The following is a 144,179-nucleotide window of genomic DNA, read 5'->3' on the forward strand; positions in this document are numbered from 1 at the left end:
GTCAGATTTTCACTAACGCATATATTCTTTTTCTTCTTTATTTTTTTGGACATTGGGACATTTGAGATCCTCAAAAGTTTGCCATCTCATTTTTGTTGATGTGGTACAGCCACATTTCATGTTTTTTTTTATCTGACAGTCCTGCTGTACTACAGTGTCTCTTTATATATGTAAAGGGACACTAAATCATAAAAAGCATGTTTTCTGTAAAGATCTAGGGGCCAGATTTAGGAAAAAATCAAATTGCGACTTGCAATTTGCGAGTCTGTGCGACTCGCAAATTGCAAGTCGCAATTTGACATGCAGAAAGGTGTCTCAGACACCTTCTGCAACTCGCAATGGGGTCGCAAAGACCCACCTCATAAATATTTATGAGGTGGGTCGCAGTTTGCGACCCCATTGCGAGTATAGGCACTCGCTAACATGGAGGCCTGCTGACGTCAGCAGGCCTCCATGTTAGCGACCTGCCTTTTAAATAAAGGTTTTTTTTTTTTTGAAGTGCAGCCCGTTTTCCTCACAGAAAAACGAGCTGCATTTCAAAAACATCCGAAACCTTTTGTTTCGGTTTTTTCAGGGCAGGGAGTGGTCCCTTGGACCACTCCCTGCCCTGAAAAAATAATTTGGGGTCCATTCACAAAGGGGAAGGGGTCCCATGGGGACCCCTTCCCGTTTGCGAGTGGGTTACCATCCACTTCAAGTGGATGGTAACTGCGACTCCATTTGCGACCGCGTACGCGGTCGCAAATGGAGTTGCATACCACTCCGACTCGCAAATGCATATTGCGAGTCGGTAACGACTCGCAATATGCATTTGTGCATTGCAAACCCACGTTTGCGAGTCGCAAACGGCGATTTTCGCCGTTTGCGACTCGCAAAAGGGTTGCTACATCTGGCCCTAGATTTCTGAGAAATTCAGTATAATTCAATTCAGCCTTTTTGACTGTAGCACTGTTAATTTTCCCTATGGGAAATTGCATAGGGAAAACATGCTTTTGGACCCCTCCTAAACAGTTATAGGTAGGGCAGATTTCCATAGGAAACAGTTTTTTTTTGTTTTGATAATAACTTTGGCACTGTTTAGAAAAGGTTGATCCATCTGAGCTCCTTCCTGGAATACTTCGGGATGATCTGTCAAGTGGTGGCAGAGAAAGAGGCATTAAAATGCATTTTCCACTTGCAATTTCCAGGACCTTTAGACACAGATACAAAAAGACTGAATTTAATTACACCATAATAAGCAGAAAGCTAGATCTTTACACAGAAAAGCTTGCTTTGTGTGATTTGGGGTAAAACTGTTCGGAGGTTTTTGAGCAATTATGGTTCAATTATTTTGTGGATATCGAGAGACACAGGAGTACCTCAGGACAATCAGATCAAAAGATAACATCTGATTGTCTGCTCCACACCAACAATGAAATTTGGCAGCCATTTTAGGGCCCGAGTTCTGAAAAAAAATAACATGAAGAGGTGCAAGGTTGGGATACCCTGTCCCCACACCGCTTGTGTGGCAGCCCAGAGCACCACTCCTGGTTCCAAAAACATAATTTCTTTTTTAACTGTATCACAGAAGTAAATTTTAAAAAATACAGGTCGGCCCTGTCCATTTTAATTAAAATCCTGTTGGAGTGGGCCGGCAGGGGGTGGGGGGAGCAGAGCATTAGATATATATTAGGGTGACGGTGTTTGTCACCATTGCCTGGGAATTTAATGGCCCTGGGGACCCCATCCTAGGAGTCTCAGTTATTATGTTTTTTTTGGGGGAAAAGGGGCATGCAGGCCCCTTCCCATGCCATATAATGGCCCCAGGGACCACATCCTCCCGGGCCTGATGTAATATTTATCAGGGGAGTGGGTAAGGGGCCCTGTGGACCCCATCCCCTACAGGGTATTCCAGACACGGTCCAGGGGACCTCATCTCTGTTGGAAGATTCTGAGCTCCAAAAAAAGCCAAAGCCCCAAGGTAATACTCCAGACCAGGTTGAACCTGGTTGGGGTATAAACACCACACTCCATCATTGTTGGGCTGACATCATGCCTAGATCCTGGACTACGGCCAACATTAGCTATCATTGGTGCTTTTTGGCACTAATTTTGGTGTCATTTTATTGATTACATTTTACTTTATTTTTCCTAATTCACTGTGGGATTTTTATTGCGTGGTGTTTGACTTTAATACTGTTTTGGTATTACATACCTATTTTATACATTGCCTTAAGTTGAGCATGTCTGCTCAGTGCCATACCTACCAGAGGGTTGAGCTAACACTAATTTAGTGATATTAAGGGTTCACTTTGACAAGAGTTGTGATTATTTTTTTTAGGTGGGCATTTGCCCATTCCAAATAATAATCCTGTTTTTTATATTGGTGTTCAGGGATCCAAGACTTGTATTTTGCAGTACACACTGTGATTTATGTTTCAATTTCTGGATTTTTAATTGGCTTTTAGTTCTAATTGGATTATCCCAAATTCTTGCTCTCAATGTTTGTACCTCATGTTTCTGGGAACATGGAGATGGATCTGGCAAACATATAGAGCCTCATTACGAGTTTGGAGGCCCTGTGACTACCATGTTGGCGGTGGCACTCAGACCGCCGACAGGCTGGTGGAGAGGACCGCCAAATTGTGGCTATGGTGGTGATGCCAATGGAATACAGCCAAAGCACCGCCAGCACTGCCCGCACCTCCAGTGCGGTCAGACCACCATGGACGATAGGAGCCACCAACAGTTCGGTGGAGACCATGTTTCCGCTGGACTCATTACGAGGTTGCACACCGCCAACAGACCACCACAGAAACCCAGGTAGAAACAAACTGTATAAAAGGAGACTCTCACCTCCAGGAAGTCATACTCGTCCAGAGCTGCCATGGAACCAGAACTAGACGTCGTCCCATTGCTCCTGCTCGCGGATAGACAATAGAAATATAGCAGATGAGGACGACAACAGCTATAAGTACACACATGCACCTGTTACATTTGTACATTGGCAAATTTTGTATACTTTCATAAAATACCAAAGGGACTGAGTGCAAGGGCTACATTCACACATAACAGTACAGTGACACGCAACCTCATATACAGCAACAAAGACACCCACACATACACAGCACAAGCACTGCAGCCAGCACGCGCACACACACCACACGTCAAGAACACACAGCTAAGCACAGCAACACAGCACAGGCCCAATCTCACACAATCCCATACAACTTACTAACATATTAGAACTGCACCACAAATACACAATCACTAACACATTGTCAAGCACTCACAACCGACACTGGCAAGGGACTCATCACACTTACATCACTATGTACAACCAACTGGGAATAAACACACACAATTTCACCATCATGGAACTTAGCAATCAAGACACACATCAAACACACAGAGCACAGTGTACCTATCGTACCATGCACAATACATGCACACTCACACAGTCAAATCACACAAAGCCACACACTACAACAAACACATGTCAACACAAACACAACACAATACCATGACAACAACACATCTGCAACATGCACATACCCATCACACAAAACACACCCTATCCCTGGTGGCCAAAATCGATTCACACACCCTCACATACTGCTCAAACAATACTCCTCACTGATGGCTGCAGGGCTAACAGGGGCTAGGGCAGAGGTGCCTGCGGCAAAGGAGACGCCCACCCTCTTGGATGGTCAGGTATGGCCAACTTGGTAGGGAGCTATAGGGGGAGAAGTGATAGAAAGGAGTGTGGCAGACAGAGATGGGGCTGGGGTGTTCCCAGATGGGTCCGCCACTGCCAGGGATTGTCCACTGGAGGAGAATTCCAATGATGATGTACTGGATCCGGTCTCCCCCGTGGCACTCCCCACGCCTTCCGGGCCTCTGGGTCCCTCGGTGTTGGTGTTTTTATGAGTGAAGGTCCTGTGGCCTGCTGATGCTGCAAAACAGAAAGTGAGGTCTGGTCATTACACATCAATAACATTACATCCAGTTGACCAACACCCCCAGTTAGTACTAGCTAAGTGCCAACATCATGTCACAACAAGATACAATGTATATCCCTCAATAAAAAACAGTGTGACACACCAGCTAAGCTACTTATCTCACACCTACAATACCCTGATATCATGATACCTATCACACTGAGCATTCCATGACAGGGTGACTTTACCACATCATACAGGGTCCCTATCCACAGTAACATCGTCAAGCAACAATCAAGCTATAGTTTAGAAATCTGACATTGAATTCCACAATTCAAATACACAAACACAACACATACTAACAATTAAGCGTGATGTCATGTACCAGGCAATGAAACATATTGTATAGTAAACTCAAGACAGCCTGGTGTGCACAAGCCATACCCACTTCTTGTCACATATTTAACAACATACAAAATGGATATATGCAATCATGCAACTCCTCTAACTGGAATACTTAAAATGTTTGAGATGAAAGAGTCTGAACAAATGCCATCCACACATGTCCCAATAGTGATGTGTGAAAGTATTGTAAATACATTGTGGACCAGGCATCCAAGTCATTGTCCTCCTAAAAACAAAATAAACCAGTGATATAAGGGCCTCATAAGCTCAGAGCATTTACTCGCACAAAATAACTGGTTGTCTATCTTCTGTATCTAATCAATGAACCACTGTCATGTGCATGAAGGTGACAATCAGCCTTCACTAATCAACCAATCATTATATCAAGTGCCCACTGACTGGGTGGCAACATCACTATCCACACATCATACATGACTAGCCTTACATCTGTCTGTGAAAAAATCTGAGACAAACCACATCTGATGCTACCATGACAGGTACACCCACCATGATGCAAGACAAATGCCTGAATACACATACCATACCACTCACATGTGTGTGTGAACTACCACACCTGCACCACATTGGTGTCAGTGCAAACAATAAGTTTCCAGACAGCCAGTACTCAGTAAACATATCCTAACTAGCAACAGAATGTATATATGTAACTCTTTACAATGTGGAACCATGACAGAAATCTTTCAATTTACACATGATGTTGGCAAAAAACGGATAAGATTGTAACTGTGAATAAGATAGGTTTGCCTATGTAATATGCCTACAACAGTATGGCTAAGGAAAATGCTGATTGGCCACTTATCACCTACAGAACATGAACATGGTACTAATATTCATAGCCCTGGCACCAATTTATATGATCTAATAGGAATCTAGGAAAACCTCTATGGTTCCCAGCATGTAGGTTGTCCACTCAGATGAGACATTAAAAAAGGTCTATGTACATCCCTCCCTTACCAAGGCGGATCACCTTGTAACAGGTCTGAATAAGTTAAGCAAGTATGTCATGTAAAATGTCAGATGGACATCACAGCCTCACACGATGCTGTCACTCATCAGAAACCTTCTGAAAAGTAGGAATGACTTTGACTGGGAGTATTGACCTATAGGTGGGAATGAACAACTTCCAGGGTATGAAAAGTTGTTTAGTGGTACACATATGACACTGTCACATGTGCATCATCATATGCTTTTGTACAGCGAGAACAACGTTGGTGAGTAATATGTCCCTATACACATAAGAATGCACACACCTGTGTGCCATTGCTGGGGACTGTACATCAATGTGTTGACTGGAGATCGTTGACTGTTTGCAGTTACCACATTGTCAGAGCTAATTATCTGTCACATCGGATACTAACCTGGTAAAGGGGTGAAATGGTACTATGTCTGTACTTACCCACTAGTGGCTGCTGTGCTGCCCTCAAACACCCATCTAACTCCGTGAAGGCCACCGCCAATATGTGGGCCAGTAGGAGGGCCAAGGTCCGACAAGCACCCTGTCCCCCTGAGGATAACATCCCCAGCTGGGCCTCTGCGGTCTTCGGGGTCCATGTCTCAGGTTCTGCAACCTCTTCCTACATTGGGTGCTCCGCCGGATGTGGACCTCCTGGGGCTGCACTTTCTTGGCGATGGCACACCAAATCCCCTTCTTCTGATGGGCGTTGACCTGCATGGATGACACAGACAAGAAGAGAATATCATGTCCACATGCACCATACAAAAATAGGCAGGGTGAAAAACAAATTAGTGCAACTACCATACACAGACTGTCATCAACATCCCCTTCAAGAATAGATGACCATATGCAGTCAGGCCATGTGTGATGTTGAAATAGGCATGCAAAATGCATATCGAGTACCAGGTGTCAGATTGTTACATATGACCAGACCACAGGCATAAATGTAAACATGGTATTCCTGGCAAGGTTGGTCATACCACCTTCAGTGAACATGTATTATAGTCAGTAGGTGGGTCAGGGAACATAAATCACACACTCTCTGCTATGTCTCAGGACTCAAAATCTATCAATACACATATGCACATGCCCAGCTATCCACACATATTAACACAATCATTCGTTCTTCCACATTTTCTAGACATCATCATAAACTTTACCCATCAACCATTGCTTGTTACAACAAAGGATAGATTAGCAAATATACATATGTGTACATGGTGCACCTACCTGTTCTTCTGGTACACCTTAGAGCTGTTCATACAGGAGCAGGACCTCCTCTACCAGCTTATCAAGCTGCTCCAGGGAGAAGGCAGGGGCCCTATTACCTGTAGGACATGGGATGATTGCTCCCAGAGGCAGTACATAGCAGCTCAGGTCGTGGAGGTCTTGCTGGCAGCAGTGTCAGGAGTTAAGTGAGAGATGAAGTATGAGATGGCAGTCACATCAGACACATAAGCGATTGTCACAACCAGCGGACATTGCCATTGGTGCAAGACTGCCAAAGGCAGCAATGTCTTCCAATGGCAATGTCCACCGTGGTTGTATTTGCCTACCACCATGTCAACCTTTGCCGGCAGAGATAGGTCATTTCCTAGTGTCCAGTACAGTAGGTCAGGCATCTGCCATTTTAAGGCTCATAGATAATTGATAAAGGAAAATCAAAGTTGGGTCACAAGCTGTGAAACACATCTACGATATTGTGTTCACGGATGGCTTTGAGCAACATACAGGAATATGCAGGATTTAATGTACAGGTTGTAAACTTGATGAGTTATAAGTAATGTAACTTTAGTTGCATAGTAGGCACACCAATGGCAATCTGAATATATGCTATTTGTGTCTTAAAAATGTGAAACATGGTAATAAAGTCATTATCATAGAGACTTTTATTGACATGCTTGTCCATTTCTAAACCATGAGTGAGGAAAGGGGATGTGATTGCAGTAATAAGCCATTATTTGACAAGGTATGTTCTGTGTACAATGTTTCTACATTTTCACATGCCATGTTTGAGCATTATGCATGACATATGTATTTCAATACTTAAAATGGACAAAATGAGTGATACACATGCATCCTGGTTTTATCTCACATAGTTACGCTGGCGTGAAAAGAGTGAGAAAACCTCCAGTATACCATCCAGTAGCAGACCTGCAGACCATGGAGAATCAATATATCAGCCAAATCTACCACCTGGATAGGCAGACAATAATGGTTCTCTGTCATCAGTTGGAACCTGATCTGATGTCTGCCATTCGTAATCCCTATAGCATACCACCCATTGTATAAGTCATGTCAGTGCTTGCACTTCCTAGCCACAGGCTCCTTTTAAAATACTGTGACCCCAACTGTAGGGATGTCTCAGCTTATGTTCAGTCTGGTTTTGAACGCTGTACTGTCTACATTGTTGAAACATCTGGACAGCTACATCCGATTTCCAAAACGTTAAGATTTGGCCCATGTGAAGGCTGATTTTTATGCTCTGGCACACATACCACATGTGGTGGGAGCCATTGATGGCACCCATGTAGCCTTGGTTCTCCCAAATGGCAATGAACAGGTGTGTAGGAACAGGAAAAACGTCCACTCTATTAATGTCAAGTAGTTTGTTTGGCTGACCTCTACATTTCTCAAGTTTGTGCAAGGTGCCCAGGGTCAGTCCATGATGTCTAGTTCATGCGGAACAGCAACATCCCATTGCGGATGACACAACAATACACAGAGAGGGCCTGGTTGGTTGGTAAGTCATATATGTCATGCGTGTTTGTAACTTATATCTGCTACCAAATGTTTGGATGCCCAGGATTTTTGTTTGCTTTTTTTAACTATTCCTTACAGGGGACTACAGCTACCCAAATCATCCCTGGTTGTTGACACCAGTGAGGTACCCAACCATGCCAGGGGAAGTCTGCTTCAATGAGACCCACAGAAGGACAAGGCGTGTTGTGCAGTGGACGTTTGGGCTCCTAAAGGCAAGATTCCATAGCATTGATAAGTCAGGTGGAGCCCTCCTCTTCTGACCCACCAAAATATGTCAAATTATTGTTGCCTGCTGCATGCTCCACAACCTCGCCCTGATTTGTCAAATCCCATTTATACCAGATGAGGGGGAGCCAGCAGATCCACCGGGTGAAAATGCATATTTGCCAAGTGAGGATGACTGTGATCAGGATGAAGCTGGAGACATCCGGTCAGATCTCATCAATCAGTACTTCACCTCACTGTAGGTATGTGATGTCCTGTAATTTAACTAACTCAGTGGGGTATTGGGGGAGTTAGAGATGCTTGATAAGGGTCTTAGTAAGACAATCAGATAGGTTATAAGTAGCTTCAAAGCACATAATTCAGATGTTCATGCAGAATACTACATGGAGTAGTGTGCAGCTTGTTGATCACCATAGTCTAAGGCCCATATTTATTCTTTTTTAGCGCCTTATTTGCGCCATTTTTGGATGCAAAATCGGTGCAAACTTACAAAATACAATTGTATTTTGTAAGTTTGGGCCGATTTTGCGTAAAAAAACAACGCAAATGCGGTGCTAAAAAGTATAAATATGGGCCTAAGTTTGTCACAATGCAAAGTTAGCATTGGATATAGGACATAGCTGTATGATGTTTTACAATCAATTCCTGCTTATACCTTATGTATTACATTTTTAATTTTGCAGATTACTTCACAAGGTCATCCTCAATTGGCAGTAACTGACAGTGTCACAAGCAGGTGGGATTTGCAGACATGTGAAGTGAACTTGGATTGAACCAGGTACTGTCAGGCATAGGATCTGTGGTGTGTGAGCTCTATGCACAGACTGTCAGGATAGTGAAATGGTGTAGGAGGCTGGCCTGGCTTGTAGTGGGTACCAAAGGTACTTACACTTTGTGCCAGGTCCAGTTATCCCTTATTAGTAGGATAGAGGTGTTTCTAGCAGCTTCGGCTGATAGAAGATAGCTATGGCAAAGCAGCTTAGGCTGAACTAGGAGACATGCAAAGCTCCTACTATACCACTTATATCATATGCACAATATCATAAGAAAACACAATACACAGAGTTACTAAAAATAAAGGTAGTTTTTATGACAATATGCCAAAAGTATCTCAGTGAGTACCCTCAGTAAGAAGGTAAGTAATATACGCAAGTCATATGTACACAAACCAAAAATAGGTAAGTAAGAGTCAGAAAAGTAATGCAAACAGTGTAGAATTACAATAGGTTGCAATAGGTGAACATAAGTCTAGGGGCAACACAAACCATATACTCCAAAAGTGGAATGCGAATCACGAATGGAACCCAGACCTATGGGAGCTTGTAGAGGGTTGCTGGGACTGTAAGAAAACAGTCAGGGTGTCCAAGATAGCCCAACCCAAAACCCTGAAAAGTAGGAGTAAAGTACACCTACTACCCCAAAAGAGCACAATAGTCGTGATAGGGGGATTCTGCAAGAACAACAAACACCAGCATTGCACTGAAAACGGATTCCTGGACCTGAGGACCTGCAAAGCAAGGAGACCAAGTCCCATAGTCGTGACAGTGTCCAGGGGGGGCAGGAGCCCAGGAAACCCCGGATGAAGGTGCAAGGAAGCTGCCTCCGGATGGAAGCAGCTTGGAGTTTTGCAAGAAAGAAGAGGACTAGGAACTTGTCTTTTAGATGGAAGATGTCCCACGTCGTGATGAAGCTTGCAGAGGTGTTCCCACGCAGAAATACTGCAAGGGTCACGGTAGAGGTTTTTGGGTGCTGCTGAGGACCAGGAAGGACCAGGATGTCGCCCCTTGGTGGAGGAGACAGAGGGGGTGCTCAGCAACTCAGAGAGCCCTCACAGAAGCAGGCAGCTCCCGCAGAAGTACCTGAACAGGCACTTGGAAGATTTGTGAACTGGAGTCCATGCAGAGTAACAAAAGAGGGTCCCACGACGTCGGAGGCCAACTCAGCAGATTGAGCATTGCAGGACGGAGTGCTGGGGACCCAGGGTAGACTGTGCACAAAGGAAATCCTAGAAGAGTGCACAGAAGCTGGAGCAGCTGCAAATCACGCAGTACACAGGTTTGCAGTCTAGCGTGGGGAGGCAAGGACTTACCTCCACTATACTTGGACTGAAGGATCACTGGACTATGGAAATCATTTGGATAGAGTTCCTGTGTTCCATGGACCACGCTCGTCAGGATGAGAGGGGACCCAGGGGACTGGTGATGCAGTCTTTTGGTGCCTGCATTAGCAGGGGGAAGATTCCGTCGACTCACGGGAGATTTCTTCTGTGCTTCCAGTGCAGGGTGAAGGCAGGCAACCCCCAGAGCATGCACCACCAGGAAACAGTCAAGAGAGCCAGCAGGATTAGGCGCTACAATGTTGCTGGTAGTCATCTTGCTACTTTGTTCTGGTTTTGCAGGCATCCTGGAGCAGTCAGCGGTCGATCCTTGGTAGAAGTCGAAGAGGGAGATGCAGAGGAACTCTGGTGAGCTCTTGCATTCATTATCTGCAGAATTCCACAAAGCAGAGACCCTAAATAGCCAGAAAAGGAGGTTTGGCTACCAAGAAAGGAGGATTGGCTATCAAGAAAGGTAAGACCCTATCCGAGGGGGTCTCTGACGTCACCTGCTGGCACTGGCCACTCAGAGCAGTCCAGTGTGCCCCCAATACCTCTGTTTCCAAGATGGCAGAGGTCTGGGACACACTGGAGGAGCTCTGGGCACCTCCCCTGGGAGGTACTGGTCAGGGGAATGGTCACTCCCCTTTCCTTTGTCCAGTTTTGCACCAGAGCAGGGCTGGGGGATCCCTGAACTGGTGTAGACTGGCTTATGCAGAAATGGGCACCATCTGTGCCCATCAAAGCATTTGCAGAGGCTGGGGGAGGCTACTCCTCCCCAGCCCTTCACACCTATTTCCAAAGGGAGAGGGTGTACCACCCTCTCTCAGATGAAATCCTTTGTTCTGCCTTCCTGGGCCAGGGCTGCCTGGACCCCAGGAGGGCAGAAACCTGTCTGAGGGGTTGGCAGCAGCAGCAGCTGCAGTTGAGACCCCGAAAAGGCAGTTTGGCAGTACCCGGTTTCTGTGCTAGAGACACGGGGGATCATGGAATTGTCCCCCAATACCAGAATGGTATTGAGGTGACAATTCCATGATCTTAGACATGTTACATGGCCATGTTCGGAGTTACCATTGTGACGCTATACATAGGTAGTGACCTATGTATAGTGCACGCTTGTAATGGTTTCCCCGCACTCACAAAGTCCGGGGATTTTGCCCTGAACAATGTGGGGGCAACTTGGCTAGTGCCAGGGTGCCCACACACTAATTAACTTGGCACCCAACCTTCACTAAGTGAAGGTTAGACATATAGGTGGCTTATAAGTTACTTATGTGCAGTGGTAAATGGCTGTGAAATAACGTGGACGTTATTTCACTCAGGCTACAGTGGCAGGCCTGTGTAAGAATTGTCAGAGCTCCCTATGGGTGGCAAAAGAAATGCTACAGCCCATAGGGATCTCCTGGAACCCCAATACCCTGGGTACCTCAATACCATATACAAGGGAATTATATGGGTGTTCCCGTATGCCAATGTAAATTGGTAAATTTAGTCACTAGCCTGCAGTGACAAATTTGGAAAGCAGAGAGAGCATAAACACTGAGGTTCTGGTTAGCTGAGCCTCAGTGAGACAGTTAGGCACCATGCAGGGAACACATACAGGGCACATACTATGAGCACTGGGGTCCTGCCTGGCAGGATCCCAGTGACACAAGGGCTAAAGCAACATACATAAAGTGAAATATGGGGGTAACATGCCAGGCAAGATGGTACTTTCCTACAAATGGTAGTGTCCTATTCTATACTATAGACCTGTTTTCCATGGGAGGTGGGCCCAGTGGTACCATGTGTGTGGTCTTGTGCCTCTGACACGTCATCCTGTGCATTCCATAACCTCAACCTTCTTAATGGCATGAGTGTGGTAATACCTTATTTGCAAGTACCTGTCAGTGTGTTTCCTCATTTCAGACCACTGTGCATGTGTATCAACACTGACATAGGTAAGTAACATGCCTACTGATATCTGACCATGGTAAGTGGAAGGTTCCATGACTGGGGGCATTTGTACAGACCTCTGTCTGTATTACGGGGTATGGTTTTTGGGAGGTATGGAATGGGTATTTGATAAGGCTTTAGCTGATGATACATTGAAACAATCTGTTTGTCTATTCAGAAAGTAAAAGACTGACGTCCATAACTTCAGTGGTCTGTGGGGTGCTAGTAGTTCACACCTATGCTGAGTCACTAAGGTGAGCAGCAGTACAGAACTGTGTGGTTATTGGCATTTCCCCAATATATATGTAGGAGACTGTAATGAATGTGAAGAAAAGTGTGTCCATCAGAATCATCAAATGGAAATTGTACCCTGATTAAACAGTACATGTGAGATGGGACTTTACTAAGTTGATACATGTGTGCATATCTTTTATGTGCGAGAGGTATTACAGTTAACAGTTACATGTAGCTTAGAAATGACTTTCACTCATGATCTGTGAATTAGTAGTGTTTATTAAGGAGTGCACATTCATCTGTGGGTATTGGATCAAATGAAATGAATATAAACAATGAAGGGTTCAGTCATGGTGGGTGAAATCATCAGGGTAGCTGCAACAATGTTTAGAGTCCCAGGTCCAGTGTTATTGTACCATTGGAAAATTGAGATTGGTTGTAGGACAGCCAACAGTGTGTATCAGTGACACACAAGGGGAACCAATCAATAGAGGTTCACTTCCTGGCATTGGTTGAAACCTTTGCTCCTCCTGGTTGCATAGGTGGACGTCCACGTTTGCGGGGGGGTCATCAGTTACAGAGGCAGGAGTGTCTGAGGCATGTCCTTCCCATGGCAGGGCCTCCATTCCACTGGCTGCCACAGATGTAGAAGGGGCAGATGTCACATTGCCAGTGGAAGTAGTCAGCTGTTGTGAATATAACCTACTCAGAGTGGTATTCATATCTCCCAGCACCCCTACAATGGCAGCCAAATGGGCATTTTGGGCCTCCCACTGTTGCATCACTTCCTAGTGGTTGTCCTTCTGCAGCTGCTTGATCTCCCCCATCATGGTAAGTACCTGGCCCATCACGCATTGGGATTGTTGGTAATCTCCCAAGACTTGGGGAGCTAGTGTCCTGGCCAGTTGTATCTGTAGGAGCCTCCATCCTCCGGCCCACACCAACCCTTTCATGTACCCTACCCCCATGTGCCTGTGCCCCTAGTACTGGTGTCAGGTCCATCATTGTCCGGGTTTACTACTGGTGACAGGTACATATACTGGGGGGCACATGATGGTTGACACTGTCCTTGGAACACAGCATTGGGGTGAATGGTTGCCTGAGAAGTTGAGGCAACAGGACTGGGATGAGTTGATGTAGGCAGGGTAAGGCTGACAGTTGTTGACTGACCAGGTGTCCGAGATGGACCAGAGTCGTCCTCAATGTCCACACATCCAGGGGTGATTTCCTCATTGGGAGCTTCTTCTAGAGGGGAAGTGGCTGTCTCTGGTGTCCTTTCCATTGTCACATTGGCTAGGTTACCTGTAGGAGAAGTGGAACACACAGTTACTGAAAGTTATAGAGCAAGTGATATCAAACTTTGAACAGTAGACATGCTATGTGACATGCACACAAAGCCTTTACTTGATCCCCTGATATGACATTGACACCTGCTTCTCAATCTGGGTTAGAGCTATATGAGAAATAGATATTTTCTATATCATATACCTTGCTACAAGATGTTGGAGTATCTTGGCGGTTAGATGTCTGTCCATAGACTCATCTTGTCTGCTACATGACTTTACAATTTAAGGTTATCTCCAAGATAGGTTTATAGCATCATTGAGTCAGCGAACACACGCACAATGTACTAAGGAAACAGAGCTGGGCAACAGACTAGGAGTAACAATTATACCTGGCCCTCTGTATGGGTGTACTCCAAGTCCATCCAGCTCCATACAGGTGAGTACATTACATTGTTTGAATGGAGATTTAGAGGCCAGTTTAGCAGGGAACACAGCTGTAGCTGTGCAGTAGATGGTATTGTACTGGCAGATGCCCATAGCATTGCTGTCATTGCCATAGACTGAACAATTGTGGAGCATTCAGGTGGGTTTAATTGTTTGTTAGTTTTACATGCAAGGCAACTTTAATTGAAGTACACTGTTCTGATTTTCTTAATGATGGAACAGTGCCTGGTGGGAGTTGTAGTGCTATCATTCCTTGTACTACTCATGTCATACACAAATACCGTGGCCCCGGGTGAGTTTGTTTGGCATGTGGGATGGCAGAGAGGGGTATTTGAACGATGGACACAGGACTGGTAAGTGTGTTGGCTGTTAAGATGTCAAGAGGTGATCAGTGATCATGCAAAACAAAAGTTTAGGGTAATATCATAGGTGTTGCGTCTTACCTGACTCTACTCCCCCAGGTATTCCTGTCAAGCCTTCAAGATGCAGGATGGCCAAGACTTTCTCCTCCCATGATGTGAAAGTAGGGGGAGGAAGTAGAGGCCCACTGCCAGTCTTGAGAACCTCCAGCTTGTACCTGGCAGCCAGGGAACATACCTTACCCCTGAGGTCATTCCACCTCTTTCTGATATCATCCCTTGTGCATAGATAGGTGCATACGGAATTCACCCTGTCAACTATTCATGCCACATCTCCATTTTCCTGACGATAGAGGTTTACTGGATTTGTGCTCCAAATAGGTGTGGCTCTGCTCTGATGATTACGTCCACCATGACCCTTAATTCATCATCTGTGAAACAGAGATGTTTTTGTGGGGACATGGTGGTGGTGAATAAGAAGGTAGGGAAGAAAAAAAGGAAAATTAAATTGGTGATGAAGTGTGGGTGCTGTGATGTGAGTGGATGACTAGTGGTATCTAATGTGTGGGGTACTAATTGTTGTGTTGGGTATGTTGTGCAGGTGTGTGATGTGTGGTGTGTGAAATGTGACCTGTTTTTGAGCTGTGTATGCCATTCTGTTTGCAAAGGATTGCGGGGTGTGAAGGGGTGTGTTTTATAGTGCAGTGTGTAGGTGTGTTGGATGTGTGGATGAGTGTCAAGTGTGGGGTTTTCAAAATATCCAATATCCAATGTGATGTGGTGTATTACTGTGGTGACCACTGCGGTTCGCATCGCCATTGGTCTTCTGCCATGGAAGAACCGCTGTTGTGATTTGGGGGTCTTAATAGGTTCAAAGATTTTTTGGCAGGCCGCAGTGCTGGTGGTGGGACCACCTCTTTCATGCACTCCAGTGTCCTGGTGGTTTTGGAACTTTGGCTGGGTTTTTGGCGGACTTCCCTGTGTGAGTTGTAATATGGAACTCATATGACTGCCAACATTGTGCTTGTTGGACCTGGCCCTTTTTGAGTGTCCTCCCCAATCTATTTGCCTCCTTCCTCCTATGTTTTCTGACCAGTTTCTGTTGGCTTTAGGACTCTGGGCACGTTACCACTGCTAACCAGTGCTAAAGTGCATATGCTCTCTGCGTAAATTGTATTGATAACTGTCTTTTTCATGATTGGCATATTTAATTTACTAGTAAGTCCCTAGTAAAATGCACTAGAGGTGCTCAGGGTCTGTAAATCAAATTCTACTAGTGGGCCTACAGCACTGATGTGTGCCACCCACATGAGTAACCCTGTAAACATGACTCAGACCTGCCACTGCAGTGTTTGTGTGTGCAGTTTTAAACTGCCAATTCGACTTGCCAAGTGTGCCCACTTGCCAGCCTAAACCTTCCCTTTTTATACATGTAAGGCACCCCTAACATAGGCCCTAGGTAGCCCCATGGGCAGGGTGAACTGTATGTTAAAGGTGGGACATGTACTAATGTGTTTTACATATCCTAACAGTGAAATACTGCCAAAATCAGTTTTCACTGTGGCAAGGCCTATCCCTCCCATATGTTAACATGGGGATTGCCTTTAAATATCCTTAAAGTGCAGTTTCCCTTTGAGAGCAGATAGAAATGTGAAGCTTGGGGTCTCTGAACTCACAATTTAATAATACATCCTTTTGTGAAGGTGTTTTTAGATTGTTAGTTTGAAAATGCCACTTTTAGAAAGCGGGCAATTTCTTGCTTAACCCATTCTGTGACTCTGCCTACTTGTGTATTCCGTGTCTGGGTCAGACTGACAGTTGGGCTGTTTATGAATCTCCACTAGTCTGTTACACAAAGGGAGCTGGGGTGTAGGGGCCATCGGGCTAGAGTGGAGGGAGGAGTGGTCACTTACACCTAAATGGGCTGTGCCTGCCCTTACACAATGCAGTCTCCGGCTCCCTGGTGTGTATCTGGAACCAGGCCTGGGCAAGGTAGGATCCTGTAAACAACAGAGACCTTTCTTTGAAGTTGGGCAACTTCAAAGGCAGAAAGGGGTATAAGTAGTGGACCCAAAACCCCAGACTTTACATTTCTTCAAGATCACTTCTGGAATCAAGGGGAACCACTGCTAAGGAGAAGAGCTGAAGAGCTGGAGGAGGAGTATTGCTCCTTTGCCTGTGACTGTGCTTTGCTGAGTTGACCTGCAGTTGCTGCTTCTGCCTGAGAGAGGACAAAGACTGGACTTTGTGGTATATTCCTGCTTGTGAAGAATCTCCAAGGGCTTCATCTCAGCTTGCCTCCTGTTTTGAAGTCTCAGATCCATCAAAGACTTCCTCTGCCAGCACCTGGACTCTCTGCTGAGACTCCTGTCCTTCCAAGTGGTGCCCTATCCAGTCCCTGGGCCCTTGAGAAGTGAAGTTGGCAGAACAAGGACTGAAATCCATGCACAGAACACCGTGCAGGTAAAGTTTTTACACACCACCTGCAATGTGGCTGAAAAACGATGTGCCACCTGCTTCGCAGCTAAAATCGACGCTCCACCTACATCGCGGCTGGGAGATCGATGCATCGCTGCTGGAGAAACGACTCAACACACGCTTGTGGCTGCTGATAATGACACAAACCCCATGCATCATGGTTTTCTGGCACAGTGCAACCGGATTTCTCACACATCATCGCTGGGCATCAAAAATCAACGCAAGCCTGCATGGATCCAGGTACCCATCTGGAAATCAATGGATCGCTCTCTTGCGAGAGATAAAACGATGCATCGCTGACCAGAAAAGAAACAACGCACGACCTAACTTGTGAGTAAGGAATGAATGCATCGCTGACTTTTTCGACGCACGCTCGTCCGTACGGCTTTATTTTTTACACAAACCAGGTATTTTGAGGAAAATCAATGTTTCCATTATTTGTTATGGTGTAAGATTCTTATTCTTTTGAAAATCATATCTTGACTTGTAGATGTTGGATTTTTGTTGTTTTCGTCTTGTTTGATTTAGATAAATGCTACCTATTTTTCAAAACTGGTGTGATGTGATTTGTAGTGTGTTCACTGTATTACTGTGTGTGTTGGTACAAACACTTTACACATTGCCTTTGAGATAAGCCTGACTGCTTGTGCCAAGTAACAAGGGTGTAAGCAGGAGTTATCTACGTGTGTATCTCTATTGCCCTGACTAGAGTGAGGGTTGCTGCTTCAACAGAGTGCAAACTGACTGCCAACCAGAAACCCCATTTCTAACCGTGGTCTTTTGGCAGCTGCCACCACAGCAGTCTTGCCAAAGGGCTGCCAAACTCATAATGAGGCCCATAGTGCCTTAGCATGGTATAGCTAAGGAGCATTTCCAAGCAACAAGACCTGAAACTTAACAAGCAGTCCAAGAAGGAGGATTACCATATTGTCCTCAGAGCCTGGGAGAAAGTCTGTCAGTTACAGTTCAAGTAAGAGAGAAATGTGTAATCCAAAGAAGAGGGTGAAGTGGTGAGTGATTGGCGCTCCTACTTCTAACAATTATAACTTAACATAACTCAATTGACACGGTGCACAGAGACTCAGGTAACCACCCTCCAAACGTTACCTTCACGATATCCCGAAGGGATATCTTAACAATGTAATAAAGAGTAATGGCACACATGCGATAACACAACTCTAAGTAGATCAAAAAAACACTAACATCAGTCAGAGTATTATACACACTACATCTATCTGAAAAGGCACCAGAAGTTTATCATTATATAAATTTATTACTCTCATATAAAATTCTGAAATACCCAAAATCATATACACTGTATACAGCCATGAATGGCAATCAATTACAAAGCCTATATATAGTCATTAGTACACAAATTAATACAAGAAAAAAAGAAATCTATATATGCATTTCAATGTCAACTTCATTGTTTATATTCACAATCACATAATTAATCTAATTAACATAACTGCCTAAACCAAAGAAAGCTCCCTATTTGTTGGTCCGTCGTCAACACGTGTTTCATCCGGGGGAGTACCCCTAGGATTTCCTCAGGACTTCCTTGTGAGATACAGGCCAAAAGGCCGCCCGCCAGCCCAGGGCAAATCTACCTTCCCACGAGGACGCCGGCTCCGAATGGAGCCGGCGTAGTGGGAAGGTGCGACGGGTGCAGTTGCACCCGTCGCGTATTTCAGTGTCTGCTTTGCAGACACTGAAATACTTTGTGGGGCCCTCTTACGGGGGCCCCTGCAGTGCCCATGCCATTGGCATGCATGGGCACTGCAGGGGCCCCTAGGGGCCCCGCGGCACCCCCTACCGCCATCCTGTTCCTGGCGGGAGACCCGCCAGGAACAGGATGGCGGTAGGGGGTTTCAGAATCCCCATGGCGGCGGAGCGCGCTCCGCCGCCATGGAGGATTCTCCCGAACAGCGGAAAGTCGGCGGGAGACCGGCGACTTTCCGTTTCTGACCACGGCTGAACCGCCGCGGTCAGAATGCTCGACGGAGCACCGCCAGCCTGTTGGCGGTGCTCCCGTGGTCGTGACCCTGGCGGTCGGTGTGGAGGTCTTTTCAGGTACAGTCTGCCGCCATGTCCTGCTAAAGGAATTTGCCTTCCAGAAAAAGCACTAAGCTTTAAGGTAAAACCGTTGACTAGGTCTAATCATGTTGGTGTATCCAACCTGTGATCTATCGCATACAGCCTGAATTCATTCCAAGGCTCAAGTCTACTGTGACTATTGTCTACCACTGTCACTTTGCAGTGACTGGAGCTAATTTTACTTACATTTTTAAAAGGTGATAGCTCTGGTCCCCCTAAGTTTATTTTTGTCATCCTGGTGCCAATTCGCTCATTAAATTATTCTCTATTTAAAAAAAATTGGAAGTGGATTTTTATTTCGTTGTGTTTTTTACTTTAACTCTGTTTTGATATTTCTAATTGTTTTAAACATTTTCTTTAGTTAAGTCTGTCTGCTCTGTGCCATAACTACCAGGAGTTGAGTTACAGTCTAAATAACTGAAATCCTTCACTGGACCTAACAAGACAACAAACTTACCACTTGTAGTGGAATGCCATTTACCACAATTAAATATTACCTTTCTCCCATAGGTCTATAGCCATTAAGACATGAGCATGGTATTTAAAAGTAGGAAAGGCCAAAAGTTAATGTTAAATATGTCCTTATAGTGTCTAGCACCTAAAACCTATTTTAACTATAGCAAGGCTGGTTGTTCCATCGGGAAACATTGGGATGTACTGTTAACTTTCATACTGTTATCTTTGTCTTGGAAATTAAATGTCAGGACTCAGCAATATTTATTAAACGTTCAATACAATGGTAAAGTTGAATTTCCAATCAATTTTAAGGAAAATGCACTTTTAGAAAGTTACTGTTTCCCTGCCTAATGCCATTGGATACTTACTTGTGTTAACCTTCAGCTGCAAATCTCTGAGCGTTCAGGCCCTGAATAAGAGGTGACAACAGCTATTAGAGCAGAGACAAAGGCCTAGGTGTTGGAGGTAATTTGTTCCTCTGGCAGGATGACCATTTAGACTGCGCCCAGGAACTTAATTTGCTTAACCTGGCCTCCTCTGTCACAGGCAAATGTCAGATGACACCTGGACAGGTCCCTTCTTTTGTTCCTCCACTCAGGAAGGCTCCAACCCCAGTGGGAGAGGAGCTGCCCCAAGGGCTGGATTAGAATGACCACAGAGGAAGGATGGGTCATTTCCCTTGCAACATCTCTAGGGTGGGCACATAGGCTTTGTACACCGGAAGAAGGATTTCAGCACCTTGGAACTGAGCAGATAGGGGTACTGTGGGATTGTTTGCAGTATGACACACAGGTAAGTACTGCAAATGTAGAGGGGTGACCCAAGAGGGCTTTTATCATATTGGTTAGGGGAAAGCCCGATCTTATCCCACCCACAAACTGGTGTCAAGCTTAAATGTGGCTTCCCTAGTACCCTCCTCAGAACACTACTGGACCCAAAGAAGATCAGAAGTGGACTAAACCGGCTGTATGAGACCTGAGAAGAGCTGTGAAGTTCTGGACCTGCTCTCTCTTGTACAAAGGGCAAAGACGTGGACTCCAAGGGTCATAAACTGATCTCATTGCCCAACTGACCAGTTCCAACTGAACCTGTCCTGGACCCTGCTGTTGGCCTCTGCAGCAGTGAATCCTGTCCTGCCCCCGGTGTGTTTTTGTGATTCTGGGACCCTTGGCTCTGTCTGGATGGACTTCTCCTACCATCTCTGAGACACTGTGTGTTGCCACTGAACTTAAGATTCAGGTTTGCCCTGCTCTGAGCTTTTTCGCAATGGCAGATCCTCATCAGTGGGACCAAACGGAGATCTTATCCGAACTCGTGGACCCCTTTTCCGCTACAGTTTGCAGTCTTGAGCTACTAAAGGAATCTGTGCTCCAAAAAATTGAGTACGTGCACATTAAGACATCTTCACTGGGTGAGAATGCCATGTGCATGAAATTCAAATTTCTCTTACTCTGAGCTTTCCCTCCAAAAAACAATGGAGACACAGAGACCTCATCCAATGGCTATCTAGCCTTTTGGAGCAATCTTCGGCTACAGCCTGCTTCCTTCCCCTACTGAGGATTTTTGACTTCCATTTTGAGACCACGTTTGAAGGTAAAACCTCTGACGGTCAAACCTGGTTGTTGTATCCGACTCCATTGTGATCCATTGTGATAGGCCTGAAATTGTGGCTAGGTCCCAGTTTACTGTGACCAGTTGACTGCAGTTGGTGCTTAAAGCTTTTTGACAATATTTTAGTTTAAAGCTTTACAAATCCATATCTCTGGTTGTCCTTACTGTATTTTTGTCATTTTAGTCGTTATATATTAACATCTGCTCTATTTTCTTAATTGCATCTTTGGTGTGTTGTTTTTTTACTTAAGCTAAGTCTCTTTGTGTAGTATCTACGGGTGGTTAAGCTCAGGGCAATTGTTTGACTATAATAGGTAACATTGACAAGAACTGTTTTTATTACTTAAAGTGGAAAGCACTCCTTTAACTACTTACCCAATTCTTTACAAAAACCAAGAAAAGTATAAACAGAGATACAGCAAGAGGAATGATGTCTGAGACTTAGAATTCAAGAAGGGGGATAAGAGTAGCAGTTAAGTCTCTACGTTATGGAGGATGGCATTAATGCATTTTCACATTCCTTTCCACTTAGTGCAAGCGGGGAGGAAAGTGGTTGTGATAATCATTTAGCAATTGTGGAGTATGGCAGTTTGTACATAGTAAGTCTCAGTGTGAATGGTGAGAAGCTGGCAGACAAAAACAGTACAGGGCCTGCAGGAGCACTGGAAGAGCCTGTGAGGGCATATTAGAGTATTGGAAATGAAGGTCCAAGAGCAGCTGTAAGCCTTCCTGGTATTTGAAAGATTGTGTAATCTAATTATAAACTGTAACCTTCATTCCTTCACGGAAATTTCCCTGTCTGACTCATGCAATGGAATATGATGATGTAACTTTCTGTGTTCTGGGATGTAGGTGCATGGAATCAATTGCTCCAGAGAAGTTAATGGGAGAGAGCTACCTTTAGTGGTGCTGCACCTATGGCACAATACAATTGTGCTTGACAGCTGATGTGACAATCATTTTACTGCCCTCATTTCCTGGCTCAAACGTACACATTTATATTTGTATTTCTTTACCACGCACGATGCAAAACTAAATTGATTCTATGTGTGGAGACAATATGGAGTACATACAAGTTATGATGAGACATAGCAACTGGAACATTATGTAATACTGAGAGGAATGGGGAGAACCTGCCTAATGAAGAGCGTGAAATAATGTGAACAATAATAATGGTAGGAGAAAGCTAGCTACAAGATGCAAAAAGATGAGAGAAAGCAATCAGCGATTGGGCATAGAGTATGTGGTTGGGAAGCTTTTACCAAAGATGGGGACCCGCCACAAAGAATCGTTCTTTGCCCCTGTTTCTGCGTTTGGTTTTGCATATGATCACAAAATATTATTTGACTAATCATAAATTACAAGGCTGTGTGAATTGCGAGAAATCTTCCAGTTTTGGTAAATGCAACCTGGGTGCACTTGAATGTAAGGCACAGGATCTTTAATGTGAACTATGGCTGAATCATGCCTATTGTGAATTACACACCAGGCTGAAGCTAAACTTTGCAATATCTTACGTACGTCAATCTAAACCATTTTCACCATTTAGCAAAATCTAATCAACATTTATGACTGTTTTCTCCTTGACAATTACAACTGTGGTGTTAAGTAAAGAAAGGAGTTCCCAAAAGCATGTTCTGATGCATTACAAGAATGTACCCTGGATTACAGTAACGGCCTGGTCTTTTCTGAATCTTCCACCTATAAATGCTGCATTTAAATCATTGGTCATCATACAAGCAGGAATAGCCTTAAACTGAGAACTACAATCTTTTCACGTGGCCACTTGACCAGAACATTCGTTATTCTTCATTCTAACGTGATAGTTATTAAAATACCTATCGAGAGCCTAAAAAATATTTTACCATTGTTGAAACCAACAAAGGGATATCAAATATATTAAAATAATTTGAATAATACCTCATCAGAAAGCAACTTTTGTAGAAAACGCTAATAAGCAATAGCATTTCAAAGGAATATTTATTTAGACAGATAAGGTCGGAGTTAGCCCTAACAACCATAATTCCATTTAAGACAGGCGTGAAAACCTAAGATCATTAAGATCGCATCTGCTATTAACACTTATTCTAATTGTACACCACAAATTAACCTTGAGACTTGATAGTTAAATTAAAAACTGGTTTTAGATACTGTCTTTCTGAGTAAGGCCTATAGACATATGTGTGGTATGGATATAACCAGTGATTTAAATGGGCCGGTACAGTCTGGTACTGAGTACCAGCACTTTTTTATTTTGAGAGGGAGAGTACCTGCACTTCTCAAGAAAAATGTAATACTTTTAATTGGAGAGTACCGGCACTTCTCATAAACAAGCAGGTACTCTTGTATAGAATACTTACACTTCTATTTTTCCACTTCAAGCACTGGCTATATCAATTACTAAATGTTTTCAGTAATATTTCTTGTGACTTCTTTTAAAAAATGCTATTTATTTTCTTTTTATTAGCTGCAGTTTGTACTTGTTATTATATAACAAGATTTACAATTTACAAACGCCGCAGAATCCTTTCACTGGAGAAGAGGTATTTTGGCCAAGCAGTAGCGAATAAAACTCTGAAGATTACTTGTCACCAAATCACTTGTTATGGCAAATAAATCCCCATTTAGGCCAAAAATTGACAACTTTAGAATTATGTTTGCAATACTTCCAGTGTGCACAATAATTCTTTTGGGAATTTTGGTTTTGAGTTATGTGTTTCTTTTCCAGTTTTTGAACATTTTCGTATTATGTATTGTTGATAACCTTAACATAATTTCAGATTATGAATCTACAAAGCACACCTGCAGATTTCTAAGAATGCTGCATTAAGAATGAGTAGCATTGTTTTTCCGGATCTTTATCGTTTAGTGAGATGGAATCCACGTCCTGCATGCAAAATAAAACCAAGACATTCATCTGGGGCGACAAGAAATAGTAAAGAATGGAAAAAATATTTCTTAAACGGAAACCAATACATCATCGCTTTATATCTTTTTGCCATAGAGGCAATTTCTCAATGAATAGGTGTAAGTGTGTAATGGTACAAGTGCTGCTTCTACCATTTTAAAAAAGGCAATGGTTATTTCCCATCCCGCATTCTTAACACACAAAACATTAGCAATTTAATTAAACAAAACGAAGCAGCCATTTTATTTATTGTCATATTGAAAATGTATGTTTTAACTGTGCTACTGCTTACCAAGTTAACTTGCTGTTTGTTTTTAAATGTTTCCACTTTAAACGAGTTGACATCTCAATTGCTTCTGTAGCTGTGAAAGGGTCCGCGACAAATTTTACAGTCGGTGAAATCTCATTGCATTTTGATGGAACAGGAAGGTGTCAGGGGCAGGTACTTCGACCTTTATGCCTTCAGCAAGCACCAATTCGAGACGATTCTTCCTTATAACACTTACCTGGCTATAATAGATTTTATTAACTGTATGTGGCAGTCATATTACATTTTTGATTGCAACCACTTGTTTTCACTTACATGATTTTAATAGAGATAGGAGAGACTTTTCAAAATACATATGTCACCTTGTTCATTCTTTACAAGTTTAATTTTGCTATCGTCCAAGATCTCACACTTGCACCTGTTTAACTTTACATTTTTTAATTCAAATTTTGGAATACCACGATGAGCCTATACAATGTACCCTTCCCAGGAATCTATTTGCAGGCCACATTTAAATGAGCATTGGAACTGGATTTTTTTTTTTTTTTATAAAAGCAAAAAGTTTACGCCAGGGAAAAGATGCAAATTAGAAAATGTACCCTTTCTGCAAGACAAAGACAGTAAGCTTATAATGCAAATTGCCGCACATTAGTAATTCCGATACAACTCTTTCTTTTCTTCTTCTTTTCCTCCACTGACTGTAGATCCTTTCACCAAAGTTCCTATGACCGCCATGTCAATGTCGTTGATTAACTTGTCAACGCCATTTGAAGGAGAAGTTTTTGGCACCAATATTACCCATCTGACCAGTGAAGCCCAGAACCCACCAGACAGCGTGAGAACCTTCAAGGAAGTGGGCACAGCTGTTATGATTGGGGTCACTGGGGCTGGAAACGGACTTGTCATACTGAGTTTTGTTGTAGACGCCAACCTACGAACACAGAGCAATTATTACCTCTTGAATTTAGCCATCTGTGACTTCGGCATAGGTAAACTGATATTGTGATTTTCTTTCGTACACTGATCTATTTCTTAAAAAAGGAGCTACGATGCGAATTACACAGATCCTCCTACTTTCCTACACATTAAGAACAGTAAACACAATATGGAAATTGTTTTATTTTTTCAACCAAAAAGAAGAAAGCAGTGAGTTTGTATGTCATCCTATGGATGTTAAGAAACCCTTGGATTGAGTTCCCTCTGGTTCGCTCAAGTAAATCGAAATATGCTAGAAAGTTTATAAAAGACTCCAACGATTTATCTTCTTGGCTTACCAAGTGGTTATTTGAAAACATAATAATTCAATGGGACCAATTAACAAAATGGCTTGTAAAAGTGAATTTGCTGTGCATCACTGATTTACACCTACAATTTTGCATTGATTAAAAAAAAAAAAATCGAAATTATAATGATCCCCAGGAGCCTACATGAAAGCATGACAGTTGTATATTTACCTATAAACCCCTCCTCAACAAAGTCTACTGCTATCTTACATGAGTAACTCTGGCTGAATTGCTTTTTTCCTAACACAAACAACCCTACTTTCTTCTTTATGATGAGCATAGTCCTTCCTTTTTTCATCTCGGAAATACTTTTACGTCTTCTTTTGCTAAGAAAGTTTTTGTGTGTTTTAATAGTTAGACACACAATGTGAAATCTTTGCAAATATCAACAAATGTAAGAGTTTGGGAATTGCAACTCACCGCTATCACAGCCCCATTGCTGTCTTAAATATAGCTTTTATTTTGAAATAAATGGGGTAACCTTGTATCCTGGGACCTGGGTAGACCAATAATATAAAAGAAAGATTTTTGGTCCCTCCGGGGCAAGGATATGAATTAACTTCCATGACATTGGTTGACCCATAAAAAACATTGTGTACTGATGAAGTTTGTGAATAATAATCACATTTATTGGAAATTTTAAATTCCTCAAATTCCACAATTTAAAGTAAATACCTATACTAACACATAATTCTCTCACCCTGCATCGTTATACAGGAGCACCTTGATTACTTTACTTTAAATTGTGGAATTTAAGTTTTCAATAAATGTGATATGTTATTCACTAACTTACTTGGTACAGAAAGTTCTTTATGGTACAACCACTGTTGTGGAAGTTAATTCATATCCTTCCCCGGGAGGGCCAAAAAATCTTTCTGTTCTATTAAATTAAATAGAGCTTTGGCATAAAGGTGGTCATCCCGCAGCAGTACATTCCACCTTGCAGCATTTTAGGTTGGAAATGGGAATTGTGTGCATCTGAGTTCAACTCTTTTAAACAATTTTATTAATTAATTAATATATTTTCAAAACATATTTCTTAGTCTACATGCAAAATATAAAATACTGAATATTCATTTACTACTTTTTAATATTCTTTTTCAGGTACCTTTTCGACCCCATTGTTCATGAAAAACTACATCATGAATGGAAAATGGATTCTTGGAAGGCATGTCTGCAAAATGTGGCTTGTTATAGATTATATTTTATGTCAATGTTCAATTAACACTATAATCCTAATCAGCTTTGACCGTTTCCTGGCAGTAACCAAACCTGTAAGTATGCAAAAATAGTAATAAATGAATCACTGAGATAATCATTATCACCCCTCACAAGTTTCTTAATATGATCATGACACTTACTACATCTTTCTTCTGTTCACATTCTAGCATCTTATAGATGTAAATCGTTTTGATTTTTTGAGCATCATCTTATGCTATACTTAGTATCGATAATGGTTTTGCTCTCCTACCACAGTTTTTTAAGACCTCTGTAGTTGTGTATAAAACATTTGCCCAGCTACAAAACGTTTATGTATGTTTATGTTTCCATCATTTTCATCTGAAAAATGTAACATGTTTAAAGCTCATGTTTTTGTTGCTTTGTGCAGAGGCTCAGGTATAGTTCACAATCACAAATTGGGCCTGGATTTTAATTATCTCTGCAAGACCAGTTTTAAGGAGAGGAAGGGCTAGTATGGCTAAAGGTTTGAAAATGTCCCAGTATGCTGGTTTGAGGGATTCCTAAATGTCTAAGTATTGACATGAGTGTTGTCAGCTTTGGACTTGGATCTCCAGAATTTGAACTTTTCTTCTGGTCCGTGGGTACTAGAGTCTCTGCCCTATGGACATTGAGGACTAGGCCTGGTCAGTAAGCATGGTTACCCTGTAAAATGCCTGTAAAGCTGAATAATGAAATAGGTCCTGTATACAGATGATGCTGTGACTGCCTAGAGGAAACACCAGTGAAGGAGCTTGAACTAGATATAGCTCTTACCTGTTCTGTATGGAACTTCTTCCTTCTGCTGAAGGAATATAACGAGGCCTTTGGACAAAGAAGGGTCTCTCTGCTGCCGAGAAATCCCAGGGGCCAGTTGGAACTGTTCAGTTTGTTGTGTACTTGAGCTGGAAGTGTAGGATGCTTCCTACGAGTTGAAACTGTAAACTCGTGTATGATGACTTAAAGACATGGATAGAGATTGTCAAAGGCAGAATATTTACTTTGTAAAATCATTTTTTATTTGATCAAATTCTGTATGTCTGTCCTAAAAAATCACGTTAGAGTATTTTAACTTGACTACTATGTGCACATCCTTTACTATAATGAGCTGAAGGAAAAGGAAGAGGAAACATACTAACGTGACAGGTTTCCAAATTTGCTTCTTGTCTAAGCTGTACCTCCTTTGACTAGTTTCAGATTGTAAAACAGGCCTTATTAGTGTTAAGTCTCAACCCATGATTATATTCTTCACATAAGACCTTACTCCACACCATGCACCTTGGATCTATGCCAATGTATCCATCTCCTGAAGTTAGGCTTCCATTTGTCTCCTCTTTAGAATTAGGCTCCACATGAATGACTCACTAGAAATCATTTCATAACCCTGATGGTGTAAATGTGTTGCAGGAAGAACAAAGTCTATGATGAATTAGCCCTGACCCTTGGTGGGAGGGGGGCATGGGGGAAAAACTCTGGTTAACTAATATAGTTAAGGGTTTTCTACAAATAATGTCCAAAGACACTATTTTCTGAGTCCTCTACTTGACTACAAATACACCAGTTAGAGGTGCCAACATTATGTACAACATAACTGTAAGAAAATGGTTGGTGTGTGCAGTTTTGCACTGTCATTTCAACCTGGCGAGTGTATCTACTTGCCAGGCCCAAACCTCCCTTTTTATAACATGTAATTCACTCCTAAGGTGTGCCCTAGGTAGCCCCATGGGCAGGGTACAGTGCATTTAAAAGGTAGGGCATGTGTAGGAGGCTGGCCTGGCTAAAGTGGGTACCTTGTGGTACTTACACCTTGTGCCAGGTCCAGTTATCCCTTATTAGTAGATTAGAGGTGTTCTAGCAGCTTAGGATGATAGAGGTAGCTATAGCAGAGCATTTTAGGCTTAACTAGGAGACATGAAAAGCTCCTACTATACCACTTATATCACTTAGCACTATATCATAAGAAAACACAATACTCAGAGTTACTAAAAATAAAGGTACTTTATTTTAGTGACAATATGCCAAGTATCTCAGAGGATATACTCCCTTAGAAGGTAAGTAAAATACACAAAATATACACACACAAACCAAAATCAGGTAAGTAACAGTTAGAAAAGTAGTGCAAACACTGTAGAACACAATAGAATGCAATAGGGAAAAACAGGCCTAGGGGCAACACAAAACATATACTCCAAAAGTAGAATGCGAACCACGAATGAAACCCAGGCCTAGTGTAGTGTGTAGAGGGTCGCTGGGAGTGTAAGAAAACACGAAGGGTGTCCAAGATACTCCACCCCAAGACCCTGAAAAGTAGGAGTAAAGTTACCCAACTACCCCCGAAAGAGAGTAAAGTCGAGATAGGGGATTCTGCAAGGACAACAACTGACTGCAAAATACCGAAGATGGATTCCTGGACCTTATGACCTGTAAAGGAAGGAGACCAAGTCCAAGAGTCACGCAAGTGTCCAGGGGGGGCAGGAGCCCACTAAACCCTGGATGAAGGTACAAAAGGGCTGCCTCTGGGTAGAAGAAGCCAACGATCCTGCAACAACAGAAGGTGGCAGGAACTTCTCCTTTGGTTAGAAGATGTTTCCATGCAGAAAGACCACAAACAAGCCTTGCTAGCTGCAAGAGTTGCGGTTGAGGATTTTGGGTGCTCCTAGGGCCCAGGAAGGACCAGGAGGTCGCCCCTTGGAGGAGGAGACAGAGGGGGTGCTCAGCAACACGAAGAGCCCATGCAGAAGCAGGCAGCACCCGCAGAAGCACCTGAACAGGCACTTAGAATATCTGAAGACAATGGTTGACTCAGAGCCACAAAAGAGGGTCCCACGACATCAGAGTCCAACTCATTGAGTTGGGCAATGCAGGACAGAGTGCTGGGGACCTGGGCTAGGCTGTGCACAAATGAAGTCTTGCAAAAGTGCACAGAAGCCCTAGCAGCTGCAGTTCATGCAGAACACAGGATTAATGTCTGGCGTGGGGAGGCAAGGACTTACCTCCACCAAATTTGGACAGAAGGGCCACTGGACTGTCGAAGACACTTGGACCCAGCTCCTGTTTTCCAGGGACCACGCTTGTCAGGAGGAGAGGGGACCCAGAGGACTGGTGATGCAGAAGTTTGGTGCCTGCGTTAGCAGGGGGAAGATTCCGTCGACCCACGGGAGATTTCTTCTTGGCTACCAATGCAGGGTGAAGGCAGAGAGCCCTCAGAGCATGCACCACCAGGAAACAGTCAAGGAAGCCGGCAGGATGAGGCACTAAAATGTTGCTGGAAGTCTTCTTGCTACTTTGTTGCGGGTATGCAGGCGTCCTGGAGCAGTCAGCTGTCGATCCTTGGCAGAAGTCGAAGAGGGAAGTAAAGAGGAACTCTGGTGAGCTCTTGCATTCATTATCTGGTGAGATACCGACATGGGATAGAAGGGGGTACTGGTGTGTTTTACATGTTTTGATAGTCAAATACTGCCAAATTCGTTTTTCACTATTGCAAGGCCTATCTCCCCCATAGGTTACATGGGGATTGTCTTTAAATATTTTTTTAGCGCAGTTTCCCATTAGAAGCAGATAGAGATATGGAGTTTGGGGTGTCTGAACTCACAATTTAAAAACACATCTTTTGGTAAAGTTGCTTTTTAGATTGTTTGAAAATTCCACTTTTAGCACTTCTAGGAAGTGGGCATTTTCTTGCTTAACCATTCTGTGTCTCTGCTTGGCTGAAGAATCTGCGTCTGGGTCAAACTGACAGTTGGGCTGTTTGTGAATTCACTCTAGACAGTAGCAGAAAGGGAGCTGAGGCGTGTCCTGCATATACTGTTAAGACTTCCTGGACTAGAGTGGGAGGGAGGAGCTGTCACCTGCACCTGAAAGGGCTGTGTCTGTCCCCCACAACACAGTCTCCACTCCACTAGAGTTTGGCTGGGGCAGGGCAATGAAAAGGCTGGGTCTTGTGCACTACAAAGACTTTCCTTTGAAGTTTGCCTACTTCAAAGGCAGAAATGAGTGTAAGTATTGGACTGCTGACCTCACAACTTTAGATTACTTCTGGATCAAAAGGAATCTCTGCCAAGGAGAAGAGCTGTGAGGAGGAGTACTGCCCCTTTGCTGTGTGTGCTTTGCTGGGTTGTCCTGCAGTTGCTGCTTCTTCTTTAGAGAGGACAAAGATTAGACGTTGCTGTGTATCCTGCTTGTGAAGTTTCTCCAAGGGCTTGGACTGAGCTTGCATCCTGTTAAGAAGGCTCAGGGACATTAAGGACTTTATCTGCCAGCACCTGGGCTCTCTTGCTGAGACCCTCTGACTTGCCAAGTGGTGCCACATCCAGTCCCCGGGCCCCTGGATAGAGAAGTTGGCAGAACCCAAGAGAAAATCCATGCACCAGAGACGAGCAGCAGAAAAATCAAAGCAACGCCTGCACCGCAGCTGAAAAATCAACACAGCACTGTGAAACTGACTCATTGCTAGCTCAGAGTGGAATCATCATTACGTGTGTCTGGATTTTCCACGCATTTTCCCTGGGCATCAAAATCCTCAACATCACCACATGGACCCGAAGCTGCTTGTCCAGAAACCAAAGTATCCCTTCCCTGCGAGGAAAGAATCGACACATTGCTTACCAGGTGGAGAAAGAATCGATGTACTGCCTCACTTGTGAGTAAGGAATTGACCCATGCTTGCTTTTCTGATGCCTGCCCTCCCCTGCGGCTTTATTTCTAACGCATACCAGGTACTTTGTGCTAAGGCAAGGCACCCATTGATTCTTATAGATTAAGATTCTTTTTAATTTAAAAATTGTGTATGTTGGATTATTTTTGTTTTAATCTTGTTTAATTTAGATGAATATTGGCTATTTTTCTTAACTGGTGTGGAGTCCTTTTGTGGTGTTTTCACTGTGTTACTATATGTGTTTGTGCAAATACTTTACACATTGCTTCCGAGATAATCCTGACTGCTTGTGCCAAGCTATCAAGGGGGTGAGCAGGAGTTATCTGAGCTCTGTATTTTTCTTACCCTGACTAGAGTGAGGTTCCCTACTTGGACAGGGTGTAACCTGACTGCCAACTAGAGATCCCATTTCTAACAGTCCTGGATGCATTCAAGATAGAACCAGGAGGGTTTATAGTGGATTATAGGTTCCTTGTGGGAAGAGGTGTCCTAAAGTCTTAGATAGGTGGGTGATCTTTGGAGTAGAAAGGACAGTTTAGGATATTTCTGATGGTAGACAACTTGGGAATAGTATGTCTGGTCAGTACGCATACCCACCTGTTGCCATTCACCAGGAAAGAACTGGCAAGGTTCTGTGTAGGAAATGGCTTCCACTCATTCATTCTCACTACTCAATTTTGGACTTTTACTCTGAGTGAGTCTCATTCATGGAAAATGTTGTGGAAATGGGCTGAGAGTGCTAAACACCAGTGTTTACTGTGAGAAAGTAGCCTCTTTCTAGCCTTGTTACCCCCACTTTTGGCCTGTCTGTGAGTATATGTCAGGGTGTTTTCACTGTCTCACTGGGATCCTGCTAGCCAGGGCCCAGTGCTCATAGTGAAAACCCTATGTTTTCAGTATGTTTGTTATGTGTAACTGGGACCCTGCTAGCCAGGACCCCAGTGCTCATAAGTTTGTGACCTATATGTATGTGTTCCCTGTGTGATGCTTAACTGTCTCACTGAGGCTCTGCTAACCAGAACCTCAGTGGTTATGCTCTCTCTTTACAAATTGTCACTAACAGGCTAGTGACTAATTTCACCAATTCACATTGGCATACTGGAACACCTTTATAATTCCCTAGTATATGGTACTGAGGTACCCAGGGTATTGGGGTTCCAGGAGATCCCTATGGGCTGCAGCATTTCTTTTGCCACCCATAGGGAGCTCTGACAATTCTTATACAGGCCTGCCACTGCAGCCTGAGTGAAATAACGTCCACGTTATTTCACAGCCATTTACCACTGTACTTAAGTAACTTATAAGTCACCTATATGTCTAACCTTTACCTGGTAAAGGTTGGGTGCTAAGTTACTTAGTGTGTGGACACCCTGGCACTAGCCAAGGTGCCCCCACATCGTTCAGGGCAAATTCCCCGGACTTTGTGAGTGCGGGGACACCATTACACGCGTGCACTGTACATAGGTCACTACCTATGTATAGCGTCTCAATGGTAACTCCGAACATGGCCATGTAACATGTCTAAGATCATTGGGGAGACAATTCCATGATCCCCCGAGTCCCTAGCACAGACCCAGGTACTGCCAAACTGCCTTTCCCGGGGTTTCACTGCAGCTGCTGCTGCTGCCAACCCCTCAGACAGGTTTCTGCCCTCCTGGGGTCCAGCCAGGCTTGGCCCAGGAAGGCAGAACAAAGGACTTCCTCAGAGAGAGGGTGTTACACCCTCTCCCTTTGGAAAAAGGTGTCAGGGCTGGGGAGGAGTAGCCTCCCCCAGTCTCTGGAAATGCTTTGATGGGCACAGATGTGCCTATCTCTACATAAGGCAGTCTACACCGGTTCAGGGATCCCCCAGCCCTGCTCTGTCGCGAAACTGGACAAAGGAAAGGGGAGTGACCACTCCCCTGACCTGCAGCTCCCAGGGGAGGTGCCCAGAGCTCCTCCAGTGTGCTCCAGACCTCTGCCATCTTGGAAACAGAGGTGCTGCTGGCACACTGGACTGCTCTGAGTGGGCAGTGCCAGCAGGTGACGTCAGAGACTCCTCCTGATAGGCTCTTACCTGTGTTGCTAGCCTATCCTCCTTCCTAGGTAGCCAAACCTCCTTTTCTGGCTATTTAGGGTCTCTGCTTTGGGGAATTCTTTAGATAACGAATGCAAGAGCTCATCAGAGTTCCTCTGCATCTCTCTCTTCACCTTCTGCCAAGGAATCGATCGCTGACTGCTCAGGAAGCCTGCAAAACCGTAACAAAGTAGCAAAGACTACTACTGCAACCTTGTATCGCTGACCCTGCCGCCTTCTCGACTGTTTTCCTGGTGGTGCATGCTGTGGGGGTAGTCTGCCTCCTCTCTGCACTAGAAGCTCCGAAGAAATCTCCAGTGGGATGACGGAATCGTCCCCCTGCAACCGCAGGCACCAAAGGAACTGCATCACCGGTCCTCTGGGTCCCCTCTCAGCACGACGAGCGTGGTCCCTGGAACTGTCAAGTGACTCCCACAGTCCAGTGACTCTTCAGTCCAAGTTTGGTGGAGGTAAGTCCTTGCCTCCCCACGCTAGACTGCATTGCTGGGTACCGCGTGATTTGCAGCTGCTCCGGCTCCTGTGCACTCTTCCAGGATTTCCTTTGTGCACAGCCAAGCCTGGGTCCCCAACACTCTAACCTGCAGTGCACAACCTCCTGAGTTGTCCTCCGGCGTCGTGGGATCTCCTTTTGTGACTTCGGGTATGCTCCGGTTCACTCCTCTTCGTAGTGCCTTTTCCAGCACTTCTGCGGGTGCTGCCTGCTTCTGTGAGGGCTCCCTATCTTGCTGGGCGCCCCCTCTGTCTCCTCACGCAAGTGGCGACATCCTGGTCCCTCCTGGGCCACAGCAGCATCCAAAAACCCTAACTGCGACTCTTGCAGCTAGCAAGGCTTGTTTGCCATCTTTCTGCATGGGAACACCTCTGCAAGCTTCTTCACGACGTAGGACATCCGTCCTCCAAAGGGGAAGTTCCTAGTCCTCTTCGTTCGAATCCACAGCTTCTACCATCCGGTGGCAGCTTCTTTGCACTCTCAGCTAGCATTTCCTGGGCATCTGCCCAATCTCTACTTTGTCGCGACTCTTTTACTTGGTCCCCTTGTTCCACAGGTACTCTCGTCCAGAAATCCACCTTTGTTGCATTGCTGGTGTTGGTCTTCCTTGCAGAATTCCCCTATCACGACTTCTGTGCTCTCTGGGGAATATAGGTGCACTTTAAACCTACTTTTCAGGGTCTTGGGGTGGGCTATTTTTCTAACCCTCACTGTTTTCTTACAGCCCCAGCGACCCTCTACAAGCTCTCATAGGTTTGGGGTCCATTCGTGGTTCGCATTCCACTTCTAGGGTATATGGTTTGTGTTGCCTATACCTATGTGCTCCTATTGCAATCTACTGTAATTCTACATTGCTTGCATTACTTCCTTTTGCTATTACTGCATATTTTTGGTATTGTGTACATATATCTTGTGTATATTTGGCATCCTCATACTGAGATACTTTGGCATATTGTCATAAAAATAAAGTACCTTTATTTTTAGTATATCTGTCTATTGTGTTTTCTTGTGATATTGTGCATATGACACCAGTGGTATAGTAGGAGCTTTGCATGTCTCCTAGTTCAGCCTAAGCTGCTCTCCATAGCTACCTTCTATCACCCTAAGCTGCTAGAAACATCTCTTCTACACTAATAAGGGATAACTGGTCCTGGTACAGAGTGTAAGTACCCCTTGGTACCCACTACAAGCCAGGCCAGCCTCCTACATTTACCATTTAAGATAAGGTATGTGGCTCTGCAGAAAGGGTAAGAGACTATCAGCTGGTTACACATGAGCACTCATCGTGCTTGTGGGGGCTTTGCCTGGGGGCCCCTGCACTGCCCATGCCAAGTGCATGGGCAGTGCAGGGGCCCCCAGTGGCCCCGCGACTCCCCCTCCCACCAGCCTTTCTATGGCAGTCTCTACCGCTATGGACAGGCTGGGGGGTAGGGGACTCGTAATCCCCTGGGCAGCGCTGCCCTGGAGGATTAAAACCGTCGGGACAACCATGGTGGTAAAGCGCCGGTACCGCCGGTCCCGGCGAACGTGGCCCTTCCGCCGCAGTCGTAATCCGCAAGATTGTACCGCCAGCCAGTTGGCGGTACAATCGGCAAAACAGCCCTGGCGGTCTTTGACCACCAGGGTTGTAATGAGGCACATAGAAAATGATCATATTTCCCTCTCCAAGCCATACTCAGATACCATGCCTTTGTCACTCCGGACTGGGCCAAGTTAATTACACTGAGGGCCAATAGGAAGATCAAAGGCCTCACCACACTATAGAGGCATATGACAGTGCTTGACCCAGTTTCTGGGAAAGAAAGGGGTGGGGATTTCAATTGCATGTGCTCCTTAATTCTTCAATGTGCACCTAGAATGTGCAAGCCCAAGCCTGCAGAAACAACAGAGGAAGGCCAGACTTTGAGAACCAAACACAGGAGAGGTTCTTCTTTGAGGTTTTGGTGGGCATGGGTCAGGCAGCTGTATTAATTGGGGTCTAGGCTGAGACTCTCAGGCAAGATCTTTCCATAGATCACTTGAAGCTGCCATGTTGAAATATTGCTGTGCAAGGGTTTTGGGCCAGGGGTGGACTGATGATGTGCCACCCTCGGATTGAGCAGAGGTGCCTACATTTCAGAACTTTCTACCCACCCCACTTTAAAAACCCTGCACAAGGAAGAGACATTTGAGAAGACAATGAACCTGGGAGTGAAGGCAGTGAAAGAATGCCCAGCTGGAAGGAAAAGCCATCTGATCCCGCTGAGAATTGAAGGACTTTGGCTCTTACTGGTACCTAGGACTAGGATGGTGTGTCCAGGGACAGGGCCAAGGTCTCCTTATGTCCCTGAGAAACATTTGGGGAAATGGTTCTGCTGGGGGAACTTTGGGGGATCTTTCTGAAACTCCCCTGGACCAGACCTGTATGTGTGCACCCGTCAGAAGGGCGGTGGCCACTAACTCTGCTGTTTGACACACAGGTGCCCTGCAAGATGGGAAAGACCTGGGGAGTGTGACAGGCAGGTTGTTTTGTTTGTTGACCATGAAAAGGTTTTGGAAGATGGCCCCCAAGCCAGAGAGAGCATCAGAATCCCAGGCACACAACAGGTCTGATGAAGAGTGCCTTGAAAAGCAGGCTCCCTAATGAAAAGCAAAGTTAGAGATTATGAGTCTCGAAGAAAATGTTCCAGGGCCTAGAGCTAGTCCCCAGTAGGAAAATGACACCATAGTGAGGCAAACCAGCCCTCCAGGGCTTGAGTAAATGACATTAGAAGCTTAGTACCACAGAGGGATCAAACAGGAGTGTTTAGTGTTCTTTTACAAAATCCAAATAACCCACTGGGTGGGCCAAATCCTTTTGAGTCAGCAAAACCTTTTGATTTAATTTGATTAGGAGATGGCATGCTTGGGCCCCCTCCTCAGAGTCACATTTGCCTCTAGAGACCCCATCCAGCGGCGGCCCCTGCAAATAGCATGTCCTGGAAACCCCCTCTCCTCATGACAGTCAAAGAACCAAGAACACTGTTGAGCTCTCCACTATGGAGCTCCTAGGAAGAGGTAAATCCATGGAGTATTGCTGTGTGCATGCTCCCACTCCCCATGCCCATGTCTGTAGGAAGCACGCTGACTGCATGTGTGAAGAAAGAAAAATATGTTGTCTCTGTGTGGGCACACAAAAACTGTACCTACAAAGAGAGACAGAGGGCATTGTAGGAGTGGCCTGCTATGTGACCTCTCAAATGTGCATGTGCTGGAAAGCACAGAGCAAAGGCGCACTACCTCAAACAAAGAAAAATGCACGCTTCCAAAGGCTCCCAAAATTCTAGTACCTGTGGTTGGGATTCATTTGAGAGGGTGGGGATTGACAGTGTTGGTCCCATGGACCCTCAGACAGCATCTGGGAATAGATGTATCCTAGTGGAAGTGGTCCATGCCACAAGAGGCAATTCATCTTGGGACTGTAAATGCTCCTGCGGTAGCAAAAGCCCTCCCGGCACCTTCACCAGAGTTGGGTTTCCTAAAGAGATGGTATCAGATAGAGAGACTAATTTTATGTCTGCCTAGCTGAAGGGTATGTGGGATGAAAGTGGGGTAAGCTACAAGCTCACCACCCCTTTCATCTCCAGGCAAATGGTTTAGTTGAGAGGTTCAACAAAAATGTGAAGGGCATGATAACGGGCCTCTCTGACAAACTCAGAAGGAGGTGGGATGTCCTGTTACCTTGCTGACTGTTCAGGCCCTTTAAACTTTGTTTGGTCATCCTGTAAGGAGTCCATTGAGTCTTGTAAGAGAAGGATGAGAGAGACCTCTCACACATGACATAATGGACTACGTACTAGGCCTTCCTTCATGCATGGCAGAGTATATGAAAAAAAAAAACAGGAACCTTGAGGCCAGCCAGGAGCTTATCAAGCACTGGTATGACCAGAAGTCAGCTTTGGTGGAGTACCAACTAGTACAGCTGGTGTGGGTGTTGGAGTCTGTGGCTCCCAGGGCCCTCCAGGACAATTGAACTGGGTCCTATCCAATTGTGGAGAAGAAGGGGGAGGTCACCTACTTACTTGACTTGGGCACCCCAAGAAATCCCTACACGTTTCTGCATGTTAACTGCCTAAAACTCCACCAGGACAGAGCTGACATGACCATACTCATGGCAATTGATGGGGCCAAGAGGCGGAGAGTGAACATCTCCCTGATCTTCTGTCAAACAACCCGCAGGATGGGTCAGTAGAGGCTATAGTCTTGTCTGACTCCCTCATTGACGGCAGGCAAGTCCTAGGACAGTTTGCTGAGCTTGTTTTCTTAACCTCTGGTAGGACAATATTGTGTACACATGGTACGGACACTGGCAACAGCCTCCCTGTCAAAAATAAAACCAATAGGTTGTCAGACCACGTCAAGGCTTGCAGTAAAACTGAGGTCTGCAAGATGTCATAGCTTGGAGTCATTGTGCCTTTTGACAGCTCCTGGGATAGCCTAGTGGTGATGGTCCCAAAATCTCACTCAAAAGATGGAAAACCAAAGATGAGGTTCTGTGTGGATTACAGAGGGCTTTATGCAATTACTAAAACTGATGCTCATCCTATCCCTAGGACAGAGGAGCTAATTGACAAGTTGGGTACAGCCAAATTTCTAAGTACCTCTGACTTAACCTCAGGGTACTGGCAGATTGGACTCACCCATGGAAACAAAGAGAGGTCTGCATTTTCAACCCCAGAGGGCCACTACCAGTTCACTGTGATACCCTTTGAATTAAAGCATGCACCTGCCACCTTCCATAGGTTGATTAATCGAGTTCGCTCAGGCCTGGAAGAATTTAGTGAAGCATATCTAGATGGCATTGCTGCCTTTAGCTCCACCTAGGAGGGTCACCTGGTCCACCTGAAAGACATGTTACAGGCCCTATACCAGGCAGGCCTGAATATTGAGGCCAACTACTCACCCATACATGTCTCAAGGCGCAATTGGGGTTTGTCCTCTGAGCTTCAGCCGAACAGCCAGGTTTTAAGGTCCTTCCTGAATTGGGATAGCGATGGTGACTGTCTGAGGTGCAGGAGCAGGGTGTTCCAGCTCTTTGCTGTGAGGTAGGGGAAGGATCATCCACCAGCCAAGTTCTTCCGTATGTGAGGTACGGTGGCTAGGGCTTGTTGAGCGGAGCGGAGAGGTCTGGTGGTGGGGTAGAAGGTGATGCAGTGGTTGAGGTAGGCCCGTCCCAGGTTGTGGGCGGCCTTGTAAGCATGGACAAGGAGCTTGAAGTTAATTCTCTTCTTGATAAGGAACCAGTGAAGGTCTCTTAGATGATTGGAGATATGTTCATGGCGGGGAATATCCAGGTTGAGTTTTGGATGTGCTGTAATTTCTTAAGGTTCTTCTGGGTGGTACCGATGTAGAGGTCTTTACCATAGATGAGTCTGCTGGTAACCAGGGCATCGGCAGTCCTTTGCGATCTATTTATAGATCTTCTAGAGAAGTCAGAGAGTGTGAAAGCAGGAGGATGCGACTGAGTTGACTTGGTAGGTTATGGTGAGCAATGAGTCAGTGCTGCGGCCAACCATGAGCTTATTCAAACACACAGTCGTCATGGCGATCTCCTCTGGCAGTCAGCCAATGGCAGTAGAACGCTGCCATCCGCATTCACCAAAGTTACAGACAAGTGCACATTGGATGAATTAAAAAATGGCACAGCTGACATACATTGGCCAAGTGGACACACCTGCAAAGCACATTATAGAACACACCGCTCCACTGACCACAATCCTTTGTATTTCCACTGCAAGGCAGACCACACTTCTTGTCATCCATTTTTCTTTATAAGGCAGTCCTTTTTTCCATCATCACATTTTACACCCTTCATGCACATCGTCTATTTTTTTCCCCATATTCACTTGTCTTGTTTAGTTAGTCACTGTCACCCCCTTTATTTTTCAGTCATGTCAAGGTTAAAAACTTCACGTATTTCAGAGGATGAGTTGAGAGTCATGGTGGAAGGAATCTTTACAGTAGAGTCACAGTTGTTTAGGAGCCCAGTGTTGGGCACATAGGCTGTCAATATGACTGTTGGAAACTTAGATGATTGTCTCTTTTGGAGTAAATGAACATATTTACAGGTAGAGACCTCCAGACCATGGAAGGAAGGGATTTGTCACATATTGCCCTGTAGAATAGGCAAACATTGATGTGGTGATGTTATCTGTTTGAACCTTATCACATGCCACACCAAAGTAATCCAATATCACATTATCCAATTTTCAGACAGATGGTAGTACAACCGTTCGTGATCAAAGGGCCTTTATAATCCAATGCTCATCTATCAGGTGGTATGATACAAACATATGCCAGTGTTTTGGCACAAGCACTGTGGCCTGTGAAGAAGAAACACATCTACAAGTATTTACAGGTAACAAAAAGAGTGTTTAGCCAATGTGAATGGAAAATGACTTGGTCGTAAGCTAGTACTACATATTTTATGACCAAATAATGACACACATGATGCATCAGGCCCGCTGCAGAACAGAAAACAAGTCTAATGAGCACTTCTGAGCTTCCATCCAAACACTGTGTAAGCTGTCTTGGCACAGGTCTAATACACTCAAACTATGTGACCTACATTACTTGGAACAATTCACGTCCACTTTGTATGTCAGAACAGCATCACATACCTGCCAATGTCACAACTCTAAAATGCCCACATGGTGAAGGTACTTGTACAAAGAAATAAACAATGAGTACAGGCTTGAAACCATACATATGACACAAATCACATAGCAAGCAATGGAAAACAAAGTACATTTCTATAATTCTGACACAAACAAAGCACCATCATCAAGGTTGGGATGTGTCAAAATCTATCTTACCAATTAGCTTTTAGCTGATTTTTGCAATGTATCAGCTGCCTAGCTGTTTGGAAAACACTAAACTCCACACATTCTCACAACTACAGGTCATTGTACAGTCACAGGCATGACATCACATGACATACTTACACTCATGAGTAGTAACTGTGGATGAGATCTTGTCGCAAGTCAGTTCCTTCCTCATCACCACTGTCATCTTCATTTGGCATTTCAGGATTCTAACACGGTGTTACTGCAGGGTCCCCCTTCTGTGGGATGTACAGGATATTCCCCCACATGGCGATGTTTTGGAGCATGCAGCATGCCACAGTGATCTGACATACTTTCCCAGGTGAGTATAGAAGTAGTCCACCAGTACGGTTCAGACACCTGAAGCTGGCCTTCAGGAGCCCAAAAGCCCCCTCCACTGCCCACTGTGTTCTTCCTTGGGCCTCAATGAAGCGGACGTCCTCTGCCTATTTGGACTCATCAGTGCCGTCAATAACCAAGAACGGTTTGGATATGCTGAGTCTCCTGTTAAGGAATGGAACATCAGTACAACAATGATTTACTAACTTCATGATTGTATCACCTGACATTGGACACACACAGTCAGGACAGACATGACTTACCAATCAGCCAGACCCTCTATGGTTGCAGCTGTGACATTAACTGGGGTATGGTGCTGATCCAGGAAAACTGACACACAAATTTGAGATGTAGAGATCTGCCAAACAAACAACTTGTACGTTGACGGAATGGAAGTTTTTTTCTGTTGCAATAGACTTGTCCAGTGGCCTGTGGTGGCACCAAGCCAACATGTGTGCCATCAATGGCCCCCACCACACGTGGGAGGCAGGCAAAACTATAAACCTCAGCCTTCATATTGGCAAAATCCTCACGTCAGGGAAAACTGACATAGCTGTCAATGTGTTTCAATTTTTTCGACAGGAAATCTCTCAACACCACACTGAACATATGTTGGGACAAACCAGAAAATTTGGCCACTGTATGTTGGAAGGACCCTGTTGCCAGGAAGTGCAATACTGACATGACTTGTATAATGGGTGGTATGCTGTATGGATTACTGTTAGCTGGCCAATTGTGTGCTTATTCAGACAGTATAGCTGGATGATGTGGCGTTCCTCCATGGTCTGAAGGTCTGGTAATTAACATTAGACAGGAGGTTGTTGCATCCTTCCTCTCCTTTGGAACATTAGTCACTGTGTCAACACCAACATACATAATGCATGCCCCCAATATCATGTGACAAAGGATTTCTGACTGGATAGACATGAGACCCAGTACACATCACAGCTGACAACTACACAAGGGCCAAATGTGACTGCCATGATTGTGAACACATGTCCACAACATAGATTCGGGTGACACCCAACTGTCTGCTCCACAATTGCACACAGATGTGTGACTGTATTTTCACGCCACCAAAATACCGTCAGCGGTGATGGACAGTGCACCGCCGTCATATGCCATCTATGCTGCGTAACACACTACACTGGTGGTTGTGTGGTAGGACCTGCATAACAAGATGGAATAAGGATCTTTGTGATGATCCTACACAGATATTGTATGTCTGACACATTTTACATAGCCATATACAGCATTTGAAACTACCGACATTGTGGATGCCTGACATACTCCACTGGATATTAAGAACCGCTGCCGGACGTAGTCATCTGCGTGGTAGGCGGTTCCAACTGCAGACACAGCCATAGGCTAAAGTTGGTACCTGTGGCGATCGCGACCTAATGGCTGTGTCGGCATTGATGGCTGCCTATGTGGCGTACATGTCTGCCACATTGTGCAAAATCAGTTACTTGACCTCTGATTCTGCTGCCAGCAACACCATTACTACTTCAGCTGCTGTTTGCCACCTCTGGGAGCAATCATAACACGTCAAGCCAGTGAAAGGGCCCCTTCTTTCTCTCCAGAGGAGCTGGAGAGACTTGTGAGCGATGTTTTACCCAAGCACAGTAGTGGGTTAGTCTGCAGATGAGCCCAAAAGTGTGTAGTCATGTCCCTGTACTTATTGGCATGTGTGCTTTACACTTGTGGTGTGGTGTCAAGTTTAAAATTGTGTGCTTGGTGTTTCTGACATGTGTGTGACACACCATTTGGACAAAAACATGTGTTTGTAATCGCTTGATTTGTCTTTTGCATCCATACAGGTAAATGCCTATCAGAAGAAGGAGATTTGGAAAGCTATCACCCATAAGGTGTGGACCCTGGGGGTCCACAGCCGGCGGAGCACCCACTGTCACAAGAGGTGGGAGGACCAGAGATGCTGGGCCCGGAAGTTCGGTGAGATCCAGCTGGGGCTGTCCTTCCAACTTGGGTGAGATGGTCATTGGACCATCACCCCCCTAATGGTTTGCATTCTGCCAGTGGCGTACCTGGATGTTGTTGGGTGTTTAAAAGGAGCACAGCAGCCATAAGGGGGTGAGTACAGGCCATATGCTTGCCTGTCACATAGCCAGGTTGATGTGTGAGGTTCAGACATCTCCCCCTGACGATTGTATGCGCAGCTGGGTGATACTACTTTCAAGTGAGATTAGAAAGGACAACTTCCCAAACATTTAAATGTTAAAGAGTTACTTGAAACCACATTTCCCTGCTAAATTTTCTAATGAGTATTGGCAATGCAAATAGGTCTGGCTTTAATGTGCTGCACTCTGCATGTACACAGGCATACTCCTCATCCAGCAGTCACAATACACGCTGAGAACTTGCACTCAGGCACATATTCACCGTGCACTCACACAGCATACCCCTCACCCAAGACTTACAAAAAACTCACTGCTTACCCTACACTCAGACATTTCTCACTCTACATTTAGGCATTTTTCAGAACTTGTATTCAAATGCACTCATAACCATACAGAAATTCTGCATTTAGGTACATTATTCACTGTACACAGACTCTGACACACTGCTTTTTCTACACTCGCACAGACACAGGACTCATTATATATTCACACAGGCACACCACTCATTTTACACCCTCAAGCAATCCTTTCACCCTGAACTCCCTATGCAAAGCACTGACCTTGCACTTACATTACTCACACTGCGTTCATTCAGGCAAACCACTCATTGCTTAGTCATTAAGGTGCACCCCAACACTGCACTCACAATACACTATTCAACCTGCGCTCAAAATACACTTTGCTCGCCCTGAAAAACTCTCACCCTTCACTAATACAGACATACCCATATCCTTGTACTAACAGAGGCACTCAATTTACCTTGCACCCAGTCACATACACTCGGGAGGACTAGACACAGAACAGATCCAGCAAAGCCCAACCTGTAGAAGTAGTGGGAGAGCTGTCAAGGAGAATTGAATCTCACCACTTTATCCATCCTTGTTAGAATTAGATGGGTGTAGGAGAATAGGAATTAAGAGATATAATGAAATCCTTTGTAAGTAAATTAAAGCATATAGCATCTTTGATATTAGAGGCCGTAAAGGAGGAAAATACTAGTGAGGCAAAAGGTTAATTTGAAGCAAACTATGGGAAGGTAACATTATAAAAAAAGAGACAGTGAAGGGAGAGGGATTCCCTAGTGGGACACCAACCACAGAGGGAATATGGGCAGAGAGCGCTGTGCAGAGAAGAAAAGAGGCTGCCCAGGGTGTATAACTGTCACAGTAGACTGCAGTGATGGGGAAACTGAAGAGAGCCTTAATTGTGAGAGACTGATGGACAAAGAAAATGAGACTGCAAGGAAAGAAATAGTGCCAGGGAAGTAGCAGTGAGAGAAAGTGAAAAAGAGTTGAGTTAGCTGTAACTATGGGACAAAGCAGTGCAAAGAAGAAAATACTGCTGAGAGTTGGTGACCGGGAAAGACAGCAGTTGACCGTAAAATAACCAGTTTAAAACAGTACTTATTGAGAAAAACTGCTGTGCCACCTCAGCAATTTAAGAACTGCACCACAACAATTAATTAGCAGTGCAGGGTACAATACTGAGTAGAGTTTGTTTAGGTATTTTGTAAAGCACCAACTGTTACCTTATAATAACTTTAAAGCACCTTTTCAGAGTAGAGGTTTCTACAGATTTTGATGAATTCCTAACTGCACCAGCATATTGTTACGCTTGTGCCTGGCAGTGGCAGACTAGTTCACCCTGTGCTGCACTGAATGCTGAGGGTTGTTCGGGGGTTACACATGTAATCGCGTCAGCTTGAATACTGCCTGATCTCATTGAGAGAAAGTAAGAGATAGCATGGCATTTTAATGCCTTTTTGATTACAATTCAAGCACTGCTCAAAAGATTGCTTGAATGAAGTCGGAGAGAGCAGGCTATGTAGTAAGCCTCGGAGCCTCCCTGTGATGCTAGCACCCAACTACCCTTAGCACTGAAACATAAAAGAAGGTAAAACATATGTCAATTAACTTGAATGCACACCCGTGTGATCAAGACTGGTGTTCATTATCTCTAAAAAATGTTTTTTTTTTTTAAATTGTACTGCAAACAAATAGGTGTTTTGAATTACAAAATGTGGCTTCTCAGAGTAGTGCTGCACACGTGGCTATCATTTGTTTCAGTATAAAGCACTTCAGGACTCTTTGTTCTAGGACATCCTTTCCGGTGACACACTAAAGCCCATATTTATACTTTTTTTGTGCCGCATTTGCGTCAATTTTTGACGCAAAAGCGGCACAAACTTACAAAATAAATTAGATTTTGCAAGTTTGAGCCGCTTTTGCATTAAAAAATTACAAAAATACAGCGCAATTAAAGTAAAAATATGGGCCTAAATTTGCAATGCTGAAGCTAGCCCGCCCTCTCATTTTGTAACTACTGATATGAATGAATTCTACTCCCCTTACAACATGACTTGCACAGAGAGGCCCACCACTCCTTCAGAACTGTCACTTTAGTCCAGTGAAGATTCACATTGCTAGACCAATGTCACTCTGCCACCCAGGCACTCTAAAATATATTGCGGTTCTGTCTGCAACAAGCGTGGTATCCTCCATGAAGCAGGGGAAACAGAAAAACAATTGGAAAGAAGGACAAGCAAAATGCAGATTCAAACCACATCAGATAAGTATGCCAATGTTTGGGAGACCCGAAAGGGAATCATACATGTATTTGTGAAATACACATCTATCCAGGAGTTTATTGGTGCTAGATAACCAATGGTAATTACCCAACTCAATGGTACACATACTCTGGTCACCTTATTTAGTTTCATTAGGGGTCTTGTTTTTAACTACATATTGGATTTTCTTCTAATCCCATTCAGCAAAACTTGTTTTGCTAATTGTCTTTAAAGTATTTGTTTTACATGATTTATTTTCAAGAAATACCTGTTGTAGTGGCACTCCTGACAGTTCCAGACTGGAACTGTTGGAAATGGGATCTCTGGTCGGCAGTCAGCTTGCACTCTGTCCAAGCAGGGACTCTCAATCTAGTCAGGACAATGGAGATACACACGTGAGATAACCCCTGCTCACCCCATTGGTAGCTTGGCACAAGCAGTCAGGCTTATCTCAAAGGCAATGTGAAAAGTATTTGTACAAACACACACAGTAATACAGTGAAAACACTACAAAATGGACACCACTCCAATTTAGAAGAATAGGCAATATGTATCTAAATCAAACAAGACCAAAACAACAAACATCCAACATACACAAGTCAAGATATGAATTTTCAAAAGAATAAAAGTCTTACTCCATAGAAAACAATGAAAATGTTGATGTTACACAAAGTACCTGGGTTGCGTCAGAAATAAAGCTGCACAGGCGAGCGCACGTCGAAAAAGTAATTGATGCATCAATTTCTCACTCGCAAACGAGACCGTGCGTCATTTTCTTCTCCGGTCGGGTAGACACTGCATTATTTTTCTCTCTGACAAGAGAGCGATGTGTCAATTTGCGGATGGGCACCTCAGATCTGCGCAGGCTTGCGTTGACTTTTGATGCCCAGCGATGATGCGTGAGAAATCCTGTCGAAGGGTGTACAAAAAAAGCACTGTGTGGGGTTTGTGGCATTATCAGCAGCCGCAAGTGGGTATGCCATCATTTCTCCAGCCGCGATGGAGGTGGAGCGTCGATTTTTGCAGTGAGGTAGTTGGCGCATACCTTTTCAGCCGCGTTGCAGGTTGTGCGACAAATGTTTCCCTGCAAGCTGTTCTGTGTGTGGATTTCGGTACCTGTTCTGACAAGTTCACCTCTCAAGGGCCCAGGGACTGGATGGGGCACCACTTGACAGGGCACGAGTCTCAGCAGAGAGTCCAGGTGCTGGCAGAGGAAGTCTTTGATGGCCTGAGACTTCAAAATAGGAGGCAAGCTCAATCCAAGCCCTTGGAGATTCTTCACAAGCACGAATATACCACAAAGTCCAGTCTTTGTCCTCTCTCAGGCAGAGACTGCAACTGCAAGCCACCCCAGCAAAGCACAGTCACAGGCAAATATGCAGTACTTCTCCTCCAGCTCTTCAGCTCTTCTCCTTGGCAGAAGTTCCTCTTGAATCCAGAAGTAACCTAAAAATCTAGGGTTTTGGGTCCACTACTTATACCCCTTTCTGCCTTTGAATTTTGGAAACTTAAAAGAAAGTCTCTGTTGTTCACAAGATCCTGCCTTGCCCAGGCCTGGCTCCAGACTCACACCAGGGGGTTGGAGACTGCATTGTGTGAGGACAGGCATAGCCCATTCAGGTGTAAGTGACCACTCCTCCCTTCACTCCAGCTTAGGTGGTCCATCAGGCTATGCAGGCTATGTAGAAGGCTGGCCTGGTTTGTAGTGGGTACCTTGGTATACTTCAAAGAAACGGCTCTCTTCTTTGTGAGATCCTCCCTTGTCCAGACCAGGCCCCATACACACACTAGGGGGGTGGAGACTGCATTGTGTGAGGGCAAGCACAGCCCTTTCAGGCATCCTCCCTTCTCTCCAGCTTAGATGGCCCATCAGGCTATGCAGGCTATGTAGGAGGATGGCCTGGTGTGTAGTGGGTACCTTGGTATACCTCAAAGGAATGTCTCTCTTCTTTGTGAGATCCTGCCTTGCCCAGACCAGGATCAAGATACACACTGGGGGGATGGAGACTGCATTGTGTGAGGGCAGGCACAGCCCTTTCAGGCATAAGTGACCACACTTCCCTTCCCTCCTAGCAACGATGACTTATCAGGATATGTAGGGTACACCCCAGCTCCCTTTGTGTCACTGCCAAGAGAGAGGTGCAAACAGTCACAGAATGGTTTAAGCAAGAAAATGCCCACTTTCTAAAAGTGGCATTTTTTAACTTATAATTTAAAATCCACCTTTACCAAAAGATGTATTTTTAAATTGTGAGTTCAGAGACGCCGAACTCTACATTTTCATCTGCTCCCAAAGGGAAACTGCACTTAAAAGATAGTTAAAGACAGCCCCCATGTTAACGTATGAGAGAAATAGGCCTTGTAACAGTGAAAGCCGAATTTGGCAGTATTTTACTGCTAGGACATATAAAACACAGCCTTACATGTTTAAAAAGGATAGATTTGGGCCTGGCAAGCGGGTGTTCTTGTCAGGTCGAATTGACAGTTTAAAACTGCACACACAGACTCTGCAGTGGTAGGTCTGAGCCATGTTTACAGGGCTACTCAGGTCCCTGGCTCAACCAGTGCTACAGGCCCACTAGTAGCATTTGATGTACAGGCCCTGGGCACATCTAGTGCACTTTATTAGGGACTTACTAGTAACTCAGATATGCCGATCAGGGAAAAGCCAATTACATATACATTTTAGACAGGGAGCACTTGCTCTTTAGCACTAGTCAGCAATGGTAAAGTGCCCAGAGTACCAAAACACTAAACAGAGTCCAGCACAGTCAAAACATGGGAAGCCAAAGCAAAAAGACAGAGGAGACCACGCCAAGCATGCCAGGTCTAACAGGAACAACAAATATTAAAAACAAGTTGGAGAAACCACATATGTGTGTAAAAGATCAGGAGAGCCGCTTTCAAATGTGTGCAAGGGAAAGAATGTAATCTCAACGTTTTTGACAAAGTTGGTCCATTCAATTCAGCTTAAGAATGTTAGTAAGGGAAATGTCCCTCCAAGACGTGGAGAACAGCATGTCTGAGATCCAGATTCTTTCATGGCAGTTATTTTAGACTGGGCTCATTTTCTTCAGCTCAGCGTTTCCTCCCCAATTAAATCAGGTTGAACATAACAAAATTATCTTGGAACAGCTGGTCTTTTGCAGTAGCAACATCTTTTAAATACACGCAAACAAATAAAATAGCTTGTATTTTTTTTTATACTTTTATAATAAAAATTGTAGTACTCGCACAAACATGTTCCTTATGTTCATACTTGCAAAGTTTGTTCTTTCTTGTGTCTATTGCAGTTTCAAAAACAGTGAGTAGGTTTGTTTTCTTCTAAGAATGGTGTTAGTGGGATGGGAGGGACACACTTTAAACAATCTAGTCAGAAAAAAACATCTTGCCCTTCACTGTCATTAACAAGTCATCGAGAGCTCTTTTCCTGTCAGCAGGAGACTGCTTTGTTTTGCGTGCTCATTAAGGCTCCCTGTGCAGTGAAAATGAAACTGTGCGCAGCCGCCCCGGTGCGCAGCTTAGAGGGAACGTGGATGCGACCTGTGTTTGGAATTGATATGCAATAGGGCTACATTTCATGTGGTGCCACAGACAGGAGTGTGTCACCATTGATTGTTGGCTCACACATACCCTCACACATCATACCATGTCATTTGGCATGTACAACTGCAGTAGCAATGAGGGACATGACAGGGAGGGCTAGAGTTTTTAAACACAATGTGCATTTCCATGCCTTTGACGTGGCATCATGTGGAAATGTGCACTACACTTTGATAATGGGAAAGGTTCATTACCTGACTGCTGGCATGCATCATGGAGTGAAATACAGTTATGTTGGAATTACATGTGGTTGGGTACAACCATTCTTCCACGGACATCTGTGTTTGCAGGACTAAAATGGAGACAGTGATGTAGCTTTCCAGTGGGCAACATGTGTAGGGATGTCTACAAGTATGTCATTATAAAGGGTGCCAGACAGAGGGTGATTTCCCTGTGGCTTGCAGATTCATTGTGTTGTGGATTTTAGAGATATATCTCCCTGACAATTTGCACATGTTTTTGACAGTGTGCATTTCCATGCCAAATATATAGTATATCTGAGCAACATTAGTCATGACATCACTGACACGGTGGGACCCAGTGGCCCGGAAGGTGAGGGGAGTATTATGTAGGAGACAGGATCAACCTTGTCATCATCTGATTTTACCTCCAATGGCCACGCCCTTAGGCTGTCAGACCCATCATGACCTGCTCCTGTACCATCCTTGTCCACCACCCCCAGTTCTATCGCCACCCTCCCTGTTGCACTCCACCCAGTTGGCTGCGCCCATTCACCCAAGGGGGGTGACCGTCTCCTTTGCCCCAGGCTCCCCAGCCCCTGTTACCCCTGCTGCCCTGAGTGAGCAGGCTATTGACCTTCTGAGGAGTATCTCTGTGGGGCAGACTGCCATTGTGAATGCCATCCAGGGGTTGGCAAGCCAACTCCAACAGATCAATGCTTTCCTGAAAGGCATTCGTAGTGACATGCCTGGCCTACAGAAATCTTTTCAGGCTGCTGCCTCCTCCCTGACAGCAACCCTCCATCCCCCAGAATCCTCCCCCCTCCACCTCCTTCTTCCCAATCAAAATTCCCTAGTCCCCCACGTCTCCCAAGCACACAGACACATCTGCACGCACCCACCTCAACACACACAAGCAGCACACATCGACACAAACACCACAAAACACCGGCAGGCTGGCACTCAACATTCACCCACAGACCCCACTTCAGCCACCACTTCAACAGACACCCCCACCACCCTCACCGACCCACACACTACATCCAGCATAAACATAGACACCACCACAACACCCAGTGACACATCCACCACACCCACCATACACCCAGACAACAGCTCACAACCCATGGACCAGCACACCTCAGACACCACACCCCAGAGACACCAGCACAACACTCACAGACTTATCCACCACATCAACCATATCCGCAGACACCACCCCAACTCACTCAGACACATCCACCACATCCAGAATACCCACAGACACCACCCAACTGACACATTCACATTCAACACTCCTATATCAGCCAGGACCTCCACCTCCCAGCCCCCAAAACACGCAAATGCCCACACTCACACAATCAACAGACACCACCCAAACAGAAGCATATCTCACACATGCACACACCCAAGGCATGTACATCAACACACAAGACAACCACTCACTTAACCTCCAAGTCCCCAACCCCTTCTGATGACCCTACCTGTTTTCCCAAAACGAGCTTCCTTTTCAAACCTGCTCTTTCCCCTGTTACCTCCAAACACCCCCCCAACCCAGGAGCCTCCCCCACATCCTAACCCATCGCTTCCACAGCTAAGTCTTCCCCTGAAACAACTGCCCCCAGCAAGCACCCATATCCCTCCCCCAAGGAGAATCCCACCCCTGCATAGAAAAGGACTCCCTCCCACAACCAAACCCACCAATCCCAAATCCGAACCGACCCCACCCCACCCAAGGATTATCCTTGAGATGCCTAACTTCCCACATGATGCCCCTTCCTGTGGAGGTTCCCTAGCAGTAATTGGAACCAAGTGTGGGCACAGAAATGTACATGGATATATATGCACTGGCCAATGGGCTGTGCTCTTAAGCATTTGGATCCAATACACCCAAGCTGTTGTTTTTTTGGGTACACATTTGTCCTGCAATTTCTTTTCTCCCTTTATGTTGTTCCTGTGTAATGTGTGTTGTATGCCCACAGTTGTGTGTGTTTCACTCTGACTGCTGATCCATTTGCTATTGTTTACAAAATCTGATTTTGTGGGCAGTGCTGGTGTCACCCAGGACAAGGGTAGATGTTCCAGTATGGATATTTGTTTTTTAATGCAATTGGGGTGTCATTGCATTGTGTTATGTTTGCTTTGTTTGGAAAGTCGATTAGATGTAAGGGCAGGTAAGCACCTACACTAAGCAATAGGCCACAAACCCCCACTAGGTCCAGTCAGGTCTAAATACATTAAATCCAACTCAATCCCTGGTAGCTTGGCAACGAGCAGTTAGGCTTAATTTAGGAGACAGCTGTGTAAAGCATTTAAAAATCATACAACAGTAAATATGTAAAACACAAAACAATAGAAATCCAACACCAATTTATAAAAGAAGATTATATTTCTATCTTTAAAATTACACTAAAACAAAAAAAACAATAGAGGGAACCAGAGATATAAACTTGTAAATATTGAATGTTTTTAGCGCATAGAAACTCAGGGGCAGATTCATGGAAAGTGGTGCTGCACCAAGTGCTGTGTCACTTTCCCTGCGCCATTTAGTACCTCCCTACTGCCACCATGTGTGTGCTGTATTTAAAATAAAGTGAACCATGGCTCAGGGTAGGGGCAGCGCCATATTTACAGAGTGCCACAATGCATGCATTGCGCCACTCTGTAACCCTTTGTGCTACATTATGCGTGCGCCAGGCATAATGTATGCAAAGGGGGAGTTCCCCCGATAGGGGTCCGAAAAAATGCCGCGAGGAAATCTATGAGATTTACTTGTGTCATTTTGTGCAGCACTTTTAACGCCTGCTCAGAGCAGGTGTTAAAAGGGGGCCTCGTTGTGCCACATTAAAGTAAAAAATAATGATGCAAGGTGGTGCTAGGGGATTATAAATATGCTCCTAAAAGTGCTAATCTGGACACCTGATAACACTCTACCAGGGCAAAGACTAAATTTGAGGCTGACCGCAATGAAGCCCTGTTCGGCTACAGTGAGTGGGAGGCCTTGGGTAAAGTTTTTAGGCACTCATTATGACATTGGCGGTAAATCCCACTTACTACCATGCTGACTGCCACCAACATACCGCCGCCGCGGTAGATATCGGTTCACCATATTATGACACACAAAAAACAATCTATCACTATTCTGCCACACACACAAGTCCGCCACACCAAAGGTCAGTGATAAACTCGCGGTATCAAAACCCACACCGTTACGCCAACAGAACAACGCCCACAACATTATGACCCACGAATCACCAAGGCAGACATTCAATGGCAGTAACCCATTGGCGGTACATACCGCTGCGCTCAAAATACACACACTCAAACAAAACAACACCACATTGGACATTTTAAACAACACACACATGGCACCCATACACACACCACACCCATACACCCACACTACTATAAAACACACACCCATACTACCCACAACCCTTTATGACTACAAACCATTGCCACCAGGGAGAGGCAGCAAATCCACTCCCACAACCAGAGCCACATACCACCATCACCTATGCAACACCCACGCACCTTACATCACACACCCCAACACATCATGCTACACACCCTCGTCCACACCACTCACACTACACTAATGGCAATACAACAACACTCCAGATTCTCTGAGGAGGAGCTAAGGGTCATGGCGGAGAAAATCATCCAGATGGAACCACAGCTATTTGGATCACAGGTGCAGCAGATATCCATTGCTAGGAAGATGGAGCTATAGCGGAGGATCGTGGACAGGATCAACGCTGTGGGACAGCACCCAAGAACAAGGGATGACATCAGGAAGAGGTGGAATGACCTACGGGGGAAGGTGCATTCCATTGCAGCAAGACACCGGCTTGCAGTACAGAGGACTGGCGGTGGACCCCCAACTCATCCCCCACAACTAACAACATGGGAGGAGCAAGTCTTGGCAATCATGCATCCTGAGGGCCTAGCAGGAGTAGGAGGAGGGCTGGACTCTGGTAAATCAACTCTCTATTACTATCACCCCCTACCTGCATGCCATCACATACCCCCACCCCACCCTCACTCCCATCACTCCACCACCTCCCACACACCCCACCATCACAACCCACTCATCCCAATGCCAAGCCCAGCATGCTCGACCAATGCATGGACACCACTCACAGCCCTGCATGGACACCTATCACTAAAGCATGCACACTAGAGAATTACCTAGTCCACCACATCACAACTCACACAAGGAAAAGCTGCCAGGGCACTAACAACTATAGAGGGCAACCCACCCATGCACAATATGTCACACATAGAAATAATAACACTGCATATACATCCACACAGGTATCCCAGCCAAAGTCACAGGAGAAGAGGTGCCAGCAACATCCAGTCCCCCCAGAGAAGAGGCCCACAGTGATGACAGCGACTCTGCTCGCCTGGATCTGGATGACCAACCTGACCCCTCAGGAACCTCCGGACAGTCGGTTACAGAGGCACAGTGCCACACCACCACAGAGCCTCCCCCCTCAGGAAACACCACCACAGCACCCACCCAGAGTGCCTATACTTCTGTCCCCAGGATACGTCAATCAGCAGTGTGTCCACCACTACAGGGACCCCAGGGCACCCCACATACCCAAAACAACTAGGGACCTGGGGTCAGTGGCAGTGGCACACCGTTCAGGTGACAGAGGCACATGACAACAGGGAAGCTGGGAGAACTGCTGTGCGCCAGGGGGAGGACAGGCCCAGGGAACTGACTCTCCAGGAGGCACTCACTGCGATCCTGGGAGCATACCAACATTCCCAGGATACGCTGAGCCAGATCATGGACAAGTTGCAGGAGAACATACGGGTGCAGGAAGGACAGTACCGGGGGATCAGGGAGGACTTGAAGTCCATTAACACCACCCTGGTCTCCATTGCAGGGGTGCTGGCAGACATGGCCAACATTATGAGGGAGGCAGTGTCACACCAGCGGGCCCCTGCCACTAGCCAGACTACTGAACAGCCCTCTACCTCCGCTGCTACTAGTGGACAGGAGGCCCTGCCACAGGACCAACAGGCCACCAGCACACCTCCCCCTGCAGAAGGAGAACCACCCCACAAACGTTTCCTGCAATCCAGGCAGAAGCTAGAGACTATTGCCAAGACCTCTGCCAGGAAATAAGACTCTCCTGAATGTCACCCTTGTGTCCCACTCTGTCACTATGTCCACCTTGAACTGCCATTGCTCCCCTTCCTATGCCCCCTTGGAAAATGCTCCTGTGCTACCAATAGAATGGACACTAACCTGGACTTTCCTCCATCATCACCTCAGCCCATTGCACTTCTCAGTTTTCTTCAGAGCACTTCATAAACACACTTTGAAGAAATACAAGTATGGAGTATGCCAAATGATTTAAGTATGTATTCGTTTAACAAGGTTTAAACATTTCAATTCAACTGTACAGTAATGTATACATAGGAAAGACCTGTAGTTGGCTGCAGTGAACACACCAGGAGCAATAGTGGGGCGCTGTCAGGCATTGGGTACAATGTAATGACAAGCTGTGGCGTGGTCTCATTCACGCCTCTCCTGAGCGTCCCTGCTGCACTCTCTCCTATGCTAGATCACTCTCTTACCACCCTCTTTGTGGTAAGGTTCACCTGCCTGGAGGCAGCGCCCGATGGTGGCTTCATTGCCCTCATCCTTCACATACTTTGTCCTAGGACTCCATGTCCCAGCATCCTTCAGTGGCAGCCATCTTTAGGGTGTGCCTACTCTATATAAGCCAGCCACACCCAGGTTCCAGTGCTCACTATTCTGGAAGCGTCATTGAGCTGCCTTCTCTCCTAAAGTCTTCCAACTTCCAGCACAAGAGAAGCCTTCAAAAGCGAGAGGGTGGACTCGCTCTCGGTGAGCCCGTTCTGACGAGGTTTCCCCTGCCGGTGTTTACTTTGCTAGAAAACTTTTATTTTGTTTCATGCTTATTCCTCAGTCAGCCGGAGTCGAGCGGTTGCTTGTTTCCATGGTTACCGGCTCATTTCCAACTGGCAGCTCACTCTGAAATCATTTCATGATACATTATACCATTTAATACAATTGCTGAAGAACTGTGAAAACATAGATATGCTACTTTGAGTCTGTGCAGATTGTTCATGTTATTATTTGCTTTTTGAGCAACTGCGTTACAGTGCGAGTGTGAGGAATATTGGTAGCATTGTTTCTTCTGGTGTATGCGAAGATTCAAGAGTCTTAAAGAGAAAACGAGTTAAGTCAGCTCGGAATGCTGTTATTGTTTGGATTGGCATTTTGGCTTCTTAAGTTCAGTTCTCAATTATACTGTTGTTCCTTAAGCTCCTGGCATAGGCCCTCTGATAAAGTCTTGTTTTTGGTCTGGAGTGCTATTTATTTTAGGCTCTTTGCGATACTGGAGAACCCTAATTCTGTTTGCCACGTGGAAAGAACGCATTATTACATTATTTTGGGATGTTTGATTTTTTTATTGCTGTTGTTGACGTTTTTTCTTGTATCTAACCTTTTCCCTTTCAGATCTTCCTCCAAGCAGTTCCTATCCTGTCTACCCTTCCCCCCGCCGGGCTTCTCCAATCATCAGTGCTTTTATGGCCACTGAGTTGGTGCTGCCTGGGGGTGGTCCTCTAATCAGCAACGCACAGATCACGAGGAATTGGGCCCTGAGACAGAATAGTGAGCCCACAAGTTTTTACATTCCTCTCGGTCTGTGCGGGTGTTGCTCAAGATGGCCACCTTGGATACTGTAATGCAAGCCATTAAACAGTTACAAAAGGAACTACAAGACTCTAAAAACACGACGGCAGCGCTAGTCACAAAAGTAACTCAATTACAAGCCAAGGTTGATGGCACAGCAGCCACGCAACAAGGAGCCACGCCCCAACCACATTTACCCCCTCCTCCCAGCAACATATCTGTGAATGTTCCTACACAGATTCCTCTTGCAGCCCCCGAACGATTCTCAGGAGACCCCTCGAAAGTGCAAATATTCCTTACTCAGGTGGAAATGCATTTCACATGTCGTCCGACCGCTTTTCCAGATCTACAATCCAGAATAGCCTTTCTCATTTCGTATCTAACTGGCGATGCTGCTACTTGGGCCGTTCCTCTAGTACGTCAAGACAGCCGGTTATTGTATAATTGGCGTCTTTTCGTTGAAGAATTCGAGAAGGTATTGGATCGACGCGCTATTACCATGTAGGCTGACAAAGAACTTTTAGAGCTACGGCAAGGCAATAAAGACCTCATCTCCTACTTGTCTCAATTCCACCGTTTAGTAGTAGAAACCTCTTCGCCAGAAGAGAAAAGGTCAGCTCTTTTCTATCAAGGACTTAAGGATGAATTGAAAGATATTCTGGCACAAATAGATCCGCAACCCAAAACCTGTACGGACTTGATTAATCTCACTTTAAGGTTAGAACACAGACCTACCGAAAGAAAAGGAGATAAAAAACGTCCTGAGCGTAGTTCTTGGCGTCCAGACAGATATAGAAACCCCTTACCCTCTGTGTCCCCAGAGAATGCAGGAGAACCTATGGAGATAGGAACTCTCCGAAAACCATTAACCAATGAAGAAAAGGATGTTCGTCGTCGTAAGGGGCAATGCCTTTACTGTGGAAAGAAAGGGCATTTTGTGAGGGATTGCTTAGCCAAACCAAAGAATAAAACAAATTCAGCGACCACGCCTAAAAAGCAAGTAGCCATGTTGGACAATCCTGAGGAAAACTAGAAGGCCCAAGAAACAAGGAAGGGGACTTCTTGGGTACCTTAATGATCCCTTCAGTGCACTCTGATTCGAGACAACACATTAGACATTTTTGGCTCTCCATACAAATCATGGTTTTGTGAAGATGGCAGAAAGTCCAAGCCTTAATAGATTCTGGTACAACCGGAAATTTTGTAGATTCACAAACGGCCAAAACTTTCCAACTCACATGCATAAAGAAAAGAATACCAGAAATAGTGCAAGCCGTGGATGGGAGTGAGTTGTCTGGAGGGCCAGTTACTATGTGTACCTCACCCATTCATACGATATGCCAGGATATCAATGGTCATGAACATACAGAGAAGCTTTTGTTTGATATTATTCAGGCCCCCCAATATGGCTTCATACTAGGCATGCCTTGGTTAATGTTGCACAATCCTCACATAGATTGGCAAAAACTGACTTTAAAATTCTCTTCAGCATTTTGTCTAAAGAACTGTTTGCTCTACAATCAAGAAAGGTTATCTCAATGCATAGCTACTGCAGCAGAAAAAGCCATTATCTTGCCTGACTTATATTCTGAATATGCCGATGTCTTCAGTGAGCAAGATGCAAGCACTTTACCCCCTCATAGGTCATACGACTGTCAAATAGACCTCCTACCTGGTGTCACCATACCTAACTGCAGAATTTATGCTCTGTCGGAAAAAGAAAACTTATATCTGAGAGGATATCTTGATCAATGTTTAGAGAATGATTTGATTCGTCCCTCACGCTCTACAGCAGCTTCTCTGCTATTTTTTTGTACCTAAGGCGAATGGCGAGTTAAGACCGTGTATAGACTACAGAGCAATGAACAAGATCACTGTCAAAAATAAATATCCATTACCATTATTCCCAGTATTATTAGATCAAGTTAAGAGCACAGTGATTTATACTAAGCTTGATTTACGCGGAGCCTACCACTTAGTCCACATACGGGAAGGAGATGAGTGGAAAACAGCATTTAAAACCCCCTATGGGCTCTTTGAATATCAGGTAATGCCCTTTGGACTGTGTAACGCTCCTGCTGCCTTCCAATACTTTCTCAACGATGCACGAAGAGAATATCTCGATATTTTTGTAATCGTCTATATAAACGATATCCTGATTTACTCCGATTCGGAAGAACTTCACAAGGAACATGTAATATGAGAATTACGTACTTTACGAAGTCATTGTTTATTTTGTAAACTGAGTAAATGTGAGTTCCAGGTTAGAACGGTGGAATTTCTAGGAGTCACTCTGACTCCGGATGGGATGCAGATGACCGAACGAAAGATTCAAGCAGTGGTTGAATGGCCCACTCCCAAATCAGTAGGAGACGTGCAATGTTTCCTGGGCTTCACAAATTTTTATCGGCGATTCATAGATCATTTGTCTCCAAATGTAGCTCCTATCACCAGACTGTTACATAAGAACATTCCCTTCCATTGGTCTACGGAAGCTGATGAATGCTTTATCACACTCAAAAGAGCCTTCACTACTGCTCCTATTCTAGCTCACCCAAGAGTCACAGAACCTTTTATAGTGGAAGCAGATGCTTCTGATGTAGCAGTAGGAGCCATATTATCACAGCGTCATCCTTGTAATGGACAATTATATCCAGTCGCCTATATGTCAAGAAAGTTGAATACCGCCAAACAAAACTACACCATTGCTGAAAAAGAGCTATTAGCCATTCCAGACACTTTTAAAGAGTGGAGACATTACCTATCAGGAACACAACACAAGATCACAGTATACACTGATCATCGAAACTTGCAGTTCATGAGCTCAACCAGAGTGTTAACCCCCCCGCAACTTCGATGGATGCTATTTTTTTGCAGAATATGACTTTGTTGTAACCTTCAGGCCAGGTACGGAGAACAGAAAAGCAGACCCCTTAACAAGACAAGACTCTTCTCTCTCACCCGAGAAAACAAAACCACAACCGATCATAGATCCAACAAAGGTTTTATGCCTAATAGACACTGAAGACTTCCTAAACATTATTTGCTCTCATTTCCATAGTACAGAGTGGCAAAAATGGTTGAAAAAAGGCACCAAGCATACCATCCAACAAGGTTTACCACTGTATGAATCCTACCAACTATAGACTTGAGACAAACAGCTTTCCATTGGTTGCACACACACCCAGTAGCAGGACATCCAGGTCCTCAAAAAACTATAGACCTTATGAAAAGATACTTCTGGTGGCCCTCATTCTCCAAAGACGTTAAATCCTTCGTACAATCATAGGAAGTCTGTGCTCGCTGCAAAAACACACATAGTAAACCAAAATGACTACTAATTCCTTTACCAACACCAAGGTACCCTTGGGAACACGTTAGTATGGACTTCATTACTGGGATCCCAGAAGTTTGCCATTTGAATTCCATTTTAGTAGTCATAGATAGCCTCACGAAATATGCACATTTTATCGCTTGTAAGGGATTACCAACGTCTAGTGCTTTAGCCACCCTTATCCTCCAAAACGTCGTCCGTCTTCATGGTCTTCCAAAGACCATTCTATCTGACAGAGGAACACAATTCTCTGCCCGCTTTTGGCAAACATGGTGTCAAGCCTTACAGATAGACTCTGCCCTATCCACCAGTTACCATCCACAAACTGATGGGCAAACGGAGAGGATAAACCAGACATTAAAACAGTATTTGCGATGTTACGCCTCCGACACCCCAACCACGTGGCCTCACCTTCTCTGGCTCGCTGAACTGGCATACAATATTTCATACCACTCATCCACTAAGGAAACTCCTTTTTATGGGTTATATGGTTGACATCCAGAGGTGTTGCCAGTTAATTTGCCAGTCACAAACCAAAAATTGCCTGCGTTCCTAGATATGCTATCCCCCATGCAAAAGATGCACTCAAGGTTACAGACTAAGGGGGTTATTCTAACTTTGGAGGAGGTGTTAATCCGTCCCAAAAGTGACGGAAAAGTGACGGATTTACCACCAGCCGTATTACGAGTCCATTATATCCTATGGAACTCGTAATACGGCTGGTGGTATATCCGTCACTTTACCGTCACTTTTGGGACGGATTAACACTTCTCCAAAGTTAGAATAACCCCCTAATTTACAAAAGGCAAAATCAGATTACAAACTACACTACGATAAAAAACATCAAACCGGCACGATATATAAAGAAAAAGACAAGGTTTGGCTAGCTACAAAGAATTTCAAGTTTAGGGACCACAATATGTTTCACCCCAAGTTCATTGGACCTTACGAGGTCCTCTGTCAAATCAATCCGGTGACGTACAAGTTGAAGTTACCTCCCGCTTTGAAAATACATCCAGTATTTCATACTTCCTTGCTGAAACCCGCTACCTTGTCCAGTGAACCTCGGTCGCCCCCGGCATTGGTGCAAGGACAATGGGAGTATGAGGTGCGGGCCATCCTAGATTCTCGATTCCAGGGCTCTTCGTTGTGGTACCTGGTGGCACGGAAAGGATATGGACCCGAAGTAAATTCCTGGGAGCCCGCTGCACAAGTACACGCCCCCCGTTTGGTGCGACATTTTCATCGTCTTCATCCTACTAAGCCCGGCTTTCAACCGCGCTCGGGGAAGGGATGTACTGTCAGGCTTTGGGTACAACGTAATGACAAACTGTGGCGCGGTCTCAATCACGCCTCTCCTGAGCGTCTCTACTACACTCTCTCCTATGCTAGATCACTCTCTTCCCGCCTTCTTTGTGGTAAGGTTCACCTGCCTGGAGGCAGCACCCAATGGTGGCTTCATTGCCCTCATCCTTCACATACTTTGTCCCTAGGACTCCATGTCCCAGCATCCATCAGTGGCAGCCATCTTTAGGGTGAGGCTACTCTATATAAGCTAGCCAGACCCAGGTTCCAGTGCTCACTATTTTTGAACCATCATTGAGCTGCCTTCCCTCCTGAAGTCTTCCAACTTACAGCACAAGAGAAGCCTTCAAAAGCGAGAGGATGGACTCGCTCTCGGTGAGCCCGTTCCGGCGGGGTTTCCCCCGCCGGTGTTTACTTTGCTAGAAAACTGTTATTTCGTTTTCTGCTCATTCCTCAGTCAGCCGGAGTCGAGCGGTTGCTTGTTTCCATGGTTACCGGCTCATTTTCAACTGGCAGCTCACTCTGAAATCATTTCTTGATACATTATACTGTTTAATACAATTGCTGAAGAACTGTGAACACATAGATATGCTACTTTGAGTCTGTGCAGATCGTTCATGTTATTATTTGCTTTTTGAGCGACTGCGTTACAGTGTGAGTGTGAGGAATATTGGTAGCATTGTTTCTTCTGGTGTATGCGAAGATTCAAGAGTCTTAAAGAGAAAACGAGTTAAGTCAACGCTGTTATTGTTTGGATTGGCATTTTGGCTTCTTAAGTTCAGTTCTCAATTATACTGTTGTTCCTTAAGCTCCTGGCATAGGCCCTCTGATAAAGTCTTGTTTTTGGTCTGGAGTGCTATATATTTTAGGCTCTTTGCGATACTGGAGAACCCTAATTCTGTTTGCCATGTGGAAAGAACGCATTATTACATTATTTTGGGATGTTTGATTTTTTGATTGCTGTTGTTGGCGTTTTTTCTTGTATCTAACCTTTTCCCTTTCAGATCTTCCTCCAAGCAGTTCCTATCCTGTCTACCCTTCCCCCCGCCGGGCCTCTCCATTCATCAGTGCTTTTATGGCAACTGAGTTGGTGCTGCCTGGGGGTGGTCCTCTAATCAGCAACGCATAGATCCCGAGGAATTAGGCCGTGACAGACGCCAACATCTGCTAAAAGAGTTGCCAAAGGGTACAGTGAGTAGGCATAGAAGTGGGGATTCACAGCCTTCCTGTGACAATGTCAAACACAAAACTGTCAATGAAATGTGAAGTTACACTGTCTTACATGTGTGTCATTGGAAGTATTGTCTAATCACTGCAGTTCTGTTGTCTGCATCCTCATCCTCTGCCTCCTCATCTTCACTGTCCACAGGGTCCACTGCTGCCACACAACCATCTCCAGCCTCCTCCTCCTGCAGAAAAGGCACATGGCGTCTCAAGGCAAGGTTGTGCAACATGCAGCATGCCACGATTATCTGGCAGACCTTCTTGGGTGAGTAGCACAGGGATCCACCTGTTAGATGGAGGCACCGAAACCTGGCCTTCAGGAGGCCGAAGGTACGTTCTATTATCCTTCTTGTACACCCATGTGCCTCATTGTAACGTTCTTCTGCCCTTGTCCTGGGATTCCTCACAGGGGTCAGCAGCGATGAGAGGTTGGGGTAACCAGAGTCACCTGCAAATATCGAGGGACAACTGTTAGCCACACAGTATGCCGGATGGCCCACTCCATACCCATACACTAACAGCCACTGGGTGGGAACCAGGGCTCACCTATTAGCCACACCCTGTGCCTCTGGAGTTGGGCCATCACATTTGGGATGCTGGTATTCCTCAGGATAAAAGCATCATGCACCAAGCCTGGATACTTAGCATTGACATGGGAGATGTACTGGGCCATCAAACACACCATCTCCACATTCATTGAGTGAAAACTTTTACGATTTCTGAAGACCTGTTCATTCTGGAGGAGGGGGAAAAATGCAATATGGGTTCCATCAATCACCCCAATAATGTTGGGGATATGTCCCATTGCATAGAAGTAAGCCTTCACTGTGGCCAAATACTCCACTTGGGGGAAAACAATGTAGCTGCACATGTGTTTAATCAGGGCTGACAATACTCTGGTCAGCACTATTGATAACATTGGCTGTGACATTCCTTCTGCCAAGCCCACTGTCACTTGGAAAGAACCAGTTGCCAAGAAGTGGAGCACTGATAGCACTTGCACTAGAGAGGGGATCCCAGTGGGGTGACGGATAGCAGATATCAGGTCAGGTTCCAATTGGGCACACAGCTCTGTGATTGTTGGCCCTGTCTGTCTGTAGGTGAGTATAATGTGCCACTCCTCCATTATTGCCAAGTCCACCAGGGGTCTGTACATGGGGGGATGTCTCCATCTCCTATTCATCCACATCCGCAGCGGTTGTAATCTATGGGGTAAAAGAGTAAGAAGCCGGTCATAATCTGTACATTGTAGCCACCACAGTTCAATGCATGATGTGATTTATTAATGTATTAGTGGCATATGTCTTGAATGTACAATTTTGATCTGTGACGCAGATAGGATCCATGGTCTACCCTCCCCCTTGAAATGGCGTCTGCCTGTCCTGTATGGAGGGACAGGTGGAAGTGAGGTAATTCCGCTGACGTTGTGCGCCGTTGCGAGAGGCGGCCGGGAACCGCCATGCAACTCCTCATTGGTTATTATTGGGCCCTATGGGGTACAGTGGCCAATGGTGATGTACGCTGGCGGTGACGGTATGCACTGCCGCGGACATGACCGCCATTTTCTATGTGTTCACTCACTTGCTAACTGACCTTCAACAGGAGAGTACCTACACTGCATGTGCTGCTGTGACCTGTATCTGGAACCTACCATGGCCCATGTGACTGGGGAAAGGGCTCCTGCCTTCACCTCATGGGAGTTGGAGTGACTGGTGAATGGGGTCGTACCCCAGTATGGACTGCTGTATGGGCCTCCAGACCAACAGGTGAGTACACTGTGAGTACGATGCATGGGGCATGAATACATGGAGTGGTGTGTGTGAAGGTTTCGTGTAGGGGTGGTTGGTGGATGGGCCCTGGGCAGCGAGCAGCATGTATGCTGGGCCATGTCTGTGCGTAAAGGGAGGGGAGGGCTATGGTGGGCCTGTGTGTAGCAGGCAGGATGGTATAAATAATACCTCTCCCTGTGTATATTTCCTCTGAAGGTCAGCGCCCATCAAAAGAAGGGTATATGGCATGCCATCGCCAAGGACGTGCGGACCCTGGAGGTCTACGGCAGGCAGAGCACCTACTGTCGGAAACGGTGGGAGGACCTGAGACGCTGGGCATGGAAGACAGCGGAGGCCTAGCTGGGGATGGCCTCCCAATGAGGAAGGGGTGCCCGTCGAACCCTGACCCCCAGATGGCCCGCATACTGGCGGTGGCCTATTCGGGGCTGGATGGGTGCTTGGGGGCATCACAGCAGCAACATGGGGGTGAGTACAGTACCCATCATTACTACTTACACCTGGTGGGGTGGTATCCGGGTGGGGGATGTGTGCCTGTGGGTGCCCCTAGGCCAGGGCTGATATTGCAGTGTAGGTCCCATGTTGGGCAGGGTTCTGATGTGATATTCCTCCAACCTAGCTATTAGACATCCACTACTGGTCAGGGGTGTGTGGGTCCCAGGTATGCTGCAGTGGGTGGTATGTGTCCCTCCCCATGCTCTGGTGACTAGCATTGTTACTGGTAGTGCCATGCATAGTGTGTAGGGCTGTTCCCTGTGTGTGAGGGTGCTGTGTACACCAAGGGTAGTGTTGGTGCAGCCATTAACCAAGTTTATCCTTTGTCTCTTTCCCCCCTTTCTTGTTTTGTCACCCTGTCCTTATGTGCATTAGCATCATCTGATGGAGGAGCAGAGGCACCGGTGACGGATGGAGCTGCATCCCTCAGGACCTAGGAGGCAGAGTTCACCAATGGTGAGGGCACCAGAGGGACGGAGGGTGAGGGGCGCACCACGGCGGAGACTGGAGGTGACAGTTTGGACACAGATACCTCCTCCGATGGAAGCTCCCTGGTGGTGGTGGACACCTCTGTGCCCACCCCCGTACCAGCACCGCCCTCGCAGCAGCCCCTCAGCAAGTAGCCCGTGCCCGCTCACCAAGGAGGGTGTACATCTCCTTCACCCCAGGCACCTCAGGCCCTGCCCCAGTTAGCCCTGCTGCTCTGAGTGAGGAGGCTATTGACCTCCTGCGATCCATGTTTGATGGGCAGTCAACCATTGTGAATGCCATCCAGGGGCTGGCAGCCTAAATGCAACAGTCCAATGCATTTCTGGAGGGCATTCACACTGGCTTGGTGGCCTAACAGAGATCAATGCAGGCTCTGGCCTCCTCTCTGATGGCAGCCATTGTCCCTGTTTCCACCCTCCAACTTCTTCCACCCAATCCCGTTCCCCTCAACCCCAACCTATCCCAAGCACAGAGACAGACAAGCATGCACACAAGACAACACACAAGAGTGGCGCAGGCAAACACAAGCACCACACATCATCCCACAGGCACTCACACAAACACCATTCAGATGCAGACATACCAACATCCACTGCCTCCACTGTGGCCCCCTCCTCCTCCTCCTCCACCTCCCTCCCAGTTGCGTCTACACTCACACCTGCATGCACTACATCCTCATCCACTACCCCATCACCAGCACACCTATCAGAACACACACCTCACTGGCAGTCACTACCCCAACAGTCATGCACACGTCCCCTGTGTCCTCTCCCACTGTGTCTGTGCCCCATCCTCCCAAAGTACACAAACACAAGCACTCAGACACCCAACAGCCATCCACCTTACAACAGCATCCAGCCCATGCACCTGCACCCAAACACAGCTGACAGACACCTCCTACAACCACTCCCTCTTCCTCCAATCCCAGACCTTCTCCCTCTTCCCGCCCCAGTGTCCCTAAGAAGCTTTTCTTCTCCACAGCCCCCCATTCCAGGGACCCAGTAGTGTCCACAGCAACTCATGGTGGGAAGGGATCCCGGGCACCAGGCAGCCACACGGAAAGAGAGCCTGCCCCAAGTGCTGCCAGAAAGGTAAAGGTGCCACCCCAGCTTCTGCCAAGAGGAGCAAGGAGCCATCTCTAGCTGCTGACAAGAGGAGCAAGGAGCCATCCACAGCTGCTGCCAGGAAGGGCAAGGGGCCTGCACCCACAGGCAGAAAGGAGAAGGGGCCTGGTTCTGGGACTCCGTCGGAGCCCCCACCACCAACCATGGTGGTGCAGCCATCCGAGGCTGCAGGGGATGGGCAGGTGCTTCCCCCCACAACCACCACCAGCAGCAGCACCAGCACCACCACCAGCAGTAGGCAGCCGTCCGAGGCTGCAGGGGATGGGCAGGAGCTTCCCCCCAGCAGCAACATCACCATCACCACCACTGAGCAGCCATCACTGCTGGCGGACAGTATGTAGTCCTGGATTCATGGGCTGCCCCTGCAAATCCTGTGGGATTGACACCCACCTGAGAGATTGTGACCTTGCACTCCCCAAGACCTGCATCACAGGGCACAATACCCCCTCCAGAACCAGTGGAAAAGTCATCCACTCACCCCATCTTCCCTAGGATGAAGAGCACAGGGCACGGTGCCCCCTCCAGAACTACTGGAGAAGCAATCCACTCACCCCATCCTCCCCAGGATGAAGAGCGCAGGATATGTTGCTCCCTCCAGATCCAGTGGGCAAGTCACCACTTGAGAGACTGTGGCCTTGCACTCCCAGGACCAAGCACAGGGCTTATTGCCCCCTCCAGAGCATGTGGGCAAGTCACCCACTTGAGAGATTGTGGCCTTGTACTCCCCAGGACTAAGCACAGGGCATGTTGTCCCCTCCAGAGTATGTGGGCAAGTCTCCCACTTGAGAGACTGTGGCCTTGCACTCCCCAGGACCAAGCACAGAGCATGTTGCCCCCTCCAGAGCATGTAGGCAAGTCTCTCACTTGAGAGACTGTGGCCTTCAACTCCCCAGGACCAAGCAGAGGGCATGTTGCCCCCTCCAGGACCAGTGGTGTTGTTCCATCTGCCGGCTGAGGTGCCCCCGTTACCCGCCCCCCCTGAGGTGCCTGCCTATTTTCTAACTGATGCCCCTGCAGTGTTCCCTCCGTGTTGTTGCAGGAGTCAAGTGGGGCCTTGGACTTTGTGATGTGGCCCTGTGGCCAAGGAACATTGAGGACTGGGCAGTGTCCCTTGATTTGTAAATATGAATATACTTTTAGATTGGATGCACGTATTACTACTTTATTTATCTTATTACACTCACTTTTATCTATTCCTGTTGTACTTGCATTTTTCCAGAGGGGAACGGGGTGTATATGTTATGTTATTGTATCTGCTTGTATGTATGGTGTTGGGGGTGGGGGTGTTGCATGTTGCGAGTATGTGTCACTCTCTTTTTTCTCCCCCTCCTCCCCTGTGTGTTAGGCGGCTGTCCTCACCGCGGTCGTCTTTACCATCATTTGGAATATATGCAGTTAAGGCTCAATGGCGGCGTGGTTCTTCCCCGAATCTCAACAGGTGAGTCGTTTCCCTTCTGTGCATTGTTTCCACCAAGCTTTTGATGTGGCAGATTGCAGGGTCTTAATACAGTGGGCAGAACATTGACTTCCGCCTGGCTGTAGGTGGCTACCGCCGTGGTCCCGGTTGTTTCCGCCCTGGCTGGTGTGTTAAAGTGGCTGTCTGTCTGAGCTCTTTCCGCCCTGGTCATAATTTGGCGGTATTTATCACCGGCCTGTTGGTGGTACTACTGCCACTTTATCACCGACCACCAGGATTGTAATGAGGGCCTTAGTCTTTTTCTTGAAGATTTTCTGGACCAGGACGAAGCCAAAATTCGAATCCGACCTCCTTGGAGCCCTCTTCGGATACGTATCCCAGGAGACCAGGGTCAAGGATTCTACGTTTGGACTTAGATGATTTTTCAGGATGGAAATCATCGTCTGGGACCAAGTTGAAATTGAAGCCAACCTCCCTGGAGCTCTCCTCGGATACACTGTGTGGGAAGCCTCAGTCAACTTTTTACGTTCAGACTTAGAAAGTTTTTTTGAGCTTTTTTTAACTGACGTTGGGCGACCCTCCACAGCAAGCTGATTTTGAAACAACTTCGTCGGATTGCCTTTCCACAAGCCTCAGGTGAAATCCTGGAAGTCTGGGGCTCTGGAGCTTTTCAGCCAGACGAACCTGTAAGTCAGGCCGAGTCGCGGTTGATGTAAGCCGGCTTGACTCATGACGTGGTCAGTCCACTTATTGAGCTTTTTTCCAAAGTTGCTCCAAACTTCTAGATCTTCTTCCAGAAGGTCTTTGAAGGTCCTTCAGGAGTCCGCAACTCACCCCAAGGTTCCAGAAGCTCTGAGTTGCTCGTTGAGGGTTAGGACTCCAACTCCGAGATTGCACCTGGCTCAAATCCAAAAATGACCACTGGTCACTGATCAGCTGGTCAGTTTCTTTAGGGCTTGATACAGAGGACTCTGGTCAGCTATTTTCAACCTTTTGCAAACAGGGAGCCTCTTCTTGAGTGGCAGAACACAGGCAAAGACCTTTCAGGGGCGAATCCCAAGTGTGCAGCTGATGCAGTCCTTCAGTGTGCAGTGTCCAGGTGCAGGTCAGTGGTCTAGCAGGGAATGCCTTCTTCTTCTTGTCTTGTTCCATATAGGGATCTGATGTGGGGTGCAGCTCTGCCATACTTATCTTTGCTCTTGGGGTGGCAAGCGTGGGGGGGTGTCTGTCCAATCAGGTGCAGGTCATCACCCTCCCGAGTGACCACTTCCTGGGAATTGTGGCAAAAATCAACCCCAGGAAGCAACATTTGTCCAAAATCCAAGATGGCTAAAATTCTATCCTAAAGTTTCAATTTGGTGGAGCCCACCCACTGGTCTGGCTACGTTTCCCTTAACACACCCCTTTCTAGCCCTCTCTTAATCTTATCGGGGGCACCGGTTTGTGTGGGTTTACAGGAAATGGGTGAGGTACAGTTGCTGTCCTAAATGTCCTTCCCTCCTTTGAAGACCAGTTTGAATGCTCTCCCCCCATCCTTTTCCACCGTCTGCTGAGGAAGCTCTCCTCCCACCAGATGCTTCGTTTGTGTCAGCCCAGGCCACTTAACACCTCATCAAGGGAGCCTGTCTCAGGCTCAAGCTACAACAGGCTGACCAATCAGAGAAGGACCCTGTAGAGCTGAAACTAGTAACTTTTAGAACAAGTTGTAAAACTATTTCTAGATACAAGTAATATCTGATTCAACAGTGGCAAGTTGTTGGGTTTATTATACATTTTAATTTGTCATTAACCATGCCTTATTAAGCTCCTTCCTATGGAAAATAAGACTTTATTATTTTAAAATAAAGTATCTCTATGTTAACCTATGAAGCCTATTCACTACAATGGAGAGATTGTTTTAAACTATTTTTCTCTCACCAGGGCTTATAAAACATCTTTTATAAAGTCCCTGCTGATAGTTGCATTACAACCAACCCCAGGGGCACTTAGCGCATACCTTAGGGGTGACTTATATATAAAAATAAGGTAGCCTAGGACTTTGGAAGTACTTTTAATTCCAAAGTTGAATTTGAGGTTAGCTTTAATTTAAAAGCTACTAGCAAGGCAGGCCTGCCTTTAAAATGACACCGGGCACCACAGCAGTGTACCTATGGGTGTACTACTTATGCTAGGGCCCCTAAACCTACATGCCCTACTATATACTAGGGACCTAGGTAGGTTGGTACAGCCAATTATAATTCGCTTAATTTGCATATTCATTTTGATCAGAGCACAGGTCCTGGGATTGTTTAGCAGTGCTCAAGGCACCATCAAAGTCAGAAAAATATCCAGCATAAGTGAAAGACGAGGGCAAAAAGTTAGGGACCTTCTGCAATCAGCCCACTTTTCCCATACTATGGTAATTATTTCATCTTGTTTTGTCCAGTGTCGGCATGTATGGTGTTAGATTTGTCCCCCTGATATGGATTGTTCATTTGTCTCATGTGTGGAAGTTTGAATTTTGAATTCACAATCAGGTCCTTAGTCATTTGTACGTTTATTGGGCATATTTCTTTGGAGCCCGACAGCCAGGTGTGATTCCTGGTTACTCCCTTAGTCTGTTTTATAGGGTACACCGAAATAGAGTGACTTCCACTGAGGCAGACTGTCCCTTTGGCAAAGGACAGTGCATAGGAGAGAGGACTTCATGTGAGCAGACACTTCTAAAAGGAACTTCATGAGCCCTTTCCTTTGTTGAACAGTACCATCCCATCAGGAGAAAGAAGGCTGTCAAGACCTCTTGCTGCTCAAAACAGTACCATGGACCAAGGCCTAACAGTATCACTACCAGGTGAAGGGCTGTAGGAGGCTGGCCTGCTTTGTAGTGGGTACCTTGGGTACTTACACCTTATACCAGGTCCAGCTATCCCTTTTTAGTGAAATGTAGTAGTGCTCTAGCAGCTTAGTCTGATAGAGGTAGCTATAGCAGAGCAACTTAGGCTGAACTAGGAGACATGCAAAGCTCCTGCAATACCACTTATAGTTACTAAGTACTTATACACAAGTAAAGACAATTCTCAGTGTTACCAAAAAATAAAGGTATTTATTTGGGTGACACAGTACCAAAATATGTTACAGACAATACTCCTTCTGGAGGTAAGTATTTTACACAACATATACACTAGACACCAACATTAGACAAGTAAATAGTCATAGAACAATGCAAACAATAGGAAATGCTATAGAATGCAATGGGAGAAAATGCATCTAGGGGCAACACAAACTATATACTAAGAAAGTGGAATGTGAATCACAAATTCCCCCCTAGACAAGTGTATTGTATGCAGAATCGCTGGGAGAGTAAGAATACAGTAAAGGTAAGTAAATGACCCCGCCCCAGAGCCCAGAAAAGCAGGAGTAAAGTACTGCAAGTTTCCTTAGGACACACTACATCTTGTGATTGGGATTTGGCAGCAACCAACTAAGTCTGCAAAGAACAACTGCTGGTTTCCTGGACCTGAAGACCTGCAAAGGACGGGGACCAAGTCCAGGAGTAGAAAGAAGTTCCAGGAAGGACTGGAGCCCCTGCCACCCAGAAGATGATGCAAAAGAAGAGTCCCCAGTTAGTCGAAGACTGCAGGAATGCACCCTAGGAAGATGCTAGTGGGTTCCTGCCTGATGCAAAGGATGTCCCACGACGTGAAGATCGTTGCAGATGTGATTTCGTGTTGGGAGTCGCCAACAAGCCTTGGCTACAACAAAAGTGTGTTTTGTGTCAAAATGGCGCTGGATAGACACAGGAGGGACCTGGGGGCTCAACTCCGTGTGAGGAGGAAGTGGGGGCTCTCCGTACTTTAGAGAGCCCTCAGGATGCCAGCAAGCACCCGCAGGAGTCACAGGATCTGGGGATAAAGGAGGTGCAAAATGGAGTTGATACAGCACAACAAAAGAAGGTCCCACGCTGCCGGAGAACAAGTCGAGCATCACAGGATGGAGTGCTGGGGACCTGGGCCAGGCTATGCATGAAGGAATTTTGCAAATAGTGCACAGATGCCTCAGGAGTTGAAGAAGACGCAGTACACAGGGGTATCATCAGCTCTCTGGAAAGGCAAGGTCTTACCTCCTTAAAATTGCGTCAGCAGGACCTCAGGACAGTCTATGTCAATGATGTCCACCCTCTGTGTCCTTAGGAGCATGCTTGTCGCTGTTAGAGGAGTCCAAGGGTACCAGTCATCATCTTGAAAGGTGCCTGCTTGGATCAGGGGGGTGACTCCATCACTCCACGGGAGATTTCTTCAGTCTTAGTGGTGCAGGATGAAGACAGGGAGTCCCCAGAGGGTGCACACAGTGGAAACTGTTGCAGTTGCTGACTTGGAGCTGAGGTTGCAGAAGAAAAGTATCTCTTGTGGATAATTTGTTGCAGTTACAGCGTTTCTTGGAGCAGGCTGCGGTAGATCCGAGATCAGAGGATGCTGAAGTTGTTGCAGAGGATTCCTGAAGGAAACTTGCAAGCAGAATCTGAAGAGAACCCACAGGAGAGATCCTGAATAGCCCTGAGAGAGGGATTGGCTACCTTATATGGTATGGACCTAACAGGAGGGGTCTCTGACGTTACCTGCTGGCACTGGCCACTCAAAATCCTCCAGAGCGCCCCCACACCTTGCAAAGCAAGATGGCTAAAGTCTGGGACACACTGGAGGAGCTCTGGCACCACCCCTGGGGTGGTGATGGACAGGGGAGTGGTCACTCCCCCTTCTTTTGTCCAGTTTTGTGCCAGAGCATGGGACAAGGGGTCCCTGAACTGGTGTAGACTGGTTTATGCAAGGTGGGCACCATCTGTGCCCTTCAAAACATTTCCAGAGGCTGGGGGAGGCTACCCCTCCCCAGCCTGTAGCACCTGTTTCCAAAGGGAGAGGGTGTAACACCCTTCTCTCAGATGAAATGCTTTGTTCTGCCTCCCTGGGACTGGGCTGCCAAGACCCCAGGAGGGCAGAACCCTGTCTGTGAGGTGGCAGCAGCTGTAGCTGCAGTGCAAGCCTCAGAGAGCTGGTTTGGCAGTACTGGGGGTCCATGGTGGAGCTCCCTAGGATGCATGGAATTGGCTTCCCAATACCCGATTTGGAATGGGGGATAATTCCATAATCTTAGACATGTTACATGGCCATATTTGGAGTTACCATTGAGAAGCTACATATAGGTATTGACCTATATGTAGTGCATGCGTGTAATGGCGTCCCCGCACTCACAAAGTCTTGGGAAATGGCCCTGAACTATGTGGGGGCACCTTTGCTAGTGCACACTTAGTAACTTTGCACCTAATCTTCAGCAAGTGAAGGTTAGACATATAGGTGACTTATAAGTTACTTAAGTGCCGTGAAAATGGCTGTGAAATAATGTGTGCGTTATTTCACACAGGCTGCAATGGCAGGCCTGTGCAAGGGTTTGTATGAGCTCCCTATGGGTGGCAAAAGAAATGCTACAGACCATATGGATCTCCTGGAACCCCAATGCCCTGGGCACATGGGTACCATATACTAGGGACTTATAAGGGGGGTCCAGTGTGCCAATTGAAATTGGTAAATGAAGTCACCGGCCTATAGTGACAAATTTAAAAGCAGATAGAGCATAAGCACTGGGGTTCTGATTAGCAGAGCCTCAGTGACACAGTTAAGCTCTACACAGACACACACATTAGGCCATAAACTATGAGCACTGGGGTCCTGACCAGCAGGATCCCAGTGAGACAGGCAAAATCATACTGACATACAGGTAAAAATGGGGGTAACATGCCAAGGAAGATTGTACTTTGCTACATGGGCCATCACTCAAGTAGTCAAGACCAATTGCTTTGAGCCTGGAGCACCAGCTTTCTGCCTGCCTGCCAAGACCAGAGCTTCCTGTGGGGAGGAAAATCACCTACGGTCTGTCTGCCTGTCAAGACCAAAGAGCCCTGTGAGAAGGAGGAGAGTGTCTGGAGGGAGTGAGGCCCAGCGGGGATCCTGTCAAGTGGATTCCAGGGAGAGAAGTGTGAGATGCCTGGCCCATTTAGAACCATTGCAGGAGCGTGGGTGATCTGGTCAATCCTGCGGAAGCAAGGGCCATCATCAAGGCATGTGAGCACTATAGTCAGTGACCCATTGTGCCCTGAGGGGGCCACAGTAAAGTGCAGACCATCGCCCATGGGAGTGTTGTAGTCCGTGACCGCCTGTGCCAGGAGGGGGTCCTTGGTGCAGTGGAGGCCATCTCTGTGAGAGAGCGATGTAGTCTGTGGCCCCATATGCTAGAAGGAGGCCACTGTAAAAACAAAACCATAAGCTGCGAGGAAGCCAGAGTTGTTTACCCCTATGTGCCTTGAAGGACACAAACAGGTTCATTGCTCTAGTTTCTTGTGCAAAGGATGCTTTAGAGGACACTTACCAATTGCCACTGGGACTGCGAGAGGACATCCAACACTACATGAGTCATCCCAGGGTGGAAGCAGCCCGAGGCATTGCAGAAACGTGATTTGCAAGAGCAGCCTGAAGATATCTCTGCCAGAGAGTAGCCTACAGCCTGACTCACACCTGGTCACAAGTCATGCTTGCTGCTTCCCAAGGCTCAGCCTAGCCTAAGTGTCTGGAGGGTAAAAAAAAGAAAAACTGCAGGAAGTAGATTTGAACTGCAAGTGTCATGGGGTGCCAAACTGTCCTTTTGCACAGCAAGTCCTTTACATTTAGTCTAAAAAACATAGGTGGTCATTATGACCCTGGCAGTCTTCTGACCGTCAGTGTCAATGTGGCGGTATCACCGCAAACAGGCTGGCAGTGAAGACCGCCACATTATGAGTGTGGCAGGCTGGCAGCTGCCAACCCTCCACATCTCCACTCATAATGCCATGGCCGTATGAACTGCTGGGCCGGAGATGTTCATCTCTGACCCGGTGGTCCACAGAGGACCGCCGGCAGTATTAGGAGCTGCTCCGCTCCCCTCACAAACACACCACCGAACTCTTAAACATGATTGACACCACCCGACCAGACATCGCCTTCCTCACCAAGCCGTGGAGCAACCCCACCTCTGTTCCAGACATCGCCATCCCCATTCCCGACAGTTACAGCATCCTAAGGAGAGACGGCCCTCCTGTTCCATGTGGAGGACTCGCCATCGTACACAAGTCCTCACTACGTATTAAGGCTGTCCAAGAAGATCACTGCACCACCATGGAACACCTTCACTTCCTTGTCCACTCCAACCACAACTCCTCCATCCATGGCACCCTGGTGTGCAGGCCACCTGGCCCATGCCCAGCTTTCATAGAAGACGTTGTAGATATTGCTGCCTCCCAGGCCCTGGCGTCAATCGACTACCTCCACCACAGCAACCTGAACTTCCACCTCGAGGACCGCACCGACCCAAACACCACTGCTCTACTCAACAACCTCGCACGCTCAGCCTAAGCCAGCTGGTCCCCGCACCCACACACATTGCAGGACACACACTGGACCCGATCTTCACCTCAAGCAACAGATCACCATCAAGACCATCTCCACCCCAGACTGGACCAACCACCGCTGCATCCACTTCACAATCACCTCACACAGCAGCCACACCCGCACCTCCAGAACCCCCACAGGAAAAGGAACTAAAACACCAACGAGCAATTCATCTCATTACTTGCCAAATCCCTCCCTCCCCCCCTGACGACGCCAGCACAGCAGCACACAACCTCAACGCATGGATCTCCTCATGCGCCAACTCTCTAGCCCCTCTCTGGCTGACATTGGCCAGACACGTACCTAAGAAGGCCAGCTGGTTCACCGCTGAACTTCCAAGAATCAAAGCATACCCGCAGACATTTAGAGAAAAAATAAAGGAACAGCCAATCCAGTGAAGACCTCACCTCATTCAGAGCCGCAACCGCTGTCCACCGATGAAAAATCAAGAACGTGAGGAAGGGCGCACTCCAGGAATGCATCAACTCCTCCGCACACAACTCGAAGGAACTCTTCTCAGTCATCGACTTCACAGATCCCCCCTCCAAAGCCACCAGTATCCCCCATCACAGGACCTCTGTGACAAAACCTCTTTTTTCCACAACAAGATCCAGGACATCTACAACACCTTTCTGTGACCTGGCACCAGAACCTGTTACCGACCCACCCCCCAGAACCCGTCTAGACCATCCACGACTGGTCCATTCTCACCACAGAGGAAACAGTAAACATCATTGACAGCACCCACTCCGGAGCCCACTCGGACCCTTTCCCGCACTACATATACATCAGAGCCAGTGCATCCATCGCCCCTGAGATTTGTAACACAATCAACTGTTCTATCAGCACGGGCAATTTCCCTGAGGACTTGAAACACGCAGAAATACGCCCTCTTTTGCAGAAGCCTTCGGCCGACCCATCAGAACTAACGAATTTCCAGCCCGTCTCGCTTCTAACCTACCTCGCCAAAGTACTAGAGAAAGCAATCAACGGACAACTATGGAATTTCTACTCCCAGTCCAGCTTCCGCAGCAATCACAGCACAGAAACAGCACTCCTGGTAGCCACTGACGACATCCGATTATTCCTAGACTGTGGCCTCACTACAGCACTCATACTCCTTGACCTCTAAGCAGCTTTTGACACGGTCTCCCACGGCACTCTGCGCACCAGCCTCCACGACATAGGAATCTGCTGAAGATCCCTGGAATGGATCCACTCCTTCCTCTCCAGGAGGATGCAGAGGGTCAGACTCTCACCCTACACTTCCAGACCCACAGGAGTCAACTGCGGTGTATCCTAAGGATCCTCACTGAGTCCCACACTGTTCAATGTATACATGGCCCCTCTTACTGACATTGTCAGAAGCCACGGTATGAACATCGTGTCATATGCCGATGACACACAACTCATCATTTCTCTCACCGAAGACCTGGACATGGCCAAAAGGAACTTTCACGCAGGAATGGAAGCCATGTCCAGTCACCCATGCCTTAGTCACAAGCAAGCTCGACTACAGCAATGCCCTCTACGCCGGCATCTCAACTAGGAACATCAAAATACTTCAACTCATCCAGAATGCAGCCGCCAGACTCATTCTGGACCTCCCTCGCCAAGAACGCATCTCCCAACACCTGAGGACACTCAACTGTCTACTGGTTGAGAAGCGAATCACCTTAAAGCTTCTCACCCACACGTACAAGGCCAAACACAACGCAGGACCAGCCTACCTGAACCACTGTGTCTCCTTCCACACCCTCACCAAATCCCTCCGTTCTGCCCAGATGGCCCAGGCCACCATCCGTCGCATTTGCAGAACCACAGCCGGAGGACGATCTTTTACCTACACTGCAGCGAAGAGCTGGAACACCCGCCCCCTACACCTCAGACAAAACCCGTCGCTCACCATCTTGAGGGAGAACCTCAAGATGTGGCTTTTCAGATGAGGCCCCTCCCCCCAGCACCTTGAGACGCTCACGGGTGAGTAGCCATGCTTTACAAATACTGATTGATTGATTGATTGATTAATTGATGATTGAGCCGGCCTAGCGTCATGGTTTCCGCGGCGGTAGCACCGCCATGAAAACCATGGTAGTAGGGCTACCGGTGATAGGGAATTCCTTCCTTTTCACTTGTAGACAGCTCCCCCAAACCCACTGGCAAGCACCTGACACCCCCACCACCCTTACAGTTGCAGACCCACCCAAACCCCATCTCACATAGCACCCCATCCCCCAAGTCACATAGCTCCCCCCACCCCACTCACATAGCATCCCCCAACCCCACCCCCCTACTGACATAGCGCCCACCACCACTACTTACATTGCACCCCCACTGCCCCTACTCACATAGCACTCTCCCCCACCCGCTTACCTAAAGCCCCCTCCCTGCATACATGCACACAGACACTCACACGCACCATGCATACACTATTCACCTACGCTTCCAAACACGCATCCACTCACACTCATCCATACACGCATTAACTCACACTGATCCATACCCGCATTCACTCACACATACATGCATACTCACACACATTCACTCACACATACTCACACGCATACTCACATGCATACACACTGACAATGCAGGCACGCACTCACTTCAACATTCATACACGCATTCACTCACACGCATACAACCACGCATACACCACGACATTCACAGTCACATACACATGTGCAAACACTCATACACACATGCAGACACCAAACACTCACACACAACACCCACACACTCCCACCCCCTCTCCTGTCAGACGTCTGACTTAGCTTGTCTGGCGAGGAGGTCAAATGGCAGGGAACGGGCAGGGGTGCTGCCACCGCCAGCAGCGCCCAGCCAGCAGGACACCACCAGACCCTAACAATGGTCTTAATACCGCTGGCGGTGTCCTACTGGTGGGGTGGTGCAGGTGGTAGCAACGCCAGAGCGCCACCGCCCACCAGTTTGACTACTGCTGTATATTCACCCAAAGTGTGGCGGAAATCTGGCAGTACCTGTTATATGGCGGGCTGAAGACTGCCAGCACTAGCACCCGTGGCTTTGGCGGTCTCTCAATGTCATAATGGGGGGGGGTCATAGTGTTTAACTTTCATGAGCCATTTGTATGAAGGCACCGGCAAAAAACTACATTCTGTCTGCATGGTGGATACAATTAAAACATTATGGGCGACATGCACTCAAGGTTGAAATTGTGAATTCCTAATTGCTATTTCATGCGAGTTGCAATTAGGTAATCGCAAATGTATGAGAATCTTATGAGTTTCTTTTGCGTTTCCCAGTGGGTCGCCAAAGGACCTACCTCATGAATATTAATGAGGTAGGTAGGTCGCAATTTGCGACCCATTGGGAATTGCAGCCATTGCAGGGATGGTGGCCTGCTGGACTCAGCAGACCACCTTGTCTATAATTGCTTTTAAATAAAGCAGTCTTTTTTTTTAAAAGCAGCCCGTTTGTCTTAAAGGAAAATGGGATGCATTAACCGGTAAGTTTCATTTTTCAAGAGTAGGCAGTAGCCCATGGGACTTCCTGTTCTTAAAAATATTTTCCACACTATTTGCGAATGAGTTACCACCAACTTTCTATTTGCGGTAAACTACAAATGTTTTGCGACAGCAATCTGGTCGCAAAGCATTTGTACATAGCTTTCCCATTCAGAATTAGGAAGGGAAGCCCTCAACACGGCCCTTCCTAATACCGAATGGCAAAACCCAAACTGCGATTTGGTAACAAGTTACCAAATAGCAATGTGGGCTTTGAACATCCCAGAAAGCATTTTTCTAGTCGCAAAGGGGCCCTAGAAAAATGCTTTGTACATGTGGCCTTAGTTTCTGTTTCCACACGAAAACTGAACATCTTCCTGTTATGGAAAGACTTGGCTGAATTCTTTCACAAAGGTCACTTACAAGCCCTTTTCATAGTCAAACCGATGGAAGATAAGGAGACTAACACTGGTTTAGGGAAAAAAAATCGCGATTGAATCCACCCAATCAATAAGAGTTTGAATATGATGTAACCAAGAATGAATTGCATTTTCATAATGCATCTGAAGCAGAAATGAGAGCATTGATGCACTTGGCTCAAGAAAGTGAAACAATAATAAAACCAGTCTATAAAGGTAGAACTGTAGTGATATTCCCAGTTGAAATGTAGTTGAGATTTCGTAGAAATACACATGAGCTGGACATACTTCTTGCTGTAAAGAGAATGCAATTTCAAGTCATTTTACACAGACGCTCAGTCAATGCTTAATTTGTAAATAAAAACGTGGCTGTGCCTATAGCCCTCCTCTGAAACCTGCGGCTGCTGCATTTAAATGTGCGAGCATGGAATACTGAGTCAGGGTAATCCCGAAGCCATCTCGGGCCTCATCAATAAATTTAAAGCCACTCGCTGCCCCTTCAGCTCATTCTAGCAGCTTTCTGCTTTCTACCTTTCTGACGCTTTTTCGTGTTTCTGTTTCTCCGTCTTTCCCATATGCATCTTTTGCTCGCAGCAAATGCCTGAGGCAGAAGCCTAAGCGCCGGCTCTAAAAAATGTGCCGGTGCTCAGCACCGGAAACAACAAGCACAAATTAAGCACTGCGTTCAGTAGAGTTCAGGGGAAAGGCAACTCTGGTAGCCCGAAGGGTTGGCTAGATGATAATTTGTCCAGCTTTTTTCACCTCTTCCACAGTCTAGGTAATTTTACATATTTAGCACCTGTCACCTGCAAGCAGTAGTAAAAATATGTGACTGTTATAAGGTGTGTTGCTAGTTCATTAAACTGTATAAAATGTATTGCAAAATATATAAGGCAAGAATGGAAAAGAATACCTACTAATGATTACACATTTTAAGGAAAACTTCCAGGTATGGTTATAAGAACTACACACAGCGATTTTCAACCGAAAACTAACCATTTTCTCCGGGTATTTTCTTTCACTATTTCATTATTGTGTAGGGGGATCAGGGGTTCTTCCACCAGGTATTATTGTAGCAAGAAGAAAAGTGTCTAGTCTCTTACTTTTGTTACAGGTAGAGCTGGACTGACCGTAGCAGGCATCGGGCGTTTTTCGAAGACTGGAAGGGTGGGGCTGGTTTTGCAGCGGTAGGGGCTGTTTTGCTGAGCTGGGGGCCGGTTTTGTGACTGGGGCCGGTTTTGCAGAAGTGCTGCAATATTGGCCACCAGTAACAAAAGCAGCAACAAGATCGCGCTTGCACATCCCCTACCGCCCCCCAACCCCAGGGCTGGTCAGACAAAAAAACCTGCTTTCGCTTCCCAGTCCGGCCCTGGTTACAGGAACAACTTGTTAAGTCTGTAATAGAGGTTCAAGAAAGTGTATTGGGTTTCGAAAAAAATCTCCTTAAATTAAATGTATCCTACGTATAGCATATTGTCTGTATAATACAAAGAAAACGAGTAAGGGGGGAAATTCTATGAGATCACTTACAAAGAATAGTTTAGGATTAGGCCCATTAAGAAAGTGCGTAAACTCTAAATATAAAGTTTGAAGAAACGTATTGCCTATAAATGGTTTTAGGTTAAAAAAAAAACTAAGATAATTTACAGCGGCCACCATAAGTGGGATCCCAGGACACTGTCACAAAAACGAGACACTTAAAAAAAGAATTCTTTCTACCATATGTACATATGTGATGTGCAAGGGGTCAATGATGAAAACAAATTCTGACCCTTAAGCCATAATTAATTAGAACACAAAAGTGATGAGGAGAAGAGGTGTTCCTTTATGTAGAAAGTATTGAGGATATTCTCCAAAAAGAATCAGGTGGCCATGGGACCCGATCTTGATAGAGATTGAATACGTTGTTCACGTACTATAAGCTGTTTGCAAAATTAATTAGCAGATAGTGTGCATTTCGAGAGTGCTGTGTGTGATGGCCTTGGTTCCCTAAGGGAGCCGAGGCCAATGCCCGCAATGTTTCCACCGGGGTGAACAACAGAAATGTCGTAATATGACAGTTTCCGTCAGTCAGCCCGGTGGAAACATCGTAATACAGTGATGGTGAGGTCGTTCTGTTGTTTCAACTCTAATAAATATGATATGGAAACATATAGGGTCAGTATTGCAGTTGTAAGAAGACTGAGACATTGAATTTGCATATAATGTGTTAAAAAAGGGTCTTCTGAAATCATTATTTTGTATCAGGGCAATCTGCCAGTACCCTGAAGTCAAAAAAACAGTGCTCAGGAACGTGGCAGCTCCTAATTAGTGAATTAACTCATCTGCTTGGGGGATGAGGTGTGCATCAGTCTTGGTGACTGAGCTGAGTCCCCTGTAGTTGACACAGAACCTGAGTTCTGGGGTGGTGCTCAATGGGGCCGCCTTTGGCACCAGCCCCACTGGGCTGGACCAAGAACCGCTGGAGGGCTCAATAATCCCCAAATCCAACATATAAGTGACTTCTGCTTTGATGTTGGCCCTAACATTGTCAGCCAGCCTTTACATTTTGTTTTGACAGGCAGGCTGTCTTTAATATCTATATCATGGGAACACAAGTGTGTAAGCCCTGGCATGAGGGAGAATAGGGAGGCAAACTGCCCCAGTAACTGGCGACAGTCCCTCTGCTACTCTGTGGTCAGGGTAGGGGAGAGGTTGACACCTTCCATTGACACATCCTCTCTTTGGAATGCAGGATATCAGGGAGAGGGTCACTCTCCTCCTCCTCCTCCCCATCATCAGTCACCAACAGCATGGTGACCTCAAACGTCTCATAGTGGAGTATGGTTATGGGCTTCCCAGGGGTCTTGAGATCCTCTAGATAGGTCGACTAACCCTTCCTCTCCACCACCTTGTATGTCCCAGTTCATCAATCCTGGAGAGCCCTGGCCTCCACTGGCTCCATCACCTACACCTTCTGTTGAAATTTCACAGCGATCCATATGGTTGTACCACTGCTTTATAACTGTCAGGCTTGCCTTCAGGTTATTTGAAGCTTTCTTCCAGGACTTGGCCATCTGGTTCCAGTAGTGGACCACAACCTGGGAAGGAGGAGATTCTTGGGAGATTGCTCCCATCCCTCTTTAACCAGAGGGAAAGCTCCCCTGACAGGCTGTCCATACAGAAGTTTGAATGGGCTAAAGTCCATTCTCCTCTGTGACACTTCTCTGTAAGCGAAGAGTAGGCTTCGAAGGAGGACGTCCCACTTCTGCCTCATGGGCTCCGATAGGTAACATTCATGTCTTTAAGGGGTCTTGTTGAATCTTTCAACAAGCCCATTGGTTTGTGGATGGTAGGGTGTGGAGAACTGATAAGTAACTCCAACTTCTTTCCACATGAACTTCTTGTATGAGGACATGAAGTTAATGCCCCTGTCTGACACAATTTACTTGGATAAGCCCACTCTGGTGAAAATCTCCTTTAGAGCCTTAGCCACCATAGGTGCAGCGATGGTCATCAGAGGGATTGCCTCAAGGGACTTAGTGCTATAGTCCATAAAGACTATGGTAAACTTAATGCCTAGAGTTGTCTTGGGGTCCACAGGTCCTGTAATATCAATTCCCACCCTCTCAATGGTGTGCCAACAACAGGCATAGGAATCAGGGGATCCTTTGTTTTTTTCCCAGTGTTCCACCTAGCCTGATGGGTGAGACAAGTCCTACAGATTGTATCATAGGCTGTCCTCATCCTGGGCCAATAGAAGTGGGAGACAAGCCTGGTAAAGGTCTTGTCCTGCTCCAGATGTCCTGCCAGGGATATCTTATGAGTCAGTTTCAGTAGGAAGGGCATGTAACACCAATACATGAGTTGCCCCATGCTGAGGAACCTTTGGCTCACTGTACAGAATGCCATTCTACCAGTATATGAGGTGATCTCTGCAGGCTTTAGTTGCTGCCTCATGACCTCTAGGGTTTGACACTCCTTCTGTGCCTTGTAGAACTCCTTCCTGGCAGGCCCCCCTCAACTTGCCATCCACCAAGTTCTGACAAGGTACCAAGAGATGCAATGCCCTCCCCAGTAGGTTCCCGGGTGGCCTCCTCCGGTGCCCCATCCACATGCCCTGAGGGACATTCAGGGGCTGGTTTCCTATGCTCCTTGGCCTTCCCTTTCCTAGCGGCTGCTAGTGCCAGTTTTCCAAGGTGCAGATCTTCTTGACTGCCCTCATGGGCAGCAATGGACCTGGTGGTCACACAGATTCACTCAAGTATCCCTAATATTCCCAGGTGGGACCTAAGCTCCACTTCCATCCAGGCAGTGTTCTCCAAGTAATTTCCTAACAGACAGTCCATGGGCATAGCAGGGCTCACAGCACCCTTTAATGGACCTGGTATTCCCACCCCCCCACCACCACTCAAAGGGAACAAGAGCCACAGGTCTGGTACTACAACTTGGTGAAATGTGTTGGGTATTGTAGGAAAGTACCATCTTTCTTGGCATGTTACCCCCAATTTCTGCCTGTTTGTCAGTGTGTTTTTACGGTCTCACTGGGATCCTGCTAGTCAGGACCTAGTGCTCCTAGTTTGTGGCCTATATGTCAGTATGTTTTACTGGGTTGTCAGTATGCTTGACTGTGTCACTGGAGAGCTGCTAACCAGAACTCCAGTGCTCATGCTCTCTCTGTTTCTAAATTTGTCACTATAGTCTAGTGACTCCATATTCCCCCCCAGATTGGCATACTGGAGCCCCTTCATAAGTCCCTAGTATATAGTACCTAGGTACCAAGGGCATTGGGGTTCCAGGAGATTCTTATGTGCTGCAGCATTTCTTTTTCCACCCAGAAGGAGCTCATACAAACAATCCTTCAGGACTGCCCAAGCAGCCTGAGTGAAATAGTGTAAGCACTATTTCACAGCCATTTTCACTGCACCAGGTAACTTATAACTCGCCTATATGTCTAACCTTCAGTTCCTGAAGTCTAGGTGCAAAGTTACTGTGTGTGACGCAACCCTGCACTAGCAGAGGTGCCCCTACGTTGTCCAGGACCAGGATTCTAGGCCTAAGGCCCAAAAAATAGGTCCAGCAAAATGAAAAAGGAGAGGCAGAAAGTTTGGGTGAAAACCAACTAGGGCTGACATGCCCAACAGCCTGTTTGTGCTCAGATCTACCTATTCTGCTAGCGGTGGCGGCACCCCAAAAGTCACTGGGAATACAGTAAGTGTGCCTGAGAATAATTATTAAGGTAGGTACTATGACCCTACATGTGGTGCATGCAGCCCAGGACAGCAACAGGACCAAGGTGAGTAGAGCAATACCATGTGGCATTCATAAAAATCAGCTGGCTGGCCAGGGCAGCTCTTCTAGAAGCAGACAAAGGAATAGAAATCAAGCCCTACCTTCTTGTGGCGGAAATCCGGCTGTGGTCTTATTATGGGGGGCGGATTTTAGCTGCGGCGACTGTCTTTTGCAGCCATCACCACGGCGGTAGGCGGTTTTTACCGCCAATGACATAATGAGGGCCTATGTCTTTTACCGTCTGCTGGATTCTGTGGTCTTCTTGCTTAAGCTATCCTTAAATCAGGGTGTTGTACCTAATTCTTTTAAGGAGGCAATAGTACTTCCTCTGCTAAAAATTGCTGTCAAGGATCCCTCTGCTTTGAAGAACTATCACCCCATCTCATTATTTCCCTATTTAGCCAAGCTACTAGAGGCTCACATTGCTCAATCCTTATGCTCCTTTTTAGAGGACTCCTCCTTTCTAGATTCCCATCAGCCCCTCAACAGACGCTGTTATACTATATGCAGTTGATGATCTGAGGGAAGCTGCAGACAAAGGTGAAGCTCAGGTATTAGTACTATTGGACTAATTGGCGGACTTTGAAACAGTAGATCATGATATTCTTATTGAGTGTGTCAAGACCGCTGGTCTGCAAGGTCCGGCATCAAGATTGATGAAGTCCTTCCTTATGGATCGGTCACAGTAAGTTAGCTATGCCCCTTTCCATTCCTCTAAAGTTAGTATTGCTTCTGGTGTACCACAGGGCTCTTTATTATCTCCTCACCTATTTAATATATACATCTGCCCTCTGATTCACACCCTAGAGAGGCATGGTGTAAAAATGTACAACTATGCAGATGACATGCAGCTGTTTTTTACTATTGAGGAAACATTGGAATCCAGTACCATCCTATACATCCGAAATTAGATGAATATTTATCGGCTGAAACTTAACTCTGATAAAAATGAGATTGTGTCATTCAGAAACAAACTATAGAGTTGGATCCACTCCTTTTGGCAGGCAGAAATGGGCTCTCCCCTGGTGCCCAAAAATGCGGTCAAAAACCTTGGGATATTCGTGGATAAAGATCTATCCATGAAGCCCTAGTTGAGTGTAATCACTTTGGCCTTCTTTTGCCAACTTTGGAAAAATAAAGAATGTCTAGAAATATTTCATGAAAGAAGCCGTTATTCAAATCATTGTTGCACTAGTAATGTCCAGAGTTGATTTCACCAATTCCCTCTACCTGGGATTTCCACAGAAGTTGAGCCAAAGGTTTCAAATGGTTCAAAATCAGGCAGGGAACCGGTTGTGGCAATAGCCTAGATGTTGTCATATTACCCTCTTATTGAAAAACAACAGTGGCTCCCAGTAGTTCAGAGGACCTCCTTTAAATTTGGAGGCATTATCTTTAAAACCTTACACGGGAAGAGCCCCACATTTGTATAATCAAAAATCCATTAATATATGCCCAAATGTAATCTTAAATCATCTCATCAAAACCTCCTTGAGGCCCCAATATTTAACAAGAAAAGACTTGGTGGCACCAGATTTGCTGGGATGGCCCCAAAGTTATGGAATTCCCTTCCCCCTGAGATCAGAACATCCATCTCCTATAGGAAATTCAGGTCCCTGTTATAAACCTAGCTTTTTAGACAGGTATACGGCTAAGTTGGGTTTCTTCTCCACCGCTGCTTCAGAGCCATGAAACGCTAGCTTAGGTGTACGAGCATGTGTATGAGACCTTAAAGCCAATTCAGCATCTTTATCAGACATCTAACATTAGTTAAGGCCAATAAGGAGAACTTGAATAACTGATGCAGCAGATATGCACAAGTACACTTCATATGTATGCAAATATACTTTGGGTTTAAAAAAGATTTGTGTTGCAGCTGTTGCTGGCTCAATTATAGAACCAATAATCATGGGGTGAAAAGTAGCACCCATCGCTTACCCATGTCAACAAATAAAACACACATTTCAATTACAATATGAGTCAGTTATTCTGTGGGTAAAGTACTTAGGACCTAGAGCACAAATGGCTTTGTGCATCAAGTACAACGCAGATGTGCAAAAATGTCTTCTTGTGGATATAGGTTCTAAGAATCTGATTCCAGACAATCTGCAGACATTTAGGGCCAGATGCAGGAAACAAATAGCGAGTCGCAAACGGCAAAAATTGCCGTTTGCGACTCGCTATTCGCATTTCCCAGTGCAGAAATGCATATTGCGAGTCGGTACCGACTCGCAATATGCATTTCAGAATCGCAAATAGGAAGGTGTGTTCCCTTCCTATTTGCGATTCTGAGTGGTATGCAATACCATTTGTGACTGCATATGCGGTCGCAAATGGTGTCGCAGTTACCATCCACTTCAAGTGGATGGTAACCCACTCGCAAATTGGAAGGGGTCCCTATGGGACCCCTTCCACTTTGTGAATGGACCCACAAATATTTTTTCAGGGTAGGTAGTGGTCCAAGGGACCACTACCTGCCCTAAAAAAAAAACAAAAAAAAGGTTTCGGATTTTTTTTTAAGTGCAGCTCGTTTTCCTTTAAGGAAAACGGGCTACACTTAAAAAAAAAAAAACTGCTTTATTTAAAGCAGTCACGAACATAGAGGTCTGCTGACGACAGCAGGCCTCCATGTTTGCGAGTGCCTAGACTCGCTATGGGGCCGCAATTAGCGACCCACCTCATAAATATTAATGAGGTGGGTCATTGCGACCCCATAGTGAGTTGCAGACGGTGTCTGAGACACCGTACTGCATACCAATTTGCGAGTTGCAAATTGCGAGTCGCATGGACTCGCAATTTGCAACTCGCAAATATTTTGTTTGCTACATCTGGCCCTTACTTACTTAAACAAATTGAGCTTAGTACTTCACACAATCCACTTGTATGACTAAGGTGGTCATTCCAACCCTGGCGGTCCATGACCGCCGGGTTGGAGAACCGCGGGAGCACCGCCGACAGGCCGGCGGTGCTCCAATGGGCATTCCGACCGCGGCGGTAAAGCCACGGTCGGACCGGCAACACTGGCGGGCTCCCGCCAGTGTACCGCCACCCATTGGAATCCTCCAAGGCGGCGCAGCTAGCTGCGCCGCCGAGGGGATTCCGACCCCCCCTACCGCCATCCAGTTCCCGGTGGTTCTCCCGCCGGGAACCGGTTGGCGGTAGGGGGGGTCGCGGGGCCCCTGGGGGCCCCTGCAGTGCCCATGCCACTGGCATGGGCACTGCAGGGGCCCCCGTAAGAGGGCCCTTAAATGTATTTCACAGCTTTCACTCCGCCGGCTCGATTCCGAGCCGGCTTCATCGTGGAAGCCTCTTTCCCGCTGGGCTGGCGGGCGGCCTGAAGGCGGCCGCCCGCCAGCCCAGCGGGAAAGTCAGAATTACCGCCGCGGTCTTTCGACCGCGGAACGGTAACCTGACGGCGGGACTTTGGCGGGCGGCGGAGGTCCGAATGAGGGCCTAAATGTCTACCACACTGATGTGCTTATTTTTGGGGATAGGAAAGGTGTGTTTCAGATGTAGAGACCACGTAGTTAAAACATCCATAATCATGGAAAGATTTATATGAAAATCTATGGTTTAGCAAATGTATGTGTATCATGCTCTAAGAATATAAAAGAAAACTTTCTGGAATCTATACGTAATGTACCTATAAGTCTTCCTTTATAAATGGTCCCCACATTATACTCTAGCAGCCTTTTAGATGCCTCACATTCCACAAACATGCTAAGGTGACTCCCCATCTAAGCAGCTGTTCATTAGCTGTTGGACCATGGAATCTTTTATTATCAATCTTTTGCATGCTAAGCTTTTTTATTTTATGAGACAAATACTGTTTCATCCTCATTACAAACATATAAGGCAAATGTACCTTCTTTTTGGGAGTGATGCTTACTTGTACGTGGTTTCTTTCTTCTGAATGGGGGAAACAATTCTCGATGAGGACATTAAAAATGTAAATGAATATCATTTTAGCATAATTTTATTGTTTGCTTCTGGAGTTGGTATGATACATTGTCAAAGTCATCCTATATTTTCTAGGTCTTCTATGTTTATCAAATTGCATCCTAGACTTATGCAAAGATAAACATTTCATTGGTTCACATTTCAATATTATAAATTTGAACATGAATGGAATAGTGAATTCATTTCATTTATAAAGGTTAATGCTGTCATTTTTTATATACTTTTGTGAAATATTTGTCTCATGCTTTAAAGGGAGACCATTTGAAATGTTCTTTCTCCTCTCTCTCCAAGTCAAAACAAGTAATGTATTGTAGTGAAACAGGATTGAACTATTCACTATGTAATGTTACATTGAACCCATGTCCTTTCATTGGAAGATGCGATCTTATTGTGAGATGTGAAATTCATACTATTCACAGATATGCACTAATGCCTGATTCAGTGACAACTAGAATGGCAATTGGCAATCTAAGCAAGACCTCTGATATAAACCATTTGAAAACAAAACATTCTCTTACAAAGCACCTAATTTAATTGCATTTGTATGTATTTTGGTGTGCATTAACAAAATATTGTAAGTGTTGTCAAAGAAGGTTATCCAGAGCATGCAGTTTTAAGGGCCAGACCTCCCTCAAAGAGAGAAATGTGATGGTCCTTCCTAATCACTGCTTGAGAGATCAAACTGTCAAATTCAGTCAATCAAAATCAGGTATTTCTGAATGTATTGACCTGAATAGTAGACCAGTATTGACCTGAATAGCATAGCAATCCTCTAGATCCGCCAACTCCCCTGTATTCAATAGCACCTCTAGTCACTTATAGAGATTCAGGTTGTGATAGTTTTACCAGGACATTAGGAAAAAGGGGGAGATGATTGCCAGAGACAATCAAACTGGCCCTTCCTTCCCATTAAACCTTCTGGGACCTCTGGGTTGGACCCGTGAACATATAATGGAGTTGCATAAAGCCATGCCTTTGACTGAAAGCAGAATGAGCAAAATTGGTGATTTCGTAATTTATTGATATACTTTAAACAAATATATGCTTTACCCTCTCTGTGGGTTTTCAAGTTGTAATAAGGTTGAAAGAAACCTTTTAAGGTAAACCTTTAGTTACAGAAATACATACAACACCCTTCTTTCCTAAACATTTCTATAAACAGTGTTGCAGTCTTTGAATGAAAACATTATTACCCTCTCTAGAATGGGCTCAAGCCTAAGCATTTATTTCCAGAGACTTTTGAGGTATTTTAAGACAAATCCAGGATCTCTTCTAAAATACTACATTTTCGAGAAACAGCCTTTCAAAACATCCATTCTTGTCCCTCATTCAAAAGGAAGAAAGAAGGTAAAGGAAAACAGACTGGGATAGGTTAACACCAACTGTCCTCTTAATCAGCAAACAGTGATAATAAAAAAAGCAAAAAAGCGTAGTCATTTATAATACCGAGCTAATATTCATTATCACACTGCAGATATTCCCGCTACCATATATATTCAAGGACAAAAATAAACATTTAGAAATTATCCCTTTGTGGTTATTCACATAACGCTTGCCAAAACCTAGCAATTCTTTCTGGAGTCTTTGGATTCTTCACTAAACAACCACTGAGTACTCAAAAATAAGAAAAAACTAATCGCCGCATCAAAGAATTGTGTTCCCCAAAGACTCCCTCACAAATACTCCAAATCATGTCTCAACCAAAATGAATACATCAGTCTCCTTCATGGAGCTAAGTAATTTGCCAGTAAAAAAAATCATATAGAGCCAAAAAACAACGCCTCAGCAAACCCCCGCCTGCAGAGAACAGAACTTCAACATGCGTGCTCACAATATCTAGTGCCTTGTTTAGTAGTTGACATTTTCAAATACTCCTTGCTTCCAGTTAGGTCCTGTGCACTCTTAAGGGCACTTAGCAATCATTACCCAGAATTAGAAATGCTCACACAGGCATCACATATGCTGCCACATCCACTGCAGAACCAGTACAAGCAACTGTAGTTCACCTTCAAAGCAACCTCAGTTCACATACAACTATGTGTTACTATCCATGAGCCTTGTCAGTACATCGCCTCCAAAGTCTTTTCCATAGGTTTAAGTTTTAAAGGAATCTGTTGATAAAGCTGCTGTGGGGCATTAATGTTGCTATTATGTTCTCATTTACTCTCCTTTAACTCTATTAGATTCTAATATGCATTGAAAACTGAGCTTGCCCCAGAACAGGTATAGTTGGAGGAGCTTGTGTTAAATGTGTACCTTCAATACCTTACTTAAAAAAAGAAACATACATGCCAGATGAATTTGCATACATGAAGAGAATCTTAGCTTGAGTGAAATGGGATTCATTATCTGGAAAAGGCTTAATATATATGAGTGAAAATGTATTCCTCTCTTTAGTTTTAATAAGGTGGCTGGAGAGCCTGACCTGATCTCAAAGTCAATATTGATTTTATATTTGTTAACATAGTGCTTATATTTAATTTTAGCAGCTTTTAGATTATCTATGATTTCCTCTCGGACACTCTTAATGGGATTTACAAATACTTGAACCACAAGAAATGTATTTTCCTACTAGTTCTATCATATGGAGAAGAAATACATATTGCAAAAAAGATGAAAGGGTGCATGTGTGGCATTGTTAATGGGAAACTTAGGTATATAATACCCCAATCTGTGGCATCCTGTGACAGTTGGCAATGGATAACCTGTTGTAATACTTGATTTACCCACTCAGTTTGTCAACCTGTTTGAGGACGATGACTAAACTACAGTTGTACATCAATGCCAATTACCTTACTGGGAGACAACTGTGAACCATTTTGAGTTCTTCTTTCTTTAATTACATTATTAGATATCTGTTGTAATTTGTTTTTAGAAAATGACAGCTAAAGTAGATGCTTTTGACATTTTCTTCAGTGGAACAAAATGGGCTATTTTTGAAAAATGATCTACTACTACTAATATTGTGTTGTAACCATCTTTTCATGGGGTAGGTCGACAATAAAATTCATAAAGGTAGCATGAAGTGGGCTAGGAGATACAGTTAGAGGTTGAAAAACACCCTGTTGGTGAAATGGTGGAAATCTACCCCTGAGTACAGACTGCATAAGTTGACACAAGACCCTTAGCATCTGGAGTCATAGCTGACCACCAAAAATGTTGTTCCAGTATTTCTACTGATTACATTTCTGCTGGATGTTCAGCCAGTGGGCTAGTTAACACCATCTTAATGCCGATTCTTGTAACTCCTTTGTAGGCAAAAATAAATTGTCATTGTTATACAAAAAACATCTTTTATATTTTTTCCAGGCCCCATAAATTCTGTTGAAGTTTATTGCCAATGTGTTTCATTTAAGAGTTCCTTTAATAGGGTCTTTTATCAATGCTGCTGTAAAACAATTTGGTGGCAGAATGTCAGGTGCTTCAATTGTACCAACACTTTTCTGTTCCAACGTGAGACAAGTATTTGCTTTCCCATTTTAACAAGTTTTGGGGTAATGGATAAGAAAGTCATAACCTGCAAAAAACTAAATGTCAACTTTTGATATTGGCCGATGGGTTACTCCATCACAATAGTGACTGATGTCCCGTCTGCCCAAAATTGAAATCCCATTGCACTTAATGGGGTTTAGATTTTGGCGGGTGGGATATCTGTCACCATTGTGACAGAGTAACCTGCCTGTCAATATCTAAATCAGGCCCTAAGACTATTTCAGTTGTATCACTGAGAGCTTTGGCAGACTTAAAAAATTGCAGACTTGTGTGATCTGTCGACACAGTGACTAGCTCTGAATAAATAATGATGCCACCATCAAATACAGATTTAATGGCTGGCAATTCTCATTCTACAACAGTATAATTTTGACTGCAGATCACAGCTTCCCAGGAAAACATACCACTAGGTTTAATTTCCCAGTATTCACATCTTGTTGTAACAAAAATTCACCAATAGCAATTTTGATGTATCAGGATGTTGAAGGATGGGCGCCAGTATACACTTTCTCTTAAGTTCCTAAAAACTGCTTTTTTATGTTTATTCATTCCAAAGGAATTAAACTTGTTTTTGTATCAACTGATTTATTGGGGTGACAACTGAAGAGAAATCTTTCATAAATGTATGGAAAAGTATGAGAACCCAAAAAAACTCTGTATCTTTTTAACATTGTGTAGAACATTCCATTGCAACTCTGCCTCCCACTTCTTTTTACTCATGTGAATACCCTCCGGGAACAATATGAATCCTAAATCTTATCCCTCATCTGTACGGAATGCAAAATGTTCAAGTTTAACATGCTATTAGAAATGGGGTCTGTAGTTGGCTCATTCAATCATTGTATGTCAAGTACAAATACAAGTCCTATCCTCACCACTGATCACCAGTGTTAAAAATGGGGTCTCTAGTTGGCAGTCAGTTTACACCCTGTGCAAGTAGGGACCCTCACTCTAGTCAGGGTAAGGGAGATGCACAGCTCTAATAACCCCTGCTCACCCCCTTGGTAGCTTGGCACAAGCAGGCAGGCTTTTCTCAGAGGCAATCTGTAAAGTATTTGCTCAAACAAATACAGTAACACAGTGAAAACACCAAAAAGCACTCAACACCAGTTTAGAAAAATAGCCAATATTTATCTGAGTAAAACAAGACCAAAAAAACAAAAATCAAAAATATACGAAAAGAGATATCAATTTTTAAAGTAAAGAGAGTCTTAGTCCATAGAAATATATGGATGTGTTGTTTTAGCACAAAGTACCTGGTATGGGTCAAAAATAAAGCTGCAGGGGCGAGGTTGTGTCAGAAAAGCAAGCACTGCATCAATTCCTTACTCGCAAGAAAGGCCGTGTGTTGATTCTTTCCCCATCAGGTAAGCAAAGCGTTGATTCTTTCCTCACAGGGAAGGGATGCATCAGTTTCCTAGCAGGCAGCCTGAGGTGCGTGTGGTGATGTTGAAGTTTTGGCACCCAGTGACGATCCGTGGAAAATCCGGATGCATAGTAACGATGAAGTCACACTGAGCTGGTAAAGTGTCAATTTCTGCAGCCATGAGGCAGGCGCTGCATCGACTTTACATCCGCAAGGTGGGTGCTGCATAAATTTCTTTGTCACTCAGCTCAGGTGTGTGAATTTTCACTCAGGGTCTACTAGCATTTCCTTCCAGTGCCCCAGCGACTGGATGCAGCACCACTTAGCATGTCAGGGGCCTCAGCAAGAGAGCCCAGGTGCTGGCAGATGAAGTCTCTAATGTCCACGAGGCTTCTTAACAGGAGGCAAGCTCAGTCCAAGGCTTTGGTGAAACTTCAAAACCAGGATTCACAGCAAAGTCCAGTCTTTGTCCTCTCTAAGGCAGAAGCAACAACTGCAGGCCAACCCAGAAAGGACACACAGCAAAGGTGCAGTACTCCTCCTCACAGTTCTTCAACTCTTGTCCTTTGCAAAGGTTTCTCTTGATCCTGAAGTGTTCTAAAGTTGTGGGGTCAGCAGCCCAATACTTATACTCATTTCTGCCTTTGAAGTAAGCAAACTTCAAAGGAAGGTCTTAGTAGTGCACAAGATCCTGCCTCTTCCTTGCCCTGTCCCAGTCACACTCAAGGGGATTGGAGACTATATTGTGTGAGGTCAGGCACAGCCCTTTCAAATGCAGGTGTCACCTTCTCCCTCATACTCTAGCCCCGGAAGACACATCAGGATATGCAGGACACACCTGAGCTCCCTTTGTGTCACTGTCTAGAGTGAATTCACAAACAGCCCAGCTGTCAGTCTGACCCAGATGTGGATTCAGCATCCAAGCAGAGGCACCAAATGGTTAAGCAAGAAAATGTTCATTTTCGAAAAGTGGCATTTTCAAACTCACAATCAAAAAACCAACTTTACCAAAAGATATATTTTTAAATTGTGAGTACAGAGACCCAAAGTTCCATATCTCTATCTGCTCAAAATAGTTAACTGCACTTAAAAGATATTTCAAGGAAATCCCCGTGTTAACTTTTTGCAATTGTGAAAAACTAATTTGGCAGTATTTCACTACCAGGACATGCAAAGCACACCAGTACATGTCATTCCTTTTAAATACATTGTACCCTGCTCATGGGGCTGCCTTGTGCCTACCTTAGGGGTGACATACAAAAGTAAAAGCGAAGGTTTAGGCCTGGAAAGTGGGAGGTCTGAGACATGTTTACAAGGCTATTCATGAGGGTGGCACACTCAGTGAGCAGACCCACTAGTAGCATCTGATTTACAGGCCCTGGGCACCTTCAGTGCACTTTACTAAGGACTCACTAGTGAATCAAATATGCAAATCAGGGATAACCAATCATAATCACAATTTAGATGGAGAGCACTTGCACTTTATTTGCGGTCAGCAGTGGTAAAGTGGCCAGAGTACCAAAGCCAGCAAGAACGAAATCCAGCACACAGTCAAAAATACAGGAAGCAGAGGCAAAAAGACAGGGAAACCACGCCAAGGATGCCAGGTTTAACACATGCATATTGTTTTTTCAGCAGTGAGTTGAAATTACTTGAATGTGTTGTGACATGTTCTTCCTCAGTCTCAGAAAATATTAGGATAGCATTCAAATAGACCACTGTGAAAATATCTTGGAATTTGTTCAATACATGATTAATGAAAAATGTAAACATTGCGCAACTCAAAGGTATAGCCTGGTAATCATGTAAACCACATTTTATGCGAAATCCTTTCTGTTATAAGCCTCCACCCTTGACTAATAATGAGTAGCCTGCTTCCCTTAAATTGAATTTGGAGTATATCTTAATTTCTTTAACTTGATCCAAGAAGGTGGATATCAAAGGCTGAAGATATATGTTTTTAATAGTGACTTGATTTAAGGCTTGATAATCCACACATTTGCAGTTTTTGCTCCCTTTTCTCAGCACAAAAAATAATGATGGTTATTCATATGATTCAGAATGCTAAGTAAATCCATCAGCTATATTTTCTTCAATGTATTTCTTTACATGTTCATTCACTTTCTCTCTTATGCATAAAATGTGCTACATGCATTCTTGGACTCAGGTTGCAAATCATTTCTGCAATTGAACTCTCTATGCCAAGGAAAGGAACTAGTTCTGGCCTTGTCAAACATATCCCAAAAATTGTTCTACTATAATGCTAATTAAGACTGAATTATTTCTGTGTCCGATTGAACATTTTCATTCTTTACTACCTCCTGTACATTATTTCTAAGTCTGCACTTATTTTGACAGTACTGTGACAGAAAGGAAAGTTTCTCAGTTTTCTACATGAATGTCTTTTTGCAACCACAGTATATCCAAGATTTTGGTGTGTCGATGTATCCAGTGTAATTTCCTCATAATGACTCCCCTGCATCCTTAAACAAAGCAAAGATTTATTAGAGATTATTGGTTCTAGGTCAATTCATGCCCATCAATAGCCTGCACTTAGGTTTTTCTTTAAAGGTCACACCCCTGCCTAATAGTTTGGCATATATGCAGCTCAGAAGTCAACCATAACTTGAATTAGGAGATTAGGAGATATTTACCAATTACTAGTGTTGAAAAGTCAAAAAATTATTGCTCCTTCTGTACAGGTTATACTAAAGAATGTGAAATCCTTTCAACTGAATTCAACAATGAGATCTCTTAAATGACTGAGTTTCTTCTTTTCCTGAGTCTTTGAAGGATGGGCTGTGTGCGCTAAAATTGATTTTGCCTTTGTCGGATACTTTTCAAGAACTTTCCAGTTTTCCCACAGAAAAGACACAAACCCTCTGTTCTTGCAACTCTCTATCCTCTTTTGAGACTTGACCACAGACACTCCCAAGCTGCAGTGGTTGTATGTCATCTAGATTTTGCATGCTCTATGTCTTTTTTACTACAATGGATAACTTCTATATCTACGTTAGACTCCACTTCCCCCTCAATTTGTGGTAACCTTTGATTTAATTGAAAAAAAAACAGATCCGTAAACTGCACGTTTCAGGAATATCCACAATTTGAGCCAAGTGATCTTTCAGCTAGTCCTTTCAACCCCTATAGAGGATTGTAGCTAACTTTTTTTCCAGCCAATTAATTTCAGAAGGCAGATGATTGAGCACAGACATATATTGTATCAGATCTTGATTTCCTTGTTTTAGATTTAATAGCTCATTGTCTACTAACCAAATTAAAAAGTGCTGCAAAAATAAATAGTACATTTATGTTTAAAAGATGAAAAGTTATTCAATAGTGGATCATCCCTTTCAACAAATGGTATAGCTCAAAGTGCCCCTATTCCTCCCATATAGCAAACACAAAGGCAACATTGTATTGATTGTCTAGAAAGGCTCTAGGTAGACTGAGAAAATGCAGCTGATACTGACTAATAAAGGTGGCAAAGTGTTCCATAAAATCTCTCAGAAGGAATTTGCAGAATCACAGTAGAGGAATGATCACCTGTCTGTGCTCCAAAGGGTACTGCAACTGAAACTTCATGAAGAAGTTTAGGGATATGAGAGTCTTGAGTGACTGCTAGTTTTTCCTTATCTCCAAATGTTGGCCCAAAAATAGGAGGACATAATACTTGCTGGGGGTCTACTAGGAAGGGTAAGGTCCAAGGTAGGGTAAGCTCAAATGATTAGCCCCTGCCCCAGATGCATGCCTAGTTTGACTTTGATATAATCTCTATAAAAATCTTTTGATGTGGCCTGAAACAGCACTAATTCCTTCTTTACTCTTAATTATCTTTCTGTAAACCATTGATCATCCTAGCTAAAATAGATAAGTAATACAGTTTACAAGGTCTTAGTAAATTGGACCGACCTGAATAGTAGGAGTTTCGGAGGAGTTTTGTGTGAACATTGTAGATCCACCAGCTCCTCTCTGCTTACTAATACCTCCAGTTACCTATTGATTCAGGTCATAAAGGTTTAACCAGGTGTTTGAGGGAACAGGAAAGTGGTGAACAGAGACAAGTAGACTGATCCTTACTTCATATTGAACTTTCTGGAACCTTTAGTTTGGGCCTATGACATATAAGTGAGCCACATTAAGCCACCACTTTGGCATAAAAAAGAGTATGTGAAATTGGTGACTACATAATCTATTGCCATACCTTAAACTAAGATATGCTTCTTCCTCGCTGCAAGTTTTCAAGTCTGTAAAATGGTCTGACGACACCTTTTAAGATAAATGTCTAGTTAGAGAAATATATAGTTGTAGGAGGCTGGCCTGGTTTGTAGTGGGTACCCAAGGTACTTACACCTTATGCCAGGTCCAGTTATCCCTTATTAGTGAAACGTAGGCAGTGTTCTAGCAGCTTAGGCTGTCTAGGAGTAGCTGTAGCAGAGCAGCAAAGGTTGAACTAGGAGACATGCAAAGCTCCTGCAATACCACTATACTTACACAGAACTGATACACAATAAAAGACAATACTCAGTGTTACCAAAAATAAAGGTACTTTATTTTAATGACACAAGGCCAAAAATATCTTAGAGGCAATACTCCTTCTGGAGGTAAGTATTATACACAATATATACACTAGTAACCAAAATTAGTTAAGTAAACAGTCATAGAAAAGTGCAAACAGTAGAAAATACAATAGATTGCAATGGGCCTAGGGGCATCACAAACCATATACTAAAATATTGAATGTGAATGTCGAATTCCCCACTAGGTAAGGGTTATGTGTATAGGGGCACTGGGACTGTAGGAAAACACCAAAGGTAAATAAAGTACCCCACCCCAGAAAGCAGGAGTAAAGTACAGCAAGTTTCCTCAGGACATACTACAAGTTGTGATAAAGGATTATGCAAGAACCAAGCAAGACTGCCAGCAACAAAAGATGGATTCCTGGACCTGAAGACCTGTGGAGAGAGGAGACCAAGTCCAGAAGTCGAAGAAGAGTCCAGGAAGGACAGGAGCCCCTGCCAACCTAGAAAAAAGTGCAAAAGTGGATTCTCTGGTTAGAAGAAAAGTACAGAAGTGCACCAAAGAAGATGGCTGCGGGTTCCTGCTTGGTGGAAGAGATGTCCAACGTCGAGTTGTTGGATGCAGGCTGTTTGTGTCACTGGATTCCGCCAACAAGCCTTGGTTCAAGCAAGTACGCGGTTTGCATCAAAGAGGAGCTGCCTGGACCCAGGAGGGACCTTGGGATCACAACTTGGACTGAGGAGACAGAGGGGATACTCAGCACTTCAGAGAGCTCTCAGAAAACGAGGCAGCACGCACGGGAGTCCCAGAACAAGGGGAAAAAGAAGATGCAAAGTGTGGTATTTACAGCAATACACAGGAGGGTCCCACGCCGCCGGAGAACAACTCAGGGAGCTGGGCGTCACACAATGGAGTGCTGGGGACCTGGGCTACGCGGTGCATGAAGAACTTTTGGAAGAAGTGCACAGAAGCCCAACTAGCTGCAGAAGATGTGGTGCACAGGTGTACTGTCGCAACACGGAGAGGCAAGCTCTTACCTACACCAAATTTGGACAGCTGGACCTTTGGACAGTCTGGGTCACTTCAGTCCACCATCTGTGTTCTGGGGAGCATGCTCGTCATCAGGAGAGGAGCCCCAGAGTACCAGTTGTTGTCGCAGAAGGGTGTCTGCTGAAGCAGGGAAGTGACTCCGTCACTCTACAGGAGATTCCTTTGGTTCTTCTGATGCAGGATGAAGACAAGCAGACCTCAGATCGTGCACACCTTGAAAACTGGCTGGAGCTGAAGTTGCAGGTCACAGGAGTCTTCCTGGATACTTTGTTGCAGTTACAGCGGTTCCTGGAGCAGTCTGCGGTTGATCCGACAGTCAGAAGCTGAAGCCGAGGATGCAGAGGAGTCCTGGAGGAATCTTGTAAACCAAATCTGAGGAAACACCCATAGGAGAGACCCCAAATAGCCCTAAGAGGGGGATTGGCTACCTAATCAGGTATGCACCTATCAGGAGGGTCTCTGAAGTCACATGCTGGCACTGGCCACTCAGAGGTCTCCAGAGGGTCCCCACACCTTGGAATCCAAGATGGCTAACGCCTAGGACACTCTGGAGGAGCTCTAGGCACCACCCTTGGGGTGGTGATGGACAGGGGAGTGGGCACTCCCTTTCCTTTGTCCTGTTTCGCACCAGAGCAGGGACTGGGGGTCCCTGAACCAGTGTAGACTGGATATGCAAGGAGGGCACCTTTTGTGCCCTTCAAAGCATTTCCAGAGGCTCTGGGCGGATACCCCTCCCATGCCTGTAACACCTATTTCCATTGGGAGAGGGTGTAACACCCCTCTCCTAAAGGAAATGCATTGTTCTGCCTTCCTGGAATTCAGCTGCTCAATCCCCAGGGGGGCAGAAAGTCTGTGAGGTGGCAGCAGCTGGGGCTGCAGTGGAAACCTCAGAGGGCTGGTTTGGCAGTACTGGGGGTCCATGGTGGAGCCCCCAGGTTGCACGGGATTGCCCCCCCAATATCAGATTTGGATTGGGGGTCAATTCCATGATCTTAGACACCTCACATGGCAAAATTCAGAGTTACCATTGTGAAGCCACATATGCATTGACATATATGTAGTACACGCTTATAATGGTGTCCCCGCACTCACGAAGTCCAGGGATTTGGGTCTGGACAATGTGGGGGCACCTTTGCTAGTGCAAGTGTGCCCTCACACACAGCAACTTTGCACCTATCCATCAGTAAATGCAGTTTAGACATGTGGGTGACCTATAAGTTACTTAGTGCAGTGACAAATGGTTGTGAAATAGTGTGTGAAATATTTCACTCAGGCTGCAGTGGCAGTCCTGAAAAAAAAATTGTATGAGCTCCTTATGGGTGGCAAAAGAAATGCTGCAGCCCATAAGGATCTCCTGGAACCCCAATACCCTGGGAACCTAGGTACCATATACTAGCGATAAGGGGGGGTCCAGTGTGCTAATTAGAATTGGAATATGGAGCAACTAAACTATAGTGGCACATTTGGTAAGTAGAGAGAGCATAAGCAATGAAGTTCTGGTTAGCAGAACTTCAGTGACACAGTCAAGCATACTGACAACACATATAGGCCACACACTATGAGCATTGGGTTTCTGGCTAGCAGGATGCCAGTGAGACAGGCAAAACACACTGACAAACAGGTAGAAATTTGGGGTAACATGCCAAGAAAAATTGTACTTTCCTACAATAGAACACTTTTCTTCTAGGCATTTTCAGAAACAATATTGCTATCTTTCAATGAAAATGTTATTACCTTGTCTAGAGAAGACTCAAGTATGAGTGTTTATTTCAAGAGGCATTTGACGTGGTTTAAGGCAGATCCAGGACCACTTCTTAATTACTGCCTTCTTGAGAAACAGCCTCTCCCAATATGCACTCTCATACCCAAATTAAAATACAAGAGGAAGAAAGAAGGGAAAAACAGACTGGGCTAAGCTGATGATAACTGCCTTCTCAGTACAATTACAACGTCCAAGTCAATGGACTTCAACCCTACACCACCACCCCATCCTTGAGCCGAATGAAAGACATACTCAAATTGTATGGTATTACCAAGAGGTGACTATTTAATCAAGTAAAATCCCATTAGCAATGAAATAGCAGTCATTTAGGAGTTAAGTAAAAACACAAGGAAACAAAGAAGGCAGCACCCATATTATGCAACAAGTGACTCGAGATAAATGATCCCAGATATATTTAGCCATGGTTCCAAAACCAGTGATAAACAATTCACAAATGTATTGTAGCTAGCAGCTTCTTTCTATAGAAATCCCCTGCAGGAACAGGCACTTGCTACAAACAATTTTCCTTCCCCACAAAGAGATCTTGGGCAAATAATATCAACAACAATCATTCGTACAAGCTTTCATCTCTGAGGTATGGACATACACATAGTTTGATACATAACATCCAACTCCAGGGTGTGGCATAATGCACCGTCCCTGTCGGGGTACTTATGGCCTTACCACCCTCCAGGAGACCCCCCCCCCCATGACCAACTCTAGGTAACCTAGGGTAGGGCTGAAGGTCAGGCCCACCAGCAGTTCAGTCCCCCCCTCCCCCAGCCAGCGCCGTGCCCATCAAGGTAATTAATTATTCTATCAAGGGGCCAAAAATAGCCAATCAGTCCAATTTCTGGGGTATCCCGATTCTTTCCTGGTCAGATTTTTGCCACAGGATGATGAAGTCACTAGCGAACTGACCTTCCCCTCGCTGCACCTGCAATTCCTTGGATACTGACATCATGGTTGTTTGCATGACGACTTCCTGGCTTCTTAGAGGTAGGTGCACTCCGCCACAGCAGCAGCTTTCCTTCGTAAACTGGAGCAAGTAATGCCTGATGGTACTCATCAAAGATTCAGAGAGTATCTTTGAGCCAAGTTATTCACAGCTTAACTGCTTAATTCATAGGTCTAAGGAATGAGCTGTCTGGCCAAACGACAGTGGTATGACCTCTGAGCCAAATACTGTTGGCACTGAGAGCCTCTTTTTAACTTTTGGGAGTGAAGCAAAAACAGGGCTCGATACCCCACCTTGATGTTTGCTCCCCAAAATCATTGTGCCATCTACCCTGAATCGCTAGGGCAGGAGAGGGAGCATCCTTCTGAAGCACCATGTACATCTGTGCCATCTTTCCATACTGTAGGAATTGCCCAGCACCAGGTAAAAAGTTACTATTGCATCCTCTAAGGTGGTAAATTTATCATTGGGATACAAGTCCTGTAATGTCTAACAGCCCCTCGTTAAACCAGTGCAAAGAGTTACGGAATCCAAATGCTTAACTCAGGGGCAAGCGGGGCTTTACTCAAAACCCTCTGGATCACTCATTCCTAGGCCCAGAATACCTGTTCAACCACATAAAGCATGGAGCTGGGAACCCTTTTTCCCAGCATTATAAGTTCAGGTTTGGAGGCAGTCCTACACATCCCCTCTAACAAATGCTTCTACCAGTTGCTTCCCTTTTCTAGCCAGTGGACCCCATGTTGCAGTTGAGTAGCCAGAACATAGAGACCCAGGCATGGGACTTCCATCCCCCTTGGCACCATGTTGGCTTGACTGTAATTAGTCCCACCTGTTTCCTCCCCGTAGCACATATGAGGTCCACTATGAGGTTGTCTCCTTGCAGTCCAGGAGTGCAGCCCTGCCTGGTCTCCCTATGCAGCATGAATCTTTCAGACAACCTGTCCTTAATGGGCACTCTTGCCAGTGGATCACGGTACAGCAGCTGCATCCACTGGAGATATGTTGCTCCAAATCCAATGGTCTGCAGCACCTGCCACAGATACTCCCATGCCACCGTATCCAATGCCTGTAATTTGTCCAACAGTGCCATTGTGTGTATTTGTCCCCAATTAATTTTGAAGCATGCAAAATCAATGAGAGGTGATGCAGGTTGGACAGTGTCTTTCCGTTGGGGATAAACTGGCACTGATCTTCATGTTGCTAAAACCTTACTGAAGATCTTCACATCCTCATTCAGCATTGAAAGTGGGTGTTATGAAGACACCTCCATCACATCTCTTGTCAGTCTTGGGGAGCATCTCTATGAGCACCTTTCTCATGGATTCCAGCAATACCTTCCGGGCATAGGCCTCTTTATCTACCATCAGAAGACGGTCTGCAGAGTCCCCCACCCTGGACTGGTATAACTTTATCAGCAATCCGTCCCTACCAGTGACTTACTAGTGTTCAGGGCCTTAATTGCCATCACAAATTCTGCCGTATCTGTGGGGGTGTCCAGTACTCTTCTGCCTTCCTCTGCAAGGTGGGCTAGAGGGAGTGCATCCAGATCGACCGCCACATCTCTCCCTGCGCCCGCTGTTGGAACTGCGTTTAATTCCCGTAAGTGTTCTATGAACACTTCAGTGATGGCCTACTGGGTGCACACCACTGCACCTGCATTCCTTATACCTATAATAAGAACCCTGGGTGCCTCTTTTTTTTAGAAGAGTGGCTAGCATGGGACTCAACTTGTCCTCATCTGCATGGAGCTTTTGCGTATAGATTACCCCGATAAATGTGTCCAGTTGGTCCCAGGCCTCCAACAACTCCCCCTACATTGTTTCAAATCTCTCTGCTTCACTGGTTTCCTTACTAGGGCACTCTCCAAGTCACTCAGACATTTATCCTGCAAGTCTATGGCCATCAGAAGCTGTCGCTGGACTTCGGAGGTCAATTTCATGACTCCTCCTGCAACACCACCTTCATGGCATCCCATTCCATTGCTCTATATTTGGTGCTATCCCATTTTTCATTAAAGTAATGATCTAGTACCTCTGAGATTGTGTATGAAAAAACTGGGTCCATCCATTCCTCTATCCTAAGTCTCCACAATGGGATCTTGGGGACCTGCCTACCCGCAGTGTAAGTCATAAGTATTTGGGAATGGTCTGAGATGGACCTCGCTAAACATATGACCTCTGTGTAACATTAGGCACACTACCCCATCACTAAACAATAATCCAGCCTGCTGTATGTCCTGGGTGTGGGAGTGTAGCAGGAGTAGGACTGCAGTCCGGGTTGACTCTCTCTCTAATCATCATGTAATCCCAATCCCTTTCTTCACCTTTTAGTGACCCAGTCATAGTCAGTTTAGTGTCGGCCCTCGGAGGAAAGCGGTCCAGCAGCCATTCAAGCACACACTTAGGGCCATATTTATACTTTTTGACGCACAACTGCGGCAACGCAGTTGTGCGTCAAAAATTTTACCACCGGCTAACGCCATCCCAACGCACCATGCGGGCTCCTTATATACGGAATGATGTTAGCCGGCGCTGCGGACTGGTATGCGTAAAAAAAAATTACTTGCACCAGGCAGCGCCGGCGTATGGGAAAATGGGGGTTGTGCGTCAAAAAATGGTGCAAGTCAGGTCTGAGGCAAAAATCAGGCCTCACACCTGACTTGCGCCATTTTTTTTGACGCACAATCCCCATTGACATGACCCCTGTCATAGCAAAGACAGGAGTCATGCCCCCATGCCCAATGACCATGCCCAGGGGACTTATGTCCCCTGGGCATGGTCATTGGGCATAGTGGCATGTAGGGGGGCCCAAATCAGGCCCCCCTATGCCACTTGAAAAAAATCGCAAAGTATACTTACCAGAACTTACCTTTCCTTCCCTGGGATGGGTCCCTCCATCCTTGGGTGTCCTCCTGGGGTGGGCAAGGGTGGCAGGGGGTGTCCCTGGGGGCTTGGGAGGGCACCTCTGGGCTCCTTCCGAGCCCACAAGTCCCTTAACGCCTGCCCTGACTCAGGCGTTAAAAAACGGCGCCCATCAGGCTGGGTGCCGTTTTTTAAGGCCCGCCCCCTCTTGTGCGTCAAAATGACGACAGAGTATAAATAAGGCGCACAGGCCTTAAAGTCATTTTTTGGAAGGTAACACCTACCTTGCATATAATTAACGCAAGGCAGGTTCCCCCTTCCAAAAAATGACGCACATGGTGAAATTTTGACGTCCGCGGGGTCGGGCGTCAAAGTATAAATATGAGGCTGGGTTTGCGCCGAATGTGCGTCAACGTTTTTGACGCACATTCTGCGCAAGCAGAGTATAAATATGCCCCTAAGGGCATAAGATCTCTGGCCAATATCAGGTCCACTCCAAGGTAAGGTGTCAGGACGCCAGCCACTGCCCCAAAGAACCCTTCATCGTCCACATTAGGAGCATATCCATGCACAATACATAAGTCCCTGCCATCCAGGGAACCATAAAGGCCTACAAAGCGTACCTCAGCATCTACGTTAACCCCTTTCATGATAAATGGAACACTAAGTGCCACCCAAATTACTGCCCCTCTGGCAAAATCAGAATATGAGGTTGCAGAAAGCTGGCCTCTCCAATGACGTTTCAAATATCCAATGCAATCTCCTCACACACGTGTTTCTTGCAGGAGTGCTATAGAAATCCCTTATCGTCAGAGGAAGGTGTACACCTTGTGGCATTTAGTCATATGCACTAGCCCATGCACATTCCACATTAAGAATTTCCATTTGGGATCCATCTGGCCTCTTGTGTCCCCCCACCCCGCATTCTCATTTCCTGGTATCCTCCCTCCTCGTCAGGATGCCACATCATACATGCTGCAGTGCAGTAAAGCAAATTTGTTCTCCTTAACTGCTTCCAAAACAACATAAACTCCCCTTGAATGTCCTCCCCACTCTCAGGCAGTGAGCCCAAACAAGCACAGCCTGCAACCAGCAGGTCAGCAACCAGCATCCACCGCCCCATCCCCCACTGGAAAAGCCAAATCCTCAGCTTCCCAACAAGTTACCTGCAGAGGGCAAACCATTCCCAAGGAGTGGCAAGGCCCAAGGGCACTCAAGCCTACCCAGGGAGAGCGCCACCCTCCATGGTCTCCTCCGGGCTGTATTGTTGACTCAGCACCCCTCCGGACCCACAGAACAACTCTGAGCCGGTCACCCACCTCCAAATCCTGGCTAGAGGCTATTGTAGAGTCATCTTAATGCAATCACAAGCCCAGCTGAACTTGGCAGCACCGCATACATATAACCTGATTTGCTGTAATTGTGTGTGTTCCGCTCACACATTTCAAGCTATGCCCTCTGCAATTATGCTTTTTCCCTTACCACCTTTCACACTAAACCATGTTCTGTGTTACCCATCATAGGGGCCATAAGAATATAGTAAACATCGGTAGGCAGTCCTCTGCTCTCAGCTCCTCTGGAACTCTCCCAGGTCTGTACTGTCACTCAGGGAGTCCCGGTCCACCCATGACACAAGAAGGAGTCACTGATGTGGGGAATGTAGTGCGAATCTGCCAGTGTGCTATCTGGGCAGACCACAATCCTACCCTCATGGAGGGCTCCAGCCATTTGCTCTGAGCCACCAGAATGTATCCTCAGCCGGGCAGATTTCCTGCTGGGAACCTCATTGGGATGGCTGATTCCTGAAGACCTCCTAGGTGTTAGTTTGCCCAGCGTATCCATCCAGTCTTCAGGAGTTTTAGGGGAAAAAACCTTGCCCTTATATTGTACTCTCAACCTCGCAGGGAACATCAGGCTGTAACTAATGTTTAAGTATTGCAATTTCTTAGTTATCAACCTATTCCTTTTGCCTTTTCTGAGACCCTTTATTTTGCGTGTATAGGCCGGTAACACCATGATGTTGCAGCCTTTAAATTACAGTGATCCATGTGCCTAGACATGCTGAAGAATGGCATCATGGTCCTGATAATTGAAGAGACAAGCAATGACGGCTCATGGGGTGCCCCGGCCGTGGGACAGGTGATAGAGTTCAATGTGCCTACTCAATAGTAAAGAACTGGGAGAGTTTCCGTGGTTTCAAGATGTTGAAAATAAAGTCCTCTAGGGACAGTTTCAAAGATTGTCCCACTGTACGCTCCAGGGAGCCCATGAGGTGCAGGTTATTCTGGTAGGATCGCCCATCAGAATCTTTCATTTGGTCTTCCAGGCTGGCAGATTGCGTTTGGAGAGCCGCTATTGTACGTTTCAATATATTCACATCCTCTTGGAGCACCACTACATTCCCTTCCACCGTGGTGACCCTGCCTGCCATTTTCCCAAAATGTGTACAAGGAGGTTTACCTCAATGGCCACTGTGTCCATTTTGTGCACTATCGCCTCTTGAGATCCCCTAATATCAGCCATGAACTCCACCAGGGTGGGGCCCTAGGCTCTGTCGCTTGTGTCTGTTTGGTTTGGTCTTCCATCATTTTGCCCACCGGCCTTGGGAGGGTATAGTTGTCTGTTGTGTTCACTTGTGCCGTCTTCTGTTTGGGAGGCCTGTCTTTTCCCATTTATAGACTCTACCTGGTCCGAACCCCCTGCATACTTTTGTTCTCTAAGTCCTGGTGGGACAAAAAGATGTTTCTCTTTTCTAGGTTGCCAATCTTATCAGGATGTCCATCCAATATTGCTCAAACAGATGTTTATTGTTAATTTCAGGAGTTGGTGGAAAATGGATCAGTTGGCTCAGCAGCTGCCACTACCAACCCGGTCAGCCACTTGTTCTACGCTGGCACCTCTAGAGCTCCTCCTTACCAGAAGGCCCATCGCTCATCTATGCCCCACCGCATTGCTTCAAAGCTGTCAGCTTCAGAGGTCAGATCCCTCTTGTGTCAGTGTGGTCCCCTTGGCTCTGCTCACCTTTCATCCGAACCAGCAAGAAAGGCACAGTCCCCTCCTTTTCCCCTGGATGCCAGGGGCGTCGCGCCCTTGATGTCCTACCTTCTGCTTTCCCTTTGTTGCTTGAGGGCGTCCCTCGACACCTGAACTCGGCCTTGCCTGTGTTGCTGCACTTTTTCTGGCCCCTGCTGCCCGACCTCGCACTGTCCCGCAGGCAGCTCATTCGGGGGCCCTTCACCCTCTGCAGTTCCAGGGCAGGCTTGTCTCCCCAGCTGCTCCCTCAGTGTAGGCCGTGTCGTATTCTAGGAGCTCCCAGTCGCGGACCCAGTGGAAGCCCCGTTCACCTCTTCTGGGCTCAGGTTATGCTCCCTGGGGCTGCCGGCCTCCACAGGCCTCGCTCTTGATGTTCCGGCCTCCCCGGCTGTCTGACAACACAAAGAGTGTGCTTCACCCCCAGGCGCCTCCCTATCAGGGCTCGGCCACATTTTAAGACTCACTACTGTGTCGCTCTTGGGATCCCTGCATCTGGCTCAAAGTAATGGATGCAGCAGCTCAGAATTTTCCCGGGGTGCCGTGCAGCAGTCCCAAAGCTTGGACTGGGCTGGCAGTCCGCCCCGAGGCTGGAACATGTCTCAGGTTGCACTCCCATGCAACATTCACGAGTCCTGCTACCGGCTCTAAAGCATGGGCGCGGCGGTCCCAGTATGTCCCAAGGGGTGCAGTGTATCGGTCCTACAACACGATCCGAGCTGAACTGCCGCTCAGATACAGGATGCTTTAAAATTATTAGTAATGCCAGCTGGAGCCGCAGCGAAACACATCTATGTGGCCATGTTGCTTGGCCACACTGGTTGTTGATGGATACTGTGAAAATAAATGGACTTATCACACGAGGGTCTATGGTTTGCCTCCTTCTACTTTTGGCTATGTCACTGTAATGTTAGTTAGAAAGGTTATCAAGACGCGTAGTCATTTCTTGCTTTTACGTGAGTTAAAGAGCAAACGATTTGTTAACGGGAAACAATAAAATGAAACTGTAATTGTATTCACTTGCTGAGTTTCAGGCGTGCACTAAGGTGCTTCTAATTGAAGCTGCTCCTCCAATGGCGTAATGAAACGGCAGATTTATCTAACCTTATATTTACCATCCAACTTGGAACTCTGATCCCACCTAGAAATCAAAAACAAAATGTCAAATATTACTGATAGTACATAATAGCAGCGTGAATGACACAACTAAAAGCAAACGTGCTAGCGTTTTCAGATGAAGAAAAACATATTAAAAATCCGTTGTGTTTGCTTTCGGTATCACCATCTGCAGCGCTACTGTGCCTAAATAGTGCCACCTTTTGAGTTCCTGACTGACATTAGCAAAGCTGTCGCCCGGCTTATAAATAATTGGTATGGCGCGATGGCAAAGAAAGCCCTGTAGGGCTGTGCCTCCCTAATCGAGGTCTGAGAGCCGTCCAACAACATACAGAAATAATTTCTTTACATAACCACCAGGAGCAGAAGCCAAGCACAACAAAAGTGCATCAAGCACTGCAACTTTCAGTAGATAATCCACCTCTAAACATGCAGCGCCTAGAAAATGTAGAAAGATCGTAGCACAAGAAAGAATGCTGATAAATGTCGATTTTGTGCCCCAAAGGAGAATCATTAGCTACCCACCATCTGCTATGTTTGTTATATTTGTAATTTAGAAATAGTCACACGAACCCTGTAAGCAGTGCTTAATTTGTAAACAAAAACATGCAGGTGCCCAAAGACATCATCTTAAACACGCGGCTGCTGCAATTAAATATGCAAACACGACCACTGAGGCAGAATAATCCTGAAGCCTGGGCCTCTTCAATCCCTTTAAAGCCACTCCCTGCTCCCTCAGCTCACTTTTGCAGTTTTCTACTTTCTCCGATTGTGACATTTTTTCGTTTTTCGTTCCCTCCGTCTTTCCCTAAACTGTCTTTTGCTCGCAGCAAATGCTTGAGGGAGAAGAATAAGCGCCGGACCTCAAAAATAAGTGGCGGTGCTCCGCACCGGAAACAACAAGCACAAATTAAGCACTGCCTGCAAGGAAAATCCACGCCTAGTAGGCCTAACAGACCCCTCTAAAGGGTAACAAGGAAAACAAACAAGCAAACGCTAAGCGAATATGAGGGACAACAGCACGCAAGAAGGATAATATTCGTAAACTCTTTAATTAAGGCTCACTCTGTACCCAAATGGCGCCCATTACTGAGGAGCAGTGGAATAATGGCAGAGCTGTGGAGAGTGAGGTGGACAGTTGGGGGGGGGGGGTATTGAAAAATAAACAATGCAATAGATCTTGCATTTTCTTGTGTTAGAGCTTTTGGCATTGTAAATTCATAGTTGGACTTTTCTTGCCACATAAATTGGTCAGCACTGCCTCATAATTTTGTCTTTTCCTGCCATATAATTCCAGTGGCCCAGTTTAACTAAAGCACTTCCATTTACCTTCTTTCTCTATCTTAAAACATATAAAATAATCATATAAACCTTTATCAGAAATACACTTTTGGCATTAGAGTGTAATGCTCAAAACACCATAACAAAAATGTCATTTGGGGTGGATTGGAGGGTGAAAGGAAAGGAGTCAGGAGTAAAAATGAAGAGGACAAGTGGTGCAGTAACAGTGTCATCGGCCCTAGAGTAAGAAATGAAAATGGTTCACTGCAATTTCAGTAGGAAAATACAGCAGTAATTAGAGTTAAGTGAGGTCCACAGGTCTCTGGGCCCCGGTGCCACTGCACCTGTTGATAACCAGGCTTCAGGAGAGAAAGCGGATAGGGCAGAAAAAGAGAAGCAAAAGGAATACAGCAGACAAAAAGAAAAAATAGAAGGGGTCGCCAAGAACTAAAAGAAAGGGAAAAAATGAGAAAATGAAAACACAACTAAGGGAAGAAATAGAGCAAACGTGAGGCAAAAGAAAAAAGGTAAAGAAGCTAGCGGATGAAAGATAAAGAGGAGAAAATAATGGAAGAAGTGTGAAAACGAAGAGAAAAATGAACATTAGAGAAAAAAAGAGAGATGGTGAGAGAAACAAGCAGCAAAAGACCCAGGGCATGTATGTAGTGACACATTTCCACACACACAGAATGGGAAAACCACTTTGACACTTCGGGTCCTGACAAGTAACTTGTGGCTTCCACATACAGATGGGTAAAAGAGGGATTTACAGTAAAACATGAATTGACAGACAAAGCTAAGAAAAACACCAAAGAAATGAAGGAAGAAGATCTAAAAAAAAAAGTGAAAGGACGCATATAGAGTCAAAGGAAAGAGCAAATAAAAAAGACAAAAAAAGAATGAAGGGAAGAGAAAACAAGCATTTGCAATGCAATGGGTCTTGAGTTTTGAGTTTGTTTGAGTTAGAGCTATTAGCATTGTAAACTCCTAACCAGAATTTTCTTGCCACATAAATCAAAATGAAAAGTAGTACAATTTCACAAAAGACACCCGATTCGAAATGGGCACGCCATGAGTGTGAAGGTGACTAATCAGAACAAAAACACTGGTCTGGTTTCACCTTTGCATAGTAATAATAAAAAAATAAAAAAACAAGCACGATTGCACTGTGCAAAGTCTAGAATTTGTGAAGGAGAGCTAGGATAAACAATAGAATTTAACTGGTAAGTCATGAAAAGCACTCAATGACTGCCCAGCGAGATCGCGCTGCCCATGAAATAAAGAGAAAAAGTAGTCCAGAAACCATACAGAAAACATGGAGCCTCATATGCTTTCAATAGTTGGCTGGTGCGCTCGAGGAGGGCTAAACACGGGAAAAGGCAAGACGTATGCATGCCTTTCACTAATGAAAATAAGTGAATTTTAAAAGACAAGCCCACAAACCAGCAAAAGTGATGGGCGTGGTTAAAGGGCCACAGAGAGATTACTACAGTGCTGGAATAACAGAAAGGCAGTGGGTGAGGAATGAGAAACAGAGTGCTGGGTAATTCCTGTATTGGAATAATGGGGCACTGCAGTTTAGATTTGAGGTGCACTGACTGAGTTGTATATGGGCTGAAGTACTGGAATAGTAACGGGCACACCAGGTCAGAAGTGAGGTATGTTAAATGAGTTATGTGTGGAACCTAGTGCTGGCATGCCAGTGTTGCTGAGTGTTAACCTGGAGGTGCCCTGGTGAAGTTGTGAGTGGGGCTAGTATGGGAGGGGCATTACCTCTGAGCCACAGAAACGAGGAGTCCTGAAGGGCATGTGTGTGTGCCTTAGTACTGAGCAGCAATGTTTACTGAATGTTAGAATTGATGGATTCCGGGGAAGCTGTGGTGGTTCCTATCAACAGTGGTGCTGGATATTAGAGTTGAGGTGTACTGACTGAGCTGCGTTTTGCTGTTTTGGGTCCAGTATTGGCTTGGCAGTGGGATTGTATATTAGAATTGAGCTGCTGTGATAGAACTGTATGTGAACGACGTCCCAGTATGGGAAAGGAAGTGTCCTTGTTGTGGTAGAACTGAGGTGAACTGATAGAGCTGCTCCCGAGGCCCCAGTACTGGAACAGCAGGGTGTACTGACTGTAAGAAATGAGTTGCTCTGGCAGACGGTGGGTGTCCAGTTTTAGCATGGGCACAGCTGACGGCTTTGAGTTTTTTAACTGAAGTGCACTGATGGAGCTGCACCCGAAGTCCTAGTACTGGCACAGCAGAGAGAACTGACTGTAAGAACTGAGGTGCTCTTACAGACAGCATGTGTGGGGTTGTGGCACAGGCACGGCTAAGGGGCTTGGAGTGTGTGAACTGAGGTGCAATGATGGAGCTGCGGCCGAGGTCCCAGTACTAGAACAGCGGTTTGTACTGACTGCAAGAAATGAGGTGCTCTGGCAGACACTGTGTGTGGGGTTCTGGCATGGCTGAGGGGCTTAGAGTGTGTAAACTGAGGTGCACTGATGGAGCTGTGCCCGAGGTCCCAGTACTGGAGCAGCAGAGTGTACTGACTGCAAGAACTGAGGTGCTCTGGCAGACACTGTGTGTGGGGTTCCTGGCACTGGCACGGCTGAGGGCTTGGAGTGTGCGAACTGAGGTGCACTGATGGAGCTGCGAGTGGGATCCCAGTATGGAGCAGAAGTGGGCACAGTCTCTAAAATTAACAGAGCCCTGGAAGAGCTGGGTGCCTAGGCTATAAGCAATTACAAGCAATCCTCCACCCTTGCTCTCAGCACACAGGCAGGCACGCTTGGTCAAGAAAATCCAAGCCATCGGAGGACATGAGCCAGGCAGCTGAGAGAGGGTGCAGAGTGCCCACAAAGACCAAATGTGACCAAGATAACAGCCTGATTTATAGCCTTATTTACAACTACACTCAGAGGAAGAATGCTCTGCAAAAGAAAAGGGAAGCGTCCCTGGACAAGAGCAGGAAACAAAGTTTAAAAAAATCCCCTACAGACCAGATAAATATGACAAAGCATAATTATACAGTGGTTAGTCACCGCCCCGACACAGAAGAAGACAGGACAAAGAGGAATGACTGACCACTAGCAAACAAGGATTTTTAAATAACACTGAAACTAACAAATGAAAATAGCTGGAAGCCCACAGAAGAAGTATACTTAAAAGTATACAAGAGGCCGTAAGCTTAAGCTTGATCTAAAAAGGATAAAACTGAGCTGTGAGGGGCAATAGACAACTTGGGGTGAGGGGTAGATAAGCAACACAGAGTGCACGGGGTGTTAGGGTTGAAGCCTGCAACAATGAAGAGATAAACAAAACATACCCCTCCCTTGGAGTGCTAAAATAAAAGGTAATTCCCTCAATGTGAGTGCTGTAAGCATATAAGCCATCCAATCAAAAAGATGAGAAAGAAGCTGTGCTGTAGAGGAGGGACAATCACAAGAAAAGGAAGCATAACCATTGAATAAGAAGGGAGCACATGAGAGTGACAAGCTAGCCAACCAATGGTAGTTGGTGTGGTTGCCATAAGCCAAATGTACATTTTGGTGTGGTCTCCAAACGGTCTTCAGGGGAAACTTCAAAATGGAAGGGATGGCAGAGCAGCACTGTGGGTGGGAACTTTTGTCTTTATATATCTACATACATACATTTTTTTCTAAGTGTATTCATTTTTTTCTACAGGTTGCCTACAGAGAACAGCAACACAAACTCAAACCTGCTGTTTTGAAGATGGCTGCTGCGTGGATTATGTCCTTCCTTCTTTATGGGCCGTTGATTTTATCATGGGAACACATAGCTGGCTACAGCAATATTCCAGAAGGAGAGTGCAATCCAGAATACTATTACAGCCATTACTTCAGGCTTTGGTCATCCATAATATTTTTCTTTACACCTTTTGCTGCCATTCTGTTTTTGAACGTGAGCATCTACATCAACATTAAAACTCGCACGAGGGCAAAACAAAAGCATTTAGTTGGTCCCATAAGAGAATGCAATGCACAGAGAGATACCACAACCATCTTCACCATACCGGATTTGGAAATCAAAAAAGGCAACAACTCATTTTCAGGGCCAGGATGTAGCAAAAAGCAGCCTCTGATTTTAACAGAAAGTGGAGCAGTTAAGCACATTGTGCATACTGACTTCTTGGATGGAGTAACGGTGTTAGAGATGCCTATTGAAAAGAAATTACAAATATTACATATTACAAAGCACAGCGCTTTGCTGTCTGCTGACATCAAAATTGCAAAGTCTTTATCAGTTCTTGTGGGTATATTTTGCCTTTGTTGGGCTCCCTACTCATTGATTTTGCTTGTTGGCGCAATTTTCCAGCAAAACAGTATACCAGCAGAGTGGAATGATATAACATACGCCTTCACTTACCTAAACTCCTCATTTAATCCCTTCATTTATCCAACGTGTCACCCAGCATTTAAGGAGGCGTTCATTAAAATATTGTTTCCTAAAAAGTGTGGATTTAAAATTGCCCGGAGGAAAACAGGGAATGTGCAATCAAATACTTCTAGAAGCAGAATGTTTAGATAAGACAAATTGATGACGTATGTATACCACATTTGTGAAGTGGTCGCAGACAAGAGGGTGGATCTCAATTCACCAAAACGCTAGGGGTAGTAGAGATGACGTCACGCACCTTTGACCTCAACAATATCAGATAACTGACTTCATATGACTTTCACCCTGACACGTCTCAAGAAGTGATTTTATATGACCTTGATGACATCATAATACTTGACATTGCTTAAGTTAAAAACCCCATAAAAGAGTGAAAATGATTTAACAACAAAAGAGTTGCTTAAAGATTAATGTTTTTTTATATAACACCTGGATTTTGGCAAGGGTACTGGCACGACATGCTTCAGGAGGCAATATTACCAATTTCTCTTGCGACTACATGAAAAATGCGTGTGGCTTCCAATAGGACGATACAGAAGCACACTGAGAACCAAAATGATATGTATCACAAACTGTCATGATGTGCTGGCTCCCCAATGTCAACTGAAAGGAATTTGTCTTAGTAAATAACAAGGAGATGCACAAATGGAGCTTTCCAAAAACTAGTGGTTGTGCCATCTCTGTTAACACAGGAGTCATCTATTTAACAAAAAAAGTCTATTTGATTACATTATTTCATATAATTGTTAATATATTTTGATTTATGATCACTCATAAGGCATTATCACCGCAGGGAAGCACGGGGTGGATTTTATTCAAACACATTTTGCCTTATGTTGCCAATAATGAAACATAGCAACAAACTGTCCTCATTTTTTACTTCTTTCTTTTATTATCTAATCCTCAGAGAATGTATTCCATTACTGAATTTATCTATTGACCCGTGTAGGTTGTCTCATTGATCATGGGCAGTCCATACTGTGACTGGAAAACAGCCCAACTGTGGAGGTCGCACGTTGGGGTATTTCACTGCACCCGGTGTCAGCTGCATGATAGAGCTTATTCACTGGCACGCGTTCTCCAAAGAGCTGGCTTTCAAGTGGAAGTGATTAGTGTGATGGTTTTATGCATGGATGAAGGAACCGTCCCAATCACAGCTGAGATGTGCTCATGCTGTCAGTGAGTACCTGGCTCAACCCATGCCACTTCCAGTCAGAAATGGCCACGGTGCCATCCGCAAGTATCATTTCCAGGTTGGGTCAATGTTTCCCGATGGACTCTGCAATATTTGTTGCTCTATTTCCCTATATGGCATACTGACAGAAAACAAAACAAGACTGCTTCAGACAATCCTTACCTGTTTCCTATGGAAGGATTTAGGGAGAACATAAGATGTGTGAGTCAATATCTTCACGTGACACCATAAACTGCGCTCTCCAGAGCTACCGATTCTTGTCTTTGATCTTAATCATATTAGGACCGGACCTAACCTGAAAGCTTTCCCAGTAAGTCGAACCTGGCTAAGTACCAGGCACTATGCATATGTAAGCACCACAGATTTGACAGCTTTCTAAATCATCACTCATGCCCAGTCTTGACGCACTGATGTTCTTTCATGCCTTCTCTTCCCTTCCTAGTCACTTAGAGATGACACAATGTATAGACAACAGACTTGTGAACAGGTTAAGACTGCATTCATGCGTGCATTAATAATAGAACCCATGTTCAAGCAATTATTGGCCCCTTGCAATTGGTTAGATGGTAGTTTTGGTTCTGCACCACACTTAAAAGTATGTTTGGCAGTGCAGGCTCTGTAGCGTAGGTAATCACCACATGGCTGAAGACATGCTGAGTGGCTGTATTACAGGTCCTATTCTCCCACCTGCACTATGTGTGTGCACGTGAGCCTGTCATACAGTGAAAGTGATGACGTCTAGGCATGGGACTGAGATGAACTCAGAGCCGACTACGGCAAAACAGGGAATTTTTCGAATGTCTTGATAGGTGGTGTGCTTGTGTACATGTGCGCATGCCTCCATATGCACACAAGTGCATGACTGCATGCATGTGTGCACGTCAGTGTGCGTGTGTGTGATGTTCTGCTATGACTAAGGTACAATGTTGGCCCTGGCATAAATGGGGTAATTCTTAGCATGTTGTGGGCACGCCTACCTGAAGTTGACCGCCGTTGGTATAATGCTGGCTACTGTACAATAGTGATGTGATTGCATATTTGGGCACCCATGACGAAATTTCCTCCAACCACTTACGATGTGGCTCTGGCATAAAAGTGGTAATTCCTAGCACATGATGCTGAATGCGGGGATGAGATAGTAGTATAAGGCCATGAAAATAAAAATGTTTGGGTAAATGAAAGTTATTTTCATAAACAAAAGCTTATGTATGATTGCAAAATGTGTCTATATGTGTAAAAGGACAGCCTCCCCTTCTTAGTCACTTAGAGGTGCCACAGTGTTTACACACAATTGTGCTAATGAAAGAGTAAGACTGCATTGATTGTTATATATAGAACAATAGTGTTCCCTGTGTTTTGAACAACTATTGCTCCTCTAGAAATAGTAGTATTTTAAATTGTTTTTCCAATGAGTGTTCTGAACTGGTCGTCACACGGTAGAATTACTGATCTAGATGATTCAACTGCACTAGAGATGTAAAGCATTCTTTATGAAATGTGACTCTTCTTTCTGAATATTTGAGTGGCGCGGTAACACTTTTTCCCTTTCTCTTCCCGAGCCTAAGATTGGGCATTAAAGGCTCCTACTGGTGATGAATAGCCACCAAATCCGACCAGAGGACATGCTGGGGTCATCAGTTGTGTACAGTTTGCACTCTATGGCCAGCTGGCGCTCTGTTAGAGAAGTGGATCTGAAATTGTGGCTCACATGTCTCCAGTAAAGCGGTCTAATCCAGTGACACAAAACAGCGACACGTTCTGTTCCGTACTTACGGTGTGTTTGACAATATTGTGAAGGCGCTACCGCAGTGTGTGTCAAGACACATCATGATTGGCTTCTTTGTGTTCCCTGTGCTATCAACCACAGTTTAAGTAAGCAGGGGGGGGTCAGCCACACAGCAGGAACCAGAGCGAGGCGCCTAGATGATACATGGGAAATCGTGTCGGAGAAGACCACATTGCAGCAGAATACTTTAAAAAAACCTTAATTTCTGCCGTGTGTAAATTTGTGTTCATGCAAGAGCACGAGTGCAAGGTTGTGCGCTTGTGTTTGCACCTAGGTATTTGTGCAGATGTGTTTGGGTGTCAATGATAGAGTCCTGTGTCTATGTAAGGTATTATATTGACCCTGCATGGCACATGATGAGAATCCATGACATGTATGATTGTGCCTACCCTTGGTATAAGTTTGGCTTGACACAATGATGGAAATGTGAATGAAAGAGTGCTTTTTCCGTGTAAAGTACTATATTGACCCTGCATGGCACATGATGAGAAACCATGAGATGTATGGTTGTGCCTGCCCTTGGTATAATTTTGGCTTGACACAATAATGGAAATTGCAGGCAGTCGTTACATAAGGCTGCTCTCTCCTGGTATAGTGCTAGTCCTCACAGACCAGTGGTAACGCTGGTCTTTGCATAGCCCTAGTAATTCGTGGCACATATTAAACATTCCTAACGTGAGATTGTGATATCTTGATATAGGAATGAAAATATTGACCTTTGGTTTTGGTAATTATGTGTTTTCGAAAATAAAAAGCTGTTATTCCAGAGCAATATGTTTGGAGTTTCAATAACGGACAAGCTGGTGTCTGGGTACAAAGGTAGCACATTTGTGGGGCGTATTGCATTTATCATACTTCAGAACCTAATCGCAAGTGTGAGGAAAGAACACACAAAAAGGCCTCTGTTGGCAAATAGCCCAACTCACGGTGTAACATTTTTAGTTATAGTCACTGCTTGTGTGACCCTCTACCTATGGACTGGTGTCCTCACCTGTAATGTTCACATATGATGAGGGATAGCACTACTGTTTGAGAATTTAAAATCGGTCCAGCTATTTACATATTGAGATTGTGGAATATGCTTATTTCTTAGCCCTGTCCCTGATGAAGAAAGTAAAATGTGGAAGTGAAGAAAGTGAAATTGTTTTAACTGAACTGTTGGTATACACTTGTGCATTTTTAGACACTTCTAATGATATTTTGCCGAAAAATGTATAACATATTTAATAAGGTGGTGAAACTCTAGCTCTCATTTGACTTGAAAGTTTTGAAATATTTGATGAGAACTTTGAGGACCGTGTTCTGAAGGTCTCTGATACATGTCCTCTTGAGTAGCTTAGACCTGATGATGGTACTCCAGCCCAATATGCTGTGCCCAGTAAAAGAATAATGTTTTACCGAAAATGTTGCCATAACTGGCATTTTGGTAAGTCAACTGTAATTGCAAGCGAGCGTTTCACACAGACGCACAATTTTTTATTATAGATGATGTAATCTACCAACTAAACTGTAGAACGAGCGAAAAAGGGGTAATGTTGCACGATTGTGTTCGCTTACTCAGTCAGTCGAAACAAAGCCCCATACAGCCTCCAAAAATTGGTGATTTGTAACATAGTCTCGACCTCCTGGGCTTGTGACCTACATTTTATCCCTTATGATATCCTCAATTTAGGCTTAAAAACACCAGGTAACATGCATCACTGTCGGGTTCCTCCTTACCATGACCTGATTTCCTTTGTTAATGGTGAGGTCATTACTTGAGCTCTTAATGAGCGGATGTAGAACTTTAGTACATTTCACAAAGAAATATGTTCTGACTGTGGAAAAGTGCAAGTTTTTCTCAAACCCTTAGCTAATGATGGGAACAAACTGCCTTGGAACCGTAAGGTGTAGCGGAAGGTGAAATAATTTGTTCATATTTATACTTGCACTTCCCTTTCCCATGGTTAAAAACCCTTTAAGAGTTAACTTTGAATGCCTCTTCACTCAGCTTTAAATTTCTCCCCTTTATAATTTCTCTTTGGATTATTGGCATTAAACAGGCCAGGTCCATAATTACCATATTTCTAAACCACTACCACTCACACCCTATTAATTGTGTGGTTTGAAAAAGGATCAAAGAAAAACACATACCTTCGTGATCCTTGAGGCATGACATGCCATTCATCGCATAACTGCATAGCAGGGCCGGTGATGACCACCTCTAAGTATGTGAGGCCATTAGGCACCCTATTCCACCTCCAAGCTCTCATAATAAGTCTGTCATTCCATCACAGATACAAGATAGCAGATGAGGAGGTGTGAGATGATATTTGAGAAAAAGGGGCAAACGAGAAGTATATTTGAACTAAAATGGAAGCATATAATTCTGTTCTTTCTTTTATTATTCGCCTTGTGTGTTAGGACTTACTGTATCTTCTAGAAAAAATGGTGAAAATATCCTATGCAGTTTACATTTACAACGGAAAATCGTGGGGGGCAGTGGCACTGGATGAGGTATTTGTTTGATGGACTGCAATTTATTTTTTAGACTGAGAGTGAGAGCACAAGGGGAACCTCCCTCTGGCTTATGCTGATCCTTTAGAAAGACTGAATATTGATATTAATGTGCATGCACACTTGTATTTTCACCAATAACATCATTGTTGTGTCTCTCAGCAAGTCTATAAAACGTCCTTGGCCGCGATCCAAAGACTGGACCAATTTCATAATCTGTCTTTCTTTTATCTTTTAATTTTGCACTAGAAAAAGTTGTCATATGCTCCGTCACTTCGTCACTTCTCTTCCTTTTCAACAAACCGCAGAGTCAAATAGGGTACAGACAGTAGTTTTGAAAAAGATGAATATAGACCTGGCCTTACACCACTGAAAGAAGGCCCAAAAGTCTTTGATGCTCATTGACACCGAGACCAAGAACATAAACATCAGGGATATACACTAAGCCTCCACATTTCTTTCAACTGTTTTTATTTTCCTTTAACTTAAACCACATTGAGAAAGTTTGATTCACACCTCTCACTCACATCTATAAACTATACCTGTATTCGGAACCCTATGTTGCAATAACTCGTGTCTTTTCCCTCTTAAGGTGCGATATTTGTGAAAGTGGAACGTATTTGATCACGTGTGTATCTTTTTCTCAATTTCTTGTCCTTTCTTATACTTTATTTTGTTACTTTATCATGTTGTGTTATGAGGATAAATCGAAAAAATGAATAGAAAGAACATTTAGAAGAAAAACATCTTGTAAGAGTTTTAGATATCTCGCAAAGAATTAGCACATACCTCTCGTGCTGACGTATTTCTTAAAAAAGTATGTATTTGCCTTTGGATTTTGTCAGCATCTTTAATAAATATTCTATGAGTATCTCAAGCTGTCTAAATGATATTCCGATAATTTTTATTCAATTATTATACTGCAAGTGTCTATTTCCAGAAACAAAACTTGGTTTTGCCTAGTTGCCACAGAACTTAATCAATCAATCAATCAATCAATACTTCTGTAGCACAGCTTAGCACCGTGAAGTTCTCAAGGTGCAGTTGCGGGAGTGCCGCTCACTCGAATAGCCAGGTCTTGAGGTCCTTCCTGAACTGCTTCAGTGATGTGGTCTGTGTGAGTTTGAATGATAGCGTGTTCCATATCCAGGCTGAGAGGTAGGAGAAGGATCTTCCCCCTGCTGTGCTTTTTCGGATTCTGGGAATGGCTGGGAGGGCAAGCTGCGAAAAACTGAGTTGTCTGTTAGGTACGTGGAAGGTGAGATGGTGGTTGAGGTAGGTCGGTCCTATGTTGTGTAGTGCCTAGTAGATGTGTGTCAGGAGCTTTTAAGTGATGCATTCATTGAACAGAACTTAAGTAATATAAAAACTATTCCTAGAACCTGCAACTCTTTAAGAGACATCTTCGTTTGTTACAAAAGCTACATAGTTACAGTAATATACCTATTAAGCTTCCATTAGCAACTAAGAAAGCCAAATAAGCTTTGGGTGAATTTAGCTCCCAATGCAGATGAAGTACCGAACATTATCATGCACCATGAAGCCTAAATGGTCTTTTTGTGATTTTTTTGTTACTGATGTATGTGATTAACTTTATAAAGCACAACAAATACCCAAAAGGGTGTCCTGTGCCCGCAACAAAGGAAGGGCTACAGGCAGAGCCTGAAGCGACTAAAAGGTACTTTCAGGAAGTACCTCCATGGCCAGCAAAGTGATGTGGCCCATTCCACTCCTTGCATCAGACTTCTGTCTCCAACTCAAGGAAAATTCTATTCATAATGACAACAACCAACAGAGACCACTGACAGCTGCCTAGGTCATCCAGGGGTCTCTGACCACTGTAGTTTCTCAGAGTGGGGAGCAGTAGCTCCAGGTATTTTTCACAGTTTCTTCACTCCACCTCTCACCAGTTCAGGGGTGGTAGCATGAAACTGGTCCTTCAAACCAGGGTCTGTGCCCTTATGCTGAACAGGGGACATGGGTGAGTCCTTCCTCACTCTGCCCCTACATCTAGACTCCCATCCCAGACAACTGAAATGTTAGTATGCCCTATGAGTGGTACGTCCAGACAACTGAAATGTTAGGATGCCCTTGGCAGCCACCTCTCCCAGTTCTACTGCCACTGGGGGTAACTGATTCTCACAATGCAGTCTATGGGCATCTGGGGACTAACTATGACCTTCCCCTGAGTTACCTCCCCACCCTACTGCAGGGTTAGCAAGGCCATACAGTGGAAAAAGTCCAACTCATGGGCCAAGGTCACTCTACATACCTGACTGTTGTACTCCTCTGGGGAAGCTAGCCCTTCCACTATCCTGGGGTGGCTAGCCCCGGTGTCCCTCAGAGCAGTGACTGGGATCCCATGAAGTTTCACCTGGTGTGGTGGAAGTGACAACTCCCACCCTCAGGGATCACCCTCTGAATCTATCTCCCAACAAAAGGGCAATTAGGACATGGCCTATTTCCAGCCCTGGGGACTACCTCCTCCTAAGGTCACATAGGCCACTCCTGCAGAGTACTCACTAGTGGGTGTTTTCTTTGGACAGACAGAGTCCCCCTGCTTGTGTCCTAATTGGAAACAATCAAAGCAGCAAGGTTGCAAATGGGGTGCCTGTGGCACCGCCCATCAGAATTTCCCTCCGTTTTCTCAGAAGGGACATGGGATACCCTTTCCTTCCCCCTTTAACCTAAGTCTTGCCTGGGTATCCCTTGAACTCCCCCTCACTCTGTTGTGGGGAACCTGAACCACCTTTCTTGAGGTCAATCAAGGTATCTTTTTGGACACTCAAGTGCTGACCCATATCCGTGGGGTCAGTCAGCTTGCTGTCAACCAGGTGTTGGTGCAGCTCTGTAAAACAATCATCAAGCATGTGCTCTTTCAAATTTAAGTTGTACAGCCCACTATATTAATCTACCTTGCTGGCACTCCACCAGCCTCTCCACAGACCACCCTCTGGACACCTCAGGAACCATGTGCATCCTTAAAGCAACTTCATAGGCAGAGGACCAAATGTCAATGTCAATCCTCACAATGAAACTGGACACCACATCTTTTGGGATGCAGACCTTTCTTTTTCCAGCGAACACTGCAGGTACACTGCCACCATTGCTGGTGGAGTCCGTTTGTATGGCTCTGATATCCAGCTCTCTGAGGCTTAGCTCAAGGGTCATCTTTTTCCCCTCCATGGCTAGCCTCCTCTCTTCTCCTCTAGAGCTTGATCTTTCTCTATTCGCAACTTGGCAAGCTCCAACTTTATTTTCGTCTCCTGCCTCCTGTCCTTTAGCTCCTCTGGGGATAGGTTACTGAATGACATACTGCTCCCTGCCCTGGGGAGAACCGCTGCTCCTTGCAAGATGTTGGCCCCCTGATCCACAAGCAGACCCAGACTCTCCAGAGAATCTTGGCTCAGCTCCTCATCCAGGAGCTCCTGATCATTCTCCTCTGGGGTCACAGGCCCTGCATTGCGAGCTCCTGCCCAGGCTTTCAGTGACTTTTGCAACTACACCTTCCTGATGAAGCCGTTAGTAGACAGCTCAACCCCCTTGCAAAATTCATTGAGCTGGGCCACTGAGTAGGCCTCCAGCTTAGCCAGCTCAAAATCAATTTTTTGCAGGAGTAGGTGCAAATGTAGGTCCTCCAGTCAGAGACATGGTTTTAGGAAAAAAGCAAAAACCCAATGAGGGAGGATAGAAAAATAAAAAATGCTCTTTAGTAAAGTTTAGAGATAAAATGCTAATCAAGACGATTTGATTCAAATTGGTCTTAGGTATGGAGTGATAGTGTACGCCAAATTATTGTAAGGCACTGCAAAAACACAAGTACTATTCTCACCACTGATCACCAATGTTAGCAATTGGGTCCCTGGTTGGCAACGGTGTGCAGTACGGACCATAATCACAGTCAGGGTTAGTTAGTTACACACCATACATTAGCCTGTGCTCACTCACTGGTAGCTTGGAACAGAGCAGGCAGGCTTAATCTAGGAGGCAATGTGTAAAGTATTTGTGCAACACTTAAAACAGTAACACTGTGAAAACACCACAAAAAAGACTCCAGGCCAAGTTAGAAGAATTGATATATTTTATGAATAAAACTTGAGTAAAATGACAAAAATCAAATAAGCAGAAGTTGAGATGTGAAGTTTTAAAGAATATAAGCAATTATAGCGCTTAGAAGCTTAAAGCTATCTGGTGGTCCTAGACCAAGGAGAATCCAAAAGTTCAGGCCGACCGTGATGGAGCTTGGGTCAGCTATAGGGTCCAACCTTGTCCCACTGAAAAAGAATCTTGTATGGAGGGTTGTGTCGATGTTGAAGATCCAAAACAAGGACCGGGGAAGAGGGGGCTGGGGAGGGGGAGGGAGAATGGCATTGCAGATGTGAAGGTGATACATCGATCCTGATCCAGGGAGTCAGGAATGGTCCATCGTCGAGCCGTGCAGTCATCAATGTGATGTTGTTGAGCAGTAGTATGGCATCAAAACCTTTGTAATGAAGGTAATGCATCATCGTTGAGCCACTCATCCAGTGATCTGATGTCCTCAAGCAGTGGCAGCAGTGAGGCATCAGTGATGAAGGGATATGCATTGGTTCAGGCCAGCACAACAATGGTGTTGCGTGGACTCTGCAGGTTCAGCAAAGGAAAACCCACTTCCAAGGGCCCAAGACTAGATTGGCATGACTTGGCAGGGAAGAGTCACAGTTAGCAAGAGCCCAGGTCCCGGTGCAAAGTTGCTGGAAGTCTTTGATGTCCCTGATACTTCATAACAGGAGGTAAGCAGACAATCCCTTGGAGTCACTATGGGTTCAAAAGTTGCAGGTTCAGTCCTTCTCATCCAGGCAGAGAGGTCAGCAGGCAGGTCTGCACAGCAGAAAAGCAGTTCTTCCAGAGCAGCAGTCCAACACAGCAACAGTCCTTGTAGCAGCACAGCAGACTTTCTTCCCCTGGCTGAGTATTCTACAGGTCCAGAAGTGCACTGATTTGATAGGGTCAGAAATCCAGTACTTATAACCCAGTTGTGCCTTTTGAGTGGGGGGAGACTTAAAAGAAGGGTTTTTGAAGTGCACATAGGTCCTTTCTTCCCGCCCTGGCTCCGGACCCACTACAGGGGGTTAAGCATTTGTGCATGTGGGAGCAGGACACTGCCTATTCAGCTGTGTCAGTTCTTCCCTCCCATCCTGCCCAGGATGACCCATCAACATGCAGATGGCCACTCAGTCACACCTACCCTGCCATTGTGTGAAGATGCTTAGAGGGAATGCAGCAAAACAGCTGTCACCCTGCCCCAGACATGTATAGGAGACAGGCTGCAGGCACATAGGGCTAAGAGCAGGAAAATGGCACCTTTTTAAAAGTGACATTTTCAAAATCGTAATAATAAATCCAACTTTACCATTAAAGAAGATTGGTCATTGCAATTCCATAGGTACGGAACATGACATACTTACTCAATGAGGAACTACAGCTTATTAAAGGAAATAAGGAATCCCTAATGTTAACGTATGAGAGGGATAGTCCTCACAGTAGAGAAAAACGAATTTGGGAGTTTTTCACTACCAACACGTGTAAAACTTAAAAGTGCATGTCCTGCCTTTTAGCTACATAGCACTCGGGCCTACATCAGGAGTTACTTATAGGTAATAAATGGGGAGTTTAAGGCTTGGCAAAAAGTGTTAAATGCTAAATCGACATGGCAGTGTAACTGCACATACAGGCTCTGCAATGGCAGGCTAGAGACATGTTTAAGGGCCTCTGAAGATAATGGCCAACAAGGAATGTCATGTTCTGAATTCCTTGCAATTTCCTTACCAGTCTATTGTTTGCCCCCAAACAGAGGGACTTGCAGTACTCCAGTCAGCTAAGAACAGTCATCTGGATCACCACCTAGATCACCATCCGATGTTCCTTCTTCGGAAGGAAGAAAAACATCTTCTTCAAGATGTTAGCTATAAAATGACAGAAGCCATATGATTGACCTAAGTCTTCATCATAAGGTTGGGTTCAAGGTAGATGCCTAGAAATTTTACAGCTTTAACAGAAGCAGGGTGTATCATCCAAGAAGGAGACCAGAAATCAAGAGGCAACATACGAGCCAGCTGGAGACCGCTGTAGTACATCTGCGAAAAGGAATAAAAAGTATCATTGCTAGCTCTTTTTGCAATGATAATAAGCTGAGTGCCATTGGTATAGTTAATGCATTGTAGTCCAAAAGATTGAATATGTTTCAGGAGAAGGCAGATGTACAAATTAAACAGAAAAGTGCTAACCTCACAGCCCTGTACCACCCCTTGACACAAGGCCTTAAAGTCAAAGAGGAAAGGAGGCAAATAGGCTACCTGTGTCCTATTCACCAAGTAGACTCTACATCAGTCAAGGGCAGTGTCTTCAATCCTGGCTTCCTGTAAAATATCCAGCAGAGTGCCATTGGAGACTGTATCGAATGCTGCTGACAGATCTTAGAGAACCAGCAAAGATGGGTCAGCCTGGTCAGACATCATTTCAAGGTCATCCACCATGGCCGGTACAGTTGTTTCAGTGCTATGTAGAGGATAAAAGTCTGACAGGACAATGTCCAGAACCTGACTCTGCACCAGCTTCTCCATTAGCAATCCATGCATATACTTTTCTAAGATCTTAACCGTGAACAGAAGTAACAATATAGGACAGTATTTGGAGAGAACCAAAGGACCACCGTTTTTTTAAATAGAGGGACAATTATGACTGTTTTCCAAATGCTAGGGACATGCCCAGAGGACAACAATCTATTACAAACCTCCCTGCACTGGGGCCCAGAGGCCAGACATCTTCTGCCATTGAGATGGGGGAAAAGAACCTAGTAGGGACCCAAAATTTAGTGTCACTGAGATGGTGGAAAACGTTTCCAACATGAATGCCCAGAGTTCTAAAATCACAGCCTGATTAGAGATGGTGGAACTGAGGTTCTTCATCCTTGGACTTAGAGGTTTAGATTGGCTAGTATTTCTGTCTGGATCGAGGGCATCAAGGATTGGCCTTATCTTGGTCTCAAAAATGTTTTATATAGCACAGACATGACCCAGAGTCATCAAAAGTGACATATTCTGTGTCATGCAGGAGTCTGCCCGGAGCAGGTCTCCTATCCTCTGTCTCTGTGACATCGCAGTCCACACACCTAGGTCTGAAGTGGTCTTACTGGGGTCAGTCTTGGAGCCTTCTACTGTCAGAGCTAGCAACCCCTGATCCACTGGTCCTCCATCTGTGGATTGTCTCTACCTCCTACCTTTTTTTATCCAATTGGGCATCTGTAGTCTCCCTTTGGAAGTAGAACTTTCAGAAACCTCAGCTTTCAGGGCACACTTTATGGATGCCCCTCAAGGCATTTCTACACTGGTGGTAAATCATTTCCCAGGATGCAGTTAATGGGCATCTAGGGACAGACTATAATCCCCCTCTGGGCCACTTCCCGACCCATTCCAGGGGCAGGAAGGCCATAAGGTAGAAGAAGTCTTGTCCATGGGCCTGAGTTACCCTACACACCTGTCTATGTACTGTTCTGGGGTCTACCACCATGATCTGATTGTCTTAAGTATCCCTTAGAGCAATGAAAGGGACCCATTAACTGTGATCTGATGGAAGTGACAAATAACACCCTCAGGGATACCAATTTACCCTCTGAGTGTACCTCCCAGCTAGGGGACATTAGGACATGTTCTAACCTCTGCTCCTGGGGACTACCTAAAGCAATAATCCTGGGTTGGAATTAGGGTACCCTGTGTCACTGGCCATTACAACCCCCCCTTTATCTTAGAAGGGGCATTAGAAACCTTTCCTTCTCACCTTATCATGGGACCTTTCTGGGTCACCTTGGACCTTTCCCACACTCTGTGTTGGGGAGCTTGAGCCACCCTTCTGGGTACCACTTCCAAGTACTTTCCTTTGGGCCCTGGTGCTGATCCAAAGGTCTGCTTTGTTTGAATGCTCTCATACGGCCAGTGAGCTGGGAGTATATCAGATGTTGGTGCTACACTAGAAAGCAATTACTGAGCATGTGCTCTCTCAAAGCAGATTGTACAGCTCCTCATAACTACTCACCTTAATAGTAATACATGAAATCTACCCAGGACTGACTTGACAGCTACTAGCTGACCCTAAACTTTAATTTACACTTCTCAGAGGCATTTCTGACAAGGGCATCCTAAAACAAGTTGGGTACTCCACCCTGTCACTCTTCCCTAGGACCAACAACTGAATCCGTCCCCTCAGTGGGTATTTACATCCAATGAATGGTTCATCAATCATCCTCCAGACCACATGCATCTCCTGGGTGACCTCATAGGCCTCAAACCACATGTCCATGTCATCCCCACCTTAAAGTCAGGCACTGGTTGTAGGAAAGTACCATCTTTCTTGGCATGTTATCCCCAATCTCTACCTGTTTGTCAGTGTGTTTTGCCTGTCTCACTGGGATCCTGCTAGCCAGGACCCGAGTGCTCATAGTTTGTGGCCTATACGTGTTGTCAGTATGCTTAACTGTGTCACTGAAGTTGTGCTAGCCAGAACTCCAGCGCTTATGCTCTCTGGACTGCCTTTCTTCACCGTGCACCAGAAGAACCAAAGGAATCCCCAGTGGAGTGACAGAGTCACTTCACTGCTTCTGCAGGCATCCTTCTGCGATGACAACCGGCACACTGGGACTCCTCTCCTGATGACGAACATGCCCCCTGGAACACAGGTGGTGGACCAAAGTGACCCAGACTGTCCAAAGGTCCAGCTGTCCAAATTTGGTGGAGGTAAGAGCTTGTCTCCCCATTCTGCGACAGTATCCCTGTGCACCACGTCATCTGCAGCTCCTTAGGCTTCTGTGCACTTTTTCCAAAAGTTCTTCATGCACAGCATAGCCCAGGCCCCCAGCACTCCATCCTGGGATGTACAGCTCTCTGAGTTGTTTTCTGGCTGCGTGGGACTCTCCAGTGTAGTGCTGCAATGACCACACTTTGCATCTTCTTTGTCCCCATGTTCTTGGACTCTTGTGGGTGCTGCTTGGTCTTCTGAGGGCTCTCTGAAGTGCTGAGAGCTCCCTCTGTCTCCTCAGTCTGAGTTGAGACCCCCAGGTCCCTCCTGGGTCCAGACAGCTCCTTTTTTATGCTAACCGCGCACTTGCTTGAACCAAGGCTTGTTGGTGGAATCCAGTGATGCAAACAGCCTGCATCCAACAACTCGACGTGGGACATCTCCTGCACCATGCAGGAATCTGCAGCCATCTTCTTTGGTGCACTTCTGTACTTTTCTTCTGACCAAAGAATCCAATTTTGCACCTTTTTCTAGGTTGGCAAGGGCTCCTGTCCTTCCTGGATTCTTCTTTGACTTCTGGACTTGGTCTCCTCTCGCCACAGGTCTTCAGGTCCAGGAATCCGTCATTTGTTGCTTGCATTCTTGCTTGGTTCTTGCAAAATCCTTTATCATGACTTGTTGTGTGTCCTGAAGAAACTTGCTGTACTTTACTCCTGCTTTCCTGGGCTCTGGGGTGGGGTACTTTACTTGCCTTTGGTGTTCTCTTACACTCCCAGTGTCCCTCTACACACTACACTTGCCTAGGGGGGAATTCAACATTTGCATTCCACTATTTTAGTATATGGTTTGTGTTGCCCCTAGGCCCATTGCAATCTATTGTATTTTCTACTGTTTGCACTATTATATGACTGTTTACTTACCTGATTTTGGTTACTAGTGTATATATTGGGTATAATACTTACCTCCAGAAGGAGTATTGCCTCTAAGGCCTTTATTTTTGGTAACACTGAGTATTGTCTTTTATTGTGTATAAGTACTGTGTATCTATAGTGGTATTGCAGGAGCTTTGCATGTCTCCTAGTTCCACCTAAGCTGCTCTGCTACAGCTACCTCTAAACAGCCTAAGCTGCTAGAACACTGCCTACATTTCACTAATAAGGGATAACTAGACCTGGTATAAGGTGTATGTACCTTAGGTACCCACTACAAACCAGCCCAACCTCCTACACCGGGTCCTTGGGTATGTGGAACCTTCTGTCTCTGTATGACTCTGGGTCAAGTCCCGTAGTGCAGGGCAGCGCAGCAAGTAACCTTGCTGTGAAGTGACCTTGCTGAGCTGCCCTGCCCCACAGGGAAAGGGCAGAAGTGAACCGTATTTATAAGATACAGTGCATTTCGGTCCTTTCCCCCTGCACTGCCGCATAAATTGCTACCTTTCACCAATGCAGGCACCCTTGCACCATGGTGCCAGTGTGTCTGCGTTGTCAGCAGGATTGTTTTTGTGCAGGAAGGGAAACCGTCCAATCCAGAGAGGCATTTTCCTCTTGCCACAGGGAAAAAGAAAACAACAAGAAGAAATAAGAATATCACTCATTGTTGTGTCTGCCCTCGGAGGTGTACAGTTTTGACTCATTCCCAGGTTTACACGTTCTTGTAAATCTGGAAATGCATCAAAATCCATGGGTGTTGTTTGGAAACACCCACTGCAAGGCACATGGTACTCCTCCCTGATGCAGTGTAAGGCAAAGCAGTGACTTGTGCTGCCTTACACCATATCTAGAAGACCATGAAAAGCCACGCAAATTGGCTTTGCATGGCTTTGTAGATATGGATCTGCACTAAGTGCCGCTGGTGCATCACAAAAAATGACGCACCTGCTGTGCACGAGTCTTGTAAATATGCCCCTGGCATTTTGTAAAGAATACAACAACCTTTCACATGAAGCTCATTTACAATATAAATATAATAAAGCAGAAGGTCCTAGATAGAATCAATCAGTAATAGAACATTTCCATTAAGACAGTACACATTCTGTCAGGCACTAATCCATGTTAAACAAAGTAACCATTATATATAGTCAGTAAGCACTGAACAAGTGTTTATTCATAAATGCAGAAAGATTCAAATATTTGTAACTGGGGAGAGGTGGGATAGTGGTAGGTATAGCCCAAGTGAAGCAAACCAAAACAACAACAAAAATATTGAACATTTATAATTGTGAAAATAATTTGTACATTGGTAGAAAATATTCTGACAGACACAATTGTTTGAATGTAAATAGTCACAAAGGGTAATTTCCCAGTGTAGAATGATCAACACAGAGGCCTGTCTTTTCAAGAGTCACAGTGTTTCGACCCTTTAGAGGACACCAGAGTCACATCGGGACATATAATAACCTGGAAGACTAATATAGAAGTGAATTAATGTAGATATCCAAAATTAAATCAAAGTCAAAAAGAGAATTAAGTAATTTACTGGGGCATGAACTGGTTGCCAAATAAATTGGGTGAAGGGTCATGTAGTCTCAGTCTACTAGTGCCAGACACTAAGAGAGTCCGAGAGGTAACCTGTGGGAAGAAGGGGCAGCCTTAAGAAAAAAGAAGACACAAACCACTTGTGGATGTCAAAGGAATATGAATATATGCTGCTTACCCAAATGTAGCAAAATGCCACACCAAAGCCACCATTGTGCTTGATAACGGTGAATATAAAGAGGATACTCATGAGATAACTGTGGCAATTAGGAGGCCAAAATGATTGAAAAACAAAAGGTTAGAAGTCAGGCCAATGAAGGGCAGTGGCGAGTTAATGAAAACTTGTTTACAATGCAATACAGCATTGAGAAGTGCTATGACTTACACAAGTGTAAATTATTAGCGGCAACGGGCCTTGAAATGGGGCTATAGGCTGAGTGATGCAGCACATAATGGTGGACTCCTGATCAGAGATACAATGAGACAGAGCAGGAAGATCTCATTTGCTCATCTCCCTAATAGGGGGAGAAGCAGCACCTGGACAATACTGCAAAGTAAAGGGTGTGTCTTGGACATCAAAAGGAGGTCAGAGACCCGAAGATATGGACTACAGACAGTGATTACCCATTCTCAAGGAGGACTGATTAAAAGCAGTTGCGGCTCGCTGCGCTTATGCAGGGTGGGCTGCTGCGGCGAGCAGGGGTGGGGGCTCAGGGGGACCACAATTTAATTAAAAAAAGTTAAATAAAATTAAAAAACATACCTGCACACTGCCGCTCTGCTCCGCTCCTCCGCTCCTCCGTCTCCTCTGCTGTATGCAGGCACAGGCTCCCAGCCTGCCCCGTGGCCAATCCTGATGCTGCTTGAAGCAGCGTCAGGATTGGTGGGGAGCACCCAGCCAGGGTGCTCTCAGGAAGACTGAGAGCCTGAGTAGGCTCTCTCCAGTCCGGCAACTGTGTTGCCGGGCTGGAGAGACCCTACTGCGCATGTATGTTTAACTGGCCCAAAACGGCCAGCCAAACATGCATGCGCACTGAGGGGGAGTGCTGTGCACTTCCCCTCAGTGCTAATCACAGGCTCTGGCCCCACCAGTTTTACCCAAAAACAATAATAAACACAGTTTATTATCATTGTTTGGTAAAAGGTTTGCAGCTGCTGCTGCTGGCGGGGGAGGGGTGCAACGCTTCTTCACCCTAATGGAGGAGCCGCCCTTGATTGAAAAATAATTCATGAGTGGCAAGACAAATCAATGAAATGGTAAAATAAAAAGACCAATGAGGGTTAAAAAAAGTATGTGTAAAAAAATGAAAAAGAATGAGAGTGAGGTGGCGGAAACAAACACCTGATGGATGTGTATCACAATCCAATTGAGCAGTATGTAGAGCCACATGAGGAGTTGACATGCTGATGCATTCTACTGAGGTAAGGCCAAAAAACGCCCCAAAGCAGAAATTTGTTAAAGGGGAAATATACTTTGAGGAAGACCACTGGTGAGAGGATACATATCTACACAGATATATATAGAGACCTATATAGCTAAGGTTATCAGTGAACCATCCGATTTTTCTTCCAAAACATCCTCACTGCTACCTAGACTGGTGCTGCTAGAGAAACTAGAGAAGGCAAAGAAAAAGTACGTAGGAACAGACCAATATGCTTGTGGTTAGACCTGACATCCTTGGTGTGGTTTACCCTTTCTTTTTGCCTCTGTTTCCTGTATTTTTGACTGTGTTCTGGACTTTGTTTTTGCTGGTTTTGTACTCTGGGCACTTTACCACTGTTCTAAAGTGCAGGTGCTCTCCGCGTAAACTGTATTTATAATTGGATTTTCCAGAATTGGCATATTTGATTTGCTAGTAAGTCCCTAGTAAAGTGCACTAGAGGTGCCCAGGGCCTGTAAATCAAATGCTACTAGTGGGCCTGCAGCACTGATTGTGCCACCCACATGAGTAGCCCTCTAAACATGGCTTAGACCTGCCACTGCAGTGTATGTGTGTGCAGTTCTTAACTGTCAATCAGGCCTGGCAAGTGTACCCACTTGCCAGGCCAAAACCTTCCCTTCTTGTACATGTAAGTCACCTCTACGGTAGGCCCTAGGTAGCCCCGTGGGCAGAGTTCAGTGTATGTGAAAGGTAGAGCATGTACTGATGTGTTCTACATTTCCTGATAGTGAAATACTGTCAAGTTCTGTTTTCACCATTGCAAGGCCTAACATGGGGACTGCCTTTAAATATCTTTTAAGTGCAGTTTCCTATTGGGAGAAAATAGAGAAATGGAGTTCGGGGTCTCTGAACTCACAATTTAAAAATACACCTTTTGGTAAAGTTGGTTTTTAGATTGTCAGTTTGAAATTGCCACTTTTAGCTTAACCATTCCATGCCTCTGCCTGCTTGTGGAATCCACGTCTGGGTCAGACTGACAGTTGGGCTGTTAGTGAACTCCCTCTAGACAGTGGCCCAAAGGGAGCTGAGGAGTGTCCTGCATATCCCGATGAGTCTCCTGGACTGGAGTGGAGAGGGAGGAGTTGACACTTACACCTGAAAGGGCTGTGTCTGTCCTCACACAATGCAGTCTCTAACTCCCTGGTGTGTGTCTGGGGCCAGGCCTGGGCACAGCAGGATCTTGTGAACAGCAGAGATTTTCCTTTGAAGTTTGCCTACTTGATAGGCAGAAATGGGTATAAGTAGTGGACCCAGAACCCAAGACTTTTAGAACACTTCTGGATCAAGAAGAACCTCTGCCAAGGAGAAGAGCTGAAAAGCTATGGACCTTAACTCATAAGGTGGTGTCTATTTCAGTTTCTGTGAAAGCTGGTGAAAAACTAAGAAAAACAAAGTGCACCAACATTGGCCAACGCCCTGACTGACTCCACTGCCTTAGCACATGTTGGCATCTGCAACTGAAGCCATGGTCCTTGCTAGAGTGTGACGACCCTGACCGACATCTCAGGCCTGACGCCGCAGCAGCTGCTGACGTCCTGTGACATCCGTGATAACCAACTCCGCCACAGCACCTGCAGCCCCGTGGCGTGACCACAACCTCGTGAGGTCGCCCCACAGCATCTTGACCTGCCAGACATTGAACCCATCGGAGCGAAAAGAACCAACACTTTTCACCAACAACGCCTCATCTCCACTGTTCCGCAGTAAGGACTTGACGCTTTGAACGACACCTCCGCTCCACTGCTCCTCAGCAGTGGAACCGACTCCACACTGGATCCAGTGCCACCTCGCTTCCCCGACTCCATGCAGTGGCTTGTTTCCCCACTTTCAAAAAGTACTGTACTTGGGATCCATGTGACTCCATTGGTGTCCGATTGTTGGGAACAACTCCATCATGACGCTGTGATAACACCAAACTTAAGCATTTGTGTTTCTAATCGCTATATTGAAGTTTAATCTTTGAACATTCATAACTTTTATTGTGTATGTTGGATGTTTGTCATTTTGGTCTTGTTTTACTTAGATAAATATTGGCTATCTTTCTAAACTGGTGTTGAGTGCTTTTGTTGTGTTTTCACTGTGTTACTAGGTGTGTTGGTACAAATACTTTACACATCGCCTCTGCGATAAGCATGACTGCTTGTATCAAGCTACCAAGTGGATGACCAAGGGTTATCTGAGCTGAGAAGAACTTATAGAAATAGATGACTTAGAGAAATAACTGCTTGGCTGTGACAATTTAGAGGACGTTAAACTAGCCCTAGAGAAACTCAACAACACTATCCTTGAAGAAGGTAGACAAAGTCCAAAAGGATATTAAACATTTCAGCAAAGAATGAGCATACCTTTAATTATTAAATGACTAATACACTCAGACACAGCCCTCCTACAGGGATATCACTTGGGGCAGATGCAAGGACCAGATGTTGATCACATTTTCAGAATTATCTACAGACTCTGTCATCTCCAAAGGTCCAGAGGAAGGCACCAGTAGTAGCTCAAACAATCAAAATCCTAACCTTATTTTTTTTAGGGAAACCACAAAGAGCAGGGGAAACAGAGGGAACCATGGGCGGCCATGGAACCTTTTCCCAGGAGACCGTCAGACTTGCAGATGCTACTACAAGTAAGGCAATGAATCAAGCAATTTTGCCCAGGAGCACTGACTTCACTAGCAGCCTTGACATGACCTTTTTCCTAGGGATAGGTGGAGCTCGTAAAGTCCCACTACGCAGAATTTTCCAAAGTGGTTGAAAACACTCTCCTAGCTCTGCAGAATTCCACCAGTGGGTAGAGTTGCGTAGCTCGCCCATTCGCACTATGTTTTTTATGTTCGGTAATGCCATTTGCGTTCTCGCATTGCAAATATTGCGAGAACAGCACCACGTGGTTCGAATGGGTGCTGCCATTTTGTTTTCTCTGTCTCTCTGTGTATGGTCCTGGGACTCACTTTTATCCATCCATAACCTTTTCAATCCCACCCTTTTCTAAATTATCCACCGCTCATTTTCCTTTACTTTATCAGTGTGTGTCTTTGTGTTTGTGTATTTCTGTCATTTTTGGTGTCTTTTTTGTGACTTTTTGAACATCTTATTGTTTTTGCTTTTCCCTTCACTTTTTAATTTTTGTTTCTTCCTTCCTTCCTTCTTTCCTTCCTTCCTTCCTTCCTTCCTTCCTTCCTTCCTTCCTTCCTTCCTTCCTTCCTTCCTTCCTTCCTTCCTTCCTTCCTTCCTTCCTTCCATTTCTTCCTCTGTCTTTTCCCCATGCAGTGCCATGGCCAGGGACATCAGAGGGAGTGCAGCACCAATTTGACTGCTGGCCGCTCATCTTGTAGGTGCTGGCTCCACTACGTGGTGCAGCCCCAGCCCATTTTCCTTGAGGAAGAGGAGGCAGCACTTACTTTTTTTGTGCATCGCCACCTCCCCTCCATGCTGGGAGGCATGCCTGGGATCGGGTAAACCTTTGTCTGCTGTGGGGGAAGGTGTGACGGTTGGATTGTCGGCACACTGGGGTCCAGCTTACCCAGCAGCAGTTGATGCACCGTTGGGCAGACATAATCAACCATGAACAGCACCTGCTCAACCTACTGAGCATTGAGGTGTTGAGGCTCGGTGAGTAATAGTTATTTATTTGTTGTGTGTGTTCCACAATGTTAATTTTCTGTCGAATAGCAGAGCTAACTCTCAGAGATAAGTTAAGTTTACGTGATCCAGTTTGAGCTAGCCAGGTGCGTGGTCAGTGCTTCCTAATTGTACTCGTCAGAGCGTGTTTGGGCTAGTCATTTAAGAAGCCAGGCAGACATAGGGGGTCATTCCTCCGCCGCCCGCCAAAGTTCCCCCGTTGAAAGACCGCTCCGCGGTCAAAAGACCGCGTGGGTCATTTCGACTTTCACACTTTCCCAAAAGGGCGCCCGCCGGCCCAGCGGGAAAGACCCTGCAACAAGGAAGCCGAATGGAGCCGGCGGAGTTGCAGGGGTGTGACGGGTGCAAAGCAGACAGTGAAAATCTTTATGGGGCCCTGTTAGGGGGCCCCTGCACTGCCCATGCCAGTGGCACCCGTTCCCGCCATCCTGTTTCTGGCAGTGGAAACTGCCAGAAACAGGCTGGCGGGAAGGGGGTCGGAATCCCCATGGCGGCGCTGCAAGCAGCGCCGCCATGGAGGATTCCCTGGGCCAGGGGAAAACCGGCGGGAAACCGCCGGTTCCCCTTTTCTGACCGCGGCTTTACCGCCGCAGTCAGAATGGACCTGGAAGCACCGCCAGCCTGTTGGCGGTGCTTTCGTGGTCCCCGGCCCTGAAGGTCATGGACCGCCAGGGTCGGAATGACCCCCATAGTCTCCTCCTGTCACTAAGAATAAGATAGTGATAGTAGTAAAAAGTAATATCAGTGAGTTAGGTCCCCTTCTCTGTGCCTTTCTTTATGTAGCTTAGGTAGACCCTCCTAATATCATCATGTTATGTATGTATCTATGCATTGAACAAAAATGGAGGCTGAGCTGCCCCATCAAGGGTGGTTGAGAAGCAAAGATCATTCATTGCAATATGAAAGCATTGTTAGTGGTATGTAGTTGTAAATGTAGGGCCATATTGACAAGTTCCTTCGTGTCGCTAGAACATCGCGTGTAGTGACGGTCCGGCAGCGCACACTGTAGGACCATATTTACAAGGCCATGTAAAGCCACCCTGCATGGTTTTTAATGGCCTTATAAATATAGACTGAGTCAATGCAGTACAAGTCGCCCTGTTGATTTGCCCTGCGACAGGGAGGCATGCCATGGGTGTTACTGCTAGTGTTCCTACATAAAACCGATGGCATTTGACACATTCTCAAACTTACAAGGGCTTGTAAACTTCGGAATGCGTCAAAATCCTATGTCTCCCCAGGAGAGATGTAAGGAAGACACAACAAGGAGAAATACCTTTATATCCCCTCATTTTTTCCTTTTTCTATGTGTGCTGGATTCTGCAGCACACATAGAAAAAGTTAATCTCCTCTTGTGATTGTTTCTTTGCAGGAAGGTGTCCCTTCCTGCACAAAAACAATCATCCTGGCATTGCAGGCACCCTTGCACCATGGTGCCCAGGGTTCCATTTTGGGAGACCCAGGCCTGCATGGTGGAACATGGAGTGGAGGTAGAGAGATCACCCAGACAGATCTGTACAGTATATTCAGAAGCTCTGACTGTGCTCTCAGTCCAAACATCTGGCAGGCCCAGGAGTAGAAGTTGCGAGGCCTGAGATCCGTTACATGGCTTGCCATGTCGCTTGGACCCTGGGACAGGGACCTGCAGGCCTTGGGAGACCTCCCCTTCTTGCCTGGGATAAGAAACTCTGACTGGGCTCCATGTCAGAGCTCATCCTGGTCCTGGGATGGAAGCCCTGGCACTGGACTCCCTTGTTTGTCCTGCCTAGTCTCAAAGTTCCTGGGAAGGGAAACTCCAGGCCCCAGAAGGCCTCATGTGCTTGACCAGGCCCCTGTTCAAAGCCCCAGCTGGCCCTGGGATGGAAGCCCTCAGCACTGGTCTTCCATCTTCATCCTGCAGTGTCACAAAGTGCCTGGGATGGGTCCTGCAGGACCAGCGAGGTCTTTTTTGCGTGTCTGGATTCAGACGATCTGACAGGGCCCTGGTGAGAAGTCCAGCTGGCCCCAGATGGGAAGGCCCCATCCCTGTCCTCCCTGCTTTGACCCACTGTGTTGCAGAGTGCCCAGGAGGTGGCCCTGCAGGCATCTGGAGGTCTCTCATTGTCTGGGTCCTGAAGCACTGACAAGGCCTCGGTCAGAGCAACATGAAGCCCTTCCCATAGCTCCTTGCCTACTAACCATCCCAGGCTCCAAGGATCCCTGTTGCAGAGGTCCTGTCCCCTCAAGGAGCAAGTGGAATACTTTTTCATTAGACACGGTGACAATAGAGGGGTGTCCTTCAAGGCCAGGCATCTGGTCACTCCAAGCCACGGACATCTAGCTGAAGGCCATGAATTTCTGTGGTACACCCAGATGAAGAGGTTGCCTTGGATGTCCTGAGGAGGCTCATTTGACTCTTCAAGTCCAGCAAGGACATCAGGACATCAGCCCTGTTTTCTCTGATGGCCCCCTCTGTCACTCTGTGAGCATGGGTTAAGAGAAAAGGGGGAAGGGTTGCTTCAGATTAGTGTGGGCACGGTACTGAGAACCCCTTTGTTCATTCATTCCTTTGTCCACTCAAGATGTTACTCGGATCATTTTGGTAATTGTAGATTTACCACTGGCTAAAAAATGTAGACCTCCCAGTATGCGTTCATTTACCTAAACAAGACCAATTCAGGCTTGCATGCCTGCTTTGGTGACTCTTGATAATCTTGGGCTGATCGCATGCCTTTGTGAGGACTCTTGTGCCCCTCCAGGTTTGGGACCAGAGATAGGTCCGCAGGCCATGGCTCCAGGCACTGAGCAGGACCACCTTCCCTACCCTGACCAGGGCAGCATCAGACAGGGGTGGAGCTGTCAGCAGAACAGCTCCTGTAATCGCCCATGAGAGGCAGGCAAAACCAGATTTCACATATGATGGAAAGTACCATCTTTCTTGGCATGTTACTCCCAATTTTACATGTATGCCAGTATGTTTTTGCCTGTCTCACTGAGATCCTGCTAGTCAGGACTCCAGTGCCCATACTTTGTGACCTAAATGTGTATGCCTGTGTAGTGGCTAACTGTGTCACTGAGGCTCTCCTAATCAGAACCTCAGTGCTCATTCTCTCTCTGCCTTTAAATTTGTCACTATAGGCTAGTGACTACATTTACCAATTTTAATTGGCATACTGGACCCACCTTATAAGTCCCTAGTAAATGGTACCTAAGTACCCAGGGTATTCGGGTTCCAGGACATCCATATGGGCTCTAGCATTTCTTTTGCCGCCCATAGGGAGCACCCTCACACAGGACTGCCATTGCTGCCTGTGTGAAATAACGCACACGTTATTTCCCCGCCATTTTCACTGCACTTAAGTATCTTATAAGTCACCTATATGTCTAACCTTCACTTGCTAAAGGTTGGGTGCAAAGTTACCAAGTGTGATGGCACCCTTGCACTAGCAAAGGTGCCCCCACATAGTTCAGGGCCATTTCCCTGGACTTTGTGAGTGCGGGGACACCATTACATGCGTGCACTACATATAGGTCAATACCTATATGTAGCTTTACATTGGTAACTACGAATATGGCCATGTAACATGTCTAAGATCATGGAATTGGCCCCCCAATTCCAAGTCTGGTATTGGGGTGCGAATCCCATGCATCCTGGGGGATCCACTATGGACCCCCAGTACTTCCAAACCAGCTCGCTGGGGTTTTCTCTGCAGCTACAGTTGCTGCCACCCGACAGACAGGATTCTGCCCTCCTGGGGTCTGGTCAGCCCAGTCCCAGGAAGGCAGAACAAAGCATTACCTCTGAGAGCAGGGTGTTACACCCTATCCCTTTGGAAATAGGTGTTACAGGCTGGGGAGGGATAGCCTCTCCCAGCCTCTGGAAATGCTTTGAAGGGCACAGGTGGTACCCTCCTTGCATAAGCCAGTCTACACCGGTTTAGGGAACCCCCAGTCCCTGCTCTGGCATGAAACTGGACAAAGGAAAGGGGAGTGACCACTCCCTTGTCCATCACCACCCCAGGGGTGGTGCCCAGAGCTCCTCCAGTGTGTCTCAGACCTCTTCCATCTTGTTTTCAGAGGTGTGGGGGCACTCTGGAGGCCTCTGAGTGGCCAGTGCCAGCAAGTGACATCACAGACCATCCTGATAGGTGCATACCTGATTAGGTGGCCAATCCTCCTCTGAGGGCGATTTAGGGTCTCTCCTGTGGGCTTCTCATCAGATTGCGACTTGCAAGAATCCAGCAGGACTCCTCTGCACTTCTCTCTTTGACTTCTGCCAAGGATCGACCGCTGACTGCTCCAGGACACTTGCAAAACTGCAACAAAGTATCAAGAAGACTACCAGCAACATTGTAGCGCCTAATCCTGATGGCTTTCTCGACTGTTTCCTGGTGGTGCATGCTCTGGGGGCTGTCTGCCTTCACCCTGCACTGGAAGCCAAGAAGAAATCTCCTGTGGGTCGACGGAATCTTCCCAATGCCAACGCAGGCACCAAACTTCTGCATCACCGGCCCTCTGGGTCCCCTCTCATCTTGTTGAGCGTGGTCCCTTGAACACAAGAGCTGGATCCAAGTGTCCCCAACAGTCCAGTGGCCCTTCTCTCCAAATTTGGTGGAGGTAAGTCCTTGCCTCCCCACACCAGACAGTAATCCTGTGTACTGTGTGAACTGCAGCTGCTAGGGCTTCTGTGCACTTTTGCAAGACTTCCTTCATGCACCTCACAGCCCAGGTCCCCACCACTCCGTCCTGCATTGCCCAACTTGCTGAGTAGGACTCCGACTTCGTGGGACCCTCTTTTGTTGTCCTGAGATGACCGCCATGCTCATATCTTCTGAACACCTGTTCAGGTACTTCTGCAGGTGCTGCCTGCTTCTGCATGGGCTCTCTCTGTTGCTGAGTGACCCCTCTGTCTCCTCCTCCAAGGGGCGACCTCCTGGTCCTTCATGGGCCCTGGCAGCACCCAAAACCTTCAACTGCGACTCTTGCAGCTAGCAAGGCTTGTTTGTGGTCTTTCTGCATGGAAACAACTCTGCATCCTCCAGCACGCCGTGGGACATCTTCTGACCAAAGGAGAAGTTCCTGGCATCTTCCGTTGTTGCAGAATCTTTGGCTTCTTCCACCCGGAGGCAGCCCTTTTGCAACTTCATCCAGGGTTTAGTGGGCTCCTGCCCCCCCGGACACTTGCGTGACTGTTGGACTTGGTCCCCTTCCTTTGCAGGTCCTCAGGTCCAGGAATCCGTCTTCAGTGCTTTACAGTCAGTTGTTGTCCTTGCAGAATCCCCTATCTCGACTTTACTGTCTTTCTGGGGTAGTATTGTAACTTTACTCCTACTTTTCAGGGTCTTGGGGTGGGGTATCTTGGACACCCTTAGTGTTTTCTTCCACTCCCAGCAACCCTATACACACTACACTAGGCCTGGGGTCCATTTGTGGTTCGCATTCCACTTTTGGAGTATATGGTATTGTTCCCTATTGCATTCTATTGTGTTCTACAGTGTTTGCACTACTTTTCTAACTGTGTACTTACCTGATTTTAGTTTGTGTGTATATTCTGTGTATATTACATACCTCCTAAGGGAGTAGATTTTGTGTATATTACTTACCTCCTAAGGGAGTATATACCCTGAGATACTTTTGGCATATTGTCACTAAAATAAAGTACCTTTATTTTTAGTAACTCTGAGTATTGTGTTTTCTTGTGATATAGTGCTATATGATATAAGTGGTATAGTAGGAGCTTTGCATGTCTCCTAATTCAGCCTAGGCTGCTCTGCTATAGCTACCTCTATCAGCCGAATCTGCTAGTTCACTTCTAATCTACTAATAAGGGGTAACTGGACCTGGCACAAGGTGTAAGTACCACTAGGTATTCACTATAATCCAGGCCAGCCTCCTATACTAGGGGCCCTCAGAACTAGGTCCCTCACCCACACTGACAGACCATGCTTATAACCTCGGCATTCTCCTCGACAGCAAACTCACCATGAAAACCCAGAGTAACACAGTATCATCCACCTACATCCTCAGTGTTAGACCTGACAGCCTAAGGGTGGTCATCCCCCAACTTATTGCCTGCCTCTCTCCACTTTTCTGACACTGTGTTTGCTGGTTTTAGGAGTCTGCGCACTTTACCACTGCTAACCAGTGCTAAAGTTCATATGCTCTCTACCTTAAACATAACAACATTGACTCATACCCAACTGGCATACTTAATTTACTTGTAAGTCCCTAGTAAGGTGCACTACATGTGCCCAGGGTCTGTAAATTAAATACTGCTAGTGGGCCTGCAGCACTGATTGTGCCGCCCACATAAGTAGCCCATTAACCATGTCTCAGGCCATTGCAAGGCCTGTGTGTGAAGTTTCACTGCCACTTTGACACAGCATTTAAAAGTACTTGTCAAGCCTTAAACTCCCCTTTTTCTACATATAAGTCACCTCTAAGGTAGGACTTAGCCAACCCATAGGCCATGGTGCTATGTAGGTAAAAGTCGGGACAAGTACCTATGGCCCATATTTATACTTTTTTAGCGCTGCATTTGTGTCGTTTTTTGACGCAAAATCTGCGCAAACTTACAAAATACAATTGTATTTTGTAAGTTTGCGCCAATTTTGCATCAAAAAACGACGCAAATGCAGCGCTAAAAAAGTATAAATATGGGCCTATGTGTTTTATATATCCTTTCATAAGATAGCATTAGGGCCACCCTCATAAACTGTTTGAGTGGTAGATTCCGATCAGAAAAGGGTAAAAAGGTAATGTCTAGCATGGCCAGAATGGTAAAGAAGATCCTGCTTATTGGATGAAGTTGGATTTTACATCCCTATTTTAGAAATGCCACTTTTAGAAAGTGAGCATTTCTCTGCATTGAAAATCCATCTGTGCCCTACAGCCTGTCTCCAATCCAAGTTTGGGCTGGGCTGGATGACAGCTCCCTTGTGCATTTCACCCAGACAACCACAAACACAGGATACTCAGTCACATCTGCACTCATCTGCATACTGAATGGGTCTTCCTGGGCTGGGAGGGTGGAGGGCCTGACACTTACATTTCAAAAGGCTTTTGGCCTGCCCTCGCACAAAGGACTGCCAAACCCCCTACTGGGACCCTGGCAGACAGACCTGTACTGAAAGAAGACCTTGTGCACTTCAAAACCACTCTTTGAAGTCTCCCCCACTTCAAAGGCATTTTTGGGTATATAAACTGGGTCCCTGCCCCACCAAATCAGACACTTCTGGAACCAGATCCTGCAACCTGTCAAGAGGAGCTGCCTGACTGTCCAAAGGATTCACCTGGACTGCTTTGTTCTGAAGGACTTCTGCCTTACTGCTGCCCTGTTGCCTTTCTGGCCTCTGACTTTACTGAGAAGTGCTCTCCAAGGGCTTGGATTGAGCTTGCCTCCTGTTTCTGAAGTCTCAGGGTCAAACAGACTTCCTCTCTTCAAAAAAACTCCTTTTGCGCCAAAAATCAACCCACAGCCTGCCAGAAATGATGCACAGCCTGCCCAGCAACGAGAAAATGGCCGTATCGCCGAACTGGAACGATGCAGTCCAACTTCCCGAGTGGAGATCGATGCAGCACCTGTGTTGTGACCGGAACTTCGACGCACAGCCAAACCAGATCGACGCACAATCGAGCCGGAAGGACGCAGCCCGACTTCCTATGTGAAGAATTGATGCAAAGCCTGCCGTGCGACAGAAACTCTGATGCATCGACCACCAGATCGACGCGGTGCCTATGGCTTTGTCCCGCACACCCAGGATTTCAACGCATCATCCCTGGGCGTCAAAAGAACCCTGCATCGCAGTGGGGATCCAAGACTACACACCGGAAATCGATGCAAAGCTCTTGCAGCCTGGGAAGAAATTACGCATCGTGTATGCCATGTCAGGAAATCTGATGCACTGCTTCCTTTTTCCAGGCATCTCCTCCTCTGCGGTCTCTGTGTGTGTGATTTTGATGCAAACCAGGTACTTTGTGCACACAAGAAACGACTGTTGATTTTTAAGACTTAAGACTCTTCTTAATATTAAAAAAGTGACATCTCAAGTTGTGCTTATTGAATCTTGATTGTTTTGACCTCATTTTAACTTGATAAATATCTTATATTTTTCTAATCCTGTGTGGTGTATGTTTGTGGTGTTTACACTGTGTTATTTCATGGTTTATTGCACAAATACTTTACACATTGCCTTCTAAGTTAAGCCTGAGTGCTCAGTGCCAAGCAACCAGAGGGTGGGCACAGGATAA

At 45.6% G+C, this 144,179-nt stretch overlaps 1 protein-coding gene across 1 annotated transcript; it reads left to right on the forward strand.

Annotated features, from left to right (window-relative positions):
• The first annotated feature begins 25,199 nt into the window (after positions 1-25,199).
• Positions 25,200-120,248, forward strand: LOC138276512 (histamine H3 receptor-like). The gene is made up of 4 exons (XM_069219199.1): positions 25,200-25,449; positions 26,848-27,017; positions 113,416-114,004; positions 120,217-120,248. The coding sequence occupies exons 1-4, from the start codon at positions 25,200-25,202 to the stop codon at positions 120,246-120,248; spliced, it is 1,041 nt and encodes a 346-aa protein (XP_069075300.1).
• The last annotated feature ends 23,931 nt before the right edge of the window (positions 120,249-144,179 follow it).

The sequence above is a fragment of the Pleurodeles waltl genome, chromosome 2_2, assembly GCF_031143425.1.
Source record: "Pleurodeles waltl isolate 20211129_DDA chromosome 2_2, aPleWal1.hap1.20221129, whole genome shotgun sequence".
Classification (NCBI taxonomy): domain Eukaryota; kingdom Metazoa; phylum Chordata; class Amphibia; order Caudata; family Salamandridae; genus Pleurodeles; species Pleurodeles waltl.

Excerpts from the sequence above, each read along its gene's own strand:
- LOC138276512 (XM_069219199.1), top strand. The coding sequence starts at position 25,200 with ATGTCGTTGATTAACTTGTCAACGCCATTTGAAGGAGAAGTTTTTGGC. Across the intron at positions 27,018-113,415 it reads TCCTGGCAGTAACCAAACCT|GTTGCCTACAGAGAACAGCA; the intron begins GTAAGTATGCAA and ends TTTTTTCTACAG. Across the intron at positions 114,005-120,216 it reads GTCTTTATCAGTTCTTGTGG|GTGCGATATTTGTGAAAGTG; the intron begins GTATATTTTGCC and ends TTCCCTCTTAAG.